Source organism: Crocodylus siamensis, chromosome 2, assembly GCF_052110815.1.
Source record: "Crocodylus siamensis isolate JL-2025a chromosome 2, ASM5211081v1, whole genome shotgun sequence".
Taxonomy (NCBI): Eukaryota; Metazoa; Chordata; order Crocodylia; family Crocodylidae; genus Crocodylus; species Crocodylus siamensis.
Genome location: NC_143396.1, coordinates 233,867,979 through 233,995,041, shown reverse-complemented (window position 1 = coordinate 233,995,041; position 127,063 = coordinate 233,867,979). Strand labels below are relative to the sequence as shown.

General features: G+C 45.9%; 1 protein-coding gene across 1 annotated transcript; it reads right to left on the bottom strand.

Annotated features, from left to right (window-relative positions):
• Positions 1-10,603: 10,603 nt before the first annotated feature.
• CCDC9B (coiled-coil domain containing 9B) lies at positions 10,604-105,165 on the bottom strand. Its single transcript, XM_090034970.1, has 14 exons — positions 105,058-105,165; positions 88,825-88,938; positions 86,836-86,940; positions 85,863-85,925; positions 85,296-85,460; positions 69,856-70,008; positions 45,163-45,237; positions 41,105-41,289; positions 39,425-39,486; positions 38,873-38,926; positions 37,212-37,317; positions 23,023-23,080; positions 21,902-22,702; positions 10,604-12,447 (listed from the first exon to the last, which is right to left on the bottom strand). The coding sequence occupies exons 1-13, from the start codon at positions 105,076-105,078 to the stop codon at positions 21,923-21,925; spliced, it is 1,941 nt and encodes a 646-aa protein (XP_089891096.1). The 5' UTR covers positions 105,079-105,165; the 3' UTR covers positions 10,604-12,447; positions 21,902-21,922.
• Positions 105,166-127,063: the final 21,898 nt, after the last annotated feature.

Sequence of the window (127,063 nt, the reverse complement as noted above, 5' to 3'; positions counted from 1 at the left end):
CTTCCTATATGTGGTGTTAAGAGAACTGAGCTGCTACCATAACATAGCATTCCTGACTTGTGAATGGGCACCCAAACTGCTAATGAACTATCTAGTTATGTGTGTAGTTGGGCTGACAAGAGGCCTTGGTAAGCAACTGTCACGCAGCACCAAAAGAAGCTAGGTTTGTGAGGTATGGCTTCTGCTGCTACTGACATTAACCCCGCCATTGCAAGTGTTTTCATGGTACCAACCGTAACATGAAAAGAAGTTCTGTTATTTCAAGGATTACCCCAGGCATTTATGCCCCATTTTCCTTATTATCATTTTCACTACAAAACAAATCTTTGTGGGATTGAACATAATGGCGATGGTCTGAAATACTGTGTGCAAACTTTATCTGGGATTTGTCTACGGTAATATAAGGGGGAAAAGTACTCATTCTTTGGTGCCAGTAGAATCTAGGTTGTTCCTTGGATTTGGCACTAAAAACAGACCAGTCAAAAAAAGATTGCTAGTAGGGAACTGGTATTTAATTAAAACTAAACAAACCCTACATGGAAATCTGCTGAGACCAGAACTTCTTAATTGTGTCTGGCTGCTGTTCATAATTGGCCTGTGTGCGAAGGAAGGGGGTTATTAGGTGTTTCAAATACAAGTTCATGTTATCTTGCAAATGTATTTATTTTGTTTTAAAAATTGCTTTCTGAAGATTAATAGAGCAGGTAGAAGGGTAAATGAATTGAATTAAATGAGTGATACAGCCTCTTTCCAACCTGTTGTTTTACTGTAGAGAAACGCTGGATATGCACCTTGGCTGAAGTCATCTGACCCTAGCACTCTTTCCTGCCTAGGCAGGGGGTCGGACTCGACCTGATGAGGTCCCTTCCAACCTTAGCATCCGTGAATCATGGTGCTGACAAGTTAAAGCATTGTACCTGTTCAGTGGTATTACATGGAAGTTACTACCTAATAGGGCAATGGTAGTTTGACATCTTAAAACGGCAATGACTGCAAGAAGTTGACCCATTCATGACTATCCCCTTCTGAAATACCAAAATAGCTGAATTGCTAGTGTCACAAAACATGAAACCATCTTTCAGCATCCTTTTTCATGCGCTATTGCTCTATGTTTCTAAGGACGAGTTTGTGTTCCAGCAATCTCTCCTGTTTGCTGAGGGAGTAAAGTTGAGGTAAAGCAGACATTCATTTCTGAAGCTGTAATAAATGATTATTGAAGTATCCCATTAAGTTTACTACTATTATACTAAATGTACAAGAAAAAGCTGCTTTTAAAGCTACAGAGGATTTCCAGGATATTTGCCATGATCGCCTGGACAGTGTTAGTAGCTTTAAATAGCTTTGTTTGTCTCACTAAAAGAGGCTTTTAGCCCTTAGAACAATTTCTGAACTGGGTATCAGACGTCTTGCTCCTGCCTGAAGAAATCAGATAATACCCAGGATGCAATAGGTTTCTCCTTTGGGATGCTGCAGCCAGGCAGAAATGAGCATGTTCATGAGACTGTTGTACTTACTGCTTTAGATGTCTGAGGGTTTAAGACATAAGGTACTTAAGACTTGAGTAAACTTTAAAAACACTTAAAAAAACAGCAATGACTGTTCTTGTTTTTGATATGCAAGTTAACATCCTTTTTCCAGAACTTTATGATTTTCAAAAGAAATGGACTGCCTGCACAAAATGTAGCAGCTGGATTGATAATATAATGGGCCATGAATCTCTATTTACAACTCTTGTCTTTGGGCTGAACTGAGCCATCTGTATCTAGAGCATGCATTTAAATTCTTTAACCACATAGCTTGCATTTTTCTACTCAGGTTGTCAGATTGATTTAAATCCATTCTACCTTGCTAACCAAGAATCTGTGTTGTGCTGAGCCTGGCCCAGCATTCATTTCCATCTTCCCTTTCACAGGTGCTCCGGTGTTGTCATCTAGCCTGCAGGGTTCCTCATGAGTCCAAAAATTTGGTGGTAGGAGTGTGGTGGTACTACGATGGCATTGGTCCTGTTTTTAAACCTTTTGTCCCCTGTCTGTTTCTAAATGAGGAATGGACTGCAAAAAGCCCTGTTTTTCAGTTTATTGGTGGAAATACATATCAGTCATTTGTCCTCATGATTCTATTGGTTGTGCCTAGAGGTAGGGTGGTAAACATCCATTCCAAGGGAGGGAGTTGGCCTTTGTGGTAGCCCCACCCCTTGCTGCTGATTGGCGAAGGGGCCTAGTGGCCCCACCACTTGCTGCTGATTTGGCTGGGGAGGTGGTGACCCCACCTCTCATGACTGATGGCCAAGGGGGTTTGTCCCTCTCCAAGGGGATGTCTTGTATTCTGGGGATGTGCCACCTTTAGGTGGCACTGATCCCCTGCTGCCAAATTTCTAGACTTGTAGGTAGCCCTATGGGCCAGGTAGCATGGCTGTGTGGTGGACTGGGTGTGTTGGATTGGGCATGCAGGGCAGTGCAAGGCTTGATCCCAGTATGCAGATGGGATAGAGGTGGTGCAGTGTCCCAGGGCAGACTGCAGTGTGCTGGGGCTTATGCTGGGCCCTGGGGCCCAATCCTGGCACACAGGGTTAGGACCAGGCAGAGGTGGTGTGGGGCCCCAGGGCCTGATCCTGTCATGGGGTCTGATCTGGATATGTGGGACTAGGCAGAGGCATTATGGGGCCTGATCCTGCCCATGGAACAACCTGTTGCCACTTATCTTGCCTGCAGGTCTAAAAGATTGAGCAACACTGCTTTCAAGTTTAACCAATGTTCCTGTATTTAATTTGCATCTGAAACTTGTCAGGAGCATTTCAATGCATGGAAATGTGAGTGAACGGGAGTGATCTATTGGCACTGCCTGAACTGGATTTTGAAGAACAAATAGGATAGGTGACATGTTAAAGTATTTGGAGATTTAATTTAGTAATCTAAGGTGGCTTTGCTAATAAGACTCTTTCCAAAGAATTTTTATCCTTGTAGTGTTCTTTGATACTATTATTGGCTATAAGAACGTAAATGTGAACTCCCACTGGATCCTGTTTTAATTTTATTATTCAAACACAACTATTTGAATTACTTGCTGTTTGGTTACTTACTGATGGCACTCTAGGACTAATCCAGTATGGAAATGTATATTTTTCCTTCACCTGTATTAAAATTTGAACTTTGTTCTTTTCAAAAGAGCTTTAATTGTTGATATGAAACAATTCAGATAATTTAGATACATGTTTATAAATGGAATAAATGTGACAAAGATTTGAAGGAGAATAAATATCAAGTACTTTTTCATTAGTCTTCCTGGCCATAACAACCTTCCTCAGAGACAATGTCAAATTTGGCTTCTAAAAGAGATGGGTTTTGTGGAATAGATCATTCTGGTTTCTCACATGAGAATTTTAAGCAGATCAATTGTTTCTACTGGCCACAGTGTTCTCTTACAGGGAAATAAATAATGCTGCTCAAGGGCAGGTCCTGGCAACCTATGGCCTGCAGGCCCTATCCAGCTTGCAAAGAGACTGCATTCAGCCCATGGAGTTAGGGTGAGAGCAGAATGCAACAGCAGGACAATTTGGCAGTGAAGGAATCCCCAGCATAGGGTGGCATGGATTGGCACATGGTGACGCCTGGGTTGAATGAACAGCAGCCAGGTTGCAAGCAGCAGCTGGGGCAAATCAGCAGCAGCATGTCATAGATCCAGCTCTGTTAATTTGTCCCACTGCTACTCAAAGGTTCCTACCCCTGGTTCAGAAAAGTCTATTAATATAAGGGTTGTGGCAAACATTACTTTTATGGAACAACTAACATGTAAATCATGCTACAAATATTAAGATGCCACACATTCAGTCAGTTTATAGTATTGTAAAGTGGCAAACCAGACTCAAAAAGGTTCCACATATAATGTAGAAAGTTCTTGTGATTGGTTTGTATGTTGCATATATCCCAGAACTCGACCATCTGCCTGCCCCATCCTGAACATCCACTGTGTTTTGGGATGGGGCTTGGTACAGCCCCAGGGCCTGGGACATGGCCCCTCACCCTGATCCCTGGGATTGGGAAGGGTACAGCCCTAGAACTCCCCTATCCCCAGCAGCATATATGCTCTGTCCTGGAGCACTCATGCCTGAAGCTGGGGGTGGGGGAGCTTTCCTAAGAACAGTCTAGCTCCATCTTCTTTGGAACCGCCCTTCAGGTAGTTGAAGGCTGCTATTAAGTTCCTTCTCAGTGGGTGCATCTACATGTCCATTAATGTGCAATAATTATGGTGCATTAAGTTTAGTACCTGTTAATACCTTGTACCCCCACCTGTAATAACAGGTACTAAACTTAATGTGCCGTAATCACCGCTACTGCACATTAGCACCAACACACTCTTTTTTGTGAGGTTAATGCACAGTAGATCAATTCCACTGCATATCAGCGCATTAGCAATGGTTTTTGCCTGCTTTGTAATGTGCAGTAGAATTAGTCTACTGTGCATTTAGCATCGAGTAGATGCGCCCAGTGTTCTCTTCTCCAGACTAAATAAGCCCAGTTTCCTCAGCCTCTCCTCATAAGTCATGTGCCCTGGCCCTCTCAACATTTTTGTTGGCCTCTGCTGGACTGTCTCCAATTTGTCCACGTCCTTTCTGAAGTGGGGGGGGCTCAAAAATGGACACAGTACTCTAGATGTGGCTTTACCAGTGCTGAATAGGGGGAAATAATCACTTCCCTCAATCTGCTGGCAATGCTTCCACTGATGCAGTCCAGTATGCCATTAGCCTTCACTACAAGGGCACATTGTTGGCTCATATTCAGCTTACTGTCCAGTGTAACCCCTAAGTCCTTTTCTGCAGGGTTGCTGCTTAGCCAGTTGATCCCCAGCCTATACGGTGCATGGGATTGTTCTGTCCTAAGTGCAGGACTTTGCACTTCTCTTTATTGAACCTCATGAGATTGTTTTTGGTCCAATCCTCCTAGTTGTCAAGGTCTCTCTGAATCCTAACCCTACCGTCCGGCACATCTACTACTCCTCCCAGCTTGGTATCATCTGCAAACTTGCTGAGGGAATACTCTATCCCACTTCCAGATCACTGATGACGATATTGAACAAAACAGGCCCAAAACCAAAAAAAATTGTGTCAGCACAGGCCAGAGCTTCCAGAATTGGCTAGTAATCTGGGGTAAGGAAATCTGTATGCATCTTCTCAGAGGTTTTTTGTTTTTTTTTCACTTTATTTGGATTTTTGAAGGAATGCACCTCTGAAAAAGAGTTGCAAGGTGCAGAAGTGGGTACACAGAACCAATGATCACTTCTGAAAGATTAGAGGAGACTGAATTGATCTTAGTTAGCCAAATTTGGAACTGATCTGAAAGGGTTTGTATGTTAGCTGTTGGCAACTTATGATCTGGTCATCACTATCCAGGTAAAAGGGGAAGTATCCAGGAACTATGACCTAACTCAACACTAGTACTTCAGTAAGGCCATAGGGACAAAAGAGTGTATCAAAACGCTTGTGTAAGTAGGCATCCTGACTTGTCCTGAGATTGCATAAATCCAACATCCTACTTAGAGCAGTGATTATCAGCCAGGGTACCTTGAGTTCCTTTCAGGGGAACTGCAAGGTGCTGCACAGTTGGATGTGCAAACATGATTTAAAATATAAACCCAGAGATTTCAAATGCCATAATCCATAGCATTTAAAATATTTTGACCTGTTGTGGTCTTCCTACATTCTTTTCAAAAGAAGAATTGCTCTATTTTTCTGCAGTCAAAAAATGAGTGAAAACTAAGGTGGCATTTTCTGAGGGGTGCCTCAACCCTAAAAAACTTAAGAACCACCAAGTTAGAGGGTTCCTCCACATAACACCTTTCAAAGACCTAAGGCTAGGTATAGACAGTCAAAAAGCCCAACGCTGAATCAGTTCAGGCTTTGCAGGTTAATCTAAACTGCACAGATTAAATTGAAACAGAAGTGAACAGATCTTTACCTTTGATTCAGGAAATGCAGCCAAATGTCTGCAGTGGCTCAGACCAGAAGCCCGGTGTGGGGGAGGGTTCAGTGTTATAGAGCATGGCTTTCTGGCTGTGTGTTCACTTCTTCTTCCTGCTGCCCCCAAGGTCTCTAGGATTTGCAGTCCAAAACTACAGCAGCAAGACTCTGCAGGGCTGCTCATCACGTCCTCTTTCTGCTTCCTGATGCCTCTGGGAGTTGTAGCCCACTGTTACAGCCAGCAGTAAATTTGAGCAGGGGAAGGGGTGTTTAACCCCTCTCCTTGGCTCCAGACCCCAGCTGGGGTTTGCCTGGGGGTGGCAGTTCCCTGTAGACTGGGCTGCATCCCTAGCCAGGCTTGTCCCTCCCACCCCCTTTGTCAGCCAGCCCTTACTGCTCCAGGTAGGGAACAGAGGGGTGGGGCCAGCCCTGCTCTCTAGAGCAGGCAGACAGCACAGCCCAGTTCAGCACAGCCCAGGGATGCAAAGCATGCTGGGATGCAGGGGGACTGTGCTTTAACTTGAACTAGAAAGGGGTCTGGGGCAGAAGTTCCATAAACCAATTTGACCCAAATCAGTTAAGTCTGATGTTACATTCAACCAGGTTTATCTTAAACCAGTTTCAGCCATTTTGAAACTGGTTTATACGCACTGAGCTTCTATTCTGTTACAGGTTTAAACCAGCTTCTGATCACTTAAACCAATTTATGTGTAACTTCTGTCCCTAGCCCATGAGCCTGACAGGGTAACCTCATGCTATGACACCTGCAAAACGGTTGTAGCATTCCATTTTGATGTTAATGGGCATACAGGCACTGCAGGATATGTAGTATCTGAATTGTTTCACCCACCACTATTATGCTGTCGCTTGGCAACATTTTGAACAAGATGCCAATGCTATGCTATACCCAATGCTTGTTTTGTGGCTATAATTGACGTTGCATTGCTCTCCCCATAACTAAATGTATTATCGTTAATCGTTGTATAATGTAACTTTAAATACAAAAAATGTTTCTCCTCAAGGCATATTTTAGCTTCAGGCATGGAAGCCAATTGCAGCCAATTTGTCCATAGAAAAATTGGTGTGGAAAAATCAGTGAATGTTTCTGTTAGTTTGAAATACTTTCCACTCTTTAATATTCCATATTTGCACAGGATTTTACTTGTTCTAGCTAATCCATGCTGCATCCACCTGATATAGGTATTAACCTCATTACACATGGAGAAGGAGAACCTGAAGTTCTGTCTGGAATTTTCACATTCTCCTATTGAACTAACTGACCTGGAAGGAATTCGAACTACTCTAATAGAGCTAGGAGGAATTTGGTGTTTTTCTACTTGGGCTGAGGCCTCACCATTGCTAGGTTAATTTGCCCTAAGGATTTGTTCATGGAGACAAGACTTCAGTTCATCACAGCCTGTGGCCATGTCTAGATGAGATTTTTACTGCACAGTAGCCTAATTTACTGTGTAGTAAAGTGTCACTGTCTACACGTGCAGGCACTTACTGTGCAGTAAATTAATCTACTGAGCAGTAAATTTACTGTGCATCAAAGCCAAATAACATTTGTTTCATGTGTAGACATACCCTGTGACAACCATTTCAGTACAAACTTTTGACTGCAGTGGTCCTTGTTGAGGCTGGCAATAAATCTTGCAAATGTTGAAGAGTATATCCAGTAAGAGTCTGTTCTCTTGCTAGAAAGACTGTGCTTCATCTGAAAGAGTCCCTACTGCTTTCCTTATAACAGGAAGCACGAAAGAACAATCTGAAAGAATCGCTGAACTGCTGCCAGCTGGTATTATGAGAGGAAATGCAATTACCCCTGTAAGCAGATGACTGACAGACTGACTGCACACCACAGGCTTCTCTTATATTTGTGTTACTGTCATCATAGACAAAATTGAGTGGGTTTTTGTCATATCTAGGGAAGAGATCCAGCCTTGGTTTAATAAGTGGGCATTAGACTGTACTTATTGCAAACTTCCTGTTGGGTTGACTAGCCAAATCACAGCTTGAAGGAGTTTTGACACTTCTATATTTCCTATGTATGAGTAGCATTTAAAGTTTTCTTTTAAGGACAAAGATTTGAACAGAGAAAAAGTACAAGATAACAGGAAGAACGTATGGATGCCAGTTTTTTAAGTGATTGCTTGTGAGGCTGACAAGCCTGCTGTGGGTTGCTGTTAACCTTTCTACTGGAAGCAGTGTTGGTTGATGTGTGATAGCTCATAGTCTGCCTAGATTGCAGAAAAGGCCACAGATTATTGGACAGACACATGGATACCACGATAAGATGTTAAATTCCTGCTCAGAAGTGCTGCTGTTCTAGTGAAAGAAGCTAGAGGTTACCAATCCCTTGCAGAACTTCTTTATCACTGCCCATGACACAGAAATATTACTGAATTGGAACTTCTAGTGTTTCCTTATTAAAACTTTTATTTAACAAGAGTAATCCCCAAGCTTCAATTTTTCCCACCCTCTCTCTCTTTTCCTCTTGCAAGCCCCCGTAAGGAAGAAATAAATATTAATCGTGATTCTCCTCATAACTGCAACAGAGTGCCTACCAAAGCCAACTTTGCACATGGAGTGAACAGCCAGTTCTTAATTAAGGAAATTTAACATAGGTAGCTGACACCATATGTACAGAGCTTTCCATGAAATCTCCCTCCTTATTATGCACCACTTATTACATGGCACATTACTTGGGCTTATGGGAGAAATAGAAAGAGGAAGAGAAATTAAACAGAACCTTTCCCCCCTAAAAATGAGAGCTCACCAAAATGTGCTCAGGGTATTAAATAGAACTGAATAATCTTTATCTATAGAACTGGCATCAAGGGGCAGTGGGAATGCAAGCTTCTGCATGCTAACCCTGCTGTGTGCCTTGATGCTTGTTGGGCTAAGACAGTGGTTCTCAACATTTTTGGACTTGGGGTACCCCTTATGCAACTTGAGACTATTCTCCATAACTTTTGTGAATTAACTGGCACCCAATTTCAAAAACTAATTCATATATTACAGTGCTTGCCTCCTTGCAGAGTGACTGGACAGTGGGAGTGGGGGATCATCCAGGCAGGGACAAGCCTGAGCCTGTGCTTATTTGCTTTGCTTACAGGTGCTTAATCACTTCTGGTCAGATGAGTGGCATGGAGCCAGTCAGTGGGGTGGGTCATGCCCTGCAGTAGCCCCCCATGCCAGGGTCAAACTTCAGTGCTCCATTCCACCCTTGAGCACCGGATCAGGCCTGAGGGCCCCACACTGCTGCCACCAACCCCATGTACTAAGATAGAGATCCCATACTACACCTGCATGCTGGATTGGGACATGGGGTCCCAGACCACCTCCCCCTGGCCCTGCACACTGAGATCAGGCCCTGCACCACCCTGTGCATCTGATCCACTGTGCCCGATTCAGCATGCAAGGTTATGGAGGGTCTGCAGAATAGGACTTGGGGGTTAGAGTGAACAATAAGCTGGGTATAAGTCATTAGTATGCCTTTGTTGCCAAGAGGGCTAACAGCACACTGGGCTGCATTAGTAGGAGTGTTGCCAGCAGATCAAGGGAAGTAATTATGACCCTCCATTCTGCACTGGTGAGGCCACATCTGGAGTACTGTGTCCAATTTTGGGCCCCCCACTACAGAAAGAATGTGGACAAATTTGAGAGAGGCCAGTGGAGGGCAACAAAAATGTTGAGGGGGCTGGGGGACATGACTTCTGAGGAGAGGCTGAGGGCACTGGTCTTATTTAGTCTGGAGAAGAGAAGAGTAAGGGGGGATTTGATAGCTGCCTTTACCTGAAGGAAGGGTTCCAAAGAGGGTGGCGTGAGACTGTTCTTAGTGGTGACAGATGACAGAACAAGGAGCAACAGTCTCAAGTTGCAGCCAGGGAAGTTTAGGTTGGATATCAGGAAAAACCTTTCTGTCTAGGAGAGTGGCGAAGCACTGGAATGGGTTACCTAGCGCAGTGGCAGAATCTCCATCCTTGGAGGTTTTTAAGGTCCAGCTTGACGAAGCCCTGCCTGGGATGATCTAGTTGGGATGGTCCTGCATTGTGCAGAGGGTTGGACTAGAGACCTCCTGAGGTGCCTTCCATCCCTAATTTTCTATGATTCTATGGTGTCTGGCCTTTGGGGCTCCCCACAGTTCTGACCATTTGGCAACAAGGACCTGGTGCCACTGCTCCCCTGCCACCAATTTTTTTTTACTTGTGAGGAGCCCTGCACTGCCAGGGGCTGGATTTGGCCTGTGGGCTGGGGGTTGAACACTCTTGTCTTAGCTTATCCGCTTATCTCCTCAAACTTTGCATCACCCTTCAAAAGATCTCAAGACACGTCAGGCTGTGGCACCCTGATTGAGACTCACTGGGCTAAGGGACTCTCTTAGATATGGACCCTCTTGGAGTTGAACTGAAACGACCAAATCCTTCTTACATAAGCTACCAAAATATAAGGTTATGAGTGGCAATTAATTTAGAATTGCCATTTGGTTAAAGGTGAGGTCAATATGGGGGAGAAAGGGTTTGTAGACAATTACACACAAAGGATTTGTAAACAATGACTGAGTCCAGCCCAGGATGTCACATGGAAATTTAGCCTTTAATAAGATAAAATTTTCTGGAATTGAAGCCATTTTACAATCTGGTTTGTATCTGTCTTTTTTTCCCCCCTGTGGAGAATAATCCCACTTTGACCTTGAGGGTTGAAAATGATTTCTCATAAAGCATAAGGGTATCAGTATGTCTCTTGCTAATAGCTTTGGACTGTGCCAATAATCTGTCATCAATTTAGCAGATAGAATAAATTCCCCAGTCATTTCCCTATAAGTTGAAGTCACATGGATGCTTTAGATTTGAATTATTGGGAAAACCACAAAACATCTCTATGCAAGTATTAGTTTATTAAAACACTACATATTATTTCAATTCACTCATGCCAATCTTTTCAGAAAAACAATTTGGCTAACTATTCTTCTTCTTATGAAACAAATGAAATCTGCAGTCACACATACACACGCACACACACACATTCACATCTCCTTTCACGGGAGAGTATGAAATTGTTTCAAGTCTTGGGACAGGGTTTGCCAATAAGGACAATACACCTGCTCTATCAGTCGTGAGCTTGAAAGTATGTAATGTTAATCTTCTGAGCCCTCATTCCACCTTTTCTTTAATTGGTCTTCAGTTGGTATAAATCAGCACAGCTGAGTTAAAATTAATGAAGCTATAATTTAATCTGATTTACACCTTTAGAGGATCAGCCAGCTCTTTGATATGAAAGGTGTCTTTTCCTAAGGCCAAGACGTAAGACTTCCATGTGGCAGATTCAAGGGGACTTGCTACCTACTTACACAAGCGCAAAGCTATGGAAAGCATGAGTAGGAAGCCTAGACCTTCATGTCTAACCAACAAAAGCCTTTTGTTGGGGTGGGTAGACAGGAGGTCTGCTATGTTTGTATGGCCCTCTTCTTCCCCTGCCTGGTGCACACAACTATCAGTGTATGCTCACTTCACCCAGAACCTGTCTATCTCTTGTGATGTTTAAATAACAGTCTTGGTACTTTATCAGAATACCTTCTGTATGCCATAAGCATATCCACAGGATCCAGCAGCTTATTCAGAAAAAGCCCCGTCTCTACAAACAAGCTGTTTTAGTCCCTGCCATTTGTGTGGCTAAGTTCAAAAGGAGAACATGGTCACCTCCCTAATGACAGAAGGCATGAACGAGGTTCTGAACTTCTCAAAAATATTCAGTAACCACAGTGTAACTCGGTCATGCTCTACCTCCTCAATGCCATGTTGGCTGCAAGACTACAGGATATTCCTGACGCCTCTTCAACCACTTAGGAGGCTCCATTGCAAACCTCTCTCCTAACACTAACTTTCCAACTTCCTACAAAGCTACATTATAATCCTTCTCCCCATAAGTGTCCTCTACCCCCTGTAGTATCCTTCTTTCAGAAAAAAGTTTTCCTCTCCCTTTAACTAAAAGAGAAGCACTTCCTATAAACCCTTTAATATACCTGCCATCCATTTCTTGGAGGGCATGGTGTCCTATCATCCTCTGAGGAGGAGGAGAGTGAGTGGTTGGAAAAACTGAAATCTATATCTCAATTTTATACAGAATTAGAATTAGTTATTAGATAGAATAAAGTGCATACAGTATATAGTTCATGGCTTGCCACACACCCACAATGTAAGAAAAATCAACATGAAATAAAAGTGACAGTGTTTCCTCTTCTCTCTCATGTGGTGCCTTTCTCTGTCCCTTGGCATAAAGACAGGTACTATGGGAAGAGGCAAAAACTGTGAGCAGTTAGTCTCAGGGAGGTGAATGGTTGCTGAACAGTAAGCCCTAGTCGGTGGTAAATGGTGATATTGGACGCAGAAGGGTGAAGGACTGGTGCTGAAAGTTGATTTCATACAAGTTCAAAGAGTGAGAAGTTTGTGTTCCTCCTTCTTCCTCATCAACCATCTTTTTAGTACTTTGTCCTAGAAAAACAAAACAAAACCACAAGCAAAATTATCAGCATATAAGGAACTGCTGAGCAGTAAATTAAAGTGTCTGCTGAGTTCTAATTTGACCTTCCTGCACAGCTAGGGCTGTTCACAAGATTCCAGCATAACATAATCCCCAAAGCTTGACTTCCAAGTGTAATAGGAGCAGCAGACAGGGGCTCAAATACCACAGGGAGATGCACACTGTAAATATCTGGATAAAACACAGATACCAACCCCTCCTTTGTCCAAGATAAGAATGTTTTTGTCTTGAGCACTAAGAGTCAATGCCTTTGTATGGATTTGTACACCAGTTAGTGCAGTGGGGACTCAATCCTGATTACAGCCTCTATTTAATAAACATTAAACAATAACAGATTGATCCCTAAGGGTCTGGTGGTAAAGGAATAAGTGCCTATAAAGGTTGAACAAAGACAGCCACAGCCAGCGCACTGAGCCCACTGTCCTGTATTACCTTCCAAACCTAGATACATTGATTTTAACAAGGAAAGACTTTTTTGCCCTTTTCCTTTGCTGGCTGATCTGATGCCAGTCAAAGTTGCTGAATTAGCACTTTCTGGTGTTTAAATCCATGAATCTGTATTTTGCTGACACAGATTTTAACACCCAAGGTGCACAAGAAGGAGGGAGGTTATAAGGGTTATAAAACAATACAGGAATGAAATACCATGAAAGAAAGAGAAGAATAGTAATCATAGGACAAAAAGGAAGAGCTATAAGAAGCACTGAAAAACAGTTTTGGATATTTGATAAAGTTTTACAATTCAGTGATTAGGAATATGCCATTTGATACCGAGGTAAACCATTATAAAATCCATGACATACATATCAAATATGCATTTTTAAAAGATCTTTGACACACTTGTTATAGTTCTCACTTGTGCATTCAATGAATGGGCTGGATGTCTCCTTCTTGCAGTGAGGATGTAACTTCTTATCATTCCTAGCAGGGGGCAAATGAGTTCCAGAAACCCAACCAAAAAAATTGTTCTGCTGCTGAACAGTTCAGTTAATGGATCCTGAGAAACATGATAAGACAAAACCCTGAAGTGATGTTTGCAGAGTGCAAATTAGACATTTTTTATGCAGAGATTTCCTCACTTAGCTTCTCTCAGACAAACCTCTACCTCTCCACCAAAAGGAAGTACATATAGTTTGATGTCCTAAAAACTATACAACACAGGTTGCAGACCTTCCAAGAATTAATTGTTAATCAAACTACAGCTTATTCACTCAAGTTAAAAATCATCAGCAATGAGAAATTACTACGTGCCAAAAAATGGTGAGGGAAGTAGGTTTTCGAAACTACCTAAATTTAGGAGGACAAGCCCCACAGACTTTCACTGGAATTTGTGCTCCCAAATTTCTTAGATGCTTTCTAGAATCCCCCCTTTAAAGGTGGCCATCCACCTCTGCATTCAGTTGATGCACAACCTAATTCTGCTTGGGCGCGCCTATATGAGATGCCTTAATGCGCAGTGAACTGTTCACAAAGAAATATTCGCCTTTGCTACTGCGCATTAGCACAGCTATTGTGCCTTTATCTAGTATGTACCTCATATTAGAGATACTAAACTTAATGCAGTTTCATAGCTTCATAGTTGTTAGGGGCTGAAAGGTCCAGGTCATCAGGTCCAGCCCCCCTGCACTTAGGCAGGAAAGACTGCTGGGATCAGATGACCCCAGCAAGGCGGGCATTAAGACGCTTTTTGAAGGCAGCAAAGGCGCATTAATGAACGTGTAGATGTGCCCCTTGGGTACTAAATCCACCTACTCCACAGCACAGAACACTTATTTTAGAGATTTGCCATGCACTATGCTATGTTGCATTATAATGAAAGTGAATTCATCATCATTATCATTAGCCTATTCAAGAGCAATGCTACCAGGAAGAAGCCAGTCCATAAACATTTGGACCTGAAGTGAGCAGGGAACAGCCTCAGAATGGGAGTCTTGAAGGTGGGGAGACAGCAAGGGTTAAGGCCCAAGGGAGGGGTACAATTGTCACTAATGAAGCCAGTTACATTTGCCCTCAACCTTTCTATCCTAAGCCTTCAAGACTTAATGGCAGGGGGTCTCTTTTAGTTCCCCATAGGGCTAAAGAATTGAAGCCGTTCCCTGCCACAGCTCTCTATGAATTTATTGAGAAGTGTCAGTTTCTGTATGCAGTGTTTGATGCTGCAACCTTTAGCACTGGTTTGCATCAGAACACTGACCTCCCATGTCATTTTAAATCCTGCAGTGTGCAGGGCTTTAGCTGCACAACTCTTTTTTATGTCAGTAAGAGCAGTGAGGTCAGATACTACTTTGGCTACTTTGGAAAGTCACCCTAGCTGCATTTGTTTCTAAGAAGTTGAGGTTAATTTTCTCAAGAGAATTAAATGAAAAGCTTTTTTTTCTTCTTCTTTTTGTTGTCATTTATTTCTCAAGGACATTGTTGAAAGTTCTCCAGGGGATTCTAGGCCTGCACTTTGGATAAATATTTACTGCTTATTGTTTGAAGCAGGGGATGAAAGCACCATCAAGCCCTCTGCACAGCCTCACCAGCTGGGCCTGGTGTATGGCTTGGGGGTGAAGGGAAGTTTTTGTACCCTATGGGACACCTAAACAAACCAAACAGCCACCTAACAATGGTATTTGTGAAATCCACATCACTTGCTCTGTGGCAGAGGGCCATGGCCACTGGAGCTGGGGTTCTGTGGAAATGGATAGATGCTATAAAAATTTGAATTCGGGTGTTACAGCTGGTTCAGCCTTACAGTAATCTCACAAAGGGCAGGTGAAGGGATGGGTGGAAGTCCCACCCAGTGGTACTGCACTGCTATTGTCTACAGGGGGGTGGATGGAAAGGAGCATCCATTCAGTTGCATAGACCTCTTCAGAAAAAACAAACCAATCATTTACTCTTCAGGGAATCCTCCTCGTCGCTCTAGAGCTCATGAGATCTCTTCCTGCTATGCATTCTTCCTGTGACAGCCACAGTCGTATTCAGTGGGCCATATGTTGTTCTACTCCAGAGGCATCAAAATATGGCCCATGGGCTGGATTCAGGCTGTGAGGCCATTCAATTCAGCCCATGGGGTCCCTAGAAATTTAGAAAATTTATATTTATCTATCCTTGCTTCCTGTCAAAAATGACAGGAGCCAGGGGTAGTAGGACCCAGGGGAAGCCCCAGCAGGCTCCTGCAACAGCAGGGCCCACCCCATTTCACCCCAGCTGGAAGCCCCAGTAGGGGCTTCTGGCCTGGGACCATGTGGCTGCACTGGCACCAAAAACTCAGGTAAAGGGGGAGGGAAGGGCAAGGCAGGACCCTGAGCAGCTACGGAGATGCTGCTGAGCGCAGGCCCCTCCCCCACCCTGTGGCTGGCGCTCCCCGCTGCAGCCACTTGCAGCCCATGTAGGGCTGTCCTGAGCAGGCACAGGCAGCTCCACATGGGCTGTGAGCAGCTGCAGCAAGGATCACTAGCCACAGGGCAGGGGAGGGGCTGCTTTTCCCTGCGCTCACCACCAGCTTGTAACCCACCCCCACTGACAGCCTGGGCCCCACGCCGGCTCTGGGCTCACCCATCAGGGCTGTGCTGTGGCAGCAGCAGTTGCTCGGCACAGAGGAAAGTGGCCCCCCCCACTTGCCATGCCAAACAGTGTTTGCTGCTGCTGCCTGCACTCACCACCAGATCCTTTCCTGCCAGCAAGCAGGGGGTTGGGGTTGCATGTTGCCCCCCACCTGTACTGCAGGGTTGGGGGGCATTGGGAATGAGTGGGTGCAAGAGTCAGTGGGAGCATGTGGCCTGCATTGGTGTCCCAGGGCCAGTGCTGGTGGGGCCCAGAGCGGGGCAGCAGGAGTACAGGGTCTCAGCCAGCAGGGGCTCTATGGAGCCGGGCCAGCTCTCCCGTCTCGCTGCTGGAGCATCCCAGCCCGGCTCCACAGACCCCTGTCAGCCTGCGCCCCGCTGTGGGCCCCACTGGTGCTGGCCCTGGGACATTGGTCCCAAGACGGTGACCAGGGGGTGGGGCACCTGTCAAGGCGTGGGGCTACCCATGCAGCCCTCAGCAGCTTCCCAAAACTGGGTAAGCGGCCCTCCACCCAAAATAATTGCCTGCCCCTGTTCTATTCAGAGCCAGCTCAGGCTATTCCTTTATCAGCTAAAAAGATGACAGGATTAGATCTCTACAGAAATGGGATTTTCCATTTCACAGGAAATTTCACAGTTTCGAAGTCATTCTGTTCCAAAATGAAAAAAAAAATAATCAAAACATTTCCTGTGAAACAAAATTCCAAAATACAAATATCAACTTTTGGCTCACAGAAAAATTTTGATAACATCATAATGTTGTTTTAATAAAGTCATAACATTCTGTTCTAATTTTGACTTTTTAAAGTTTCATATGTATAACATCTGAAATAAAAAGTCATTTCAAAACTGAAAATCAAAATGCTCTGTTCTTAAATGGAATGTTTTAACCATACACAATGCTCCAGTCTGCTTCCCCCACTTAATACAGACGTTTGTCAAAATTGACATATATCCATTATTTTTTTACTTTCAACAGATAAGTATATCCTAACTAAAATATTCCATGGTAAACTTACTGATCCCCTTTAGACGGAGCTGTGCCCATTTCAGGCAGGATTGCCAAACATACTGTCTCTGCAATGACCCTGCTCAAAGGAGTGAGAGACTAGGACCAAAAAAGGAATCAAAGTTTCCTATGTAGTAGTTGAGATAATTTTCATTAGTCAATGGTCCTATGCCCCTCTGGAATATAACTCCTCAATGCTGATCAGACCCACTATTGGATTTAACTGATTACTTTCCATTTCAGTACTGTACTCTTCTCCCCAGTAGTCCAGGATTCCCCTATTCATAATTTTTGTACCTTGTTTATTGTACCATTGCACTAAAGCACCTACAGTTTTCAAAGTGTTTTTTATGACAGTGCATTCCTTTTCCTGTGCTTCCTTTTGCTTCAGATCCAATCCTTCTCAACAGCATTCAAACCCTTGTATGACACTTGGTGTATTGTCAAATCAACCTTTTGATTAAACTCTCAATTGCAAATCCTGGCAATGAACACTAATACAGAACATGGTAAAATCTTCCTGCTGGGACATGTGGGGCTTCATTGAAACACTACCATTCAATGTCCTTCCAAGAAGCAAGTCCCTTGTATAACTGAAACCCCCATAGTCCATCACATGAATAAAGTCCTTTCTGTAAAAGAATACTCACTCCATTGCTGTTGATGCATCATAGGGTGAACTCCCCCCCCCCCCCCCCCGCCTCTTCTGTAAAGTGATAAATCTCATAATTATATTGGCCTGATGTTGGATCAATCAGATTATGCATTGACGTCAAACTGTTAAAAACTACTCACAAGACACAAGCCTGCAGCCCTTTGAATGGATTATGGCCAATTCACTCAGAGCTGACTACTATTTCTTGAGAAATTTCTCTTCAAATAGTAAGAGGAAGCAAACTGGCAAGGTAATTTTGGCATCAGGACACTAACCCTTTAATTTTGCAAAGTAATAAACAATGGCATATACCACTCTATTTGATGCAGGGGCTTACAGAATGATCATTCTTTTGGCTTTCTCTAACCCTGGATCCTGCAGACACCCATATTTGGCAGGTACTGTTGGTTCTTTTAGTATGCAGTGAAAAAACCAAAGACATTTCACACCCAGCTATTTCCATTACTGGGTTGGGAGTTCTCTCCCCCAACGGCATTATAAAATCATATCACAGATTTGGAAGGAACCCTAATAATTTTAGATCAACCCCTCCTGCAGAGATGCAGAATTTGCTGTTCTTGAACTATCCCAGCCTGTCAGTCTCTTAAAAACACTTAAAGAAGAATATTTTCCAGATTCACTAGGAAGCTAGTCCCATTGTTCTTCCATTCTTCTAGTTAGGAGATTTTTCCAGAGATATAAACTAAATCTGTTTTGCTGCAATTTCAGCTCACTGTCTCATGTCCTGCTCTCTGTGACAAGAGAGAACAATTTTTCTCCATCTTCCTTACGGCAGCCTTTCAAATAATTAAGAACTGCTAACATGGCTCCCTTATCTCCTTTCCTTGAGACTAAACACACCAAATTCCTTCAGCATTTCCCCCTGCAGCTTGCATGTCAATCTCTTTTATCATCTTCATCACTTGCTTCTGGATTTCCTCTAGATCTTCTGTATATCCTTCTTAAAACATCATGCCCCAAAATGAATAGTGCTCCAGCAGAGGCCTAAGCAATAGGCCTGTGTGAGTAGGCAGCTATTCGATTTGGCTTCGGATCTGGCCATTTTAGATGGCCAGGGATCCAATCCAGAGCTCCAGACCAGGTTCCTGCTTCAATCCAACCGAAGTGGCTCCAAAACTTCGAAGCTGCCTTGGAAATCTGGCCATAGGGTATAACAGATAATCAATTAAATATCGATCACTTTGTTGTTCTGTGTCTGATTTGGATGAAACATGCAGAGATGGTAGCCTCTGCTAAGAGCATAAAGCCTGCCAACTTTCAAAAAAATCAGTGCAGGGGTTTGGGGGGAACTGTACCCCAAATTCTTGAAAGCAAAACTCATGTCACGTGTATGTATTACACCACAGTGGGGTGGTAGCCCCTGGTGAGGCCACAAAGCCTGCCAAGTTTCAAGAAGATCAGTGCAGGGGTTTGGGGGGAACTGCACCTCAAGCTGCTGACAGGCAAAACTCGTGACACAGATAACCCTGTGTGTGTTAAGACACAGCAGGGTGAAAGCTGCAGGGATGGTAATCCCTGCTGAGGCTACGAAGCCTGCCAGCTGTTGAGGAGATAGATGCAGGGGGGTTCTGGGTTCTGAAGACCTGCACCTCTGGTTGCTGACAGGCAAAACTCATGACATGGGTGCTTGTGCAACTTACTGTCTCTGTCTTGGGGCAGTTGATTGTCTGTATTGATTCTTTCCTCTCCTTAGTCTGTGGTTTTGTAGGTGTGAACTGTTGCTAATTAACTGGTTACATTAGCTAGCAACTGTGTATTGAGCTGGTCCCTGAGTGAATCTTGACTGATTGGTAACGGGTAACACAGTAGCTTAGCAGCCAGGCCTGCAGTTGTCACACCCCCCCCCCCCCCCCCCCCGCAACAAAGACAGACACAGTTGCACAAGCACCCATGTCATGAGTTTTGCCTGACAGCAGCCAGAGGTGCAGGGCCCCAGAATCCCCCTGCACCAATCTCCTCGACAGCTGGCAGGCTTCATGGCAGCAGCAGGGGCTAGCAGGCCTGCAGCTTTCACCCTGCTGCACCTTAATACACACAGTGTCACCAATGTCACAAGTGTTGCTTGTCTGCAGCTTGAGGTGCAGTTTTCCCCAAACCCTTGCACTTACCTCCTTGAAACTTGGCAGGCTTTGTGGCCTCAGCAGGGGCCACCACCCCTGCAGTTTTCAGCCCACTGTGCCTTAAAACATGAGTTAATGTACAACCCCGCATCTTTACCTCTGCTCTTCTGAACACTGCACAAATACACTGCTTAGACACATACCTGCACTTGGTCTTTCAGTTCTACAGTCAAACATTCAATCCACTCTACAGAAACAGCACAGATAAATTGTACAGCTTCTTTACCTGTATGCAAATGGCATGATCTAACACTGTATTTTCACTTATCAGTAAACTCACAAACCACACTTGTTTCTCTGCTTATCTGTATGACCTTGTGGTAAAAGGCAGTGAGATATCTAAGCACAGATTGATAATTACTGCTTAAAATGTTGTGTTAAAGAGTTAATGCATGTTTAAATTATTAGGTTAAATTGGGTTCAAAATGGCCATCCAATTTAAACTTAGCTCATCCTAGTGCCAACCTTACACTTACAGACCCAGTTTCAGTGGCTGGCAATCAGTCTAAACCTGTAACGGTACAGAAGTTCCATGCACACAAACCAGTCTAAAAACCACAGAACCTGGTTTAAGATAAACCTCAATCTATGCAGTATCAGACTCATTTGATTCAGGTTAAACAGGTGCATGGAACTTCTGTTCACTTCCCCTGTGCAACTCCAGGACAGGAAAACCCAGATGCTGGCCTTAGCCCTGGAGCTGCTCTTTTCACATGCTCCGTACTGGTCTATTTTTGCACCCATGACCCCCTGGGCACCCGACCAGCCAGTGCTTTCAATCCCCATCCCACAAGTTGCTCTGGGTGCAGCCACTTTTATCAGGGTTTGCTGCTGCCAGAGCCAAGAAAGTAAGTTCCGGTGCAGGGAGGAGCAGGAGGGATGGAGGTGTAGGTTTGCTGGGGGGACCCCCCATCCACGCAAGTCATGCCTGCCCCCCCGCAACCTACAGGTCACACCTGCCTCCCATTCCCTCATTCCCTGGGGGATCCCTGATCCTCTCCAGCCTGCTGGAGCCCCAATCCCTCCCTCCCCTGCTAGTCCCCTCATCCTTACTTACTGCCATAAGGCAGCCATTTTGAATCAATTTAAGCTCCCCTAATGCCCCCAATTGTCTGTACTTAGCTCTACAGGACAAATAAAAAACCTACTAACACTTTATTGATTTCTCAGTTAGAGTTTTTTTGATTCTATAAAAAAATATGCAATGTCCAACTCACATATTAGCCAATTGCTTCAAGTGAAATGAACAGTCCTCAGTGGAGGCGCCCACGGATAGGGGAAAACTGCATGCTGAGACACTTCAATAATTCATTAAACAAACTGACTGGCCTAATTTAAGCAGTTATGTAAGGCCATGTCCTTGTCTCACTGATATCAAAGTTACAGTGGTAGTGATGGCAAGCCAGGATGGGAAGCAAAGACACAGAAATCTGACACCCGATATCTCTCTTTTGCATATTCAAGCCTATTATTCCAATTGTCCCATTAATGGGATTTATACATTTTGTTCAATGACAAGTTATGTTTCTATACATGTCATCTGACTCTAGTTAGCAGAGGAAGTGACTTTAACAGGTCCCAGATTTGTATCATAACCACATGCCTTCTTCATGATTCTCTGGCCTGATGTCCAGATTGTTGCTCTCATGAGGGATGTATAATACAAATAAAGGTATTTTTTAAATGGAGCCAATAGGAAACTAATTATTTTAGCTATGTTCACTACAGAGTCAAAAGCAAGTGACCATTTTCAAAGTCTGAGCCCCTGAATTGGTGAGTGCTACATGTCACCAATAAGAAAAACTTCTTTAGTTTCTGGTTTATCCATTCATTCCAGAGGACAGGAAACCGCTGAGCAGACTTAGATTTTCACAGTCAATTTATGTAATCTGGAACCCTGGAGGAACTTGGGCATGAGCACTTTTAATAAATAATTACCCTGCTGACCCCAAAAATTGAGTTGTGGACCTATGCCATGATGGTATTCAATTAAGCAGATGTGGGATCACTAAAATATCTTGGAAAGTAGATTAGGGGCTGTGCACTCACCTTCAATCTCATGCATTCTTTTTAATTCTCAGTTTCTCTGTTGTTCTTATAATTGCACTTCTCCGGCTGGTCGCCTTTTCTGCTCTGTATTTTTGCTCCATTCTGTTCAGATACACCAGTTTTGTCTGAGGCCTCTTTTTTTGGGGAGACAGACTCTCCTTTAAGTTCAGCACATGCAGCAGCCTCACCTCCTTTCTTCGTGATTTTTTGTCCTTCATTGCGAGTGTTTTGAGTCATCTCCTCCATTCTTCTTCTCAACAACAGTCCTTTATCCCCATTGCATCTGCCACCTGCTGCCTCTTTGGGCTTCCCGCTGAAGCATTCTGTGGAGTTCTTGATCAATTCTTTCTCTGACGGTACTTTTTTTTCCATGCTGTCTCCCTGGGGTGATGACATGTTCTCCTTACTGCTATGCCCAACAGCTTGCCCAGTGCTTGTAGTACTGCTTTCTGAAGTACTGCTGCTTGTGCACTTGTTTTGCTGAGAGGTGTCAGTGGTGTTTGGCTTCTTAACATTATCTTCTACAATTCCTTGCTTGCTTAGCTTGGACTCTGGCTTAGAGTCACCCATGCCAGACACAGACACCTCCCCTTCTAGACACATGGCTGCTTTCTGTTTCTCCCTCTGATTGTCCTGTGCAGACAAAATCTTCTCACATTTCTGGCCCTGTGATGAAAAGACACCATGATCTTGGGAGCTTGATGGCTGCCCATCCTCTTCTGGATCTGCTGGGCAATTGAGTTCCATCTCCTCCTCACCAGCTGGAACTTCACATTTCAGGTTTTCAGTGCTTGTGAGGCCCTGGAATGAGAAATGTGAACAGCCCACTGAGTTTGGTTTTTAAAAATAACAATATAGTACTTACCTTGTAAAGATTCCCAAAGGCTTCCTTAGGCTGATCTTAATTTTCAAGTATTATTATTGAAAATAGTACCTTAACTTTCAGAAGGGAAATGGAAACACAGAGAAGTTAAAGGACTTCCCTAGTTTAAAAAAGTGGGTCAGTGACTGAGGCAGATGAACATTCCAGCTCCCTTGTCTTGAGACTCCAGCCTACCTGAACCAGCATGTATGTAGTCAGGCTTGCCTGCACGAGTCAAACAGATGTTCTGTAAACCCACCTGGCTATCAGGGTCATCCTTTTGAAATGGCATGTCCTCACCTTCCTTTGCATCCCATCTGTGAAAATAAAACACAGAACTTGGGCTGTCAGCTCTTCAGATGACAAAGCAACCCTCTCTGCCCAAGTCACAGACAGGAACCCCTACAGATCTTGTCAGTGCCATCCGTTTAATGTCAGAATGGGTAACTACTGTGTGATACAAAACACTGCAAAACACTCTTGACTGGGGCATGAGAGGTAAAGACTGGAGACTGAAGTGACCCAGCTTTCCAGGACAGCAAGACAGAGCAACTGCAAAGGCTGCTTACACATTTAGTAGATTCATTTACTAAATGGAACGCCACAGCACACGTCCATAACGTTCTTCCTTCTCAATGTCTGTTCTACAGCAGTAGTTCTCACCTGGTCCATGGATGCTCACATAGTAGATGTAGGACAAGTGGATGGCTGGGTTGACCAAGTCCCTGCCCCCAAATATTCTTATGCTGATAGGCAGTATTTTGGTGAGAAGTTGTAATGATCTGTGCATGATATTCGCCGACAGTAGTTGCTTTTGTATAGTACAGTGGCCAGGCTAATGATATTGACTGAGAGGTGCAGCATTGGTCAAGATGACTGCACCGCACTGCCTAGCACCAATATAGGCAGTGCTTTGCAGAGTTGCCTAAGCCAACTTTATATGGGCTGATGTCTAAATCATTGAACCAAACTGTTGAACCTCCTGAACCAAAAGCAGGAGAGCTCTATTCTGGCTCTATCATTTCTAGTTCCAAAAGTCACCTGCTGGCACCTCCCATAGTGGCGTAAGGCCATTTTCCTCAGCACACCACCACCAGCCCGGGCTCTAAGGCACTGCTGCCAGCCATGGAGCCCAGGCTGCTCCCAGCAGGCAGCTGGGAGGCTGCAAGCCCTGCTGCAAGCAGACTGGACTCCCTGGCCCAGCTGCAACTAGGAGGCTGCAAACAGCTGCTCCAGGCTCTGGCATGTCGGCACTCCGGCACCTTTCAAGGTAGACATTGTGGGTTTTTTGGCACTCCGGCCAAAAAACATTGCCTAGCCCTGTTCTATAGGGATCAAAGTCACCTCTCCCAATTCAGTCCATGATAGTTCTAGAATATCTCTGGGGCGTTAAAATATTTATAATTGATAGAACAGGCTCAGGAGAAAAGTAATTCACAAAACAACTTGCTTTCAAGGAAATGGTAGAGGTGGGCCTAGATTAATTACTTGGTGCTCCCTGATTCTGATATTTCCTGCTCCCACACAGAGCATGTGATGCATGAACAGTCAGCTTCTCAACCACACTGCTCCCATACTGAGGAGTTGTTTTTGGCATGAGAAGGGGGACATTCCACTCCTTCCTTCACAGAGGCCTCCTACACTTTGTACAGATGCTATCTCACCCTGCCCCAACACTTCTTACTGTACTGGTGTTGGGATGTAGATCTAAGGTAGGTCCCAGGACATATTACACTGATTAGAGAGCATGGTTTGCCTGCCACAGTATTCCTACCTACTACCCAGCCAGTCCCACCTACTTGATAAATCTCAAGGTACTTTCCTAGTCCTCTTAAGAAGCACTGCACAATCCTGGTACAACCCAGTCTCTGATGGAAATAAAGTCTCCATACATGAAACATGAAGAAAACAGGACTTAGATTGGGACTCTAACTCCATCTCATTCAAATGCCCACCTACCCACACCCATCCACATATGCACGCACACACACATACATTATGTAATTCAATCTCTGTCTCAACCAAACTGTTTCATCCCCTTCAAAAGGAAAGTACAACTCAACATGTAGCATGGATGCAGATTGGCTTTAGTACAAACTCCTGCACAAACACGTCTTGATAAAGTAATGCTGAATGGTGAGACTTCAAAAAAAATCATGTCCTCTGCAATCACTGACTCTTGTATCAACTTATCTTCTAAATGTGTTCAGGTACACCTGATTTATTCCACCTTTTGCTTGTATATTGATGGCACCTTTAAAGCACTTACCTTGACAGGAGAAGCTGTTCTGAAGCCACTAAATCTTACTGAGCATATCTACACATGTCCCCAACTGTGCAGTTACTTTAGTACTTTAGTCATTTAGTACTTTCACAAGTACTAAATGATTGCACAGTAATGACTGTTACTGCTCAGTCCCAGAGGCACACAGGCTGTTTCTGACCCTACTGTGCAGTAGGAACAAGCTACTACAGCACAGTAGCGTTGGCATCATGGTTCATGGCCGCCAATGCTATGTCACTGTACCTCGTCACTATGGTGAAGTGGTGTCTCATGCAGACACACCCCCAAGTCGGTTATTAAAATTCTAATCTAAAGAACCTATAAAATCCAATTCCCAGTACAGATTTTGTCACTAGGCTATTAATACATCCCAGTTGCTTATTCGGATGTCTGTCATAATCTGGACTTTGCTTTACTAACACTGATAAGGCCCAAGTGTACCAGAACTCTGCCTGCAACTCCGTATATGGAGGAAAAGGTGAAGAGCCCAATTACTCAGGGATAACAGTGACTTACACAATATGCTGATGAATACAGGACATTTCCTAGTCTCCACAGCTGAAAAATAGATAACAAATACTGCAGAATGAAGTGTCGCTCTGCATTTATAAAGCAAAGTATCCCAGAACCACAGGGACAGGCCTGTGAAATGTTCTAGAGGCTGTGATCATTAGGGGGTGGCAAGAGAGGGGGCACCCTGCAAGGAGAGGGAGAATGGAGATCCCTGGTTGAGGGAGCTAGCTGTGACTGAGGGGAGGTTGACCTTGGGAGATATTTTGCAGGAATCTTTATGATGTCTAGCTGGTAGTCTGGACATAGGGCCAGTTTTGTTTTATCATAATCTGTTGTCAAAGCATTTGATCACCTTTCCTTTTTTATACTATTTGTTCTTCCTTGTAATAAACCTTTTTGTTTTTCTGTTACTTTAGTGAAATGCCTGTGATAAATTGTGATTTCTGGGCAAATTAATAACCTGTGCATACCCATTCAGCAGACGGGGGACTAATACGCTTACACAAGCCTAGGGTATATCTTTCAGAGTACCCCAACACCTTGGAGCAGCGTGCTCAAACTTTTTGCCCCATGGGCCAGATAGGCAGTGCCAAGTAGGCACAATTCTGCATGTGGGGCTAGCATGGGGGGCTCCATGTGAGGGGTGTGCAGCCCAATCCTGATCTAGACATGGCGAGTTGGGTGGGTTGGGTGGAACAGCCCTGATTTAGACATGCGGGGGAGGGGGGTGGCTGGGGTAGAGTGGCCCCAATCCGAATGCATGGTCCACAGGACAGAGGTTGAGCACCCCTGCCCTAGGGTTTTGTCACACAAGGGCATGCCCCACTACTTAGTCATCTTGAGCTATACAAGATGATGTGCTGGAGCATATGTCAGAGGCAATATATAGAACCTTGTTTGATTAGGGATTCATTAGAGGCACTATCAGGCCTTGTTCACCTCGATTTTTCTGAAGTTTTCTGATAGACAGCAATACTGCTTGGCAGTTATAGAGCCTTGGTTCTGGATAACTGTAGACATGTGGTGATTATCCCAGGAAACACTTGCCTATTTATTTTCAAATTTCAGTAGGAAAACAGGCCCTTGCCCATTGAGCTAAGTGAGAAGGAAAATGCATGTCGGCCTGAATTCTTCTTCAGTACAACTCTGAAGTTCAGTGCACCACTTAGCAGCTTGTTCTCTCTTTGATAAATTTAAGCCAGAATATGCAACCCAAAAATATATTTTGGGTGCAGGCCTACAGGTATAGTGTGCCATGTAACCCACTGCAATTTCTGTGTGAATAAAGTATGCTTAGGGGCTCCAGCGTGCAGTTATACAAAATCCACTCTGCACCAGTTTGTCAGCCTGACGGGACCTTAAAGTGGGAGCTAATTATATTTATACCCATTTAAAGACTCCTGTACAGTGCTAGAGCAGTGTACAGTAGCCTTAATGCAAAAAGATTCAGGGCCACACCTAACATGTTACTTAAATTTCCCTTTTAGGGTGATAAAAACAGTAAAAAAAGTGACAAAGAAAATGTGTAACTGCTATGTGACATTGCTGGATGGAAGAATTCATTAACTGTGCTTCTCTCATGTACTAGGTTCCATTCAGCCGATATGATGACCACTTGTCACAAAATTAGTAGAATATTCCTAATGTGGGAGCAGAACTGCTGCTTGGCAGCTATGGAGTCAGAGTCCCCCTGTGGACGTCGCTGACACTAAATGTCACAGTACACTGAGGGCAATGTGGCAAATGCACTTTTAAGCACTGAGTTAGTATTTAAATTGTCTTGAATCAAACCCTAATGGGATTAATTGGGAAACCAAGATGCATTTGATTTTAATTACAGAGATACACCCATCCTTTAAACACTTCACTGTAAATTAGAACCATACAGTACTTGGAGCACAGCTCAAGGACTTCAAAGTCTGAGGTGCACTATGCCTGGTTCTGCCACTCATGTACTATGAAGCCTCACATAAATCAGTTTTGGCAGTCAAAATATAGAATCCAAAGGTGGATTTTCAGATATGCTGAAGACCCTCAGCACCTTGGACAGTCAGGCTTCAGGTGTCCAAAAATAGCCAACAAAAACTAGAAGTTGCTTCTTTTTTTTTTCTTTTTGGAAATCTGGTTGTTAATGTCACTGCCTCTGTTTCCACATCTATAAAACAGGGCTGACGCATCTTCTGACTCAGTTGTATCTCTTCTTAGGGTTTATTTATGCAGATTGATGCTATTTGTATAGCGTTTTAAATATTCAGAGTTACGTCAAGTTTTTCATATTGTTAGTTGTATTTCTTAAGTAGTCTCCGGTACCTTATAGAATAAGTTAATTACAAGACCTCATTCTACTGCTCCTGGCACTCAGGCAACCCTACTGGTTTCTCTGGAGATGCCTGCACTTAACTGAGGGTAGATCATGACCCAGACACACAGTGGCAAATTATGATAACAACAGCAAAACATTAAATGGAGATGTATAGCAGAGGGTAAAACTGCATTTTAACTGGATTTTGAAATCAGATGAACAGGTACAAGCACAGTTGGCTGTCACCAGAGCAGAAACAACACAGAGGAGAAGTCTTTTGCACCAAGAGACTGGTTGGAAACCAGAGAACAGGCCACTACTGGATCAATAGAGAGCCTGAGGACAGGGAAGGGGACACTGTAATTAAACAAGGTCAGTGGAGGGGGAAAACAGACACAGTAGTTCTGAATTGATCCTGAAATGAATGCAAAGCCAGTGCAATTATGTGAGGCCAGTGAGGGGGATGTGGTTACATTTCAACAGGTCAGTGTGTTGTGCCCACATCTTCTGTAATACTCCCAGTCCTGCAGATGAAAAGAAGGAAATTTGTGTCAATTCCACGTGCTCCCCCTAGCTTTTCCATATATTATCTCCAAATTAACCATATTTCCCCTTCCAAGCAGCTGGTGAATGAGGCGAGGGGTCCAAATTCCCTGGAGTAACTAGATGAGCATGAAAAAAAATCAGCTGCATTGGAGTGGTAAAGATGAGAAAAAGGAAAAAAATGATAAAGTGACACATTTAAGAGGACAATGTCACATAGGATCTCAGTGTCTCATACGGACCTGAAGAACAGCTTGGTGTAACCATGGCAGCCACAGATGCTTTTATTCTCTCTAAAACATGCTAGAATGCCATAACCCCCTGCACCTGAGTCAGAAAAATGCACTGAACAATACACACCTTCTAAAACTGCTGCAGGAGAAGGAACAAGCTGTTAGAGGCTAAGATGGGCCAAACAACATCTCTGAAGCATAGGCTTTAAACATAACCCTTTTCAAAGGCTTCTAAAAGCACTGCTGAATAAACTAGTTGGCTGGCTCCTGAGGCAGAAACACCCCCCAAAAGAAAGGGGGAGTGTTCAAGGAACGATGAAAGTCTTACAGGGAATACTGTCACCACAAAAAAGATTTTTTTGCTTTAAAACCTTTCCAAAAAATCCCCTAGTTTTGGCTCTGCCACTATTTGAGCAGAGGCCAAGAAAACAGGCAGGCTGATTCAAGCCTAACATAAGGAATGACAAGCTGTGCTTTCCAGTGCTCAGAAGAATCTGGCTGCAGAAAAAGCAAAGCCCAGCAGTGCTAAGGCATTACATACCAACCAGCCAGCGTTTGGCGTGACACAAAACAGCAGTGCCTTAAGATCAAAGCATCAGCAGCTGATTTTTAAAAAAGGATATTCAGGTATACATCACAGCAGATGTCCAGGTCATAAAGTCTGTTTGGCCCCTGATAAATCCCATATTTGTGGATCTCCAGTAGAGTAAATACAACATTATAGTTAGGTATAGGGCCAATCCCCATGTGCAGGGGCGTGTGGTTTGTGGTGCCACAAACTACTTTGTGGCGCCACAAACAGCGTGTGGGGAATGTGAAAATGTGCGCTGCACTGCAAATTTGCAGCATGGTGGCAAAATATGCTACCAGAAAATCCTAGTAGGAAAAAAATATACTCCTGGGAAAAAAGTGGTGCAGACCACATGTCAATAGCATACACCACAACAAATGGAGGGCTAGCACCCAGAGCAACACTCTGGCTGCCAGCCAGGCCCTGTGATGCCAGATCTGCACCCCTGCTGCACCAGAACACCAGGTAATACTGCTGAGACCTTCACAGGTGCCGGCCCCAAGCCCCCTTACCTCTACCTGGGACAATTTGCTGTGCACTGAAGCACACGTGCAGGGGCGTGCGATGGGGCACAAAGTAGCAGCACAAATTTGTGCCACTGCTGTTTGTGCCTCTACAAGCACACACTCCTGCATGTGGGGACCCACCCTATGTTGCTAAGAGTGGTATTGTCAAAAATCACGTTCCCAAAACATACAGCACGCTCTTGGCAACAATGAACAGGTTTCCTTTAGAGAAGTGGTTCTCAAGCTTATTACTCAAGGCACCCCTTTTTAGACTCCAGGAATTCCTCAGAAAATATCAGCTCTGAACATTCACACTCATTTTTTTTCTTTGATTGTGGAAACACAATAAAGTAATTCTTCTATTGCAAAGAACTCAAAGGACCCCAATAGATCAGAATGCTTTTGACACCATGGATTCCTCTCTGGGCCTATCTTGTGAATCACGTAGGTGTTTGCACACCTGACAGTGCTAATATTGTGCAGTACAGCACACGGCCCTTAAAAGGATCTCAAGGCACTCAGTATACCTTGCCACCTGGTTGAGAATCACAGCTTTAGAGAAACAGAAAAGGCAAAAAAGCAACTAGAGCTTGAGGAGATTCCAAGGCTTGCTTTTGGTGAGGAGCCTCAACAAAGAGAAGTTAAACATCTCAGTCTCATCTGACCAGCTTCAGGCTTATGTGCACCAGAATGAGATATCAGAGATGAGGCCCTGACATGAGAAGCACTGCTATTGTGCTGAGCTCCACCAGCATGACAGATAGCTGAAGCAGTCCTGTTTAAGGCAGCGGTGATAGTGTAGCATGGGAAGAAGTTGCTTTGGAATGAAAAGGTCCAGGACCTCCTTAAGGCTTTTTTTTTAATACTAACTACCACCTTGAATTTCAAGCTTCAGGCATCTTAAACCAATTTCCAAGTATTAGTAATGAGGAGGAGACTGAACATGTGGGGCAAATTAACTCACAGTTACCCTCTGTAGAGCAATTAGACATCTGGGTCTGGCCACTGCCAGAGAAAACACTGGACTAAATGGCCCTTTAGTGCCATTCCTGTTTGCCAGCCATTCAGCACAGAGCGTGGAGCACAGTGTAACATACTGTCGTCACACTGCCCTGCCTAAAAAGGGAAACAAATAAACTCTTTCTGTTCATTCCAATAAGCAGCTCAAGAATTGTGACTGATTTTTAGCTTATGCCATGTTAATGATAATTGCGCCTGAAGCCAACAATACAGAGCCTAATTTATACATATCCATAGACCGGGAATACATCAGCACCAACCAGGATAAGACTTTATTAAAGATTAAACATAGGGAAGAGATAAGTCTTATAATGCTATTAGGTTTTTCTAATATCATCATTCCTTCTCATCTGGCTCTTCATACCTGATTGACCGGGAGCAGGGACTGAGCACACAAGGGTTTTGGAGCAGAATCAGAGCAGCTGGCTCATGGCACATAGTGCACTTGCTGACAGCTTTACTTCGTAGATCCCTTCCTTTTGATTACATCTGACTCTCCCAGAATGACCTGGAGAAATGTCCTTTCTCCATAAGGGAAAAGAAATGTATTACTAAAGATGTGAAAATCAAGGTTTGACCAAAATAAACCACCCTTCCTGACATCTGAGTTTCTTTGTTAAGCTATTCTGTCCCTTGGAGCAGAAACACTGCAGCCCCCAGTCACAAAACAGTATTTTATTCAAGTGGAATTAGTTTTTCCAGATGCAGAATGCACCTGCAGCTGAGCTTTCCCAGCCAACCATTCAGATCAAAGTAGTTGTCAGAGGTCTTTTATACAACTCCTCAAGGAAGGTATCCCAAGACAAGGTATTTCTGAAGCAAGGACCCAACTCAGTCCTTTCTCCGCACCTTTCAGCAGGCACTGTTCTAGAGAACAGGATGGGAGTCCTAGGTGAAGGAGGACTCGCAACTACTGCTTGGGTTGGCAAGAACTGCTTGGGTTGGGTTGAGTTGAGCTGAACACCCTGATCTTCCTCTCTTCCAAAACAACCTAAAAAGTCCAGTCATGAAAACTAGCAGGCCCAGCTGAGAAGGAGGCTGAAAGGAAGAAAATGATCTTTGTAATGGTTCAACTCCTGTTTCCAGGGTAGCACAGACATGGAAAACACAATGTGTTTGTTCCATTCAAGTTTCCTACGGTAACTGCCCTTGGGGGATTTATGTGCATCTACCTCAGTAAGACACAGTCTGTTCTTGGAACAACAAGTTGTCCAGAAATCTCTCCAGAGGGGGGATCACAAGTATGTTATTTTATAGGAACAAATCATAGTACATTATAAAGTGAGTCTTGGAAACTGAATTCTTCTGTTTGGCTTAGAGCTCTGAGCAGTGCTTAACTGCTCAAGTGCTGGTGGCAGCAGAGAGGGCAATACTGGAGGTGGTAGCTTTTCCTCTACGTCAGAGCTAAACCAACACCAGTATAATGTCAGGAGTCACTAGGTGCCTCTACATGTTCATAATAATATGATGAAATAAACTCTGGCACTTATTGCTCCAGAATTTATTGATCCTGGGTGCCTGGGACTGCAGCACAGTGAGTTGGGTCAGAGCAGCCCTGGCTTGCAGGGCACCTGAGACATCAGTCTGCCAGCCTGGGGCTGCTCCAAGAAGCTCAGAGTGCTGCAGAGGCGCTGGTTGAAGCATGAGGGTGCTCCAGTGTGGGGCTAGCCGACAGCCCCACACTGCATGTATAGACACAGAAATGTTTACTGCAGAGCTAAATAGTCTACTCCACAGTAAATGTCTTGTGTAGATGTGCCCACTGTGTTGTAACCATCTTTCAGATGTGATGGTAATCTTTCAGATGAGATGTGAGGGCCAGACTACTTGTGGTGGTTTAAAGGCATGAAACTTCTTGCATATCTATAGCTGTGCAAAGCTTCGGTAGCCAATTCAATTTGGAGGAGATTTGGCTCGATTCAGTGGCTGAATCTCCAAATCCAACTCAAATCAGGAGACCCAGTAAAAGCTCCTAATCAAATTGGAAACCTCTGAATTGATTTGGAGAGATTTGGAGGCGATTTGGAGATTTGGCCATAGACTAAACAGGCAGCAGTCCTCAAGGATGCTGGACACAGCTGCCTCCAGCTGGTAAGTCTGCTGTGGTGGTCGAAGTGGGGAGGGAAGGGGCATGGGGGTGGGCAGATCAACATCCCTACAGTGAGGGAGGGATTAGGGCTGGGGCAGGGACAAGCTGCCCTGCCAGGGTGGGGGGGCACAGGACTCAGGGAAGGGGGCTCCCACCACTGCACGCTCCTGCACGCCGCCAGTCTGGGATGGCATGGGAACCGGTGTGTGCCCCTAGACCTGCGTGGGGTGGCCTGGGCTGGGCCGTGCTCCGTGGGGCAGGTGGAGCCAGGGCTGCATTCCAGGTAGCTAGCTTGATGAACTGTAGTATTAGATAAAAGACAATTGCTCTAACACCCCTGCCCCGGCTGGGTAACCGGCAGCAGGGCATAGACCCTGCTCCCAGTGCTGCTGCGCCTGTATCCCGTGCCCACCCCACTCAGCTGGACAAGCGGTGGGAGGGCAGAGCCCCTGCTCCCAGTGCCTTCCACCAGCCATCCAGAGCACAGCCTGGCCCAGCCCACCCCGCCTGGGTTTGGGGGCACACGCCTGCTCCCATGCCCTCCCGGGCTGGCAGTGTACAGTGGCGGGAGCTGGAGGCAGCTGTGTCCAGCCTCCTTGAGGACTGCTGCCTGTTAAGTCTATGGTTGAATCTCTGGGTCCGAGTCAAATGGGGACAGTGATTTGAATCACTGAATTAAATCAGTCCCTCCAAATTGGTCCAATCCGAATTGAATACTTGCCATATTGCACAGGCCTAATAATCTCCCTCCTGACACCAGGTCTTCCTGACAAAATAATCCCTCCCCGTTCCACCACCACAGGCACATCAGCATCCAGCAGCTAGGTAGAGTAGGTAGCCTGGAGCAGGCCTGTGTGCCTGTCCCCGAGACATGCTCAGGCCCTCTGTCTTGGGAGAGCTTGAGAGCAGTGCTGGGAATGTGTGGCACATTCATCTCCACTTCAAGCCACACAGGGCTGTACCTGAGCCATCTGCTCTGAGTAACTGTAGTGTCTGATGAGCCTAAAGCTGAGAGCAAGTGGGCAGGACTTATTTTGTTGGTGCTGAATCTGGGGTCAGGAGAAATGATGTATAACTGTGGCCTGAGTTTCCACTGAGTTAGAGGTATTAGGGATGTCCCTGCCAAATGAGTACTTACCTTTTACCTTCCTAAAGTTCTCCCAGCACTCTTAGATGGATAGAGTTTTCTTCCTCACTTATTGTTCAACAATTTTACGTATTTTACTTCAGAGATGGTAATATTTAATTGGTTAGAGAAATAATCCCTGGCAGATAGCCTTTAATCGATGTCTTAAGTCACAAATTTCAGATCTGAAACCATGTTTACTCAAGTGTGGGGTTGTTCAGATCTGGGAACTCAGACTGATTTTGTGGTAGATGGAGCATTCAGAAGTGTGTGTGTGTTGGGGGGGGCTGTAGCTATTATATCTTTCAAGATGTAAAACATGCTCTGTGACAGCATCTTTTCTCTTGGAAAGAGCTGCTATTGGGAATGAATGTAGCTTATACAAAATACTGGGCTGTTTATATTATTCTTAACCAATTCAAGTGACTGCAATTTCATTAAGAGGTGTGACTAGCTGATTGGATTTGATAAGACATAACAGGACCTTTCTTTATGCTATAAATACATTCCAGCACAAACTACAAGATAAAGTCACTCAAGTGCATTTCCTCACAACACAAATAGCAACAAGCAAGGAAAAACTGCATTAAAACAGCAGCCACACTTGACACAATGTTGGTGCACTAGCTCTATCACTACTGTGATATGCTAAGACACTGCATGCTAGGACCTTAACTCACTGAACTTCAGTTCAACAATGCTATCACCCTCAGTGAACATATCAAAAAACAAAAAGCAAGCATCATGGTACCACCTCAGCTTCAGCCCAGTAACTTATTTTATAACGTATTAGAAATATGCATAAGAAACTTGTCTTTTTATGCATCTGTTTAACTATGTAGTTATTGCAGAATTGACTTGATTATATTAAGAATATAATACAGAGTCACATTTTATGTTTTTGGTAAATTAAGAGGCTTGAGGTATATAATGAACTTCAAGTTCTTTTGGTGTCTGGCATATGCCGTGGGTTAAGTTTTAAGATTAGAATTGTTATTAAGCCAGTAGGTAATGTAACACTGGAAAGCTGTAATGCGTCTTGAAGTCTTCTAATTTTGGAAGCTACGCAAAATCATTCAAGTATAAAACGCAAATGTCTGTATTCTCTTTTCCTATACTCCAGCATGATCAGGGTTTCCGGGATGATTAGCAGAATCTGTCTGTACAGTTTATGAATTCTGGCTGTTGTTATAAAAATGTCACTTCAGCATGCATGCACAGCACATTCCAGCACCATGTAGAGATACCAGTACTAGCACTGAACAAGCCAGCTTGACCATGTAGCATGGTGCTCTATGTGGTTTATCTAGCCCCACACTGGGCACACCTACACGTGCAATTAATGCAGCTGAATAAACTCCAGTGTAGTTTGTGACAGAGTTTATTGCTTTCAGGCACTGTGTTTGCATGTGTGTCCAGGACTGCATCATGTTGAGCTAGGGCAGAGCAGCCCTGGCTAGCAAGGAGTCTTAGGCGTCAGCCTGCCAGCCCAGGGCTGCTCTGACCCAGCTCAACGTGCTGTGGAGGGGTTGGCTGGTGCATGAAGGTAGCCGGCAGGCAGCCCCCACACTGAAGCACCCTTGTGTCCCAGCCAGCCCCATCAGCATCTATACATGCACCGTGGTGGTGCAAACTCCACCATAGGATAGTACTTGTGTCAAGCAGTACTATCCTACGATGGAGTTAATTAGTTTACTCCATCCTAATAGCGCCACCCATGTAGATGGTGACATTTTACTGCAGAGCTAATTAGTCGGCTCTAAAGTAAATGTCTCATGTAGACGTACCTTGGTTGTCTATACAAGGCACTACATCATACCAGGTTAACATATCCTGTGAGAACTGCTGGCTTGATAACAGACTCGGTCTCTCCATATTCACCCTGTTCACATCCCAGCAAAACCAAGGACAAGGGTGAGTATAGAACTCAGAATCTAAAATCACCTTGAGGCAACTGGCTCATCTCAGTTGGAGAAAGGTAATTCTTCCTCCTGTCCTAGGAAGAAGGGCAAGGAAGTGAATGGAAACTACCAGCAACAAGACAAAGGGACAGAGGTGACAATGGATAGTTAAAAGATCTGAAAAGGAAAGACTCAGAGAGGTGCAGAGGGATTTTCTGGCTGGAGGCACTGCAGTTGAGCATGCTTTTAAAGCAGAGGAGGACCTGGGTTTAGTTACAGGAAGAAATAAATTGTCAAAGAACACTAATCCTGAGCTGCATGTCTACCTTACTAAATGTAAACAGATACCCCTGGGCTTCCAAGAACTGGTGAGGTAGAAGGAAGGCTTGTGTTAAGGGAGTTTATTGTTTTTCTGGAGCTCTATTGACTCTTGCACTTTGTCTTTTAGTAGAATGATCATCAGAGACTCACAGAGCTGGTAGAGACCTCAAGGTTCTTGTCATCCAAACCCATGTACAAATGTTAGATATGCTATATCCAACCAGAGGCAGATCCAGAGGTTGAAGCAGTACCTGAAAACCTCCAGTGAAGGTGATTTTCCATGATATGATCAAAACCATTGTGCAAAGCTTTTCTGTATTTGTGTTTGCTTACGGCAGTCAGGTGCCTCCTAAACAGTTAGAGTGTGAACCAGAAGGCTGACGTCACTGGTGTGATTCTGAGAAGTGCATGTTTAAGCACTGGTGGGAGTCTAAGGAGCTGGAAATGGAGTCTTGGGATATATCTTGGATTATGAGTTCCAGCTCTCAGAAGGGTGTGCTGGACAGGAGACCCTAGAGTAAGATCACAAGTCACAAGATTGAGCCTATGTGCTTCAAGATGTATCTGTTATTAAAGGCTGCTAAGTCTTTAGGATTTAGGGCTAGGGTCTCTGTAAAGTATCAGTCACTCTACTTGTCAGCTACGCTAGAAACAATCTCAGCAAAGCCAGACAGCAGTCTGGGACATGCTCAGCCAGATCTGGTTTGGGAGTGTACAGATGTCTCCCAGTTTGGCAGGATCTCCATGATTCCCAGGTCTAATACATTGGTTATTTGTGCCCCACCTTACACCTATGAGTGAAGATTCTGCAGCTAGTTCAGCAGGCGATATTACTGAGGTGTCAGGAGATCTGTTCCCTGACTAGATGCCCTGCTGAGCACTGTCATAGACAATGAAGATACAGTTAGATCGGTGAAGCACTCCCCAGGGACAGTACCAGCTCTGTTTTCAAAATGGAGCAAGCAATGAAATATCTGGCTTGACTTTCAGCGATGCACCTGACATGGCTTTCACAGCAATCTGTTTATGCTCCTCCTACCTTCTAGCTCTGCCGGTCAGTCTATCCTTTCCTTTGGCTCTACTGCTCACAACTGACACTCCTCTGGAAACAGGTTCAATTATGTTTGTACTGTGTTGTCCTCCACCTGAAAAACAGGATGCACAAGGAGCTAGGTGGCAGTATATCCAGCTGTGGATCTGCTCTGTAAACTGGTTCTGTCGTTGCCCTCTCCTCCTACAGCCATGGAATCTGGCATTGTGATAAGAGATAGAAGAAAGCCAGCAGCATTCTACTTGGCAGCTTTCTTCTCTCTCCTCAGGTGTACAGGGGACAAACATATAAAAGCCAAAGCCCGTGGTGTTTAGGATTATTTTGCACCGATCATTTCTCCTATGCTGTTCTCAGATCCAGAATGCAGCTTTACTATCTTTTTGGCTAGGGACACGCATTCAAGAAGCCTGAACCTGAATTGATTCCACCTTTTGAGCTTAGTCTAACCTGCCTAGGGCTAAACCCATTTTATAATACAACAGGTATCCCAGAAATGCAGGCACATGCCTGCAGTGGCTCAGGCTAGAAGCTGGGGGGCGCTAAAGCAGTCCTCCATTCCTTCCACAGCATGGACCTGAGTGGGGTATGGCCAGGCTCTGGCAGGATGCTGTGATTAGCCCAGCAGGGAATTGATAACAGTGTTTATCACCCAATTAAGAAAACAACAGGGGGACATTACCAGCTACTTGATTCTGCCTGTTGATTCACTGGCACTGAGGTAGCCAGCTTGCAGTCTGCTAGCTAAAACACAGACACATCCTCAGCAAGGCAGAGGGGAAGGGGGAATTCCTGCTCAGCAGGGTGGGGAGGGGAGAAGCAGCCCCTCTGGAGCTGCAGCCAGAGCAGAGGGGAGGATCCAGCCCTGTTGCAGAGCAGAGAGCCCTACTCAGCCCAGGGAGCATGCCAGGATGCCGGGGGTGTCTGGTTTACCTTAAACCAGCAAGGGGTCTGGGACAAACATTGCATAAACTGGTTTGAACCAAATCAGTTAAGTCTGATACTACATTCAAACAGTTTCATCTCAGACTGCTTTCAGCCATTTTCAAACTGGTTTATGTGCACCAAACATCTATTCTGTTGCAGGTTTAAAACAGTTTCTGATCACTTAAACCAGTTTATGTGTAATGTCTGTCCCTAGCCTTTCTTCCCACCACCTCTCAACCCTAACATATTCCCTGACTGGTACTCCTGATCGACCCTCTCTAGCTGTTACCCTTAGGCAATGAGTAGGGGGGGCACATGCTCCCCCTCCCCCCCAGAGACTGGCTACTGCCAAAGCTGTCACTGGCTTCTGCAGATGGTTGCTGGTTGTACCTGCTCCCCACTTGCTGCCAATGTGGCTGCCAATGTCTTCAGGCAGTCCTCGCTCACTGCTTGCCACTGCTGACACCGACGCTGGCGTCTGTGGGCTGTCCCTGCTCACTGCCGTAGTGCCTGGGCAAATGTAACTTAACATTTAACATGTAACAACCCTTAATTTGATACCAAAAACTGGTAGGTTTGTGCTGTAACTGTAAATCTAACCTATTCTTGAAGAGGACAGTACTCTAGGCACTAGCACAGATCTCCAGCTTTGATCAAGATGTCTTAGACCCCTGACAGCAGTTTGTCTAATGAGAGTAAATGAGTCGTTCAGGGGTTCTGCTCACCTCTCCCATCAGAAGGAAAGGACTGATGTTGGAATTTCTTAGAGTTTCTTCCCCCTGAAAGGACAAAGCATGCATGAAAGGCAGTGGGTAGTAGGGTTATACAACGAGAGCACAACAGAGATCATGGATTTCATGTGATTTGTCCTAGCAAAAAAGCCTCACTCCATCAATGCACTCCTGTAAATGGGAACCGGGGTAGATTTATCCTAATAAGGAAGCTACCATATGCCACGAAAACAAGTTAATAAGCAGTACAAGACCTCTGGAAGTCAAACAGGTCTTAGTCATCATACAGAGACAAGACACTGAATCAGAGCTATTGTTCCTCCCACTCCATACTGAGGAACAGAGAGCACTACCACTCGTGCACAGTTCAGATCCAGTGAACCCTTTGCAGAGTGTCAAGATCCACACCATGCATTCAAAGCCACTTCTGCACAGTTCCAAAGGAAAGCAAACTCTACAAGGAGCCTCACAGCTGACACAAACCAGTGATCCACATGAGCAGGTTTAATTAGTGTAAAAACAGAGCCCAGTATCTCCTTTTCTGACCTTTTTTATTGCTATGATTATCCAAGATTGGGTCCCCATCCTTAGCAAAGCTGTCTTCAAACCTGCAAGTAAAAAAGAGGATAGCATCAGATAGAAAAAACACTCCCTGGAGTAAGCAAAGCCTATGCTTAAGTCTTCAGCCAGGTATCCTTACGTACATACTCTTCCATGATTCATAACCAAATAGGTCACTAAGACTGTAATCATGTGACAAAATATCCCCCACAATAAGATATATATTGAGATCCTAGAGCAGAAAGGAGACCTCCAAACCATTTTAGGATTAAGATGCAACAAAAATGCTAAATGTGTCTTCAATTGAATCTCGGTACCTCAATAATTTTGATAGAATGGTAGCTACTGGTAGCTACTCAGGGACTAGGGGAATCCCAAGGAAATGAAAGTATGGGCAAAGTGCATGGGAAATGGTCAAAGAAATATGATTAATTCATTTATCACTATGGTTGTAAAATTTATCATATGGCTTTCTTCAGCATGAATAGGAACAGGTGTTCAATGTAGCAGACAGAGAAAGAACTTGTTAAAACTTCTCTGTTAGCCCTTTTAGCCAAAATCTTTCTCTCAGTGCAAAAAATATCAGCCCAGAAACATTCAACTTTCTACCTGCTAATAATAACCAGCTGCTACTTTTTTCACTTTAATAACACATCATTTGAAGATCTCAGAGTACTTCACAAATATTAATAAATTAAACTGCACCAAACTCCTGTGAGTAAGGATTGTTATTTCTCTTTTAAGGACAGGGAAACTGAGATAAATTGTCAGCAATAATTTTTAGTGGTGCTCTGAAATTTCCCTTGAAGTCAATGCATCTCTAAAAATCAGTTTCTAAGTGATGGTCCCTGATCAGATAGGAACTGCTTGGTAAAGCCAGATCACTCAGATATCAATCATATCTCTTAACCAAAAGACCATCTTACATATCTGTCCTATATAAAGCCCTTTTGGAAAACAAGTGTGTGAAATGAGTCTTCATGAGCAAGATCCTCAGCCTAGAACATGTAATGGCCCACTCTTACAAATGCTTCACTCATCTGCACGTAATACAACTTATTCAAAAGCCCCCCGCCCAGTGCATTTTAGGTTGGCAAGTGCTGATGACAAGACAAAAGTATAAATCAAGAAGGGATGTACCTCATATCTCTGCAAGATACACAACAAGTGTTCTCCAACAGTTCCGTACACTGTTTTAGTGACCTGTCTGATCCCAGCACTGACTGTGCATACTGGAATGCCAAATGGGGCTCACTTTACAAGACAGGGACAATGTAGTAGGGTTAGCTTTTTTCCAGAAATGAAAAGGAGGTAAGGGATTGGAGAGAAACATTTGAAATATCAAAATAGATTTGCCACACTGTCCCTTTCAGAACAGCTTCAGCCCTTTCCTACCCAGTCCATGGATGTGACATTGAAAAGTCAAGTGGGATTAATGGGAAGTCATCCTCTCTTTAGTGACAGAGAGAGTGGGCTACAAGATACCTCCCTGTACTGCTCTCTGGCCCCCTGTAGAATCCATAGAGATCAACCTCAAGGTTTTGATATGCCACTTCTTGCCAGGTCACAGTGCCCCATCAGGACATAAGTCCCACTGCCAGAACCTGGCATTGTCCATATATGGCCTGTAGCATGTAAAGGACCACAGGGATTTGGAAGACCTACATGTGCTCTGACTTTTCTACATCCCACGCCCGTCGCCATTCACCCTTTGCATTCTTGTGGCGTGCTAGTCGTTCCAGGTCAATCTGATCCCGCTCTTTCTTCCACCGTACATATTCTGAGCGCTCCCGTCTAGTCATGGTGAAACCCACATCCCCTGGATTCTTCTGCAAAGACTTCCCTCCTTCCTAGTAGGAGCAAATGAGCAGTTCATTAAGACAGTACCACCTTCCAGGAACACTCTAATAAGTGAAGTATTAAGTACATATTAAGTGGAAATAATATCTGTAATGAAATGGGTCTTCCACTATAAAGTGATAAGCACCCGAGTGGGGCTCCATAGATAATAGTAAATGCACTTCATCCAGAATCCTCCACACTTATAGGAACAAAGGTTCATATAATTTCTATGAGTTAACACAGAGAAACCAAGGCACAGAGAGGTGGGGAAAAGTCACAGAGCAAGCCTGTAGCCAATCTAAGAGTAGCAACCAGTCCTCCTGACTTCCAGTTCAGAGTCCTCTTCACTAGAGCACGCAGGAAAATCTTGTCATAAGTCATACTAACTTATTTCTAAAAGGCAGCTGCCACAAAACTGCAACCCTAAGAACACTAAAAATCCTCACATTTGCCACCCTGGATACACCTCTATTGCACTGGTGAGAGGTATTTCCATAACTTTGCCCCCACTACCTGCCACAGTAAACCAGCTCCTTTGGTTCCTGGGTAGCTTTGGGGATGATCTACCCTGTATGATAAAAGCAAAATTGCTGTTTGAACCAGGTTGCAGTTGCTCTTAAGCATGGCTTTTCAATTGAGCTGCTAGGTGCCTGATTTGTAAACATTTAAAAAAACATGTTACTGATGTTACTGTGACTCTGTGCACCAGTGGACAACGTTACCTGTTTCCCATGCTCTATGTATCCAATTTGTGCATTCAGTCACAGTAATTGCAGGTATAAAGTAGGCAGTGGTCATTTACACATTGCCTCCCTGCATCTACCTTCTTAAATGTTACTATTTTTCTTGGAAAATGCACTTAGCCAAAGCCTATCCAATGCTGCCTATTGTAGACAGCCAGTTTCAGGAGTGCATGTGACAGAGGCCTTCAGTGCTTTTTTACTGTAGACAGTCATTTCTGTGTTACCAGATCCCTACATGAGCTACCAAAGGACCAAGGAGTAAAAGCCCCATAATAGCCTTGAACTCTTTGCTAGTGATAATCCTTTCCCCCAACCCTTTCACCCTCCAACATGGGTGAGTAGGAAGCAATCATTTTGCAGCCAACCTCTAGCTCAGTGTGCTATATAATAAGCATAAAATACACAAATCAGAAACATATCCTCTGAGCGAGGGGCTGTTCACTTCCATTGCTTGAGTCCTCTTGAGTTATTGCTCTGTCTCATGATGTAGCAGCTGGGTGCCGTTGTTATTCAAGACTTTCGAATCTGAACAAAAAGCCAGTTCAGAACAAAGTCAACAGTGCTGGAGGAGGATGGATGTAATACAATGACAGTTTAATGGACCCCACTGGAGGTGGGAGCCTACTGGCCAAGGCCTGTTATCAAGTAGAGTTGTATAATAAATAGTTTAGCACAGAACAAGTCCTGGGATGTTAATTATTGACGGATAAATCACTACTCCACATTTCTTTGCTTCAAAGCCAGCCACCTCCACCCTTTCCCCCCAAACAGGAATTAATCTCCTTGGCGTTTCATTGAAGATCAAAATAGACTGGAGGAAAATGAGTGACTGAAAAGCCTGTTTCCAAGGAGACCCATCTGTGTAGGTTGGGAGAGGTGGAGGGAGCAATTGCTTTTTAGTTCTTTAGCAAAGGGAGTCCAGGGACCTGAAAAACCTGTCAGTGCGGGGGAGGGTAAGAAAGAGGCCTGTACCTCAGTTCGTAAGCACAGGAAAACTAAGTCATGGTGTCACAAAGCCTGCTATTCCAAGAAGAGCAAAGGTGGGTTTAAACCCTCCCTGCAACTTCCAGGTCCTCCTCTCGCTGTCCCACATGCATCACAAGGGATGAGACAAGCTTTGCGAACAAGTTAAGCCCTTGGGAAAGCACGACAGGGTGTAACAGTGGCAGCATGATCTGTACTATATACAGACAGACCCTTTGCAAGCTCACCCATCAGCTACAGTGCTGCAAAAGCACCACAAATCCAACTAGTGACACCAACACCGCTCGAGAGGATACTGACTGTCCTCCCATGTGAGAACTGAGTGGAGACTGCAATGCATTTGTGACAAGCACAGAGGAAGATCAGGCACGATCTAAAGAAGTAACTTCCACTGAACACCTAACACAAGAGTTGACCCCAGGTGTCTACAGGTGAGAGGCCAGGATGTTGGTCCTTTGTGCCCAGGCCCCTGTCATAGCTGCTAGGCAACCAAGCCAGTCAGGATGACGGCAGCCTTGAAGCCATCCGATAGCGTGCACCTTGCTGAATGACTGTGCTGTTTGTCAGGTAAATAAAGATATAAATCTGCTGCCTACCAATTGCAGGCTAAAGGACTTGTTTACCAAGGAGCTGGGGCTCAGCTCAGCTTGGGTACAGCTGTGTTTCCTGGACCACAAGGGAGACCAGCCAGGCAGTCCCGTGCTGCTTTGCTGAATGCAGCTGAATGTAATGCTCAGAAGCTCATCTGTGTTCTCCTAATGAATGGTACTAGGGCATGGGCTTTTCAATTTATGCTCCATTAATTAAGAGTACCTGCCAGCTCAGGGGAGCCAGTGTTTCCTCCCAGGGCTTGTATTAAACAGTCAGCAGGAAGCCAGGAACTTTAATTTACTGCAGCCCTCCCCATCTCCTACTCTGGCTAACACTATGGACTGTGGCTAATGCAGCTGGAATCTTTCAACCCATAAACAAATTATAGCAAAAGGGAAAATAGCCAATGCAAAGGCAATCACTGTGGCTGGGCAAAATTCCTGGCAGTACCTCTGGTGTGTTAAAAGATCTGGGCTTAGACAGCAACCTCCCTGCTTTTAATTCCCTAGCTCTAGAAAAACATGACATTCAGGTATAGGCCAGCTGTTCTGACAGCACCCTCTGCTGGCTCCTCTGCTCAATATCACTTGAAATGGAATTCCAGAAGGAGGGCCAGATTTCCATTTCTGCCACTTAGAGATAGGGTGCGTGCCTGCAAATGTCCTCCTAAAGACAAGAAGAGTTGAAGGGCAGAGAATCAACAGTACCACCAAATAAAATGGTGTCTAAAGGACTTTGCAATCCACCAGAAGGACAATTAAAAAGTGCCTGTTTATTTCCAGGTATGGTTTGCTCTAGAGAAATCTGAGTTCATGAAGCTGAAGTCAAACTGGTGCAAGTGTAGTCTGAGGGATCACTAAGAACAAGGAACCCTGCATCCACAGTTCTTTATAGAAATCCAGTGCACAGCAGTCTCTACTACCACTGCCATCTCAGGGCCACTTCCTTTAGGATCTATTGATCAAGCTAGGCATTTATACATTGCTCATCATCATCAAACATCTGGGCGCAGCAGAAGGAAGGGGAGACAGAAAGTTCCTTGGGCAACACTTCTTAGTAAGCCAATAATTATTCCACCAACACTAATTCATCCCATGTAGTTTATAAAACATATCCATTCTTTTCTAATTTGCATTTTCTTTACAACCATGCTATTTAGAACCAGATGGGACAGAGCACTGGATAATACAACCTAAGGTACAGTGCCACATTGGGAGGGGAATAGATGACATGATTCAGTAAGACTTTTACATCTCTGAGCTCTATAGTTTTATTGACAAACTTGTCCTTTTCTTTACTGGAATAAGTTTGTTCCACAGTTCGGGATAGCTGATGGATGAGACAGTCAGGGAATGGACTTCACAAATGCAACAGGCACAAGGGTCACTGCAGAAATAAGACAGGCACTACTAGCACCACTCTGAGAGCTGACTCCTAGAGGTGCTGAGTGCCTAAAACTCTGATTACAGCAGTTTTGGCTATTCAGTCCCTCTGATAATCAGGCCCTGAAGGAGGACACAACCCTACCCTTATCTGCATCACAGGATGTGGGGCCCCTCTCACCTTTCTGCTGTGCTCATTCTCAGGGCATCTGTCTGTCTCTGATCTCCTCCTTTCCACTGGTCTCTTTTCATCCACCTGAAGGAAAAAATAAAGCCATGCATTCCCAACTGAGCAGGGACTCCACCATGAAGAATCAGTCCCAGGCTGCCTTGGCAGTTCAAAATCAGAAGGGATTGCCCAAGAGGCACAAAAGATAAAGAGAAGAGAAAACCTGGCTACTGGGGCACTGAGTCAAACTGGTAGGGAAAAGGAGGTGGGAAAGCAGAGAGACACCAGGACACAATGAGGAAAGCAGCCAAAGGAACAAATCCCTCCCCCTCACCATGTCAAGGGGTGAACTCCTGTGTAGAGAAAGCTTAGGCATCAAGATGCTGTGTAAAACACCACTGTAACTGAGTCAAGGAACCAGGTGCACCTTTGGCAGTTGCAGACTACTATAATTAAAAGGACACAATGAGATCCCGTCCATGTCATTTAACTGTGTTGTGAACAAATCCCCAGAACTTGCTATAGTGCCCGTAGAGTCATAGACAAGGAGGCCTGGAAGAAACCTCTGGAGGTCACCACTAGTCCAACCCTTGCTCAAATCAGGATTATCCCTGTCTAAACTATCCCAGCCACGTGTTTGTCTAACCCGTTCTTAAAACTGCACAAACAACCCTTTCATACAAGTATAAAGCACAGTGCCCAAAACATCAAGAACACTCTAAGTTGCTGCAGGTAAAGTAGGAGTCAAAGGCACTGTCAATGTCCTGCCATCCATGTTGCCATCCATGCCGTCATCACCAGATTCAGCATGCCAGGCAATTTCATTTGGCTTATGGGCACCCACCAATTAACTGTACACCATCCAGCCCACATGCCTCCCTCACACCCTCCTGTGCGGGAGGGCTCTTGTCAGCCAGCATGCACTACTTCTGAGCAGGGCCACAGCTTCCACTGCTGCAGCCACCTGGGGACCTGCTTGGCTTCCCCAGCCTCCAATGACTCCTCTTCATGTCTCTCCTGCAGCGCTCACTCTGGGCAGCAGGTAGGGAAGCTGCAGCTGGGTGGAAGTGCGGAGTGTGGGGCTGGCAGGAGCATGGAGCTGGCAGGAGCCTGGGGCCCGTGCCCCATGGGGTGGTAGGAGTGCAGAGGTCAGGTGGGCAGGGTGTGGGTGGAGTTAGTGGGGTGTGAGGGAGGGTGGAAGGTTTGGGGATCCCCCCACATGCCCCTCGCATGGCACATAGCCACCCACTACCAGCGGATCCCCACTCCCTGCTTCCTGGGAGAGTCCCATGATCTGCACATGACGGCAGGAAGTAAGGAACCAACCAGCTCCATCGTGTAGGGCTTCCCCCCAGTGACACATGAGTCCCTGGAGCTGCACATGAGCCCCACATGATAAAGGAAGGCTGGCCTGGCTCCACTCCTTGCTGTTATGTGCAATTCCCACAACTGGCTGGCCACATGTGACCCAGCTGCACCTGTGTGGGCCATGAACCCCTCAAGGGCCCACCACCTGCTGCTGCTGCTGGCGTTAGGGCCTATGCACCCTGGGGATGGTATATCGGCAGGGGGGGTCCCCACACCCCTTACCTTCCCTCATTCCCCACAAACCCCACACACTCCATAACCCTCCCACATATACACACCACCAACATACCCCACACTCCCCACACACAGCCACACCCCATCACCAACCCCCCACCATACACACACAATCATCCCCCCCAGGCACATGCTACACACTCCCACACACACTCCTCCTACAAAATATACAAGAGTAAAACTATTTTTGAGATATTATGCAATCACCTCTATATACACTATGCAAACACACATAAATCAGGACAAAAATATTTTTTTAAATAAAATTAAAATATGTTATAGTAGACGTTTAACTTTTGGTATATGATTTGGATTTGTTCTAGTTCCAAGATGGCAACCCCACCCCCAAAAAGCAGTACGTCCAGGGGCAAAGGGAGGAACTTCTGGTGGCAAAAGTTAGAGGTTAGGGGCAGGACTTCTGGTTCCAAGACGGTGGCCAGGGGCCAGGGCACATGTCAAGGGGTGGGCTACAATGGTAGCCCTTAACAACTCACCAAAACTCATTAAGTCGCCCTCGGGCCAAAATAATTGCTCACCCCTGGCCTATACAGTCTGCCTGTGAGATCAGTAATCATTATTACGTCTGTTTTATTGAAACTGAGAGATGGAGGCTTGGAGCAGTTAAGTGACTTGCTCTGAGGTACCCAGGAAGTTTGTAGCAGAGCTGGGACTAGAAATTATGTTTCCAGGCTTCTGAGGACGCTGTTTCCATTCAACATGACACTTGGCTTCTGTGATTCCTTCTCACCCACATTCCATTCTCTTTGAATAGAGATTTTCATTTTTCAGACCTGGCCCGGTTCCATTCTGAAGCCCCACTGTTGTTTTCTTCTAGAAATCTCCTTCCCTGTCCATTACACTTTTCCAGACTTGAGTACTTAGTGTTTTCTTTCTGACTAGGAAGGCAGAAACCTATCTTAGTTCACAGCATGCTACAATGTCACTGGGTATGTCTACACATGCAATCAATGTGCCTGAATTTTCCGTGCAGAAAATTCAGATGCATTAGAATAGGCATCTATGCACCTGCACCCACGTACAGAGCAAGCTGAGCCCAACAGGAGCAGCCTAGTTTAGGGCTGTTCCTGCTGTGCTCTACCCCTCTGCAGCAGCCAGGGGGAGCTCCAGGGTCCCCTGGGTGCCAGCCCTGGGCTGGCAGGAGACACTGGAGTCAGGCCCCAAGCTCTAGGGGGTGGGAGGGAGCTGTCCCAGTTCTAGGGGCAGCTCCCTCCCAGCTGCACAGAGATCAAAACTAACCGTGATCTCTGCATGGCTGGGAGGGAGCTGGCCCCAGAGACAGGACAGCTTCCCCTGTCCCCTAGATCTCAGAGCCAATCCTGATCTCCATGCACCTAGAAGTGACCTGCCCCTGGAGCCAAGACAACTCCCCCTACCCACCAAGGCTCAAGGCTTAGCTAGATCCCCTGGTGATTATGTTGTGGCCACCTGCTGCCTAGGCTGACCAGTAGCAACTTGCAGTTTGCTTCAGGCTATCATCTACACATGCGCTTTGATGCATTAGTTTGAAGCACTATGTTCTAGTACCTGTATCTATGAGTACTTGCAAATGGTGCTTTAAATTAATCTGCTGTGCAGTAATTCCTGCACACATGTAGATGATGATGCTTTACCGCACATTAGATTAGTTTAATGCACGGTAAAGCATCTCATGTTGACATGCCCACTTGTGACAACAGCTTGCAAAAGACACTTGTGAAGTACAAGCTTCTTCCCATTATGCCTTAGCATCAGCACTGTGGTGGAACTGCTTTCCGGGACCCGGTTCAGGGACATTCATAGTCTGGGAACATCATGAGACAAGCATAAGCCTGACATCATTTAGAGTATGCTTTTGGTGGGGAGAGAGGAGGGCAATCTGTATGTCATATTAGGTCACTCTCCTGAATCTTGTCTATGTTGAGGTTTTCTGAAAGGCTCCTAACTGCCACAATGAATATGAGATTTGCCTCTGCTCAGATGAGTGGAAGATGACATGATAGGAAAAATGTCAGTATCCTGGCTTTACCAGTGGTGCCATGATTAATAACACCTGAGCAAGACTTTCAGAAACACACCAGGGTAGGGTGCCTCCTGTCATCATACAGAGTGGAAGAGATGCCATGATGGAAGATATGATTTAGCCAAGGGTTTGGCAACCTTTTCTAACAGCAGGCCAGAGTTTGCAACCCAGCCACTGCTGAAGGCTGCTGATCACCTGCTGCTACTCCAGTCATCCCAGCTCTGTGGGAAAGACTGCTCTTTTGTAGCCACCCCTAAAACATATGCCACCAAAAAGCATGGTGAGCAATGATCTGCAGTGGCTAATTCAGCAGCAAGGGTAAGCAGTGCAGGGACCAAAGAGCATCCCTCTGCATAGAGCAGGATTGTCTGGAATGGCAACAGATGTTTGTCTGGTAAAAAATGAGAAAGATCTGACAGCTAGGAAGCATGTGAAACAAATGAGACCATTGCAGGTTGGATCCAACCACTTTGCAGGCCTGATGTGGCCCATGGGCCATAGGTTGCCAACCCCTGGTTTTGCCAACACGAGTTACTGGGCTCAATACAGGGGGAAATAAAGGAAATGCCAGGACTTTGAAATATGCAGGAGATCAGGCTAGAGATGATCTTATAGTCTCTTCTGTCTTTAAATGATCTGAAATTAAGAAGCCCTGTGCATTTGAGGTCGCAGTGACCTAACCCCATGGCAGCAGCAGGAGTATACAGCTCTCACCTTCCAAAGCAGCAGGGATTGGAAAAACTAGCTACCTTCTTGCTTAAACTTCTTTCAATGCTGCTGCCAAACCAAACACAAAAGGAGGGCAAGGAGGAGACTTTGCTTGTCAGAAGCTCTTCTCCTCCCTGCCCTGGTCCACCTCAAAACCTAATATTATCACTAGAATGTTTGGGAGAGGCCTAAAGCTTGTCTACACAGGGGACTCATTCCAGGATTAGGTGGGGTTTAAAGCACAAGAGCTATTTCAATATGAGAGTGGTCATAGGGGCAGTTATACTTCCTTGGGTAGATGAGACCTGAGCCCCTCTGGCTAAAGAAGCGAAGGTTTCTCCATCTGTTTCTCTCCTTTATTATGGCACCCCTGCTTCCTCACTAGGAGTTGCCTGGTGGAAGATGTGCCTCTATCTCCTGTTCTGCATCCCTTAACTCAGCCATATCAAACTCATCCTGGGCTCCAGGTCAGATTTGGACTACAGGAGCTATATACAGGCAACACAGAACTAGGGGCATGCATCAGTGCAGAACTCTGGCTGGGCAGAGTTCACATTTGTGGTTGTGCAGAGCCACATTTGGGCAGCAGCACAGAGCTGGAGCCAGGGACATGCAGCAGCATGGACGTGGACATGACCATGTATGGCAGCCCCCCAGCTTTGTACAGCTGCCTGAATGCGGCTCTGTGCAGCCACATACCCATGGCTCTGTGCAATTGTCCAGCCAGAACTCTGCGCCACCTCACAAATGTAGTTCCAGGCACTTACATGCCCCTGGCTCCATGTTGTTGCCCACCATCTAGGGCCAGATTAACACATAGGCAAACAAGGCACATGCTTAGGGTCCTGAGCTGCAGCAGGGGCCATCCTTCCTTCTGCAGCAGCAGTGCAAATGGCCCTGTCCACTTCCCTTCCCCTCCCCTCTGCTGGCCTTGCTGCCACTGTGGCTACTTCCTAGCAGTGACTCTGAGCTCCGTTCCCCATGGGAGGCAGCGCTGGGGTGGAAACAGAGTTCTCAACTGGCCCAGGGCCCACAAGTTTGTTTGCCTGGGGCCCACCAAAGGGTTAACCTGGCCCTACCAGCAGCATGAAGCTCTGGCTGGTCTGCAGAATCAGCAGCATAGAGCCAAGGGTGTGCACTTCCAGTAGCCCAGCTGATGACCAGTAGGTCAGATGCAACAGTTCCTTGGGCTTGATCTGGCCTGCAGGCCTATGTTTGACACCCTGCCTTAACTAATGAAATTCCTGCTCACTATGAATAACTGTATATACGCAGCCCTGTACAACTGCCTCATTCTCATCATCCACTGCTGCATGAAGAACAAGACAGAAAGAAACAGCCAGTAGCTGAGTGACTGACTTTCACTAGATCTTCTGCTGAAGGCACTGAAGCACACCCTCTGGCCTGATGACGGAGGCTTCAGAGCAGCGCTCTGCTCTAAGTCCTGTCCATGGGGGCTGCTGCACCAGAACATTAGCAGTGTCCACTGCCTACTGGTTGATGCAGCATCACATGATTTCCCAGCATGTTTGCTGCCAAATGAGACTGCATTTATCACTTCTACCTTCCCCAGTTTTGTAACCATACATGGCAGTGTTGGAGCTGACTGCACAAACTATGCAGGGATCCAGCCATTTGTTATTTGTTAGGAAGAAGACCAGCAGCCCCATCAAACTTTTTAGAGACAAAATCACAACCAGAGGGGTTTGCAGACTTGCATTCAGTCCTCCCACTGTCTGAGCATTACTGGAAGGTTCTGTGTGGGTCTGAGTTCACCAGCTTTCCTGTGCTTTGCACAGTGGAGCAGAACAAAAATACAAAGAGTAAATTCACAGTCCGAACTGCTCAGTCAGCCATTCACAAAAATGATAATGAGATGAAGTCAGGCCCAGACTGGAAATAGGGATCTTATTCTGGCTCCTTGCTTCAGGCCATGTTTAGACAAACATCAAATCTCTGACAGGATGACTAGAGGATTATTGAAACAAAATGAAGAAAACATTAAGTCTGTTTCCAAGGTTACTTACACTGTTGTAAATTAGACACCCCCCTCAACTAAGATCTCTCTTTTTTTATAGTACCCAGAGCCTCTTCACTGAAATCACCCCAGAGTACAATCAGTGAAAGAGGGACCAAAAAGTTTCAAAATAGCACAATGGCTAGGGAGAGACATTCAAAAAGTCCAAGTCTGAATTGATTCAATGTTTGCCAGGTTAGTCTAACCTGCAGAGATCGAACTGATTTGCAAGTGGATAGATATTTACATTTGATTCAAGAAATGTAGGTACATGCTTGCAGTGACTCAGGCTAGAAGCTGGGTGGTGCTAGAGTGAACCCTCCCTTCCCTTCCACACTTCTGAGTTGAGGGGCAGGGTGCAGCCAGGCCTATGATGAGGGAGAGGTTTAAACCCCCACCCTGGCATGCACAGTCCCCAGCTGGGGTGTGCCTGAAGCGGGAAGGGGAGCAGCCATTTTCCAGCTTACTGTTCAAGGGGCGGAGAGTGTTTCCAGACCCTGGCCCCCAGCTATCACTCTGAGGCAAAGGAGGGGTGTGGGGAGGGTGGACTGCTTGTGTGGAGTGAATGCATCTGTTGATGATACTGAGCTTTTCAATCTTCCTCTCCTGCTTCTTTATACTGTCTGCAGCAAACTAATGGCACTCACAGGTCCCATGCATTGCAAACCAAGTCATTTCTCACACCTCTCGCTGTCCCCTCTTGAACACTGACAGATTGCAGCTTTTGAAGCAAGCAAGCAAGCCAGCAAGGAGCTTATCAGAACACAAAGCCTTTCAGCCTATCAAGAAAACAAAGCCTCTCTCATTTGTTCAAGCTCTTCTTAAACAGTTTTTTCCAAGGCATTTGTAAGGAAGAACGGAGGGACATTACTAGCTGACCTGCTGATTTGTTCTGTCTGCCTTTGTTCCAGTGAAATCAGGAGCACACACAGAGACATCTCTCAGCATTAGGTAACATGGGGGTAGTATGGCCACATGCCACCTGGGGTCCGTGCCATGCGAGAGGGGAGATCCTTGTTTGAGCAGTGAGTAAGGAGAGGATGGGGTGGGGAGAAGCCAGGCAGATGCTGCTGTGCCTGCAGTCTCCACCTCCTTCTCAGACAGCCTGAGCTCCAGATAGGGAGGAAGGGGCAGGGCCAGCCCTGCTCTCTGGAGCAGCCAGCCCAGCCTACCATGGGCTGAAAAGTATTCTGGGATGCTGGGAGACCCTGATTTACTTTAAACCAGGAAGGGGTCTGAGACAGAAGTTCCAAAACCAATTTGACCCAAATCAGTTAAGTCTGATATTACATCAACCAGGTTTATCTTAAACCATTTTTGGCCATTTTGAAACTGGCTTATGTGCACTGAATTTAGTTTAGATTGAGGGGCTTGTCTGCCTTCTTTCTTGTCTTTTTAACCTTAAGTTTGGTCTGAAATTCCAAGAAATGGTGATCCAAGGCTGGCAATAGAGGAATGCTGAGCTTTGCCCTTCTTTTGTTAGAATAAAAACTGGTCACCACATGGGCAAATGTGTTTTTGCAGTCTGAACTCCAGGAGAGTGTCCTCCTGTGAACAACTGGTCTTCAGGTGCAGGAGTCTGATCATTTGATGAGGTTCAGCTGACAAAGTGGCCTGGAGGTCCTACAGGGGAGGGTCTGTCATTGGCCACTCAGCACATGGTGGAAGGAAACTGGCTGACAGGTTGAATGAGAGACTCCATGCTCTACAGGAGAAACTGCAAGTAGGAGAAAATCCTAGAGACCTTAGCAAACTCTGAGCCAGTCCAAAAGCTGCTCAAGAATGGTGAGGAAACTGAAGCAGGGAAATGCTTGTTTATTATTTTACCTGTATCTGCTTATTTCTTGTCCTAGCTAATGTGAAGAGTGGTTGTTTTTTGGAAATCTGAAAAGGTTTTGCTTGCAGATGACCTGCAAACCCAGTGTCCATAGTACTGGAATTCTTGGAAAGGATGTGAAATTTGTAAGGTTAGCAGTGTTCCCATAGGCCTTGTACAGTTGGACTGCAAAGCCCCATTTCCCTGAAAGGATAACACAGAGAGAGAGAGAGAGAGAGAGAGGGAGAGAGAGAGAGAGAGAGAGAGTTTGTTCCTAGGAAGTATGCTGGACAGACCAATGAAGGGGAAGAAGGGAGTGCTTCAGCTAACTTGATCCAAGGAAAGCTTAAAACCAGGTGGATCCAGTGTGGTGAGACTCAGCAGCCTGGTGGGTGTCCAGCAGGAAAAGTTTACCGGTGCTGTGACACCATCAGTCTGGCATTCACTACTAATTGCTTTGGTTCATACGCACATCAGGAATTTCAGTTCTCTGTTCTTTTATTTCTTCCACAAATTCAGGCTGCCCTATTGCAGCCTGTAAAATACTTTCTATTTTTGCTGACCACAGGGCCTCACAGACAGAAGAAATAAATGAAAAGTCTGGTTTTCATTTTATCAACTGAAAGAGATTTTAACAACAAAAATCTAGATGCAGTTAAGAAAAATTTGTCAGCTTCGTGTCAAGAATAGATCTTCAGACTAGCTCAGCAATGCCCTAGAGATGCTATTTAGGGCTGTGTGAAGCTTTGGGTGCTGATTTGATTTGGAGGAGATTCGGCCTGATTCAGCGGCTGAATCTCTGAATCCGAATCGAATCAGCTGACCAATAAAAAGGCCTGAATTGATTCAAAGCTCTCCAAATTGATTTGGAAAAGATTTGAAGAGCTTTGGAGATTCAGGCAGTCCCACTTGCTGCCACAGGGAGCTGGACCCAGACTCTGTGCTGGTAAGTAAGGGGTGGGGGAGGGGGCCTAGAGAAGGGGGCAAGGTCCCATCTCCTGCCTGCTCCCCCAGCCCTCCCAAGTGCCCCACAACCCCCGCCCACTGTCCCAACCCGCCCCCCCCATGGCTGCCCCACCTGCCCTAAGCTCCCAGCTCTTTAAAAAAAAAAAAGCCCCCACTCACTAGCTGCTGCAGCAGCCTCAGCATTTTTGGGGGGCTCATGACAGAGCCCCCCACACAGTGTGGGGAAGTGGGAATCACCCCCCCACACACACACACCTGGCAGGACCTGGTGAGTTCAGGGCTTCTTTTTTTTTTTTAAAGAGCTGGGACACTGGGGCCAGGCAGGGCAGCTGGGGGGTGGGGGAAAGGGCTGCAGGATGAGGCCTGTCCAATTTGGAGATTTAGCCAATTCAGCAGTGGCTAAATCTCTGAGTCAGATTCGACCTAATTGATTTAGGACAGTATTTCGAATCACCAAATCGAATCACTGTTTCCTAAATCAGCAGAATCTGAATCTAAAGCGAATACTAGCTGCTTCACACAGGCCTACAATTTAGGATATCTTGATCAATGCTGAATGAGGGATGGCAAATGATTGTTGTTGTTTTTTTAAGGGACTAGACTAGAATAGAAGGATAAAACAGTGCTTGCATACCCTGAACACTGATGTCGGGGGGAAAAACCTAAGGCAGGTAGGTAAAGCTAACATATTTAACGATTTCTTTGCCTCTGTCTTCCTAAGTAGGGACCAGTTCAGCCACCTCCCTGCTGGGCCCCCCTCGGGCCCCGGGAGAGACACGCCTGGGCCAGGGGTTAGTGAGGAGTTAGTTAGGGTACTTCTGGAGAGGCTGGACGTGTTCAAGTCCGCTGGTCCGGATGATCTTCACCCTAGGGTTCTACAGGAACTGGCCGAGGTCATTGCGGGACCCCTGGTGTGGCTCTATGAGCACTCGTGGTGCTCTGGTGAGGTGCGGGAGGACTGGAAGAGGGCCAATGTAGTCCCTATCTTCAAAAAGGGAAAAAAAGAGGACCCGGGAAATTACAGGCCAGTTAGTCTTACCTCAATCCCGGGTAAGCTCTTTGAAAAAATTATCCTGGCACACATCCAGGAGGGCCTTGCGGGGGAATGCATGCTCAGGGGCAACCAACATGGGTTCATCAGTGGCAGGTCTTGTCAGACCAACCTGGTGGCCTTTTACGATCAGGTCACCAAATCATTAGACGCAGGGGTTGCTGTGGATGTAGTCTTTCTGGACTTCCAGAAGGCTTTCGACACTGTCTCTCACCCTGTCCTCATCAAAAAGCTGGGAGACTGTGGTGTCGATGCCCACACGGTCAAATGGGTCGCCAACTGGTTGGAGGGCCGCACCCAGAGGGTGGTAGTGGATGGGTTCTTCTCGACCTGGAAGGACGTGGGCAGCGGGGTTCCGCAGGGCTCGGTCCTCGGGCCCGCACTGTTCAACATCTTCATCAGTGACTTGGATGAGGGGGTAGAAAGCACCCTGTTCAAGTTTGCTGATGACACTAAGATGTGGGGGGATGTGGGTGCACTAGAAGGGTGCAATAGGCTACAAGCTGACCTTGACAGGTTGCAACGGTGGGCGGATGAGAATAGGATGGGGTTTAACACTGATAAGTGCAAGGTGTTGCACATGGGGAGGAAGAACCGGCACCACACTTACAGGTTGGGGAACTCCCCTCTTGCCAGCACGGAGACGGAAAAGGATCTTGGAGTCGTCATTGACTCCACGATGAACATGGGCCGGCAGTGTGGGGAGGCAGTCAAGAAGGCCAACCGTACCCTGTCATGCATCCACAGATGCATCTCGAGCAGGTCCAGGGAGGTGATCCTCCCCATCTATGCGGCACTGGTCAGGCCGCAGCTGGAGTACTGCGTCCAGTTCTGGGCGCCACACTTCAAGAGGGACGTAGACGATATGGAAAGAGTCCAGAGGAGGGCCACTCGTATGATCAGGGGTCAGCAGGGCAAGCCTTATGAGGAGAGGCTACGGGACCTGAACCTGTTTAGCCTCCACAAGAGAAGGTTAAGGGGGGACCTTGTGGCCTGCTACAAACTGGTCAGGGGGGATCAGCAGGTATTGGGGGAGTCCCTGTTCCCCCGTGCGCTGCCAGGAGTGACCAGGAATAACGGTCACAAGCTGGCGGAGGGTAGGTTTAGATTAGATATTAGGAGGCGCTACTTCACAGTCAGGGCGGCTAGGGCCTGGAACCGGCTTCCAGGGGAAGTGGTGCAGGCTCCTAGCCTAGGGATTTTTAAAAGGAAGTTAGATGAGCACCTTGCCGGGGTCATCTGACCCCGGTGCTCTTTCCTGCCAAGGCAGGGGGTCGGACTAGATGATCTTCCTAGGTCCCTTCCGACTCTAGCTACTATGAAACTATGAAACTATGTTTAAATTGGTTTATTCTGTGATTTAGACAAATTAGTTTTTTTAAAGCATAGTTTAAAATTACCATCAGTCACCCTTAATCATCAACCACCCTTACTGAGAACCAGCTAGAAGTAGTGCAAAAGTTCAGCTACCTAGGTTCTACAATGACCACCAGCCTCACACTGGATGTAGAACTCAATGTTCACATTGGAAAGGTTGCCACCACCTTCAGCAGACTAATTAAGAGAGCATGGGACAACTCAAAACTTATCATCAAGACCAAAATGCTAGTGTACAAAACTTGCATCCTCAGCACTTTCATGAGTGGTGGGGAAACATGGACTGCTTATAGACATCAAGAGAAAATGTTAACCAGCTTCTGCTTGCACTGTTTATGCCACAGACTCAATATCAAATGGCAAGATAAAGTTACCAATGCATAGGTTCTTCAAAGGTCAAATTTACCAAGTGTGACAACCCTACTCAGACAGAGATGACTGCATTGGCTAGGCTGGGGTGGACAAAATACGGCCCGCGGGCTGGATCCGGCCCATGAGGCCATTCTATCCAGCCTGCGGGGCCCCTAAAAAAATGTAGATAATTAATATTTCTCTGCCCTTGGCTCCTGTCAAAAGTGCAGGAACCAAGGGCAGCAGGACCCAGGGGAAGCCCGGCAGCCTCCAACAACAGTGGGCCCGCCGGCCCCCCCCCCCAGCTGGGGTTTCTGGGCGGGGAGCACCGTGGCTGCCCCAGCATGGGAAGCTTAGATAAGTGGGGGTGGAGGACCCTGGGCAGGGAAGGAGCACGAGGTGGGGGAAACAGACCCTCCCCACCCCACGCCCAGTGCCCCATGCTGCAGCTGCTTGCAGCTCATGTGGGGCTGCCTGTGCCTGCTCCGGACAGCCACATGTGGGCTGCGAGTGCCTGCAGCATGGGGCCCCTTTCCCCCCGCGCTCAGCTTTTCCCCAGGCTCCTTTCCTGCATGGAGAAAAGCGGCTCCTCACCCACCCCATGGCCAGCGCTCCCTGCTGCAGGTGCTCATGGGGCTGTCCAGAGCAGGCACAGGCAGCCCCAGGCTGGCTGCGACTGGCTGCAGTGCGGGGCACCGGGCATGGTGCAGGCGAGGGGCTGCTTGCTCCGCTGCTTTCCTCACCCCTTGCACTCAGCACCACCAGGTTGGCAGTGGGGCGGGTTACAAGCTGGTGCTGAGCACAGGGAAAAGTGGCCCCTTTCCCACCCCATGGCCAGCATACCTCACAGCAGCCACCTGCAGCCCGCATGAGGCTGCCTGTGCTTGCTCTAGACAGCCCCGCGCATGCTGCAAGCTCCAGGCCAGCTCCACCCCCCTCTCTGCTGGTGCAACCCAACCCGGCTCCACAGACCCCTGCCAGCCTGCGCCCCTCTCTGGGCCCCACGGTGCTGGCCCTGAGACATTGGTCCCAAGACATTGGGACAATGGTCTCAAGATGGTGACCAGGGGGCATGGCACATGTCAAGGGGCGGGGTACCTGTCAAGGGGCAGGGCTCGACAGCCTGCCAAAACTGGGTAAGCAGCCCTCTGCCCAAAATAATTGCCCGCTCCTGGGCTAGGCCATCTGAACAGATTGGATGATGGCGGTATATTCAATAACATGCTATACAAGGAAATATGAGAAGGAACAAGAACAGGATGCCCCAAAATTCATTATAATGACACATGCAAGTGAGATACGAAGGCATCTGGAATTGATCCTGGTCCATGGGAAACCTTAGCAAGTGATCAGAACAAGTGGCAAAATCATTTCCACCCGGGCATTAAAATCCATGACAGGAATGGTCTCCAACAGCTTGAAGGAAAAGAGTCTATAAGAAGCAAGCAGCTCCCAAACCACCCAACTACGACACATACATTTGCAACCACTGCCACAGATCATGCCAATCTCAGATTGGACTATTCAGTCACATGAGGCACTGCAAACCATCTATGTCATAGGCTGCAATATCCACCATCTCTCACAGACAAAAGGATGCCAATAATAAGGTTGAAATAAGTAGGTAAGTTTTCTTAAACTCTTCAGGGCTAGATTTCCTGACTTTTGTTAAATGTGTTGGCCCTTTGAAGTAAATGGGAGTATTTGCAGAGGCAGATACTATTTCATGCAAGTATAAAAGTGGTAGAATTTGCCCCCATTATGTAGCACTTTAAAAACAAGAGTTTGGAGCTAGATTTTCAAGGGCTTAATACCCATATGGGGCCAGACTGTCAAAACAGCTCAGAATTTGGGATATTTTTTCCCCCCAGATTTCTTTCAAACCAGGCTTGTCACTGTGTTGCCTCAGTGGGCAATAACCTCTGCTGCAGATCTCCCCCTCTCTCTGTCTTCTGGCCAGATATTTTCTAGAATGTTTCCTTCCACTGTAGTTAAGGGATGATACACATTACTGGGTTGATGAGAGTAGTTTTCGAGTCTCCTGATTAGAAATGTATTCATTTGTGATATATCATCTCTGGAAGCATTGTTAATAAAACAGCAATTTAAAATGCCTGGAAGCTGTATCAGCTGTCCATTTGAAGGATGATTTGTAACTCACTAATTAACAGTTGTGCTCCAGTGGTGCTGGAGTGCCAGCTCACAACTGTAATACGCTAATGTATAATGTGATGCTCCTAAAGTGCAGCCAGAACATGGAGGGACTTCTTAGGAAAACGGACAGCAGCCAGGAGAAATTTTTGAGAAGACAGAGAGCAAGAGGAGGGGAGGACACGGACCCCCTTTTTGTTGCTACAAAAGTTGAGGAAATTGATATTACTAGTTTTTGTGGGAGCAGAAGCCTTGCATGATTTCAGTTCAAGCCACAAAGGGGTAGAAAGGGTGAAGCAGAGGTAGAGTCTTAAAAGCTTCTAGAGGACAAAGTCTTCTGGAAGTCCCAGTCTCCTGCTGCCAGGATAACAATAATTATGGGCCTGACCATGCCCTTTACTGGAAATACATGTGTAAGGGCCAGTGAGGCCCATCTCACTGGATATTGTTGGATGTGCAGGGATATTTGTATGAAGCCCCTATATTTCTGTACTGGCTGAGCATCCTGTATAATAGCTCCCAAGTGCCATAGCCAGGGATGAAGAAGTTTTCTTCAGGAACACAAGAGCAATCTCTAGTCTCCTATGCTGTTTCTGCTGGATGCGGGAACAGGAAAGTAATGTCAGATCCTCCCCAGCCACTTCAGATATCTTTACCATCTGTGTATGCTTAGGCCCACAAAGAGGTGCAGTTTCCTTTCTGAGAGCTCTGAGAGAATGGTTGACTTCCACAGTGACAACAGGTAGCATCTTCTACATGGGAAACAAAGAGTTTCGCATGGAGAGTCACCTTCTAAAAAGTGTGATCTGGTTTCTAATAATTTTCCAAGCAGTGTCATAGTGAGCCATAGCCATGGTTAATCCAACTAACCCACCACTACAAATCTTGCATTTCAGTCCCAGATCAGGATACTGAAAAGACTTGAGAGCCATCTACACCTCCAGACCCCAGCTGTCTGCCTTCTCACAATTCACTCATGCAGTTCTCTGACCAGTTGATACAGGGCCACCTGATGCATCACCTGTAAGATAAGAGCAATTTAGTGACTGCTTGGCCTTTAGCAGATTCACCTGTTCCCAGGTGATCTGTGATACAATTTGTATAAAGATTGATCTGCCAGTGATGATTAAATGCACACGGAATCCAACAGAAAAGCTGCTGTTTGGGATACCAAGATGGGGTGGGAGTGAAAGGACTATGAATGATTGTCTTTTCTAAGTTTATGCAATCAGTTCTGAGTTGAAAAACGGGAGTATTTAGCTGTGTACCTGTTATACATTTGATTTTTGTATGCTGCAGTTTTAAATCACTAAACTCTGCAGAGCCAAGCAGACATTTGGAGGCAGGGTTGCTGCAGCCTGTTACAGGCACGTATGCACAATGCTGCTTTTGTGTTTTCCTGTTTTGTTTTGTTTTGTTTTTTGCTTTTGTTGTTTTAAAACACAAATCCAGGTCTAACTGAAAGGACCTGTCTGGTCCTTGTTTCTGGGAAAACACAGGAGAGAGAGAACATTTTCAAGCATGTTGTGAGCTGAATATACTTGGGCTTGATGAGAAAAAAGACAAGATAGGTTCTATAACTGGTTGGTTTCCAGAACTTTGCGCAGTACAGGGAAGTGTCATTTAGATAGATATAAATTCACTTCTCAAATAGATCATACAACACTGGCCTGGAGATCTGAAAGCAACTTTCCCACAACAGCTGAACAGAACAAAGGGAACACACATTTGGATATCTTAAAATGGGGTATTTTAAGCCATTTTCAGGGCATCTTATTCTATTGGACCTCAAAAAAAGAAGGTGAATCCCCCTGTATACACTGCAGGGGTCTATAGAGGGGTAAGCATGGGTATTAAAGAACAAACAAGGGACTAATGAGATATATAAGCATGCAATGGAGAAGGTGATTAAAGAGGTGGCCTGAGAAAGACTGAATAATGAGAGAGGAGAATCTGCATAGGCAGGGGATGGAGGAATGCGGGGGTCGTTAGCCCTGACAGAGTCATTCCCAGTCCAGATGAAGTGGGTAATAGCTGGCAGTCACTACTATCTGTGAACTGAATGTGTGTGTTTGCTCAGTGCCTAGCAAATAGATGACCATTTCATTGGAAAACAACCATTGCAATAAATGCCAGCAGTCTTAGGAAAGAATCAAAGATGGAATGGAAGGGGAACTGAGTTGCCCTCCTGCCCCAGGGAGTCCATCCAGGTCAAGGTAGAGCTGCCTCACTGGTAGGGAGAATCCAGTGAAGAGTGTTGCTGCCCAGAATGGAGTCTGAATGAGCTGGAAATCAAAGGGGAGAGCCAGCTTAGCTGCCTTCACTACTGACTGTTGGTATGTAGGAGAAGAGATAGGAACCTCTCACATGGATTAGAGCCAGCAGCAGGTAGGGATGTACTAGCCAACCCTAGAAGATGCCAGCAACATAGAAAGAGCCAGTGAAGCAGAAGAGAAGGGAACCTAGGACAGGGATTTTCTAAAGGGTGTGCAAGGGAGCAGGGACCACTTGACAAGGCTGCATAGTCTAGAGAGGCGGAAGGAACCAGGGCTGAGGTGGTAGGGGTGGAGACAGAGGAAGAACAAACTGCAGGAAAGCACATGCAAGAAAGGAGTGGGAGTGAAGAGAGCAGACAGGAGGGAGTGGTGGCAAGTATAATGCTTTTTCAAAAAAGCACAACACATGTACTGAATAAAGACAGTTGAAAGACCTCATTGTGCTAGTGGTGTTTATCCCCATACAACCCCCCTAGCAAATGGGACTCTTAATGGGGAAATTAGAAGGGTGATAGGTGCATGTAACTGCCAGACAGAAGTGGATAGAACCCAGGGACAGAAGTGCTGCCCAAAATGTGGCTACAAATACACATGCTCTGACTACAGACCTGCTGAGGCTAGCAGGAGCTGGGCTGGGCCTTACATGGAAATGGTTCCTTCTGTCTGTACCTCCCCCTGGCCTTGGCCATCTCCTCCTTTTAGTGCAAACAATCCTGCCTTGTATAAGGAGTACAGAAAGTTGGAAACTATATTACACTCCATTGAAAACAAAGATGCTTTACAGCAAAGTGCACTGTTCAAATCCCTTTAACACTCCCTGTGTCTCTTTCAAGCTGTGAGGCGGAGCAGCTTCCCAGCTGGAAGACAAATGGCTCAGTGTGATGAAAACACAAAGCAAGGACTGCCAGCAAGAGCCAAGCGACTTTGCCAGCCATGCTTACCAACTCTCCTAGCATGTTTTACAGTCTCCATGTCATTGTCTCTTTGTGTTTCCTGCTGGCCCAGAGCTGTGCCGGGAAAGAAGAAACAGGTCTGCCGTCTTGGTTTGTAAAAGCCTCCTGTGCACTGGCTCATGTCATGCAGCCTAGAGAGGCAACCTTTCTTCCCTCAGGCTCTGTATTGAGAAGGGGGCAGAGTGCAAGAGCTGCTGCTGAATCTGTGTCCCCTGAATAAGAAGCATGAATTGCTCTGTGCTTGAGTTATCACCCCCTTGGATCAGAGGAACAGAATGACAGCCCTCTCAAGTGGAGGTCAGCACATACAGCTACTTTTAATCGTCACTGGAGAATACAAATAATGCACCAGCCCCTTCCAGCACAGAGCCAGCCCTCCTAGAAAACTGCACTGTCAGCTTCTCATCAGGCTGAGCCATGTATTAAAGGAAGGAGGCAGTATTTTCTAGTGGCTAGAAACCAGGATTGCCAATCAGGATCCTCTGCTGTATGAAGTGGTTATAGGGTCCAGTATCACCACACTATGTGAATACTTATCACAGTCTTTAACATATTCACCATTACAACCCCCCTTACAGGCTACTGTCTCCATCTGACGGATGGAACTGGGACGTGGACTCAAACATGCCCAAGGCCACACCAGAAGTCTGTGAAAGAGTAGGGAACTAAGCCTGGGTCTCCTGAGGCCCAGATTAGCATCCAAACACCTGACTATGCCATTAGCTTCCTCTATGCCTTTGAGAAAACTACTTAATTGCTCTGTGCCTCAGATTCTCTAGCAGTCAAAAGGCATATTAGTACTGGAACACGCCATATAGCACCCTTAAATCTTTGGACTGAAAAATATTAATGATTTATTACTAAGAAAATCTGAACCAAGTCACAGCTGGTGCTTTCTGTAGTATACTGCTTTCCAGTGGCTTTCAGGAGGGAGACTGATTTCTGAGACAGCCTAAATCAGGTATTTCTCTCGCACTCTTTCTTAAGTCCTAAGAGCAGTAGTAAATGGAAGCAGTTACTTAAATGCTTCCTCTTAAACCTACATAGAAACTAGATAAAGTGACAGGGTAGCCAGACAAAGCCATTTCAAACAATCTTTCTGGATATAACAAATACAAGGGAGGATGGTCAAAGACGGTGACTGTTTTAGGCAGAGGCATAACAGAGCTGGGTGCCTGGGGCAACTGCAATACATGGGGGCAGCAGTGGCTGCCAGCTGTCACTGTGCTATCAATGCAATTGTGTGGCTGTGGCACCAATGGTTTATTGCCATCCCCCTCCCCAGCCAAGCTGGCACCCAGGGTGGCTGCTTCAGTTGTCCCACCCTACCTACTTACTCATTTTAAGTCCTGTGCATAGGACTGGAGTAGCCACATGCTCAGTGTCTTGAGAATATGCCTCTGACTGGAGTTGGTGAGGTCCCTTGAACACGATACACTCAAACACTCTTGTACCTGAGTCCTGTAAGTCCTTGGCTGTAGTCCTGTAGTATGAATTTTTGCTTTATTTATTATGTTTAAACGATAATAGTATTGAATTGATAAGCCGCTATGATTGTATTAGTTTTATTTCTCTTCGTCTCTTAGGAACAATTTTATGAACAACTTAAATTCCATTTTTTTGCTTGTTCCCTTCTTGACATAAGTAGACGAATTTTGTATGCCCTGTGTACATGAGTGTATGTGTAAGAGGGTGAATGGTGAAAGAATGTTAACAATTTGCATGAAAACAGAAGAAGATTTAATTGATTGTGTGAGCAACAAGGTGCCAATATATGAGTTACCAGACAGTAAACTAATTAATAGATGGCTGAAGAACTTATCTGTAATCAGGTGCAAAGAAGATAGTAAGAAGAAAGAATTTTACATATTGCATATCCTGCCATTTCAACTACACAATGCTTCAAGACGGAGATAACCAATGTCACTGGAATGACTTCAGCGGAGATGACCAACTTTACTGGAATGACCTCAAGTTGAGATAACCAAAAGAAACAACCTCTAATTAAAAACTGAAGCATGGAAAACCCCCAATGCTGAACAAAGACTTGAAGTTCCTATAAAAATGATATGCAGACAAGCCAAGATGGGGAATCCACTCTTTGCAACCTCCTGGAGCACAGGTGCCTGTATACCCCTGCTCATATTCTGGACTGGCCATCCAGTGCTAACTTCTGGTGGTAACTATAACATCTTACTGGAGTAGTTTGTCTGTATGCTTACGTATGTCTGTTTGTATGACTGGTGTGTCCAAGTTTATGTATCTGTTTCATGTAATCAAAAAACATGGCATTTTGCCTTATCCCGCTTTTTAAGGTCTCACTCTTAATTTGAGCTATTGGCAATTTTAAGTAACAGTCCTATGAGCCACTGGAATCCTAGAACTGGCATAGTGTGCAGGCAGGCATAGACATCTCCTTCTAGGAAATAACTGCAGTTCCTAACCCCAGCAAGAATTGAGTTCAACAGGATGCCCATACCTGTTAGCATAGAGTAGAACTAGTCAGTTCCTATGCATGCAGCCTTGAGTGGGCTTTAGTTATTGCTTAAAAGAAGGACCAGTATCATCTCGCCTCCATCTGTTGCAGCCACCTGTTGTTTCTTACCCTATAGACAGATTCCAAGTTTTCCAGGGCAAACACCATTTCTTGACTATAGGGGTGTTCAATGTCTGGCAAAAAGGGACTTCAGCTATGAGGTGCTACTGCCACATCTCCAAAATAATACTAAACATAGGAGAAATGGCACCTGAACAATGCAGCATTGTAACTTTGAGTAGATGAGTCAATCTCATGAGACCAATTGGAACTTGGAATGCGTGCATCTTATTGATAACTACTGGAAATTGGAGTTTCAAAGTCAGTTTTATAATTTTTTACATTAGGGATGTTTTAATGATCAATTGAGCATTGATGAATCTACAGAAGTGCTTTAAACACAATCCTGACAACTAAAATGTGTGCGAGGTTTGGGAGTGTAATGTCCAATGTCTTCTGTTGGGACCTTCATTTTTCTCTGTTCTAGGGGACCTCGTCAAATTGAACAAACAGGGAGATGCTTTGCTGACAATGTCCTATATGCTGGCTGGGATGTTCCTTACAATGCCCACAAATGTGTGGCTACTTCCAGGTAACAGGAAGGACACCTGTCTTAGGAAGTAACAGAGTTGTATGCTTCCTGTCAAGGAAGGAGAGCTAGACTGTATGCATCAGCAGCAGAAGGCAAGATCCATCAGCAGTGGGGCTTGAACTTTTAACTGAATTCATGCTTATGTCATTAGTCCAGAGACTCTGCCCACCAGTTAGGAGAACCTGTGGGCATCTTTAATTCTCCATTTTTATTCACTTTCAGACCCTTAAAGACTGCCGAGGGATTTACTCCTCTCCTTGAAAAACTAGATGCAATCATAGATTTCATAGACATTAGGGCTGGAAGGGACCTCGGAAGATCATCGAGTCCAGGTCCCCGCCCAAAGGGCAGGAAGTCAGCTGGGGTCATAGGAGCCCAGCAAGATAAGCATCCAACTTGGTCTTGAAGATGTTCAATGTAGGTGCTTGAACCACCTCTGATGGCAGGCTGTTCCAGACCTTGGGGGCTCGGATAGTAAAGAAATTCTTCCTCATGTCCAGCCTGAAACGGTCTCGCAGTAGTTTATGACCGTTCAGCTTCGTCATCCCTTGGGGCGCTCTGGTGAACAAACATTCCCCCAGATCCTGGTGGTCACCCCTGATAAACTTATAGGTGGCCATCAGATCACCCCTGAGCCTACGCTTTTCCAGGCTGAAGAGCCCCATGGCTCTCAGCCTGTCCTCGTAAGGTCTGCTTTCCTGACCTCTGATCATGCGCGTGGCTCTCCTCTGGACTCTCTCAAGCTTCTCCACATCCTTTTTGAATTGTGGAGCCCAAAACTGGACGCAGTACTCCAGCTGCAGCCTCACCAAGGCCAAGTACAGGGGGAGAAGGACATCCTGGGATTTGCTTGAGAAGCATCTATGGATGCAAGCCAGCATTTTGGTTGCTTTACTAGCTGCAGCATCGCATTGCAGGCTCATGTTCATCTTGTGGTCAATGATGGCCCCCAAGTCTCTTTCTTCCGTAGTGCTAGCCAGCGTAGCACTGCTGAGCCTGTAAGGATGCTGTAGGTTTTTCCTCCCAAGGTGGAGAACCTTGCATTTTTCGGTGTTAAACATCATCAGGTTCTCGTCCGCCCATTTGCTGAGCCTGTCCAGGGTAGCCTGGATCACCCGCCTGTCTTCTGGTGTGGATGCCTTGCCCCAAAGTTTGGTGTCATCGGCGAACTTGGCCAATCTGCTCCTGACTCCAATGTCCACATCATTAATGAAGATGTTGAACAATATGGGTCCAAGGACAGAGCCCTGGGGGACCCCACTGGTCACAGGACACCATGATGAGTGACTCAATTACTACCCTCTGGGTCCAACCACGGAGCCAGTTTCCCAGCCAGAGGATCATGGTGGACCCAAGGCCACAACTGGCCACTTTTGCCAAGAGGTGATCATGGGATACCAGATCGAAGGCTTTTTTGAAGTCAAGATATATGACATCAATATCTTCTCCCTTGTCCAGGTGATAGATCACCTGGTCATAGAAGGAAATGAGATTGGTCAAGCAAGACCTACCCGCAACAAACCCGCACTGGCTATCCCTTAGGATGTTGGTGTCGGCCAGTCCATTAAGGATGGACTGACTCTCTGATAAACTTTTCTAAGATCTTCCCCGGGATAGGAGTCAAGGTGTTGGCCCTATAGTTAGCTGGATCCACTTTCCTCCCTTTCTTGAAGATAGGCACCACGTTGGCCTTCTTCCAGTCTTCGGGCACTACACCAGAGCGTCAGGAGTTCTCAAAGATCCATGCCAAAGGCTGGGCTATGATGCTCGCCAGCTCCTTGAGTAACCTGGGTTGTAGATTGTCAGGGCCGGCTGACTTGAAGGTATCCAGTCTCTCAAGGTGCTCCTTCATGAGATCACCATTAATGGAGGGCAGGGGGTCTCCCTCACCCAGACCTCCCTGTCCCATAGCAGGCATGGGCGTCCCATGGGACTGATGAAAGACTGACGCAAAGTACCCATTTAATAGGTTGGATTTTTCCTGGGTGTCAGTTGTCCCAACTGGTTCAGCAGGGGTCCAATGTTGCCCTTGCTTTTCCTCCAGCTTCCCACATATCTGAAAATCATTTGACTTTTATATTGAACTCTGGCTTGGTTTTCTCTGCACCCATCCTATGCATTTGACAGTTTTTCTGCTGCACAGCAAAACTGTGAATGCCAGCAAATGACTCTGCAGAATTCTTCTCAGGATAAGTGCTGCCACCCACTCCATCATGTCCTCTCTGCCAGATGGGCAACCTTCCCACACCCACACTCCTACTACAATGCAGGAATACTTGTTCTCTGGTCATTCCCCACTCAGGTGACTTGCTCCTATTTAAAACTCCAGGATATAAAATGAACATCGGTTTCTGAACTTGTTTGCAGAGAGGCATTCTTGAGTACATTAAAATCCAGTCAAGTCTTATCAGTTAGAGTTGGTTCACTGTGGTCATTTACAAACAATAAATAGGCTTTGTGACAGAGAAATGTTGGCTTATCTTTCTAATACCCAGGTAAGTGAATCCACTGGAAACATGATGCTTTAAAGTGTTATCTGAAATGATGCTAAGGAAAGAGGAGACCTAAGCATTCTCATTCTGTTGACTCTCCCTGAAAACTAAGCAGCAGCAAGAGCCTATGTTTTGAAAAGGGGAATCTGGTAGGCATGTTCTCTTTCTAAAAAGCCACATGCATGAAAAAGTTCCACACCGATTTGCTAAATATTCTCTGTTTAACCATAACTAGTGTGAAGGGCAGTTTGCTGATATGGGAGAGGGCACTGAGTGTGGAGGAGGCATGTCATTATGAACTTCACTCACTTGTCTCAGCATTAAGGTGCTTGTTATGGGATATGGCTGAGATTCACTTCATGCAGAAATGGTGGGAAGAAAGAGGCGGCTTTACCAACCCATGACATAAGTTAGAGCAGCCTCAGTGCTGCCCTAATACAACCTCAAGGGGTATCTGAGCAGCCAAAAATAGCCACAACACAGTGGTGCTCAGGCCACACTCCCTCTCCCTCAAAACTTACCCTAACACTTGCCAGCATCAATAAAGTAGGTTTGGATTAGACCTCAGGAAAAACATACTTAATGCTAGAACGATAAGGTGGTACAACAGACTACCCAGGGGAATAATGGGGTTTCCTCCATGGGAGATTTTTTGAGAGGAGGTTGAATAAGCGTTGGCTGGGGATGATTTAAGAGTAGCAGGGGTATCATGCAGGGGTTTGACCAGATAATGTTTGAGGTCCCTTATGAGTCTATGATTCTGGGAGAAAAAGGATTGGGTGTTGCAGAATCATTATGCCAGTTCAAGCTACCATGAAGGCCTCCTGTGACAGTCTGTATTCAATGGTAGCTTGATATACAGGTGTATATGATTTTTATGACACTCAAAGTGGGTAAAGAAACCACAGGGAAACAGATAATGTGGACCTGTATCTTTATTTAAAACTCCAGTGATCAGAAGAAAAAAACGGAAGAAAAATGCATACAGTAAGCAGCAGGCTTTGGCTGTAGCCTGACTGAGGGTAATTGAATTAGTTCCTTTTGGATCTACTTGTTTTCTTTGTTCATATTTACATTTTCTATCTTTTAATCTTTATTCTGAATGGTGCATGTTGGTTGCACACAGTTTTGCTGCTCTATGGATCTCTTGTATGAAAAATGCATCTTTTGTGCTGGAGAGAGGAGTGGGGGGAAAGAATCTGCAATAAAATATTTAGACTGTGTTTTCAGGGCCTATAAGGTTAAATAAAAATATCCAGTAACCTCAGCTGGTTTTAGTAGGACTGGGCAATATCTACTTCCGTTTTTAAGTTAACTCCCTGTTAAGCTAGGACAGGGCTCTTTGACCACAAGCTACTGTGTGTCTCTAAGTAGAGACATTGGCTTTAGGTGCCAATGACTCCTGCAGCTATGGAAATCTTTTGCATTATTTTCTCCATAAACTGAAAGCAAGTTTATGGTGATGCCAGCATCACCTCATTGACCCCAAAGAAATCTCACAGCATGATGCTTGGGGGGGCAAGTTTAAGAACATGCTGAGGCCAAAGAAGAAAGAGTCTGGAAGTAACTAGAGCCATGATCACAAAGGTAGGAAGTAGGTCAGCACCAAAGACTTTCTCGTTCTGAGTCGTAAAAGCCAGGTGACTTTGGCACAGAAAAAAGCCCACAGTGCTAAGAAACTCTACCTTCGACTGAACTGCTGCCAAAAGGCAGTTACTGATATTTTGCCTCCCAACACCCCCAGTAGTGAGGGTGGAGACCCAGTCCTTATAACACGGGCTCTTGGACAGCACTCACTTTTTCCTTGTTATCCATGGTGATGGCGATCTGCATCCGCCTCCCTCTCCGGAAAGCCACCAAGTGGTCCACTTCTTCTTCACTCAGGTCTGGGACCCTTCCTGGACTCAAGAGGCAATCTGAGCTCCGTTTCTCGCTGACAATCCGCTTCGCCTAGAAATAAGAAAGCAAAACCAGTATACACTCAGGGAGACTAGAATTAATCCCTACATGAAACTCTCCTCATGATAGCAGCTGCAACAGGGTAGAGGTGAATTGAGGGACTGGCTTAGTAGGGATCCGGGATCCCTTCCGTTCAGTGTCCTGGTTTGAAAGCTGCCATGTTGGATACTTCAAAGGAAAGCATAACATTCACCAAAATATACCTACTAAATACAAGGAGAAAAAATTCTTCTTGTTTTCAGTTAATTCAACGTCTGGGTAATGACTTAGCCTTTTATCCTATAGTTGAGTTCTCACCTCCTCCTCTTTGCCCCTTACTATGCTATTTTTCCAAAAATCCAGTGGTTAAATTGGAGAAAAAGCAGGAATACCCCATAAGGTCCCATTCACAAAAAATTATTCCACTTAAAAACATGGTCTGACACTTGATACTCTATGACCTTCTCACATGATTGTCCATTGCCTTTCCAGAGAGATTCAGTCAGCAGTGATATACTTGGCAATTCTGACATTTAAACTCTTGTCATGAATCAGGGGCAGCTCACACCATTTAGTCATTACTTCCAGCTGTCTGCTCAATCAGGCACACATCACTGTGTCAGCTCATGTCTGATTCCCAATTTGTTATCTTCACAGCTGCTGGCAGAGCCCCTCAGCAGGGAGTTCAACAAGAGGAATATATATTTTTATACAAACATATTTTCTTTTACACATTTAAAATATATCACCTCCCAGTTTTGTTGTGTGCCATTTTGTTCTTGTCTTGCAGAAGAGGGTAGCAGGTCATCTTTACACAGATGATTATGTCATGCTATATACGGATCACTCCATTGTATCACTCCTTAGTCTCTCCTTTGCAAATGAGGATGACATTTTTAAAAGTGCCTAAGTTATTTAAGTTACTACATAATGCAACTTAGGTGCCAAAGTCATTTAGGTGCTTTTGAACATTTTATTCCTGGTCTTTTTATTTTATTTTCATGAGTGCCTCTTTAGCCTGCTAATGCTGTGCAAACCTCAGCTGTTTTACTTTACAAGGGACAATGCACTTTCTTTATTTTCCATCTGTTGTTTTAATGCACCCCTAAGTTTTGGTTTTGCACAAACTCAAAATCTCAAAACAAGAGTTAGCCTGAATCAGGGAGTAACTACAAATTTGTCCATAAAAACAGAGCTGGACCCATGTTTGTTCAATACGTTTGCCAACCTCAGCATTCCTTTCATTGAGTTACCATGATATCCAGCATGTTTCACTGTAGTCTTACCTACATTAGGTTATACCAGGTCCAGTTCTTAGCCACAGATAGAGCCATGGTATAGGGCAGCCAGGTGCCACAACCAGGCTTATGGGCCGCCAGAGGCAGCAGACCTGGGGGCAATATTGCAGCGGCTGCACACTGTGAGGGACATATACCCAGGGGCCACAGGCCACGATGGCTGCACACTGACCCCTCCTCCCACTTCATGTGCAGCATGGGCCACCTAGCTTCCCTTCTCTCCCAGCTGCATACACCACCTGCCTGAAGTGCAGAGAGCCTGTTTCCCTTCTTTGCTGTGCATGCAGTTCAGGTGCTCAAGCCCCCCTTGGCCTCTGGTACAGGAGCAACTGAGAGAGGAGGAAGGAGAAGTGGCATCTTGGCAGGAGCCCGTGGTCTGCATACTCTCTTTAAGGGGACATATGCAGCCCATGAGTCACCAGTTGGACAGCCCTGGCATAAACAAGGCTTATGCAATGAAACTAATTTTTATCAGCATTTCAATGAAACTTTTTAGCAATACATGGTAAAAGACTAGAAGGTAGCAGAGACTTTTAGACACTAGCAGCATGTTAATTTCTTGACCATACTGGTTTCAAATCTGCATAACACCACTGGCTCTGCAAGAATTACTCTTGATTTACACTAGCATAAGTAAAAAGAGACTCTCTCACAGCTTGAGCCTCTGTTAACAGTGATGGGAATTTTTGTGAAATTCCCTAGTGTATGCACAGCTCTAGCTTTAGGTTTTTGTTGTAACCTCTAATCATTTTCATTGCCCTTCTTGGGAACTTTGCTATTTTTGCTGTGTTCTGTTTAAACTGAGATAATTGTGACCAAATGTTGTATTTGAAGCAAGGATCTGACATCAATCATTTTAATAGTTTCCACTGTTCTCTGTCCCTATGTCAATACAGCCTAATAGTTTGCCTCCTGCTGTGACCTGAGTGGATGCCTTCACTGGGCATGTCAAGTGATGTCACCCCAGTGATGTCAAGCTCCTTTTCCTGAGATGTTAAAATTAAACGGGAAACCAACATGACATTCAGAAGAATGAGAGGTCAGTCAAAAGAATCGGAGATCCACCGGTATCAGTTAGCTTGAGCCCAAAGGACATGTGCTGTAGAAGTCCCCATCCTCATAAACTATTTTAAAGCAAGCCATTTTAAATGCATTAGTAAATCCTTATGGAAGGTGTGATAATCTGGCAGAGCCCCTCAGAAAGGTTCTTCTTTTGTTTACTACAGGTGGACCTGACCCAAAAAGGTCAGGCCTGATCCAAACTTCTCCAGAATCCCAGGGCCTAACCCAAGGTTTGCATTCCACCCATTACAAAGTGCTACATATTTATGTTTGCCCAATGTTACACTCCAGTTGTTGGCCCAGAGAAGATAAGAGAATTTAGTATAACCTGAAGACATTCTCCTCTAGCTGAATTGCTAAAGGACTAGGTTTTTGGAGCAGGAGGAAGAGAGATCTACAAGTCTCAGCTCCATGCGAGATTTCTTTAGTAATTTTGCTCGTAGTCTTCCGTGGTTTTGAGCATCTCTACAATACATTTGCAGGCCACAACCTAAATATCAAACTCCAATGCGCCACACAATTCCTGCCTGAATAATCATTATGTACACCCGTGTCTTACCTGCCTCTCCGGCAGCGGGAAGGGGAGGGCAAGATGCCAGAGGGTGGAGCAGTCCCTGGGCTGCAGTGGTGGGATGGAGTTGGTGCTTCCCTCCATGGCAGCGGTGGCCCCCTACCCCAGGTGGCACCCGCCTACAGGCATCTGGCTCGGGCAGTCCCAGGGGCACCACAGCTGTGGAGGGAAGGACCAGGTCCCCACACAGCTCATGCAGACAGGCAGACTCTGGGGGGTCCGTGGGATCAGGCTCACCACGTTTTTTTTTTTCAGTGGAGCCTGCCTTCCCACCTTGCTGCCAGGTTGCCTGCACAGGCTGTCTGCACAGTCCCTGAGCCACACAGAGCCCAGTGCTTCACTTTGCAGCTGTAAAACATCAAACAAACTCCTCAGAGGTGTTTTAGTTTGCTGCACCCCAAAATCATTTAAGGCGGATTATGCCACCAAATGTGCTACAACGGCTGGAATTAATGTGCAATACAGCACGGACACGTGCAAACACCAACACCATTAAAGCAGTGCAAAAGCATTTAACCTGCTTTAAAGTGTTGTGCACACATACCCCTTGCTTCGTCTACACACGCCCACAAGTACTATCCTGCTGTGGTGGTATTTAGTGTGCTGCAACACATGTGTAGACACTGACCCAACAGGCTGGGGCACAAGGTGTTTCAGTGCAGGGGCTGCTAGCCCCCACACTGAAGCACCCTGGTGCCTTAACAAGCCCTTACACAGCACACTGAGCAGGTCAGAGCAGCCTGGGCTGGCAGACTGACCCCCAGGTCCCCCACCCATCCAGGCTACTCCAATCCAGCTCAGCATGCTGCAGTCCCAGGTGCATGTGTAAACATGGCAACTGTGAGCAATACATTTCAGTGCAAACTGTGCTGGAGTTTACTAAATCATATAATTAATTGTATGTGTAGATGTACTCAGTGATACTTACAAAAGAGTGCTCATCCTTGAAGCATATGTACAGTATTTATAGGTCTGGTTCACCCATATTATAAAACCACTGAGATCAAAAGAGTCATGCCAGCCAGCAATAAATATGGCTCATGTGCATCAGAATAATGCCATGCTTTCACCTTTCTGTCACCCATCACAACCACCCCTGTTCTAAAACTATTCTTCATTAATGTTTCTTTGTTGGGTTTCCAGCAGCTTTCCTGCCCAGAGCAATTTATCAGAGCCTCCTTCCTGTATCCCACATCACACTCCTCCTGAGGGGGTTCCATGCTTCTATTAAAGAACTCTGCATCCTCAGCACTATATCACTTGTATAACCTGTCTAAAGGAAATGGAAAAGGACAGTCTGCTCCCACTTTCAAAGAAGAGCTGCTGGGAACTACAGCAGTGATGACTCCTTTTTCTAAAAGGATCCCTTTGTCCTCTAAAACCAGATTCTGTCAGATTATAATCTATCCTGAAAAGAGTTGGCAGCCCTTGAGACTCATTGAAGTCAACAGACTTCTGCACACTTTGCAAGATGGGGCTAGGAAAGAGCTAGCTGCAGTTGGGTATCCTAATGCTATTTCAAGGATAACTCAGCATTGTAAATATATTCTGACGCAGCTTTTCTAAGCATTTGATATTTCTTGATCCTGGTGCCATTTCAGTGTTACAGCCAAGCACATCACTATTCTTACAAGTATCGTTATTTCAACAAAGTATCTTTGCTGTAGTGTTGATGAATATAGTCCATAGTATATATATGGAAGTGCATTTTGCCACTCTGAGCCCCAAGGAACACTTCTAGTATATAAGCTGTGCTGAAGATGTTAACAATTAGCTGGAGAACTGCAGTCTTCTGTGTTCTGTAAAGCCCTGATGTGAACTTCTTGGCCTTACAAATTTCACTGAAGATCTTTATTTATTTATTTTTTGGTAAAGAGCCAGTTTAGGGGAGAAAAAATGCCTCCAATACGTCAATAAGTAACCCCCCCCCAAAAAAAAAACAACCCCAAAAAACAATAAGGTTTTTTGAATGTCTTTGAATCTTTGAATGTCACAGAGTTCCAATAGTGAACTACTAATCTACAGCCTATACATACATCGATGAAGAAAATCTATTTTATATCAGTAGTTGCTACTTGGTGCCATTCAAAAGTGAGCAAGGTGATGGTGGGTCTTAGTTTTAGATATTACCTCTGTCACCATCACATGAAGCACTCAGCAGATTGGTGAAACACCGAACAATTATGAAGAATGAAGTAACCCCTCCATACTAGAGGCACTCCTTACAAAATAAGGATAATATGCCTTGTAAGAAACTGAGTAAGAATGCAAATGTTACTGGTGGGTTACAGTGGATCTGCTTCTGCTGAAGCAGTATGGTCAGTTCAGCAATATAACTTTTTAGAGTGTCAATTACCAGCTGCATACAAGGGGGAATTCTCACTAAAACAGAAAAGGTCCAGATTTTCATCTGATTTCAGATAAATCAGAGATTTGGGGAAAACTAAAGCAGACTCATTACAACCAATAGAGTTAGGAAGGTCAGAATCAGTAGTGATAAGAGGCTTGGGCTGTAGAGCTATGCAAATCTGTTGTCTGCTGAAAGCCAGTGTAACCAGAAAACCAGAAAGAGAACCAATATTTAAATAAAGGCAGCAGGTTAAAGGGTAGTGGTTCATGAGATTTTTAGCAGGTACAGCACGAATAGGCAATTTATCACTAAAACTAAATGCGCTTTAAAAAGAGTGTGGAGCACAAGGCAGGCAATTAACCAGAGCAGAGATTATCGGAGGAAGAGGTAGGGTGAGGGATGCTTTGCTTAAGGATGATACAGGAAACAAAGCTATTTGGTAGGACTGTCAGGGAGTGAAAACAATAACAATGCAAGATTCCAGAAAATTGACCAGAGTTTCTGGAAATGTTCTGTCCTATCATCCTTCTTGGATACTTTCATCCTTCTTGGCAAACTAGTTTGCATCATCTTCATTCTAGCCACTTGATTTAACGTAAATGAGTTTTTGTTTACTACTTTTGCTGGCATAGCAGGCATTTAAAACTCTCACACATTAAAGCAGCCCGAGAGAATTCTCCCGGATTTGTTCTCCTGGTCGAACAAAATAAAACACAAAACAAAACATTTTTGTAAATATCTAGTTGGTCTAACAACCTGCATCTCCGAAACATGAAAGATATTGAATTTAGCTGTTTTTTAAATGAAAACTTCATAATTTTACAAGACGGAAGCAAATTTACCACCTTGGAACCTGAAAGCCGACACCCTGGCTCCTGCCTATTGTTCCAGCTAAATCTGCATGTTCACAGAGCTCAAAGCTGCCCCAATACAAGACAAATTCCTTGCCCAGGAGAACAGTCCATCACCCCACTCCTGTGAAATGTGAACTATAATAACCAGAAGGAAATATAATTAAATGTCCTGCATGACACCAGACAGCACTGAGGTAAACAGACTGTTCCAACTTTTATCTGAGCCTAATTTGTACCAAATTAACTATTCCAACTAGGAGATCTTACAATACTTTCGGCTCTCCTGTGAAATATGAATTTTCATTTCCACCTAAGAGAAATGTTACAATCTTTCCATTCTCCTGTGCCTGAGGAAGGGTGAGTGTGCCTGAAAGCTTGCAAATAAAGAATTTTTTTGAAAATATCTAGTTGGTCTAACAAAAGGTATCATCTCTGTCATGAGTTCTGATTCCTTTCTTCTGGTAGAGAAACTTACCAGGGGCTGCATGGAAAGACTTAAAATGCTGAGGTCCTGAAGAATAGAGAACTTGCAATGCTGATACTGTGCAGCTGGGATAGGTGGAGAGGGGAGTGGTTGTGCATGCTCTGCAAGCTCCCTTAGTCTGCCTGGCAAGAGGTTGGCAGCACTGCACAGAACAGCCCTGATTGGCTGACCCAGATTACCCATGGTCACTCCGTGTTTTCCTGCAGCACAACATGGGGATTGTGAAGGGGGCAAGTTCTGCTCCCTGTTAGAGCAGCAGAGTTGAGTGAGTGTCACACTCTCTCTCACAGGGGGAAGGATTGCTGGAGGACTGTGTTCTCTTCTGAGAGAAGCCAGCCATAGCATGTATGGATATTTGTTGTCCCAGAAGAAACTGTCCTAGGAGCGATTTAAGTCTGGCTGTTCCTAAGTTATTTTTCTCTTGGAGCAGTCATTTTTACTGTGGGAGAAAAAAGTTTGAACATCTGTACTCCAGTGGTTTCTCCTAGGACAGCAGACCTCTTCCAGGAGAAACTGAATGTCTATACGAGGCCTCTGTTATTTCACTCCTCTCTTGTTCTCTCATAATGAAAGCCTAGAGTCAACCCTACATCTGCAATAAGAGTGCTTTGTGGGAAGTACTGTATTTATGTCACTCAGCTTCTGGCTGAAAAATGCACCCAGGATGGAACATACGCTCTGGCATGATGTGCACCTTCTTGCCTTTCCCGACTTAAATACAACAACACTCTTGCAGAAATGCAGGGTACTCTGCGGGTCTCTACAGAATGGGGAGAGGCAGCTGGAGACTGCTTAAGTCCAGCTGCTGGGAGTCTGGCCAGGCTCAGTCACCAGTTTTGGCAGTGCATTCACTAATTCATAAATGCCAGTGATACAGGACTTGAGCCAAAGCCTATTGATTTCAATGAATGCTTAGTCAGGTTTGTCCTAATGTTGTGCTTGCAATGAAACCCCCCCACTAAATATGCAAGTGGGTATCAGGACAATACCCAATTGGCACTAACAGCTTTTTCCATGTCAGTGACCCCAAATGTGCAAAGCCTTCCATGGGCAGAACTGCCATGTCCTTCTGTGGAAGTAACATGCATGGAAAGTTTGCAAGATGTGACCCTTAATCTCATTCTAGAAAAACCTTCACATCTAAGTGATTGTCAGACTCAGTAGAAAGTCTTTTCAAAGCCATATGAAGCTCCAGCTGCAGTAAGGAATGAATTATAAAAGCCAGTTATGCCTCTACAGAGTTCTTCCGCTGACCTTAAATTCCCTTTTCCATCTTCTCAATGATACTGATTTGAAATTGGTATAATATGATTAGAGGTTCTGATGTTAACTGTTGGGATGCATTTGGAGATTGTTATAATTGCCTTGTTTATATTGATTAACTGCTCTATTATAACATGATGTACATGCTATATTGTAACCGGTGTATTTTAACTTCACAAAAATTGTAGTGTTAAAAAATGCCACTGTAAGGGAAAGTTTCACAATGGAGCAAGTTTGGGGAGGAAAACAAAGCTGAATATTTGTTTGTTTTATGTTATTTTCTTGTCAGTTTTCCCTTGTGCTGGCTATCTTAAGAATTATTTTGGTTTCGATGAAAATGCTCTTCTTCACAACCTGGCCATCTGATCCTAATATTGGCCACAGAAAGAAAGCCACAACTGAGTCAAATCAAATAAAGTGATTTAACTAAATTACTGTGGTTTATTTCTCAGAGCTTCAATCACATCACAAGTGGGGCTGTTCACTGCAGTTTTGATTACCAGAAAGCAAAGCTGAATTTCCAACTAGCCACTTCTCATACATCCAGAGCAGCAGTGACACATTCAGTTCCAGCAAATCAGTGCTTTTTAACCTTTTCGGACTCAAGGCACCCCTCAGGAAAAGCCAGCTCTTAGTTTTCACTCCTTTTTTTTACTACAGAAAAATGACAGAGCAGTTTTTCTGCTGCAAAGAAGTCAGAAAGACTACAACTATGGATTTCTATTTGAAATCTCCAAGTTTATCTTGTGAATCATGTTTGCAAACCTAACAGTGCTAACATTGTGTGTCACCCTTGAAAGAATCTCAAGGGACCCCAGGGTGCCATGGCACTGTGGTTGAGAATCACTGCAGTAGTTAAACTCAACATTAACAAATGCAGTGCATCTCAAGAGTCTTGAAGAGGGGTGCTCAACCTTTTGGCCCAGTGGGCCAAATTGGCAGCATCTGGTTTGTCTCTGTGATGGATCCAGCTGCTATATTTGATCCGGTGCCTGGGTGGGCCAGGTTGGGCCCAACGCAGCCCCACAGCGAAAATGAGGCTGACCTGGCCCTGCAGAGACAGATGTGGCCAACCTTGCAGAGAGGGAAGTGGGGTGGCCTGACCTTGTAGGGGACATGGCCCAGCCCCAACCCAGCCCCATGAGGGGAAGGGAGCATGGCCTCCTCCTGCAGAGGAAGGGGGCATGGCCAGGCCCAGCTCTAACCAGATGCATGGGACTTGGGAATTTGACAGGAGGTAAGGAGGATGTACTAATAGCCACTGCTCCCCCATCACCACATTTCGTGATCCATGAGCAGGCCTGTGGGCTGGAGGTTGAGTACCTCTGGTCTAGATAATGACTAAACCACTCTCTATCTCTTTCACATACAAACATGCATGGATATGCATAAATACATATATAATTATTTCCCTTTTAAAAACGAAAGTTGATGTAACCTAAAGGAGGATTATGAATTAATGGAACTGAAATACATAAATCAATAAACTAATTTTCCTCTACCAGCAGTCTGAATTAATGGTCTGTTTCCCACTACCATGTAGGAGACATCGAGGCCAAAGTGTAAAATGATGATGTGATTTAGTAGCTAGTGCACTGCACTAATGTCATTCAAAACAGTGGTGACACATAGGGCATTGCAACCCCCTGAGAGCACTGGTGCGCCCTCTGACAGGCAGCGCTCCCTGCTTAGGTGATGGGCAGGGGAGGCAGGCACAAGCACCAGTGACCCCCTGCGAGCACTGGCCAGGGAGTGAGGGTACCAGGTGAAGTGCCACTGGCACTTCTGGGACTACTGCTCATGCTTCCCGGTCAGCGTGACTGGCCGCAGGGGGACCCTCCCCTCCGGTCGCTGAATGGCTGCTGGGGGGGACTCAGGTGACACTAGCCACCCACGATACAAAAGAACTAGATCCTAATCTAGGCCTTGGATTTGATGTTGTAGATCATGCAATGAGCTTTAGGGGATGCAGTGGATTTGGGATAGATATATACACATACCATCATTACTACAACACTACTCATTATGAATAGTTTATAAGCACAGGCTTACTCCTACTATCCTGACTGAATGGCGATCAGAAATACAATCTTCACTGGAATATCTTAACATCTAAAGCTTCCTAGATATGAAAATGCAGTTCTATAAGAATTTAATTAAGCTTATTATACAGTCTTTCCCAACAGGGGTTTAGTTCTGCTCCCACTGAAGTCAATAGCAAAACTCCCTAGCTTCAATGAAAATAGGATCTGAATACATTAGACCCCTGGGCACCAGAGCACTGAGGTCTGTATCCTGATAGTACTAATTCCTATTTTTTATCAAGCCCCTCTTGGCAAATAACCCTTGACATAATCAAAGATGCAGATTGCATCTGTCCACAAAGAATTCACAAATGTTATAATTAATGCCCTGACCTGACAGAAAAATTAAAATGTAAATTAAGATGTAAATTTGTCATGATTTCTGCCTTTTCTACCAGTCTTTGATAAAGCTGGAAGATATATTTTTCAGAGTCAGTGGCCACATCTACATGACTCACTGACTGCACAGTAGCTCGTAACTACTGCGCCGTAGCATCACATGACATGAAGCATGCACAGTTGGTGCACAGTTGGTGTCACCAGGAAACTGTTTGGGGATGCTACTGCATAGTCACACTGGTATTTCATATCCCTGCCTCTGAGTCAGCCAGTTCTTTATATGGCTCTTCAGTCCAACTGGAAGCCACCAGGATGTCCCCAGCTTCATCTTTTCTGACCGTTTTATTCTTTGCGTAGTAGCAAGGTTTCAGCTAGGTGAAATGTCTGTTTATATCAACTTACTGCTGTGATGTTGGCTAGTGACATGTACAAGTAGATGAACAGAAGTCTCCATTATCTTACAGTTATCTGCTATACTTGTTGGTGAGGAGACCATTCCCCTATAAAGACTCTGGGTGGGTACAGAAGTGCTCTGTGCGGGTTTTACAGCACCGTAATTTACACCACTTTTTATACCACTATAAAGTTACAGCACTTTTAAACCTGACAGAAGTACAGTGTTTTGTGGTGGGGGCCTCTAAGCCTCTGTGTACTTTCCAAGCTAGGAGGCGGGGGGCACTCTGCAGCCTCCTGGGACTTCTCTGTTGGTCAGAAGTTTGACCAGTGTATAGAAGTTATTTAAGTGCTGTAGTTTGTTAAAGTGCTATAAAGTACACAACATCAAGTTTAATACCTAATTTAACAAGGGTTAATTTAAAGTGCTGTACCCACTTTTAAAGTGCTTGTAGAGCCATAAAATTCTGTTAAGTCACAGCAATAAAACACTTTAAATGGTGAAAAAAGCAACTTTTGTACACACCTTCTAGTTCTGCTTATCCTAGTACCTTTAACACTGTGTCCCTAGATCCAAACCACTTTGCTTGCATTCCTTATGCCCACACAAGTAGGCTTTGCATCTTGGCCCCAGTTAAGGCTGCAATTTTTTGACTGCGGTGTGCTGATATGTCTGCTGGTATGTAGAACATTCACAAGTTCCTAATTAAAGGATTTTGCTCTTCTGTTCAGGGTCATACAAACAGACAAACTTGGAATTTTTCTCTCAGGAAGAAATGTTTCCCTCAAGTTAGATTGGAAAGGACTGTGTTTGTGTTTTGCTTTCCTCTGCACCTCAGAGCATGCTACTCTTCTGCAGAGTATATGTTCTTCCTTGTGTGATCAAATATTAACCAACTACTTCCCTGTTGTTGCAGTGGCAGGACATTAGTAGTACCTTCATCTCCCCTGCTTTTTTACCTGTGAAATGTTATAGGTGTTCTGCCTTGTATTTCTTGTGTGAGAGTTTGAAATGGCAGCTTTTGGGAATCTGTGAGTAAATCATAGGCGACTGGTAAGGGGTACATGGGGGTGCAAGTGCCCCCATTGACAGCTGGCACTGATACTTTCAGTAGGGCTGGTGCCCCCCCAACAGGGCTGCCACCATCGACAGCTTCTGGAGGTGCCCCCCCAGATTCAGGAGGCACCAGTCATTCATGGGGTAAATGATGATCTGCATATGCAGGGGACAGGACTCAACGGCTCAGGTAGCCTTCCAATCCAATGCGCCTATGTTTGTGAATAAATCCCAGCTCAACCTCAATTCCAACAACACAGTAGTAGTGCCAAAATGAGAAGGAAGCTGTGGAAAATTGTGACTAGTTCGGCAGCAACTGGAAACACAGAACGAGTATTAAGTGCAGGATCAAGTCACAAGAAATGATGAGCTGGAAGGGTTCAGTTCTTTTGAAAGCATAAATATAATCAATAATTAGTAAATGCAGGAAGTCATTCTGTAGAAAACAGGTGAAAGATATATGTGACTTAAATCAAACATAAATTGTTTTTCTCTCTTCAAAATGTCCTTTAGGGTTAGTAAAAAGTGTTGAAGTGACAGTCCCCACTGCAGAAAGGGCCACAGGTTTGCAAATTTCTAGTATGCCATAAGCAGGATTTGGAATGAAATGACCCACCCCCCTTACAATTGACTGCACATGTTTAGCCTTCATATTTAGGCAAAAGGTGAAGATTATTTGCAAAGGTGAAATTAGCTCCAGTAGAGAGGACAGTGGTTAGTGACAGCCATTGACAAGTAAAACTGCCAACAGTTTTTGTTAAGGTTTGAACATATCACTGGAGGGTACAACAGGTAAATGTTATAAATAGTAGGCCTGTGCAAAGTGGCCTTCAGATTCAGATTTGGCCAATTTGGAGGACAGTGATTTGATTTGGAGATTTGAATCACTGTCCGATTCGATTTGGCTGAATCAGATTGGAAAGATTCTGTGCCACTTTGGAGATTCGGCCATAGATTAAACAGGCAGAGCCTGTTGGGGTTGGGGAAGTGGGGAGGGAAGAGGTGGGAGATGGAGGAATTGGAGATAGGCTGGGACTGGGACAAACTGCTCAGCCGGAGCAGGGGGGACACGTTACTCGGGGAGGGAGGCGGTGGGGGGTGTGGGATACGGATATGGCAGCGCTTGGAGCAGGGGCTCTGCCCTGCTGCCACTTGCCCAGTTTGGGGGCGGGGGGCAGGATGCGGGTGCAGCTCGCTCCAGGTGGAAGGGGGCAAACACCAGCATGGCATAGCTCCTGCTCCTAGCGCTGCCACGCCCGCACCCCCCACACCAGGCGGCAAGTGGTGGCAGTGCAGAGTTCCCGCTTGTAGTGCTGATGCAGGTGCAGCAGTGCTTGGAATGGGGGCTCTGCCCTGCTGCCGCTGGTCCAGACGGTGCAGTTCGCGGTGCAGCTCGCTTTGGGCGGAAGGGGGCAAGCGGCAGCAGGGCAGAGCCCCAGCTCCCAGCATTGCCGCACCCACATCAGCATTGGGAGCAGGGGCTCTGCCCTGCTGCCGCTTGCCAGACAGCGCAGGGGTTGCAGGATACAGGTGCGGCAGTGCTGGGAGCAGGGGTTATGCTCTGCTGCTGTTTGCCCCCTTCCATCTGGAGCAAGCCGTGCCCGCATCCTGCCTCGCTGCCCCCATCCTAGCTGGCAAGTGGTGGCAGGGCAGAGTCCCCACTCCGAATCCTGCCATGCCCACATCTGCCGTCCACCTCCACAAGTCATGTGCCCCCCTGCCCTGGCTGGGCAGCTTGCCCCAGCCCTAGCCCTATTCCCCGCCCCCCACACCGCTTCTCAACAGACTTACCTGCTGGAGGCAGCTGTGTCATCTGCCTGTATAGTCTATGGCCAAATCGCTGAATCTTTTCCAAATCTTTTTCCAAATTGATTCGGGTGCTTCAAATCAATTTGGAGCTTTTAATTGGTCTCCTGATTAGATTCGGTCACCAAATCAAGCTGAATCTCCTCCAAATTGAATCGGCTACTGAAGCTTCACTCAGCCGTAATAAATAGGGTATATTCATACATATAAATAATAAGTTTTACACAGAGAGCCACTAAATGCACCTGTTTCTGGTTTTTGCTACACTGGGCTGGATTTTAACTATAACGCTGTAAATTCTAGATCTAGCTTCAAAGCTTTCATAAAATGGACTCCAGACTCACATATGGAGTTTTAGTTCAGGCCCTTTTCCAGTTCAAACTGGCGCTGATGAAGCCTAAGTCTGTTTGATACATTTTAAAAGTCATCCTCTGTGAAGCACCAGCTTCAGTTTCAAGTTACTGCAGGTAACATCTTTTCAAGCTCTCTTAGCTGTAATGGACTAATAATGATGGTTTCTTATCAGTAAGAAAGCAAGCTGTGAGTGTAAGATGGCGGAAGTAATTCCCAGTATTACTGGGCTTGGAAATGGGATATCTTTAGCAAAAAGAATCCAGGCTACCAATCACAGGAGTGTATTTAATAAAAGGAGTCTTTTTATATTAATCCTGAACTTGATTGTTATGCCAAGGAAGTAACTGCAGGAAGACAATGAACAGAGCCTCAGTTGGAGAAAGAAAACTAACCAATGTGCTAACCTTGGTGGCATATAACAGGGAACTGCAATCTCTTAACAGCAATCAGAAGGGGAGGAGGACTTTTTTAGCCCACAGGGGCCAACAGCTACAACACCCACCCCAATAAGAAAACAGACCCAGAGGCTGGGGCCTGCTAAGGACCCTGTGAAGGTGCCAGATAGGAACAGCATAAGCTCATTAGGTCAAGTAGAGGCAGCTGAGCTAAGCTGCAGCAGCCAGGGGCAGGCTGATTATGAAACAGAGAATAAACCCATGCATGAGGCTGGTAAGCCAGCTGACAGGAAGGGGAGGAGCTCTGGAGCACATAAAACAAGGGCTGGGAGCTAGCAGTATAGTCTGACCCTGCAGGCAGCAGGGAATGGGTCTCCTGCAGGAGAGGGCTTCAGGAGACAGGTTGGCTAATGCCTTAGCTGTCACCTAGGGCTGTAAGGAAAAAACCAAGGGGAGCTCAGGTGACTTTTTTGGAAAGCAGTTGCTTGTGTTTATGTTTTCATAATGCTAACTACCAAAGGACTGGATGATGGCTGTAGGGGAAGGGGAGGCCATGGGCAGGGGCCTGAGAGGCATTTTTCACCATTCAGGCTGAGACCCAGGAAGCTTTTAGGTAGTAGATATGGCCTGAAGGGTCTCAGCCAGATAAAAAGGCCTGAAACCAGGCAAGTGGCTGTGTGGCCTGAGGGCCCAGGGTTGATTTTGACTTAAAGGTCTGTGACAAAGGGACCACTGAGAGTCATCTGCAAGGCATAGGCATAACTATGGGGATGGCTGGAGGTTACAAACCTAGCCCCTAAGGCAACTAAGGTCCTCTTCAAGGGGGAGTACATCCATGGGGTGACACACATTTACCAGCAAGCTGAGAGTTGTGGCAGATGAGATCGCAGGTGGAGGAGGTCAGGGAACATGGACACGGGGGTACTAGACTCTGGGGAGGGTGAATACCTGAGCCTGTTACATGGCACATCATCATTTACAAGACTCACCTTAGCTTTGTTATCCATAGTAACAGCCAATTGCATCCTCTTCCCCATCCTGAATGTGAACATATGATCTGCTTCCTCCTCTTCATCATCTTCCTCACTGCCAATTCCAAACTCTGGGCTTGCTGGGAAGCTGCTTCCCCATTTCTCACTCACCACCCTTTTCTCCTGAAAAATAAACCCATCTAGTTAGCAAAGAAGTGTTTCTAGTTTGATTTGGGGGGAGGGGGGTTCCATTTTACAAACAACCATAGGGAGCTAGCAAGTACAGAAATGTCAGGATTTGCTTCGAAGGACGGTTTTGGCTCATGTTACAGTACTATGCCTTCTTCCACAGAATGAAACAACAGGCACATTGTCTGGTGAGCAGTGAAACCCACAAATCTAAGTAGGTCTGGAAAATCCATTGCACTTACAAATCTGACATTTCTGACTCAAATGTCAAAGGCCTAGAAAACAAATAATACTATAGGTATTTTTAAAATTCTAAAGGTTAGATTGTGCAGCCCTAGGTTATGGTGGTCATTGCCTGCTGAAATCAATGTGACTATCACACAAATAAGTGCTCACCATCAAAAGGGCTGGGCAATCTAGTCCATAGTGTTCAGTCTGGTTAATAGCATCTTTCAGGTCCTGTAAGAGAGAGAAATGTGTGCAACAGTGCACATCTGCAGTCAAGCAAGGGCTAGTGTGCTGCTGAAAAGAAGGCAATGCATTCTACAAATGGGCCTAATAAAGTAATTGTGTGAAAAATCCAACATCAGAGAAGAGGAACAATGGTACAGTTTGGACTACTTACTCCATTAGCTTTGCTGGCATTGCATTCACTTTGACACAGGACTTCATGCAGAGTTTACAGCAGGACTGACCTTGTGATCTCTGGGCCCTAAGCTGCTGCCAGGGGTGGATCAGACCATGAATTGCCTCCCCTCTGATTCTGCTGCTGGTGAATGGGAGGGGTGTGTCTGTTGATGATTTGTTTAATCCCCTCTATAAAGAAAAACTAGGTCAGCCCCTGAGTTGCAGAATTTGCAGAGAACCCCCAAAGGCCATTTGCTTTGTTTGTTCTAAGGCTAAACCCTGTTTAAAGGAAGGGGAAGGAAGGCCCTGTTTTGAATCTGGCTTTTGTTTCCTAAGCATGTTTTGCAGTTAAATTTCTCTCTTAATGTGCCTATAGAGCTTCTAATTCACACCTATCCTTGCTCTTTTTTTGCCGCTAAGTTGCACCTTTGTCTGGGAGCTCATACATGGCAGGGTGTCCAGGGGAAACTCTTTTCACATCCACCTACCTATATTGGTGCACATACCAGCATGCCTCCTGTGTATGCCTGGGAACTTATTTTGTATGGTCAGGCTTATGTAGGCCTGTGCTTGAATCTATTTAGGACTTCTAAGTCCTCTGGGAGTGGCTAGGGTCTGAAGCTCTGTATTGTGGTTGTCCTGTTACACATGCTATCTACTCCAGAACTGGCATCTCAAGGTTAGTTAGGACTTGATCCTTTCAGAAGGCATAAACTTATACCCAATGGGAGGCAGAGCTTACATTGTGAGTCTTGGTGATGGTTATAGTAAGGCCATCCTGCTTGGTCCTCCTGGAGGTGACAGCCATTCCTTCTTGCTCTGCTCGCTTTCGGTCCTCTTCTATTTCCTAAAACAGGCAAGCCCATACCCCATGTCAGCAAACTCTTAGAGGCCTATGGTAAATGACACCTTTTCACACACACAGCGCAGGACCATCAGCTCTTTTCATACATATATGGTTGGGGGTGGGGATGTTGACCATAATAAACCAGGACACCACAGGCTAAGTGGTTTCCCTGCTTCCAGAACCTCATGTTCTTAGAGACATGGTTCATATTCATATTACATAGGCCCACCTCAGCATTAAGGAAGGAAGTAAGAGGGGGAGAGAAAGAACACTGACGTCAATGTGTGTCTTTTGTCAATGTGCCCTCAGCACAGGGTCTTCTCCAAGGAAGCTGTAAAAGCGCATTGGTCCTTGGTGCATATGTACCTCCAAGTACCTGTTGTTGGCCCCAGTACTTTGAAGTACACATGACAAGGAGCCTGCTTTTCAGGAAAGAGTAGCAGAGAAGCGAGCTCCTGGGAGAGGGTTTGCCACATGGAGCACAGGATAGCTTGTTTAGGTTTCTTCAGTTGCCATGTAGAGAGGAGAATGGATTAGAGACCTCAGATGGGTCCAGGCTTCAGAGAATCCTCAACCAGGGAATGCAAGTATGTGAACCAAACAGAGGGCTGATGGACAATGGACCCTGGAACCTGGGCTCTGAGACCTGGCTGTGAGGGAGGACTGCAGATGGAAAGTCAATGCAGGCATTTTGGAGGGGTATGTTTGTTCCACAGAAGCATAGCACATGCCTTGGTCTGCAGCATTCAGATGTGGATCCAAATGACACCCTCCCCAAAGTGTGGAATTTTGGATTTGGTTTCAGGTTCAAATTCCTTATTGGTATATTTGGTCCTTGGCTGCTGACCTCCTCTTGTGCTGGGAAATGACCTTCAGAGTAGGCTCCTGAACATACCTTCACCTTTAGACTTTTTCAGCACATGCACATTTTAGGTTTGACTGAAAGTCCTCCCTCCTAATTCATATGAACAGGGCAGAATTAACTAATATGGTGCTGAAGCCTAGCTCTATGATTTAGCCTGACATGGGTTTAAACTTCTTTCCTTTTCTGGCACCTCTGCCTAATACATCAGTGCTCTGTGTAAATAATTGGATTGTCTTACGTATAAGAAAGGACACAAGAAAGCAGCAAAATATGAAGTTATCCTCCCTCCTGGCTATTCTAGCAACAATGAAAAAATCAGGAACCCCCAGTGAGGAACCACTGGAAAATATACTGGGGCAGTTCAAAAGAGATTGGGCACTCCTAAAGATTAAGAACAAAAAGACAGAACCCAAGAGATAGGAGCCATAGAGGAATGGGAAGCCATAGGAAAGCCCCTGAATTGGAAAAGTGAGGAGCACATGTTATATAAAAATGGGTGGTTGTGGGGGAGAACTAAAAATGTGTGAGGGTGATGCTGACTGAGAAGGAAGAAAATGTTTTAAAAATTGCATGAGGAGGTACATCTCTGTGCAACTGAAAACTACAGACAGCAGAGAATATGCGAGGCCTGCAAGAGGACAGCCTGGTAATGAAGATATATTACCTTCTTGCTATAAATTGGCATAGCACCTCTGCTGTCAGCACAGATAGGGTATTCACACTAGCTGAGACTGATCCAAAGCCCTCACCCACATTTCTGAATCTTTCTTTTGTAAACCCATGGGAACTCATTCTGAAACTGAACTTTATGTACAAATCCCCCCGATATCACTTGCAGTTCAACAGATAAAACCCAAAGGCAGAATTTTATCCAACTTTTCTGCATAAAGACACTGATCTAACTTGGTTCCACATCACACTGGTGGAATAACAGGATGCAGAAACATTAGTAGTCATAAACTGTTAGTAGAAAAGGCTCCAGAAAGGAACTGAAGAAGATAGAATTGGGGCAGACTTACCTGGTATCTTCGTATAAGAGCTTCATTCTTTTTCCGTAAAGCCAGGATTTTCTTATCCAATTCAACATCCTTCTGCCTTTTTTTTCTCAGCACTACATCATCCACAGCAGCATCCTAAAAAGGCAAAAACAAGAGGTTTTCTCACTAATAATTCACAGCCAATAACATACAAACCTTCCCACTCTAGTTCTATGTGCCAGAGTAGGGACCAAACTTGGGAGAAAAAAGGCACGGTGCTTTCCCAAGTTCTATCTCTTTTAAACCCCCTATGCAAGATTCTGCTCCCGGGAGACTGACTTGTTTAAAACAGAATTGTCCTTCTTTTGTATATGCTTGGATCAGCAATGACGTCTGTAAACTGCCATCATTAGGCTTCAGTGTTGAGTCAGCTCAATGGGGTAGTACACACCTCCCTAAATGATCATTCAAGTACTCAGAGGCACATTCCATGGCCTTAGTTATTTACACATGATTCCCATTTTACTCAATACCTAACCACAGAGGTTAAAGATTTAAAATATTTAAATTCTGGTATACAAGATAGCAGCCTCGAGAAATAAAGGCAGACTCAGGTACTCAAATGTGACCTGGATGAGTATACAACAGTACAACATACTGGCATAAAGGCTATACATTTTTTAGCCGTTGCTGTTTTTTATGCTTGACTGAAGCAGCAAAGTAAAATTGCTGGGTGTTATCTACATCTGCACTTCATGTGCAGCAGCATTAAAAATGGAACCACCTGAAGGGATAAGAAGGGCTGCCCTGCAGAGGGACAGCGCAAAGAGACAAAGTTTGTCCCAGTAGGGAGACCGTCTGTCCTGAGGGTGAGTGAAGCTGCTTTGGAGGTAGCCCTCTTGGAAGTGGGAGGAGTGATCTAACCCCAGCTGGGCTTGAATGAGAGATGTTAGCAAAAGCCGAGGAAGAGTCCCGTGTGATGGCCAGAACCAAAGAAATTAATAAGCAATAAATATGTGCTTCTTGGAGGCATTTGGAACTTTTGTCTAATATGAAGCTTGTATTTTTGTAACCTGCAAATGTAACTTGTAACTGTTTGTGGAACTGACTAGGCCTCAGAGACAAAGCTCTAGCTGTGAAATTAGCTGACCTAATAGTTCTTTCTCGCTCAGAATTTAGCCTTGATGATGATAAAACCTGGATTCAACTGCCCAACTTATCCAGTACATTTCAAGAAAGGACATCTCAAAAAAAGCATAGTCAGAGAGTTTTGAAGAGGCTGGATTTAGGCAGGGTAATGTTAATTTTAAACCTGAAGATATTGTGTTGCAATTTGCTTATTGGATAAACCCAAGCTTGGGCAGTAACTTCTTATAATCATTTCTAACACCTTTTAACCCCATAGGATAACAGCTATAAAGCAATATTATGAATGGCTATATAATTAAAAAAGTAGCAAAATTAGGATATAAAAGAACACACTCGTCATAGTAACCTTTGGGAAGGACGGAACAGAAGGGTCATTGCTGTCCCATACCCCACGGATCTCTCTTACTCCCTGTGAGAGTGAGGACCAAATCCTGACTGAGGGGCTTCCAGCGGTATCCTTTGGGTAGCCCAGTTCAGAGACATCTGACTTCACTGATTCAACTTGATGTGCATCTTCTAACCAAGGGACTATCGATAAGTTACTAACCAAGTGGGAACTCTTGGATAATTTCTTTATCTGTTTTATTATCACTGTCAATTTTAATCTGTATTGTTATGTTGTCTGCTTATTAGCTTAACCTTTTTATTAACTATTATATATGCAAACTATATCTTTTGTTGTCATAAGTAAAATTCATTCCTTTTTGTAAGTAAAACTTGTAATTTCTTTCCTTTCCAACATCACCTTCTCAATCCCAAACCAAAAAGCCCAGTGGCTAATAAAGTTGCAGTGCTCAGTCAGTCTGCAACTAAATTGATATACTCACAGTGCCCAGCTGGCCTGTGACAGTCCTGGCCTGGGGTTGGCTGGGAGGCTTGGTTAAAAGAGGGGAGCAGTTTTCCACAGGGGGAGAACAAAGGAGAGAGAGGGGGTGAGAGGCAAGCTGGAGACCAGGGAAAAGGTTGCCCCACGGCTGTCCCTCCAAAAGCCCCTGGCAGAGCCCTGCAGAAGTAGCAGCAGAGGCTGCAGGGGTGTCTGTTCTCCATCCCTCCCTCCCTGCCCCCCCTCTGCCAGGCGGGCACAGGAAGGGAGTTGCCTATGAGGAGACTCTGAGCCTGGGAAGACCCTCCTCCTGCAAGCCCTGTGTGGCTGGGTGAACACAGCAGGGGAGGGGACGCAGGGCCAGGGAAGAGGCTGAACATTGCCCTGGTTTTTCCCCTGAGAGTGAGAAGGCTCTCAGGAGGGGCAGGCTCTACTCCAGCAACCAGAAACCCCTGGCCAGGCAGGACCCTGCTTATGCCCCCAGTCCTGCTGCCCTGTGCCCCTCACCCAAAGCCCCTGCCCCTAAGCCCAGGCTTCTGGCTGCAGCTGGGAGGCTCCAAACAGCTGTGCCGGGCTCCAGGCTCTGGCATCAGCTCCCTGTTGGCACATGCACCTGTGCCTCAGAGCGGGTGGTGGGAGGGGCCTGAGGCAGTGTAGCCCTGGCCTCTCCCCGGCTCCCGGCACGGAGGTGACGGCAGGCTCCCAGAGCCCCGTGCAGATGTTTGCAGGCAGCCCGGGCTCTGGGCAGCAACAGCAAGAAACAGGCAGGCTGCAAACGGCTGCACCAGGCTCCACAGCTCCGGCATCAGTTCTGTGCTGGTGGCAACTGCATGCACACCTTGGAGTGGACAGCAGGGCAGTGCAGCCCACCCTGAGGTGCCTCTGCAGTCGCTGCCAGCATGGAGCCCGGCCCATTGCAAGCCCTGCTGTGAGCAGCCCAGGCTTCCTTGCTGGCAGCAACTATCCAGAGCCGGGGCTAGCTGCGGTGTGCCGAGCAAAATGGCCTCGCGTGCCATGCTCGGCACACGTGCCAGGGGTTGCCGACCCCTGCTCTACTACATTGGTTATATGTTACCTTGTAAATAATTAAACCCTGTGAATAGTTTTATAATGGTCAGCAAAGTTGGTTGATTGTAAGGGGGGGCTCTCTGCTTGGGGACCTGGCAGCAGCTACCCAGGTAGCTGGGCAGGGCCACTGGCCATCAGGTACCCCAGGGTCCCACTATTTAGGGGAGGGTGCTGGTAGTGTTGTGCCCAGGGTTATACATGCAACATGATAAACTTCGGTGCAATTTGAGCCACAGAAAATTGCTCCTGAGCACAACATTTACATGTGCACCCAGAACTGCAGCACTTTGAGCCAGGGTGAAGCAGTCCTGGGCTGGCAGAGGGCCATGCCTGAGCTTCAGGAAATGGTGGTGTTGGGCAACAGAGGGGCTGGCTGGGGCACAAGGGTGCATGAACGCTGCATGCCTCCGGAGGCTGGGGGGACATGGCAAGCTCCCTCAGGTGGTGGCAGTGCTGTTGGCGGCAAGAGCATGGTGGCGGAGGACTGCAAGGGTATACAGTGTGGAGGTAGGGAGCCCCTGCAATGTAGCACCCTCATGCTCCAGCCAGCCCTTTTCACTGTCTACATGTGTGTTTCAGTGGAGTAAATTACTCTGCCATAGGAAAGTACTGCTCCTGACTGTCAGGGACAGTACTATCCTATGGCACAGTTAATCAATTTACTGTGCCCTAATACCAGCACACGTGTAGACTGTGATAGTTTCATAGTTTCATAGTAGATAGGGTCAGGAGGGACCTGATCAGATCATCTAGCCTGACCCCCTGCCACAGGCAGGAATGAATGCTGGGTTCACAAGACCCCAGACAGGTGATCATCTAACCTCTTTTTGAATTTGCCCAAGGTAGCGGTGAGTACCACTTCCTGGGAAGTTGGTTCCAGATTCTGGCCACCCTAACTGTAAAATATTGCCTTCTGATCTGTAACCTAAACCGATTCTCCATCAGCTTATTACCATTCTTCCTTGCATTGCATCAGGTGGTGCTGGGGAGAAAAGGGCTCTTCCTATTTGCTGATGATCTCCCCTGATGAGTTTGTAGGCAGCCACCAGGTCCCCCCTCAGCCTCCTCTTGCTGAGGCTGAACAGGTTCAGGTCCCTCAGTCTCTCCTGATAGGGCCTGTCCTGCAGCCCTCTCACCAAGTGGGTGGCCCTCCTCTGAACTCTCTCCAGGCTGGCCACATCCTTTTTAAAGTGCGGCACCCAGTACTGGACACAGTACTCCAATTGTGGCCTGACCAATGTCACATAGAGGGGGAGTATCACCTCTCTGGACTGGCTTGAGATGCACCTTTGGATGCACGACATGCTTTATTGTAGAGCTAATTAGTCAACTCCACAGTCAAGTGCACATGTAGGTGCACCCATTAAGATCTCTGAAGTGCCATGTGTTTCTTTTTATAAGGCAATTCTATATTGCTTATCACTTTAGTATCCTAGTGCTGCAGAACTCTTGTCAGCCAGTGTCCTTACCCGCTATGCTCACTCACAGAATGAAGCAAGATGGACAGGGGTGGTGAGGAGAGGGAAGCGAATGCTAGGATTGTTGCCATGGCACAAACCATGTTTGTGGGCACTACCAGTTTGAACATTCAGTGCTGCCACATTGCTTCCCACTATAACCCAGAGCACCAATTGGCTTTTAAAGCACTAGGCTGTACACCTGGTGATCATATGCAGCAGATCTGCCTTATCATAGATGTTATCTGCATTCAGTTATTACACATGACGCTAATAACCTACAGCAGGACTGTCCAACTTCTGAGTGGCTGCGGCTACACATTGCACAGGTTTCCAGACCTCCTGAGCCTTATGGGCTACCCCATGCCACCCCCAGTGGCAGGGACAGGAGCAGGGGCAGGAGGAGGGAATGGGAGCCCAGCTTCCTGCTGTAGCAGCAGCAGCACCAGAAATGGTGGGAGTGGCACTTAAGCAAGAGTTTGTGGGGGAGAGCAAAAGTTTTAGGGGAGTTAGTGGAACTATCACCAGTCTCACACTAATCAGGTGTTAACCCAGAGGCTGCTTAGTATGGCTGATTTTGTACAACATCAGGGACAGGCTGCAATTAGATCTGGACAGGTTAGGGGTGGGCAGATGAGAACAGGGGAGGAAGAACCAGCAGCATGCCTGCAGGCTGGGGAACTCCCTTCTCGTCAGTGCAGAGACAGAAAAGGATCTTGGAGTCACTATTGATTCCAAGATGAATATGGGCCGGCAGTGTAGGGACACAGTCAGGAAGGCCAACCGCACCTTGTCATGAATCCACAGATGCATCTCGAGCAGGTCCAAGGAGGTGATCCTCCCCCTCTATGTGGCACTGGTCAGGCCACAGCTGGAGTACTGCGTCCAGTTCTGGGCGCTGCACTTCAAGAGGGATGTGGACAGCATGGAGAGGGTCCAGAGGAGGGCCACACACATGATCAGGGGACAGCAAGGTAGGCCCTATGAGGGGAGGCTATGGGACCTGAACCTGTTCAGCCTTCACAAGAGAAAGCTAAGAGGGGATCTGGTGGCCATCTATAAACTGGTCAAGGGAGACCAGCAGGCAATGGGAGAGTCCCTGTTCCCCCAAGCACTACCCGGAGTAACAAGGAATAACATCCATAAGTTGATAGAGGCTAGATATCAGGAGGCACTACTTCACAGTCAGGGCAGCTAGGATCTGGAACCAACTTCCAAGGGAAGTGGTGCTCGCTCCTACCCTGGGGGTCTTCAAAAGGAAGCTAGACAATCACCTTGCCAGGGTCATTTGACCAGCATCCTTTCCTGCCAATGGCAGGGAGTCTCTGCTCAGGTCCCTTCCAACCCTACCAACTATGAAACTATGAAACTGAGGCACAGCATTGACAAACACTCACTGCTCCTGCCCAGAACTAATAGAGGTTTCATGCATGTCTTAAAATATTTGTTTAAGGAATAAACTACTCTGTGGTCAGCACCTCTCTCATCTCTCCCCATGTTACACAGAGAAGTCAAGGGAACAATAAATCTCTGTCTGGTTGGTTATCCCAGCATACAAGTTTTATATTTTAGCCTTTCATACTCATTATCCCTTGTTTAATGGGCCATACAGAATGACAGCAGTCATTATTGGGCCTGAGCAGCACTTCCTGTTTTGACACCACAGCATGTTGTGTTTGTTCACAACTGCAGGTATGATGGCCTCTGGAATCCCACTTGTTTGGATCACTGCTGCAAATACTTTCTAAGTCACTTTTATGCCTGTAAGGGGACTCTGTAAAAACTCAAAACATGTGGATCATCAGCAGAGAAAATAAATTGAGGGAGAGGATATTGACCTGTTGGTTTGCTTTGTATCTACAAGAATATACCAGTACTAGTGATCCTATAAATAGTCCATGCCTTGGGTTGGAAATAACTTGGCTTCTTGGAGACTAAGAATCAAATCCCAGCTGGATAGAATCAGCCCTTCATTCTTTAGAGCTAAGTAAATTGACTTCTTTCTGCTCTACTATGCAAAAGTCTTTCAAAAGAGACATTCAGCCAGGAGGCACTGACAGGCACATGGCAGCTTTGGCAGAGATTAGGAATTACACCACTGTCCTTGGCAAAAATTGTACTCTTGTCTCACTCAACTCTACTCTGCAATACCAAATGTTCAAGAAGGGTGGTTGCTTCTCAAGGGAGCGATCCTCAATGCACAAGCTAATTCTATTCCCTCTCGGAGGAAAGGCAGCAAGAGGGCACAGCTGCTCCCCTGGCTCTCCAGGGACCTAGCAGACCTCCTGAGGCTAAAAAGAAAGGCCTACAAAGGATGGAGGATGGGATTCACCTCCAAGGAGGATTATTCTGCACTGGTCTGGTCCTGCAGGGTGCAAACCAGGAAAGCCAAGGCTACAACTGAACTCCAACTAGTTTTGAGCATCAAGGACAATAAAAAGTCCTTTTTAAGATATGTGGGGAGCTGGAGGAAAAGTAAGGGCAACACTGGACCCCTGCTGAACCAGATGGGGCAATTGACAACTGACGCCCAGGAAAAAGCCAACCTATTAAATGGGTACTTTGCATTGGTCTTTCATCAGTCCCATGGGACACCCATGCCTGCTACAGGACAGGGAGGTCTGGGTGAGGGAGATCCCCTGCCCTCCATTAATGCTGACCCGCATGAAGGAACACCTTGAGAGGCTGCATACCTTCAAGTCAGCCGGCCCTGACAATCTACATCCCAGGGTACTCAAGGAGCTGGCAAGTATCATAGTCCAGCCCCTGGCACGGATCTTTGAAAACTCCTGGCTCTCCTTACAGGCTCGGCAGTGCTACACTGGCTAGCACTACGGAAGAAAGAGACTTGGGGGTCATCATTGACCACAAGATGAACATGCGCCTGCAATGCGATGCTGTGGCTAGTAAAGCAACCAAAGTGCTGGCTTGCATCCATAGATGCTTCTCAGGCAAATCCCAGGATGTCCTTCTCCCCCTGTACTCGGCCTTGGCGAGGCCGCAGCTGGAGTACTGCATCCAGTTTTAAGCTCCACAATTCAAAAAGGATGTGGAGAAGCTTGAGAGAGTCCAGACAAGAGCCATGCACATGATCAGATGTCAGAAAAGCAGACCTTACGATGACAGGCTGAGATCCATGGGGCTCTTTAGCTTGGAAAAGCGTAGGCTCAGGGGTGATCTGATGGCCACCTATAAGTTTATCGGGGGTGACCACCAGGATCTGGGGGAACATCTGTTCACCAGAGCGCCCCAAGGGATGACGAAGTCAAACGGTCATAAACTACTACAAGACTGTTTCAGGCTGGACATAAGGAAGAATTTCTTTACTGTCCGAGCCCCCAAGGTCTGGAACAGCCTGCCATCGGAGGTGGTTCAAGCACCTACACTGAACACCTTCAAGAGCAAATTGGATGCTTATTTTGCTGGGATCCTATGACCCCAGCTGACTTCCTGCCCTTTGGGCGGGGGGCTGCACTCGATGATCTTCCGAGGTCCCTTCCATAATGTCTATGAAATGCACCTGATGGTGCCTCCTAGATTTGAGCATAAGAACAGCGAAGTGCTGCAGGTGCTGGGTCTTGCAGTCATCCACAGGAGCAATATTCTGTCTTGATGAATTCTCTATGAGACTTCATGGTCTGGAAGAATGTGCCCAATGAGAGTACACATCACTGGCAGTGGAAATAGGATCTGCTGGAACCAGTTACAAAGTAGGACATAACTAAATGGCTCTGTGAGCCAAAGAGATCAGAATCCTAGCCACATGAGGAAAGGATGAAGTAACTACTTGGGTTTAATTGAGATAAAAGGGAAGTAACAGGCAACAGGATAGCAATCTCTAATAATAATAGGCTTAGTTTGTCTGTCTAGAGCACTTTGATTGGTTGCCTCAGCAGCCAATCAATTCTTACTGAACAACCAATCAGAGTGCTCTGAACAGACAGAATAAATATGTTGTTATTATTAGAGCCCTGAGAAAATTGGGATTTTGCAAGCTACACAGAAACCACAAAATTCTCCCCACACCGTGATTTTTAAGGGTCACAAGCATAAGTGGTGGAAGGCCAGGGCTAATAGGGTTTAGACCACTCAAACACAAGGCAGCACAGAGGGCCGCAGGGCAGCCTGGGTGGGGGCTCCGGGATGCTACAGCAGGCATGCACAGACATGTGGAGTCTGCAGATAGCTGGGATGGGGCAGAAGCAGGGGGAGCACTTGGCTCTGCATGCTGCTGCCATTGCACTCCTGCAGCAGCAGCGTACAGAGCCCAATGCATAGCAGGCAGCCCGCCTCTGCTCCTTGCACAAATCCAAGGGGCACATATACCCCCATCCTTTTCTGAGGTGCATGCAGTGGCAGGAGCACCGCCCCCCACCCGCACCCCTGGACAAACTGCCCGGGCTCCGAGTGTCCCATCACCTGCCCCAAGGCCCCACTCACCCCAGCCCCTGCCCCACTCCCTCCTTCACTGTGGTGGCCTTGATCTGCCTCCCCACCACACCCCTTCCCCTTCCCCAACTTACCTGCTGTGGAGGGCAGTGCTCCGTGCGTTATCTGGCTGCAGTCCTAGCTGCCTACAGGCTCTGTGTCTGTCTGTGCACACCCCTTTCCCCCCCACTGCAGCCACCTGGAGCCCATGCCTGGGCTGCCCTGTGACCCCCTGCACGCCTGGGCTTCTACCACCACCCTGTGCACCGTCCCCACTGCCTTCTCCAAATAGGGCCCTTGTACAGGTACGGAATATCACTGTAATTTGTTACATAGTAAACTAAAATACATGGGATGTGTTTTAGTCTGCAACATAGAAAAGTCATTTAATTTGAAATATGCCACCAAACGTGTACACTGTTACACAATTTAATTGTTAAAAAGGGCAATTAAATCACTAAAAGAAGGAATTTCATCACATGTACAAGGGCCCTCTTATTCTATGACTATAAACAAGTCACAAGGTCAGACTTTTGACAAAATATATATTTTTATTCCTAAGCCTGTGTTTACACATGGACAGCTTTATGTAGCCTTTTCAAGGGTGAGAAGTTTTGATTCTGTTAAAGTATTCAGCCAAAGGATAACTAAAAGTCCTGTATTTAAATAACTACTTTTGCAATAAAAATTTAATTGCAAATATTCTGTGGGTTTCAGCTAATTTTCATGTATTTGAAAACTGCCATACAGGGGACAAAATATGGTTCTCACTCAGCATGAAGTGCAGTATGAGGCACTGGATTTAAAGTACAATACAAAAGATTTAGATCAAATCTCAGGGGAAGCTTTATCAGAAATTATAACAGTAGGACAATGGAACAAAGGAAGTTGTGGAATCTCCTTCACTGTAGATTTACAGGAATAGGCTGACCAGGTATCTGTCTGGGATTGTTTACAGTGAACCCTGCATCTGTGGAGGGTAGTGGACTAGATGATCCCTGAGGTCCTTTCCAATCCTGTGATTCTCTAACTACTGAAAAATTAAGGGGAAGGAATTGCAAAGTTCTTAGGCACAAATAAGACAAAGCAAGTAGGATGCCAAGTTTGTAACATGCACTTGCTTCATCTTTCCAAGTTTTTGTCCATTACTAGGAAGGCAAGCAATGTAACTTGAAGAATTAGGAAAGCTGAAATCTTCCTGCTCTCTTGCTTCTGTGGCCAGGGTATCAAGAATTATAGAATTCTTAATGTTTTTGTAATAAATTGTGTTAATATAACTTGCTAATAGCACAAAATATTCTTGTAAAACACCAACCAATGTACAGTTAAAACCCAGGCTCAAGATTTCCTGAAATCATTCTCATCATGTCCATCTACCAGAATGTTAGAAATGGAATATTGTTAGAAATGGAGTATTGTTAGAAATGCACAGCTTGCATCTTGCACCTGATAAGAAAGAAACACTGCCAAGGACTTTTTTTCCTTGCCCAGCCTTGCCACAGCTTTTCTTATACTAAATCGCAGACTCTCCCCCAGCTTCTCCCTAGCCTTTCTCATACAGATTACAGAAGCTGGAATTCAACTGACTGTGTCCTTGAAAGTGGGGGGTTTGAACTCTTGGTGACCTATAGTAGTCTCTGAGCATGCTTAATTAGCTGATGCATATTTACCTCTCTGCCCTGCATACTTAAGTAGTTAATTATACTATACATGCAATGTATGTAGTGATGTAACCACATGTATGCTTGTATGAAACGGAAGTGAGCTGTAAGAGTTCCTGTTTCTGCACACGTGCCCAGGAGGCACACGTGCAAAATTCCTTGGTGGGTTCAGAGTAATCTGAGTTTTTGACTCTGCTCTGACCCTATTTGCAAATACACCTTTTGTGCCATCTAATGAGTGTGTGTCTGTGATTTTGGTGGCCTCCAGAGAAACGAACCGCTTTAAGCATCAAGAAAATCAGCACTTTGTTTTCTTATGTGCTGGTAAATCTGTCTTTTAACTGAGGGCAGGTTATCCCTTTGTCTATGTGTATGATGCAAAACGCTTGAGTTCTGCATCCACTTCACACCCACTGTCAGGTCTACCTGAGTCCCATACATTAGGAGTTTGGCAGTACAGCTTTTGGTCCCTGCCACTTTAAGGATTTGAGTAGGCAGCAGAGCAGCCCACAGGTGACAGCAGAGCCAATCAGGTGGTCACATGACAACCAGGAGGCCCGGACTGGAGGAAGGCATGGCTGCCAGAGTTTAAAACCAGGCCCAGGGGGCAGGGTCAGTAGTTACAACTGGAGATCTGAAGGTGAACATCACTTGGCTGGAGTACTACTGCTCCCAGAACACCTGGAGGTCAAGGGTAGGAACTATGGGAATGGAGGTGGTTCCTGGTCCTGGGCCATGACCTGAAACTACACCCTGCTGGGGTTGGATGGTGTGGTGGAACAGTCCCCAGGAAATGCCACACCTCTGCCTCCCCAGTTAAAGGTGAGGATGAGGCACCAGAAAACCTCAGCCCCCATGATCTGGTGGGTTACCCCAGAGAGGGGACAGGTTTGTGGTCCAGGCATGTCATCAGACCCCTGAGGTCCAAGGGACATAAGGCCCAGAAGTTCCAGTAAGGGGGTAGAGTAGTGGTCCCAGTGAGGAAGCAAAGTATTGGCCAGGGCTGGAGTCAGCCCAGAGTGTGGGGCAATAGACCTGGTGCCCTGTCATAGAGTAGGGTCTGAATTCGGTAGATTGAAGTTCTGCAAGGGGTCAGGACCATGAGTGCTAGAGATGAAGCCTGAAGGACTGTATGGAGTAGAGCCAAGGGAGTCTGAAAGGCCATACAGAGGAAGGCAGTGTGACTGAGGCCTGATGAGGGGTAGTGTGACTGAGGTCCAACAATAGAGCTACATTCACTCTGCCCCACTTGGAGTAGTATGAAAAAGGCCCAGCATAGGGGCAGAGTTTGGCTCTGGAAGGACTATATAAGAGTCAACTGATGATGCAAGGCATGGGACATGGTGTAGGGGCAGTACAGAGCCATGTATTGTGCCTCTGGCATCAGGGCATTAAATGGGCAGCCTTCCACCTGGGAACAACTTTTTTTTTAGTTACAACAAAAGTGTGGCAAATTGGAGTTAGGCAGGCGGATTGCCCTAGACCGGTAGGCAGGCCAATGATTGGACTGGCTTCGAGATGGCCCCCTCTCACAAGGACACTAAAGCCTGATTTATGATTAAAAAAAAAATTGACACTAAGCTTTCTCTTTAAAAAACATGAACATCTCAAACTGATTGCATCTCAGTTGTGTGTTGTCCTCTCTCTACTTGACGTTCTTGTTATCTAGGTCTCTTTTCCCTGGGACCATTTTTCCCTTTAAATCTCTCCTTAACTAGTTTTTTCTTCTCCCCTTTTTCTCCCCTCTCCCATCCCACTCTTACCTCCATGCAGCTCTCTCCCCTTACAACTTCCAAGTCAGACATCCTCTTTTCTCTGGTTCCTCTCTTCCACTTGGTCCAAACCCTTTCTGTTCTCCATGTTCTGCCTTCCAGACTCTATTCCCTTCCCTGGCCCATAACTTGCCCTCTTTCCCAAAGCTTCTTTTCTCTCCTCACCACTGTTCTGCATGGGAATGCTACATCTCTTGCCTGCTCTCTTTATTTATTTTAAAAGGAGAACTTGGGAACAAAAATTCATAAGGTGACTGGGCACTAAAGACCAAAGTCTAAACACTGATAGCAGCTTTATGGCACATTTATATTTTACCCAACTTCTGAATTCTTTCTAAGCAGGAAAGGTCAAAATGACCCTCCTTTCTTTTGAAAGGCCTCAATCTCCCAGTTACCAACTTCTTTTCTTCTTCAAATTGTGGCATCAGGGCATTAAATGGGCAGCTACCTCTGAGAATTTCTCTTGCCCCTTCCCCTGTGCTGTGTATCAATGTGCTATGCCTACCATCAGAGACCTGACAAAAAATGTGTTGCATTTGAAAGCTTTTCTAACTTTTATCCCAACTACATAGCTGGTCTAGTAAAGGATCTCACCATAATAAATGTTTGCCTCTGCATAATTTCTGGACCATCACAGCTACAGCATCACTTTTACACTACTTTATTTCTCTCTCATCCTCCTCCAGTTCCATCTGTCTATTTCCTACTGCCTTTTTATCTATTTTTCCTAGGCCCAGCAGCCTCCCCCAGATATTGTCTACCTCAATTTCCCTCCCAAATGCATTCTGTGGTCCCTTTGAGCTTCTGATCAGTACAGTGCTGCTGACCATAAGGGTATGAACAGACATTTGGGGAGGTTAGAGAGAGGTTAGATTGAGTTAAAAATTGCCACCTAATCTAAGGTAAGTTGGGATGAGAGGGGGGTTAGTGGAGCAGGGACTGGGGGGAAGCTGGGTCTTCAGGGGGCTTGGAGGGATTGGGGCACAGCAAGGGGTTGGTGGGGTCCAGGAGGGTTTGGAAGGATTAGTGGGGCTAGCAGGTTCTGTGGGGAGGTATGGGGGGGGGGTTCTCTCCCCTTCCCCCCACCCCCAACCAGGAGCTATTTTTAGCCCCCGAGCTCCCTCCACCCCCAGATGAAAAACACCCTTCCCAGCAAACCCATGCCCCCAGTCCCACTCACCCCTTCTCTTACCCTGACTTCAATCAGCTCCTGGTACCAGTGAATAACAGTAAAACTGGCACCGGGAGTGGCTTGTAGGATGGGGCATTTGGCAGACTGGGTGGCGGGGAGAGGAGCTGCTCATCTGGGAGAGGGGCAAAGGGCTAAAAATAGCCCTGTGCTGGGGGTGGGGGGGAGGGAAGGGGAGCTGTAGGAAAAGCACAGCACAGCAGCTGGGCGTTCCCAGCCCTGGAGATGTGCTGGGATCTGTTCAGTAGCTCAGTTAGATGGATCTCACCTGATCTGATTTAAGTTAGACTACCTCAGTGGTACACTTAACTTAGATCAGGTTGGCCATTTTTAGACCAATCTAAACTTCTTGAGCAGTTTGTACTTAGATCCCTAGTTAGGTCAATCTAAGTGTAAGGTCTTCATCTGGATGAACTAAGATTGGGTGTCCATTTTTAATACAAACTAATTTCCCCCTAATCTCCCCAAACATCTGTACCTAGCTTAACTGTTCACAACATTCATAAAAAACCATGGGATTTCTTTTAAAAATAATAACGCTGGGCTTCCTGGTTGTAGTACCCAAATGTTCCTTAGACATTTAATCTACTGAGCTAATTACATGTAGGCCCTGCTCTCCTGCAATAGGCTTCATGTAAACAGATCACTAACCCCATGTGGAGCTAAACTGAAATGAATCAGTTTTTTGTAGGCACAGAGATACGCTTGTACAAAGCTCATAGGAGGATCAGGTCCAAGGAATACGAAATGTAACTATCAAGGATCAGGTGTGAATTGGGATATTGTCAATAAACCAATAAGGAAAAAGGTGGCTAAACTGGTTTGCTAAAAGGTGCCTCATGTTGTAGTTAAAGATAGTTTTATTTGTGTAGTGACTGAACATGAATGCCATAGGTACCAGAGTGATTATATATAAGTGGCACTGTAACAGGACTTCATAAGGCCTATAGTTTGCACACATACCAGTAAATTCTGGCTCAAGTTTGCTTTGAAAACATTTAAGCCGGCCTTGCATAATTCTCCTATTGGAGAGTTTTTTACTGTTTTGATTTTTTTATGTGAATGAAATATTCTTTTTCACTATCATCAATCATCTTTGCAAATGACAGGTGACTAGATGGTATAACTGGGTGTGTATATTTTCATGACAATTATGCAAGACTGGTTTAAGTTGAATTCCACATCTATTTGAAAAGAATCTATTCTGAGAGTGCTGAATTGACAAGCTGAGTGTTGTGGGTGTTGCCTTTTTCAGGATGGGATCAGATTATTATGTGCCCTGAAACACACACCTTTTAATTTTCAAATTAATTTGAATGGAGAATGGCAGATCCACATTCCAGAAACTCATTAGAAATGTGTGTGTGTATATACACATACAGATCTGTAAATGGGAAATATGTAAAAGTCTTGCTGTTCCCAATTATGCATTTGAAAGTGTTTAACCTGGTTTAAAATGAGTCTAGCAATGGGAGTCTCACTACTTCCCTAGGGGTTATTCTACACTCCAGTAGAGGCAATTGTCAGAAAAGTTTTGCCATTATTCAGCCTTTTTATTTTCACAATCAATTCCATTGACAGAAGCAAATGAAATCGATTCCCTCTGCACTTAAATAAACACAACGACAAAACAAAAACAACACAAGTGCAGAAATGCAGAGCAGCATTTAAAACCCTGACAGTAATTCTCTAGGGATCATTGAATGATTATACATTCAAGCATAGTCAGCGCTTTCATAATAGCTGCTGTTCTGATCTAGCCGATAACAAGCCTTATGTTCCCATTCCTGGGTTTCTAGAAGGAATGCTTATTACCTTGCCACTTGGGTACCCTGCCATCCTGACACACTTCACCTTCTCCTGAATAAAGCTCTTCCGGGGAACCAAGACACCCGTATGTCAGAGTGACTGGAGCAGAGAGTTATAAATGGATTTGGCAGAAAAAACGTGCAGTGGTTGTGAATCAGAAAGCTCAGCCTGATGCCTTGGAGACACATAGGCAGGGCAATGCAAGAGAGAGACTGGCTCTGTTAAAGATAAAATTTAACAAAAGAAGAAAAGGAAAGCAAAAGGCAACATGCTTCATCTAAATGGTCGCATCTCATTCTGTTCCTTCTCCCCGCAATTTTTAATGCACATACACACAACCCCATCAGAAAGTCCATCAGTCCCTGGGATGAGTTCTTTTCTCAGAAAACATCATTCTGTGTACAGCACTTCCATGCATATTCCCCAAATCAGCTCTTTCTGTAGTGAGGAACCTCAGAGGGGAGCAAGGTGACAGAGAAGGTAAGGGGAAGAAAAAGGAGAGAGGGGCAGAGCCCTAAATTAACACTTCTCTATATAAACCAATGCATCAGCTCTCTAAGACATATTCTCAGCCTCTGACCTAACAGCTGCAGCTGAAAGCCTCTAATTCCTAATAACAGGATGGGTAGTTTAGTATTCCCTGACATTACATTTATATGGCCCACCCCCACCCTTCTGGATCAGCACACTGTCCAGAGCCAGACACTGCAAACTACCCCATAACTGGCATATGAAATCCACCCCCCCACCCTCCCACACATCTCAAATCATTTTCCATATGCATCTGCCGGCAGCAAATAAACCCCCAAAACAACCACAAAAACAACAAAAAGCGGGAGAGTGCAAGTCACTTCTTGGCTTGTAAATAGAGAAATGAATCCCCCACTCCCCTCTCAGTAACAACAAAGGCGGCACTCACAGATCGGTGCATTTTGGACATCAGCGCTGAAGCCTGGTGGATTCCAAAGCAGAGCTAAAAGAAGAGAGCCATCAGACGGCCTTTCTCAGCACTGGTTGCACAGCATACAAGATCATGTTTTGATTACAAAAGCCTCGTCTGGGCTCCCAGCCAAGAGCACTGGCTGCCTAATATACCAAGCACAGACAGGGTATTTGAGTGAGTGCCTGTGTCCTCTCGACTCTTACTCTCTTTTTAAACAAAACACTCCCCCCCCCGACTTCCTTTAACTTCCCGATGCTATAACCCCATATAGGAACACGTAAACCTTGGTGGACAATAAAAATGGATTCAGAGACACCCTGATTTCACTACATAGTTATTTATGGGGACATGTTATTTGTTCTGCAGTACTGTTTAAATGGCTGGCAGGTATTCATGAAAGTAGCCTTGGGTCTGTAATGCTTCATAATTCTAGCATGAACAATCCTTCATCCTAAAATATGTACTGGGCATGTCCTATTTTGTATTTGCTTCTTAGTATTCATTCCTCTTTATTTTCCTGCTTAAAATGCTTGTTTCATCCAATCAGGGAGCGGAAACAATACCTTACAGCATACATGACAAAGCATACACCACAAATATTGGAAAGCCCACTGTGGGAGTAAATTTTTTTTGAGTAACACAGGCTGAACACTGTCCATCCAAATGACTCCACAAATCATCACAAATGATAAACACATTTGCTAAAACTGGGATTGGTTCGGAAAGGACTGGTTGTAAAAGGATTTTCATGCCGCAAAAACGCCTGCACTTGCCAGTGATAATATTGGTACTGAATAAGCTGACCAACTCTAAGAACAAGTCAGAAGACAGAAGAAATTGGGGTTGGGGCATGGAGAAATGTTTCCTGCTCACATTTTCCCCTGAATGAATAGCTGTTTTAGCCTCTTGAAGTGAGAGTCAGGGAGAAAAGGTCAGAGGTACTGTGATAATGATGGAAAATTCTTGCCACTTCCCAACTCACATATTGGCAAAAGCAGGTAGATGACTACTGAGCCTTTGTTCTCTGAGGCAACCATTCTGTGCATCCGAGTGTATTAGAGAGGCCCTCATGCTGGTATCTGGGATACTTCCCATCCCCACCCTACCCCTTCCCTGCTGGCCTGCACTGAAAATATTATTTCAACCTCATGTCCCTGAGCATTTTCTCTGTCCTCCCTGGGCACCAGCAGCTGTTCTCTCTCTGAATGATCTTGACCTGGCTTGAATCCTTAAGACCCACCAGAGAAGGAAGGACTATTTTGATTTGTTTTGGTTTTATTTTTGTTTTATTAGTCAAGCACTATTTTGAATCAGGCCTCTAGCCTGTGCATATTCATAACTTGCAAATCAGAGCTAAGGCTAGAGTAGAGCAGAAAGAATGGTTTAGTAACAGGGCTTTGAGGAAAACACCCATCTGACTGATTATGGGAATCATCTCCAATCCACCGGAAAGACAATGGTGCCTGTAAATTCAGGCCTCCAGAAACAGGGGGGAAATGGAGGGATCTGCTAAGGTTGCAAAAGATGCTGTTGAGATAAAGGAAGTAGAAAGCTGTATGTTTACTGTAGCCCAAGTGCCCTCTGGCTGAGGCGATTGAGGGAGGTGTGCAGCTCTGTAGGGCCTTTTCCCTTCCCTGATCAGCTAAAGCTGCAAAGGGCAGTGCTGTTCTTTAGGGTCCAGGTGGCAATTTGAGATTGGCTGCTGATTGATGGGAAGGGATATCCTTTGAGAACCATGATAGGGGCAAGAGGGGCTGGCAAGAACTGTGGGACTCCCAGCAGTGACACAGGCAGTGACAAAGACAGCCGAAACCTGCTGTGTATACGGCAGTGAGTATATGAAAGGGTTGTGAACACAGGTGGCAGAAGGGGGGCGCTAATGGGGCTTAACGCGGGGTAGCAATGGAGTCGCAAGGATGGGGAGGGAGTGGGAGTGGGGCTTGGCAGGTGCTACACAGCCAGTGCAGCGTGGGGCGTGGGATGGAGCAATGAGCAACTTGTCTGGGCAGGGGAGGGGGCATGGCTCCTCCTGTTACACACACCCCAGGAGGGCATGTAGGGAAGGCAGGCTGCTGCTGCAGGCTGGGGCCAGGGTGGTACCAGGCTCTTCCCAGCGGGTGGGAGGCGACTGGACCAGGCTGCACTCAGGGTGGGCAACAGTGGCTCTGGGAGGAGGGCTATGGGGGGAGGCTTCAGCCACCCCTAAATTTGCCGTAAACCCACCCTCCCAGCATCGCCACCACCCACCCCAAGCACAGCACAGCCCAACACTGAGACGAACCCACCACAGACTTGGCCCCAGCCCACAATGGCAGCCCGCCTCTTCCCATGCAGGTCCAGGGGCACATGCCCCCCATGCCCTCCCGGACTGCACACAGCAGCAGGAACTGTGACCCCCTCCCTGCAGCGGGCAGCTGTAGACAAGCTGCTTGTTGCTCTATTCTGCACCCCATTTGGGGGGGCTGAACACACATGCATGCATGCATGCACTCAACCCCCCCCAGATAATATTTTCTCCCTCCACCTATGGTTGTGAACAAACCTTAAAAATGGATCAACAAACTTTAAAAATGGATTCTTTGAAGGAGAAAAATGTGGGAAACCATGGCTTTTCCCTTGCAGGCTAGCAGAGTTCCAGCCTGCAAGGGGCTGCTTGGAACTCCCCCATGTCCCACATTCTGCTCCCCCACACACACACATCCACCCCCAACCCCACACACTGGGGGACGGTGGGCAGAAGTCAGGAGTGACGGGCATTGGGTCGGGACTGGCCATGTTTACAAATGGGTCCTGGTACAAAAAAGGTTGAGAACCACTGTGTTAGATCCTGGAGAAGTAGGCCACCAATGGGGAAGCCCCCTTGCTTGCTACACCCCTACATTTTTTTATTTTAGAACAAGACAGAACAAGCTGGTTTGGGGCCTGTCTGTGCTGTTGGGATTCTCAACTGAGTTCTGAATACATAGATGTCAGTGAAGGGGGTTGGATATGGTGAACTGCTACTGGGGAACCGGGACGGCGGGGACTTTGCCTCGCTGTGGAGCCGAGCCCGCAACGCCACGCGCCGCCTCGGGAACCGCATCGGCTGCGCCTGGAGCTGGACCGAGGAGGGTCGGGAGCTGGGAGTCTGCCTGCGCCCAGCCCCGCACGCCGACCGCATCACCGTCACGCCCCGCATGAGGACCTTCCTGGAGAGGTTCCTGAAGGACGCCGTCCGCAACAAGTACGCCGGCGACCTGAGGGCCAAACCCGACCAGGGCAAGGTCTTCGACGCCACCTCGAAGTGGGACGCTAGCAACCACTTCATGCCCAGCGGGAGCTTCACGCGCTTTGCGGACTGGCGCTTCCTCCACCGCGCCCGCCTCAACTGCCTGCCTCTGAACGGGGCCGTGCGCTTCGGCCACCGGGACAAGAGGTGCCGACGGTGCGGCTACGCACTGGAGACCCTCCCCCACGTGCTGTGCAGCTGCAGGCCGCACGCCAGAGCCTGGCAGCTGCGCCACAACGCTGTCCAGGACCGCCTGGTGCGAGCCATCCCGGCCGGGACGGGGGAGATCTCCGTGAACCGCACCGTCCCGGGCTGCGAGAGCCAGCTGCGCCCCGACATCGTCGTCACGGACCACGAGGCCAAGAAGATCGTGATGGTGGACGTCACCATCCCCTTCGAGAACCGGCGCCAAGCCTTCACCGAGGCCCGGGCTCGCAAGCGGGAGAAGTACGCCCCGCTGGCCGCCACCCTGAGGAGCCGCGGCTACGACGTGGACGCGCTCATCGTGGGGACGCTCGGAGCCTGGGACCCCAACAACGAGAGCGTCCTCCGCGCCTGCCGCGTTTCCCGCCGCTACGCCAAGCTGATGCGCTGCCTCATGGTGTCCGACACCATCCGCTGGTCCCGCGACATCTACGTGGAGCACATCACGGGCCACCGCCAGTTCATCGACCCCTCCAGACCAGCCGCCGCCGGACCGGACCCGGAGGACGCCGCCGCCTGAACCGCCCCCCCACCGCCTCGCTTCGCGTCGAGAGGACTTCGCCGCCACGGACGACCCCGCCCCACCCGAAGAGGACCCCCGCGATCGGACTTTATGGACTGAGACACTCACTCCGAGCCACTTCCTTCAACATCGCGGACCACTGTAACGGGTATGTGTGTATCTATCTTCTTTCCCTCTCAGCGTCGCGATCCCCCCCTCCCCCCTCCCCCCTCCACCCCCCCCACCCCCAGGCTTAGTTGGCTAACATTGTATGATATGTAACCTAGTTGCGTTCCACTCCTCTCCCCCACCCTGGATTGTTAGTCCCTCGCTCGGGCGCTTTGTATTTCCATCTCAACATTGTCATCTTATTCCTGGATTCCCCAACCAAAATAACTAAAAGGTTCTCCTCCTGAAATTGCCAGGATACCAGCTGAGAGCTTGCCCTGATTAGATAAGAGTGTTGCTTCACTGTTGAAATCAGTATTCATTTGTATATTAAATGTTGCCTCTCTATGGGCAGTTGGTGTTTTGCTAGCAACAGGGTGTGTTGTCACAGGTCCCAGCATTTGGGAACCATCCTAACAACCCCTGGATATCCGCCCTAGCTTACTTGGCAGAGGAGAGAGAGAAAAATGAAAGATGTTTTGTACTCTTCTACCACCAAAAGAACTGCTTTTTCTTATCCCAAAAACAGCTGGTAATCTGTATCCAGGAGGAGGACCTCTAGTTCACTGAAGGCTGAAATGGAGCTATCTCCAAGGTGATCCATGGCAGCGAATTAACAGTGAATAGCAATTCTACCTAGCAGTGTATGACAGTAAATGAACATTATGATAATGGGAAATAGTAATAGTGTTTTAAGAAGACAGAATGTAATTACTTATGTTGGACTTTGGCCAAGATACCTGAGTTAACATGTCTGTTTTCATAAAAAGTGCTAAGAGATTTCTAGTGCACATGGGGTATAGACAGAAGTTCAGCTCCCCGCTGTAACTGAGAATGCTTTGCAGGAATTGTTCTGAGCTCAAGTGTTCCCTGGGACCAAACAGAAGTTCACTGTTGGTTGCAGGGAGAAAGAGAAACTAGCTGCTGGCTGCAGCCAGTTTCCCTTAGCAATGGACCCTCCTCCCTGCCAGCCCCAGCTGTTTTCAGAAAGGGAGGGAGAAAGGAAAGCAGAGGGAGCTTATTCTAGGGCAGGGGCAGGAAAAATGCGGCCCACAGGCTGGATCCATTCTATCTGGCTCACGGGGCCCCTAAAAATTTAGAAAATATTTATCTGCTCCTAGCTGCTTGTCAAAGACGGTAGGAGCCAGGGGCAGTAGGACCCAGGGGGAGCCATCAGCAGGACACAACAGCCCAGCCTTGCCCCACCCTGACCATTTCCCTACCTTCCTGCCCCTGCACTGTTCCAGCACCACCTGGCTCCTGGCTGCATTACCAGACTGTGGGAGCACAGGGCCCGCACTGGTACCCGGGGTGTGTGTCTGTGTGTATAGGGAGGGACTCCGTATATGTGTATGTGTATGTGTGTGTGTGTGTGTGTGTGTGTGTTCTTCAGGTGAGTCCTGCATGCACACCCCACCGTACACATGCACCCACACCCCACCTTACACTGCCATATACGCAGACCCCCACATACTCCAGCCACCTTTCCCCCACACACATCCCCCCTACACTCCACATATCCACACACATCCACATACTCCCTCACCCCACACCCACACCTATTCCCCCCACAGACGCATCTACAGCATCCCCCACAGACGCATCTACAGCATCCCCCACATCCCCACACACCCACAGCCCTCTACAAACCTATACCCCACTCACAATATACAAGAGTAAGACTTCATTTTAAGCTATTATATACAATCACCTCTATGCACACTACACAGACACATGCAAACAGAGACAAAAATATATTTTGAAATCAAATTAATGAATATTTTAGATGTTCTATTTAGAATATAATTTGGTATTTTTCTGGTTACAGGATGGCAGAACCCCTTGCTGAAAGGAATACTGCTGGTGGCAAGTGAAGGGACTTCTGGTGGCAAAGGTCAGAGGTTAGGGGGTGGGACTTCCAGTTACAAGATGGCAACCAGGGGGCAGGGCACCTGTCAAGGGTTGGGGCTACCCATGCGGCCCTCAACAGCTTGCCAAAACTCAGTAAGCGGCCCTCCGCCCATAACAATCGCCCACCTCTGTTCTAGGGGGTCTCCAGCCAACCCTGGAGGGGAGGATAGGTAAATTGGAGCCCCCCCCCCCACCTGGGGGAGGAACTTCAATGCACGCACCCCACCCTTCAGCGGGGCTGAGGAAACCATCAACCAAACTTTCTCCACTCCCTTTCCCCCCTCAAATTCTGAAAACAGCTCAAGGCTAGGAGGCAGTGCAGGCAAGTTACAGGAGACCTTCTGTTTTGAAACGTCTTCATCTGAATCGTCATACAAGGAAGGTTCAGATTTTTGACTGATCAGTCATTTTTAAGTAGTCTGCAGCCATGCAGTTGTGTTTGGTCACAGCTATAGACTGCTTTCTGTGGCCAGACCAGACAAAAATTGTTACCTTTGTCTCCGCCCCTAGATGATCAGTATTTCAAGCTGATGTTTTGGTCCAATTCTGGGTTCTTTATGGTGGCTCATGTGTTGTAAACTGGCTTAACTAATCCCTGAGGGGTACCCCAGCATAGGCACAATAGAAGGCTGGGGTAAGTGGCTGCAGGCCAGACACACAGCCCTCGTGTACAGTTATGCTGGGGGAGTGACTAGGTGTGTGGAAGGGAATAATTGGCTATGTGGACAGGTATTGAAGAGGAGCCAGTGGAGCCATGCTGACTCACAGGTTGTGCCAGCCTTCAGAGCAGCCCCGAATTCTACAATCACCAAAGAAACATACTTCCCAGTTTGGCCTTCTCCCAGGATGTGCCTTCTGTGCTGCACCTCCAGAGGTGCACAGCACACAATCTGGTCCCTCATCCCTTAGTCTGTGCTTTCAGTATCTGAATCCCCTTGCAGTACCTTGCTGGGATACCCGATCACATTCTAACGGATTCCACCTGCTGAGTCACCAGCTCTGCTTCTTGCAGCAGCTGTTTCTCCTGGAGGCCTCAGCTGCTAGCTGGCTGTGATATAGACAAGTGTAGAGGGGAGAGCTGACTGGAAAAGCCTAGGACTGCATTAAGTAGGGAAGGAGTTTAGGCACTTCCATACTGTGCCTGCTATTGCTAAATAGCAGATCTGTCTAACAGTGACTTATACTAGTTTCTGTTTGCTAGCTGCTATCCATTTTGACTGAAAGATCAATGGGCTTCAATGGATGCATACAAGTGTCTCCTCACAACATCTTCTGCAAAGAATGACTGAAGGAGCCTGACTCTTATCCTGAAATGCAACCAAATAACCCTTTCTGTATCACACAGATAAAAGCATTGTTACTTTTCCATTATCAACTTGAGTTAATGTGGCCTTTGCTGGATTAACCTTTTTTTGTTCCATTGTATGAAGCTCCTTAAAACCCCTCATTCTGACATCTCCTCCTACCCTGCCCACACTTCACCGGTCTTACAGCATGCCTTGTTTCCACTTTTTATGCAACCATTGTTTAGTCAACAGACAGTACTAGGTAACAAGCAACTCACACTCATTCTAAATTGATTCATTCCATGGGCAGATCTAGGATTTTGAAAAGTGGGGTGTAGACAGTGTGGTACATCATCACATGTAACACAACACATTTTTCTCCAGTTAAAGAGAAACTAGAAGTTATTAATGTGCTGGGAAGGAGAAGGGTGGCCTAGTATTACGTTATTAAGTTCAAGATCAAAGTAAAAATATATATAACTCTTGGAATGTGCACTGATTTGTTAGATTATATGCAAAGCTTAAAAAATCACAACAAACTAGGCAAAAAATAGTCAAAATAGCCAAAAGATAGTGTGTCATCAGTTCTGTAGTTATTATAGCTAAATGTTTACCACTTATTCAGATTCACAAAACAAAATCTAGACTTTTTCAGCATCTTGACACTGTCTCCAAATAGTTCACTGTCAGTCATTTCTAAACCTGAACTAATATTACTACACCCGAGTCTTTAGCTAGAGCTAAAAACAGTCTGCAGGGCAGTGAGTCCACCCCTTGGAACAAATCATAGAATCATAGAATCATAGAAGTAGGGTTGGAAGGGACCTTGTAGATCTTCAAGTCCGACCCCCCTGCCTGGGCAGGAGAAAAACTGGACTCATTTGAGTCCAGCCAGGTAGTCATCAAGCCTCTTCTTAAAGATCCCCAGGGTAGGAGCCAGCACCACTTCCCTAGGAAGTAGGTTCCAACTCCTAGCCACCCTAACTGTGAAGTAGTTCTTGCGGATGTCTGATCTAAATCTACTCTCTAATAACTTGTGTCCATTGTTCCTTGTCATGTCAGGAGGCGCTAGGGGAAACAGCGTCTCCCCTAAACCCTTCTGGTCCCCCCTAGTGAGTTTATAGACAGTCACCAGGTCCCCCCTCAGCCTTCTCTTGTGAAGGCTGAACAGGTTTAGGTCCCGCGGTCTTTCAATGTAGGGTCTGCCCTGTTGTCCCGGGATCATGCGGGTGGCCCTCCTCTGGACCCTTTCAATGTTGTCCACATTCCTCCTGAAATGGGGCACACAGAACTGGACACAGTACTCCAGCTGTGGCCTGACCAGTGTCACATAGAGGGGGAGGATCACCGCCCAGGCTCTACTTGAGATGCACCTGTGGATACATGACAAGGTGCGGTTAGCCCTGCCAACTGTGACCTCGCATTGTCGGCCCACGTTCATCTTGGAGTCAATAATGACTCCAAGATCCCTTTCTGCCTCTGTGCTCTCAAGAAGGGAGTTTCCCATTCTATAAGAGTGCTGCTGGTTTCTACTGCCTAAGTGCAGCACCCTGCACTTGCCAGTATTGAAATGCATCTTGTTTATGTCAGCCCACTCCTGTAACCTATCCAGGTCTTGTTGCAGTCTTTCCCTCCCTACTAGCATGCTCACCTCACCCCAAATTTTGGTATCATCAGCGAATTTAAACAGGTTGCATTTCACCCCATCATCCAAATCGCTGATGAAGAAATCAAACAGCACAGGCCCCAGGACCGAGCCCTGGCGGACTCCACTGCCCACTTCCCCCCAGGTCGAATATGACCCGTCTACCACCACCCTCTGAGTACGACCCTTGAGCCAATCTGCAATCCATCTGACTGTGTAGGCATCAATGCCACATAGATTTTTAATGAGGATGGAATTGGACTGCGGGACCAAACAAATGGGATTGGATACAGCAAGACCATAGAAAAACACAAGGGGGCATCAATGGGCCTTTGTACATGCACAAAATTGGCCTTTAAAGCAGCTTAAATGCCTTTTTACACCACTTTAATGGTGCTGCTGTTTACACTGTCGACAGCATATTGCGCATTAAATGACTTTGGGACACAGCAAAATAAAACATGTCCAAGGTGTTTTAGTTGGCTACCTTAGTAACTGTGAAAGGAAGCACTGGGCCCTGTGCATCTCAGGGGCTATGCAGGCAGGCTGTACTGAAGCAAAAAAAAGAGCAGTAAGCCTGATTTTTTTTTTCCCTTCCCAGAGCCTGCCTGCCTGCCTGAGCTGCATAGGGGCCTGGTGCTTCCCTCCGTGGCTGCAGTGCCCCTGGAACTGCCTGGGCCAGATGCTTGTGGACAGGTGCTGCCTGGGGGGCAGAAAGAAGCATGCCCCCCACCCCGCAGCTCAGGGACCACTTGGCCTGCCAGCAGCTCGCCTGTCATCCCACCTCATTCCCCATTACCAGAAAGGCAGGTAAGGATCTGGCTCAACCCCTGTGTACACACCACAGGGGATTACTTTGGTTTAACTTGATGTGAGGTTTTTAAAAACCCACAGCTTCAATTTAGGGAGAATTAAACCAAAGTGAACCCCATGATGTGTACAAGCAGCCAACAGGTCCTGATAGTGGTTGGTTATGATACATGTTCATCCATAGATGGTTTCCCTCTTCTTTCCCTCTTCTTAATAATTAACGCAGTAGTTGCTTAGGTTCCATTACCTATCAAAATCCTCACAATTTTACATCAGATTTACTAGGCGTCCAGGGGCTTCTCCAAGTCATACTTTACCGTTCTGCTATTCTAGATGGACACCCTCATGGAGAGATTCAGCCCAACTATTATAATTGACTTGATCTAGGTTTGAAAGAGGGATCAAATGGTGACAAACTCTGTACCTTGTTTCCAGTCCCCCCAGCCATCCAGCTCCCAAAGCAGGCTCAGTTAAAGACCTAATAAACGTCGCAATTTCTCTTCCTCTTTGGAATTCCATGATGCCACAGCAAATAGATGAGGTTGGATTCTGATCTCAGTTATGCTAGTGTAAATCTAGAATGAAAAAACTTTATTAACTTCGGTGTCACTTCAGTTAACTTGTATCCATTCACTTGCATTCAAATATCTCACAACAGGCTGGTTGAAGTGAGGAAGCTAGTCTAGAAAACAGGCACAGAGAGAGTGTTCCAAGCACAGGGACCATCCTAGAAAAGTCAAGGAGATAGATGCATGTGAAAAAGAGATGCAAGGGTGGCAATTAGTGTTTAAGGGCCAACTTGAGCTCTAATTAATCCTTGGGCTTGGAGGGTAAGCAGATGCACTGCTCCAGTGGCGATGCATAGGGGGTGCACATACACCCCCTGAGAGTGCTGGTGCACCCCCTGACTGTCCACGCTCCCTACTTAGGCAATAGGCAGGCTGCAAGCACTGGCCGGGGTGTGGGAATGCCGGACGTAGACCATGGCCGCTTCCGGGAGTGCCATGGTTGCTTCTGGGAGCAGTGTGGCTGCTCACTGGACAGTAAATTTTGCCATGGGGGGATTCCCTCCCCCCATTTGGCAGGATTGGCTGGTTGCTGATTGGTTGCTGGGGGGGCATGTGCCCCCCTGACTAAGGTGGCACCAGTTGCCCATGCACTGCTTAGAATGCTGCAAAAATTTGCTGTGCTATGCCCAGCTGACCCCACACTGTTCTCAAACAGCAGAGATCTCTCAAAAATGCAGATTACCTGCAAGCCAGGAGAGCTTGCTGGTACTCTGATTGAACTCATGATTCAAGAGGCTTTTGTAGTTAACCTGCCCTTATCTTTGGTGGTAACACCCTTTCTTGTCTTTCCCCAGTTATAATTTGGGTTTACTGAACCTACAATTCCCCTTCCACACTGCCCATTGCAGTTGCACTGATGGGAGAGGAGTTAGGGTACTTATTCTTAAGTGAGAGACATTAAATTCTGATTCTCTAAATAGCAAGTGGTGCTATAAAACTGCCTGCAAATAGTCCTGACATCCCCCTCAACTCATGATCCCAATCCTGCAAATTATAAGGCACTCTCTCTCGAGTGCTCCAGTGTGAGTGCTTCAGTCTTTCTAGCTGTAGAAAGAAAATCTTTCCTTGAATTCCCCATGTGCTCAGGGAGGAGTATGAATGTTGTGTCATTATAAAGGATGAGGTAACCAACCATTCCATAGTTCACCTGGCCAACTCTGTTCACCAGGAACTACAAAGGAAGAAGTAGGGCCACATCCCTTTCTCTGCTCCAACTGATTTATAGCCAGACTACTGAATGGGAACACCTGTGTTAGAGCCAGGGCTAGTGTGGGCAGTGGGCTTACATAAATGAGGGACTCTACCACCCTTGCATATCTTTATGTCTGAATTCTGAGATTAAGAAAAAGGTGCTTCAGAAAATAGGAAAAGATTTGGTATTGTAGTAGCAGAAAGTCATTAGAGCCTGGACACACTGAGACTGAGCGATAGATTTTTATGTTGGGGATCGAAACAAAGGAATTCAATTTGAGTTGAAACAAGATGGAAATTGGGGTAGGGAGCAGACAAAACAAAGCAAAAACCCTAGAAAGCTTCATTTTGGGTTGACACAAAACTTTTTCTTTGTTTTATTTCATTTTAGGCTATTTAGGCTAGTTTTTTCTTTCCTTTTTTAAATCTTTTGTTTAATAACAGTTGGCTATGAAATGAAAAATGCTGTTTTGGAATTAAGTTGGAATGTTTCTTTCTGAAAATGTTGAAATGAAATATTTCAGTATTTCCAAAGTCAAAAGGTTTTGTTTGTTTGTTTTTTAAAGTCAACCTGAAACAATACATCAGTCTCTTTGCCAAGCTCCATACTGGATTGGTTTACACGAAGTATAGACAATAAATCATTCAAGGAGAAAACAGTGCTGTATACGCTCTGTTGTAAAACTTAACTATGACACTGCTGCACTTGAGCACAGATGAAAATTCAGTTATGTATCCTCTTGAGGCATACTGTAAAATAACTCATCACTGATGATATCCAATCCAATGTCAGTTCATAGATGAAGAACCTGGAACACCCAGATAAAAATGGAGTTTGATCAGAGTTTAAAGTGGATTGCATGACATGGGTACCTATAATAATAGGGGACGAAATGTAATGATTTTCATCCCTTCTATTCCTGTGCCGGATGCTGGCACAAGGTCAACCCAATCCTGATCATAATAGGCAGGCTGCTGGTACACAGACAGGCATTAACCTAGTGTGAATGGATCTGGAACCCAACTGAATTGTGCCATAGCAGAAGAGTTGACAGTGGATTTGAATAGAAGCCACAGTTAACTTCAGTGCATTGCAATCTGAAAACTGTAACTGAATGCTACCCCTAAAATAAGGGCATTTTGAGAGAGAAATAGCTCTGCTACATGTATGAAATTTTTATGACAAACTGCAGTACCCAGATATTTGAGCCTACAGACTTCACTTCATAAATCTACTGGATACAAGAAATCATGGACTAAATATAGACATTGGATTTATGGCACATTGTAACCTGCCTGCCTGCCATCTGGTAACCCCAGATAACCTCTCTACATTTTACCAGCTACATTCAGTCACCAGGCCAACATTTCCCCCACTTCTCCCCACCCCTACCTGTCTGGCAGCTGTTGTCTCCCATCCCCTCTGATCTCCATTGCCACTCATGTGCATTTTCACAGAGCTGCATTTTGCATATTGGCATCTATTCCATCCAGGAGAGCACAAAAACACCAGCAGACTCTCCCTATGCCTGAAGAAGGGTGTTTGTGCCTGAAAGTTTGCAAAGAACTATTTTTCCAACTATTTAGTTCAGGGGTGGGCAAAATACAGCCCACGGGCTGGATTTGGCCTGCGAGGCCATTCTATTCAGCCTGAGGGGCCCCTAAACAATTTAGAAAATTAATATTTATTCTCCTTGCTTCCTGTCAAAAATGACAGGAGACAGGGGCAGTAGGACCTAGGGGAAGTCCCAGCAGGCTCCTGCAACAGCAGGGCCTGCCCAGCCCCACCTCTGCAGCTGGAAGCCCCAGCAGGGGCTTCTGGCCTGGGACCATGTGGCTGCACCAGCCCAGAAACTCAGGTAAGGGGCGGGGGATAAGGGCAAGGGAGGACCCTGGGCAGCGAAGGAACTGGTGTTGAGTGTGAGGAAAAGCAGCCCCTACCCCCCCGTGGCCAGTACTCCCTGCTGCAGCCGCTCGCAGCCCACGTAGGGCTGTCCTGAGCAGGCACAGGCAGCCCCACATGGGCTGCAAGCAGCTGCAGCAAGAAGCACCAGCCACAGGGCGGGGGAGGGGCCGCTTTTCCCTGCGCTCAGCACCAGCTCTTTCCCTGCCAACAAGCAGGGGCTTCCCCCCACCTGTACTGCATGCTGCCCCCCACCTGTACCGCAGAGTTGCAGGGGCCCTGAGAATGAGTGGATGCAAAAGTCAGTGGGAGCATGGGGCCTGCACTGGTGTCCCGGGGCCAGTGCCAGTGGGGCCCAGAGCGGGGCAGCAGGAGTACAGTGTCCCGGCTGGCAGGGGCTGTATGGAGCCGGGCCAGCTCCCCACTCTCACTGCTGGTGCCTCCCAGCCCGGCTTCACAGACCCCTGCCAGCCTGCACCCCTGTGTGGGCCCCACCAGTGCTGGCCCTGGGACATTGGTCCCAAGATGGTGACCAGGGCGTGGGGCACCTGTCAAGGGGTGGGGCTACCCATGTGGCCGTCAGCAGCTTGCCAAAACTGGGTAAGTGGCCCTCTGCCCAAAATAATTGCCTGCCCCTGATTTAGTTGGTCTAATAAGGTTATTTGGGTAAATGTGGTATCTTTTGTCTGCCTGATACCCAGGTACAAATTCTGCTGGCAACACTTGTCTGGATGTGTGGTTACAGAACTTATGACTGGGGAAAAGTATAGACTTGTCTCTAAAGAGTTTTAGATGATACAGTGATAAAGATACCAGCACCCGATCTGTACTAAAATTTCCATTGGTGAAATATAAAGTACCATTGGTGAAATATGAACTGTATCTGACATTTTTTTTCTAGTGCAGATCATTGTGATTAAGACTTCTAAGTAATTCACCAGTAATGTTGTATAAAAACCACCAGAGGGAGATACAAGAGTAGGAAATATTTGTTTTAGTTATTTTCTCTGGTTTAGGTACAGTGGAATCCTTTGAGTGCTATAAAACTGGCTACACTTGAATATATTTGTGTGCTGAAGGAGAAGGCTTTTAAAGTGTGTGTTCTAGATTAGACTTTAACAAAAAGGAAAGGTCCAAAGAGAGATGCTATCGGTCACAGCCATTCTTGAGGTCCAGTTTAGCTTTGGAGATAGCCTCTTGAAAAGTCTTTTGTGTCTACCCACCTGAGAAGTGGAAAGCAAAGGAGCAGAAGAGGGCTTTATGTTCCTTCAATCAAGGAAGAAACATATGGTTTACATATGTGTGATCTTCTCATAACAGGACATCAACACAGTAGTTACATTATGAGGCAGCAGTTGGTTTTAATTTTGTGATGGGACATAAAAAATGGATTGAAAGATAATACCACATTCAATGTTAAAGTTGGAGCAGTTTTGCTACATTTAGCAACATTTTACGTATATCATTCTTTCTTGTCCACAGGTAACAATTTGAAATTACCAGCTGTTGCCCTTTAGAAATGTTGTCCTTTTAAAAAAGCTCCAAATATACATGTCTATATCCTAATTTTTGTTTGCTTAGTAGTGACAGAGAAAGGGTGTTATCAGCAGGCAGTGGTATTGGACAACCGATATAACTGCTGTAACTAGCATTGTTTGTTACCTTGTAAACAGCCTCAACCAAGGTCAGTGACTGAATGTGCCCTCTCTCCTCTAGACATGAGACCTCCAGATCTGGACTGAAGTTGCTCGCACTAGATTGTTTTAGCAGAAACAGCTGTGCTGAGATATTTTAAGCACCCATGGTTGTCCATCCACCCTGGCCATCCTGAAGTGCTTTAAAAAATGGTATGTTTCCTGACAGCCACTGTCCTGAACTATTTCCAGAGGGTACTTGTTCTGTCCTAAACTGTTTGCGGAGGGTATGTGTTCTAGGGTTTAAAGACATGAAGAAACAGTGGATTCTAGGAGATTTTTAAAGGCCACCAGTCTTCCCATATGTAAAGAATAGGAGGACTAATTGAATCGTTTCTGCCAAACTGTCTCTATGCTGACTTTTGTTTTGTTTTGTTTTTAATAATTCAGGCTGAATATTTTTCAAGCTATTTAGCTTACAAAAAACACACATTCAGTGGGAAGCCTCCTTGTAAACTAATTGGAGCACTCTGCACAAGCGCACAGCAGATTAGACAGGCATGTTCTAAGCACAGTCAATTTCTCCTCTCTAGGTAAGTCATTAATGCACCATTTGAGGGCTGCTCCTGTCCTAACTGCATCTCTTCAGCATGATCTCTGCCTCCACCTGATAAAGGAAGTGCTTGTCAGGCAATCTTTTACAAAATATTTTTGTTGGAAAATTCTAAGCCAGTGAAATTTTTCAAGGGAAAATGAATTTCAAAGGGGTTCAACTGAGGTATTTTTCAAAATGAAAAGTTCTGTATTTTTTCAGTTCAAAAACAACTTTTTGGTTCAAAAAGCAAGTTAACTTATAGTAGCATATGTAAAAAATAAAGTTAAAATGAAATATTAATGTATAGGGAATTGTCAAAATGAAACATTTTGATTGACTCCAATTGCTTTCAGAGATTTGGTCTGGGAATTCTTTCAGATTTGTCAATGAAAGTATGAAAAGTCAAATCAGACATGATCCAGGGAAGTGGAATAATTTGGTCCAAGGGGGCTACCATAAAAGAGGTCATTCCACTGCTCAGTAAGGGTGAGGAGGATGAAGAGGGCATTGAGAATGCTAAGGAGTAGGAAGGGGTGATAGAATTAGACAGCCAATGGTACCCAAACTCCATCCAATCAGAAACAAGATGATAGCCAATAATTTGGCAGGTGATCTGAGTGAGTAACTAGTAATAGGTAAGGTAGATTTTAAGGATCCTGGGGATGGGGTGAAATTTATAGATGCTGAGACTCATACATCAGTCAAAGCTGTCACATCAGAAAATTATATAACCACATCCAGTCAGATCAGAACCAGTAGAAAATGGGTGATAGAGGTAAAAAGTAGTCTTCCCTTGCAAAAGCCTTACTATTTCCTTGGATTTTCTTGTATGCTTTGGTTGCAACTTCTTTCTCAAATGGTTGCTGAAGGCTGTTGCTATATCAAGACATTGGTAATGCCAGAGACAAGATGTCATTTTGAATTTTGTTTCCTCCTAGCCTGTGGGAGATGGGGCAAGAGGCTCTGAATTTATGGAAATGAGCAATCAGAGCAGACTCAAGTAAGTCAGGCCCAGGAACAGGCGCTAGGAGCATTGACTAAAAGGTATGTGCAGTTTCCTTTTGTGGTACATAGATTTCATAGCATTTACAGTTAACTGTTTGGTTCAGATCCTGCACTTGTTACAGTGTGAACGAGCTGATATTGGACAGGGAAAGAGATTCATTTTGCAAGACCCAATACAAACATTGTGTAATCCTTTGTAGAGGAATTATTCTAACTCTTGTAGCTGAAGTTAGCACACTTCTGGTCAAGTTGTGAGGCTCTCTTCTGAAGTTCACATTTCTGCTTAATTCTGCATTGTCACTGTTAAGTCTTTCTAAACAACATGAGGGCAAAGGTGGCTACACATGGCATGGAAGTGGATGCTAGAAGACTGGGTTATGTGAAGGGGCATCCTTGACCATTTGGTTTCTTATAATTTTGCCATATTGTAGTATACCTGCTCACTTCCAAGGGGCTGTCCCCATTCCATGTCACAGACAAAACCTTGCTATATGTGGCTTGCCCCCTGGACCCATACACCATTTATTAATGCAAGATATTACTGGCAAATGATGTTCCCTGACACATTTCTTTACATGTTTATTGTTTGGGGATGAAAATATGATGCCTGGGACTCACCCATCTGGTATACTTCCTTTTCAGTAGCATTTTTTCTCCTGCCAGCTAGCCAGTTTAGGCATAACAGGAGGGCCATGATGTTTTATTTGGATGCTTCCAAACAGTACTGGCATTGCCACTGTCCCATCTGTCTCCTGGCTCTGGAGTTTTTGTTGTTGCCCATATGTCAGGGTAAAGTATTTACCTGGCTTGTGCTGGGGCCCAGATCAGTGCAGAAACTGTAGCAGTTAGTAATAACAGCTGAAAGTAGCTGTTACCTACTTCTTCTGCAGCTTTTTTCAAATCCTAGTGACTGAGCATACGGTTGGACGTGGCATGCCCTGGCAGTGTGAGTGTGTGGAGTAGGAATTGTGTGTGCTTTGCAACTTCTCCCAAGTTACAGCATCCTAAATTGAATGTTCCAACACGCTCCATTTTGAAAACTCCTGTTGGCCAAGCCAGGTACAAAACACAGGAAACTTTCAGAAGAGACCTGCCAAGAACCAGGGCATGGTGGTGACGGCTAGTCAGAATGTGGTTTCCCACAAATGCCCTTTAGATGCACTAGGGAGGTCAACTTGCCTTGCTCAGGCTGAGCTCAATTCTGCAACCTGTGCAGAGCAGCACTGGCTTTAGCAGGACTGCTCATGTGAGTAATTTGTGTCAACATATCTTAGTAGGATTGGGATTATGTATTGCACAGGGCATAGTCAGCACATAACACACGAATACCATACTTTCTGGCATATATCAAACCCTTGAAGGTAATACACCCCCTGTTTTGAAAAGGCGACATAAAGAGAAGAGATCTTACCTTGAGTAACTGAGTAGGAGAAGCTAGGGAGCTAAAGCCTGTTGCTAGCACTGCACATGGAATGAGGCCTGCAGAGCTCTGGGCCTGATCCAGCCAGGTGTAAGGTTGTGTGCTGGGCCTAGATCTAGTGCAGCCGGGGAGAGTGTTAGTTAATACTGGCAAGTTTCTGGACCCGTGTGGATCCGTATATCCTCGCATATAATGCACACCCCAGTTTCCATCAGCTGGCTTTTGAGGGGGGCAGGGAAGGTGTCTGCTGTACACAAGAAAATATAATATGTCATTTGTAATAGTGATTAATATTGCATTTCTAAAGTGACCTCTAATCCTGGGGCAGGCACAGGCTGCTCCACTTGTTGAGTTCCAGCATTAGCCTCTGACACAGTCCTTTACAGTAAGTAATGTAGCACTTAACCTGCTCCAAGTAAGCCTCACGTGGCCATACCTTTCCAGCCTCATGATTGGAATGATTACTTGGCAAATCTTCATTTACCTTGCATCCTGTTCACACATTCCTAAGAAACATGTTAACAGATGGTATGTTTTTTCCCAGAGGGCTGGCAGTTGCCTATTAAAATGTTACATGGTTATGACAAGTGAGAGATTTGGTTTCAGTTTCCTGGCCAAAATCTGCCTTGTATTGTGTGTGAAACATGAACCAAGGGAGCAGGTGTGGAGGGCCAAGGAGCTAATTTGTAAATATTCCAGACCTTGTGGTTACAATAGTTGGGAGTATTTGGGTGCCCATGCCCATAGGTAAGATGAATACCCCTTGGTTTATCACCACTATTTAAATTCATGCATTTGTTCCTAGCCTTTTGGAATATAAATAAGGTCTTAAGACAGGTGCAGTTAATTATAGGTAATATTTCCCCTCACCTTGTCTTCTACCCAAGCCCTGATCAGGCTGAAATCATACCCCAGATATCAGTAGGGAGTATGCTTTTACCAGACAGTGAAGAACAAAGAGAACTAGAGGTTCTGTCAGAGGTGGGCAAAATAGCCCAGCTTGCCAAGGGATTTTATCAGGCTGGCAGAGGGCCAGGCAGGGTGTGCTCGGCCAGGTGGATGGGATGGGGCTGCGGGAGGATGGGGCACTTTTCTGTTCTTATTCAGAATGTGGGGTTTCTTCCAACCTCTTCTGTAACTCAGAGTCCTTCTTCTGGGCCACCCAGCCTGGCTTACTCCTGGAGCTATGCCTCTTGCAGCTCCTGTGGTCAGACTTCCCCCCCATCTTGGGCCTGATGCTTTGAAATCCCTTCTTGGGTCACCTGACTCCACCCCACTTCTGCCTGTCAGTTGCTGCTTGCACCTGGGATGGGTGACCACTTTCTTTTGGAGTTCCCTGGCTACATTAGCTTGTGCCAGGGGTTTGGGAGGGCCAGTTATTCCTGGGATCCCTCTCACCTTTCGTAATAGAGTAGAGGTCAAATTACAGTATCCCAAAACAAGATCAGAAGAGAATGGAGTGGAGGGAAGAGGTCCCCTGCAAAATGACAGAGAGGAGAGGGGGAAAAAATAGATGTAAATGCTGGGGATGATAGAGGCAAACAGCTCGTTTGGTTCTGTGACCAAGGTCTGTGGTAGTATTTGTGTGTCTCCTGATGTCCTCTGCTACAAAAGCCTTTTGAACATATCATCTCTTGACTGTATCTGCCTCTGATGTGGACTGGACAGGTGTTCAGTCAGTGATAGCAGCCCTTCTTACTCTGGGACAAATCACTTTTGTGACATCTCCCAGCAATGGGATCTCTCCTGATGTGTAGAATGCCTGGAACAAAAAAAAGTTGACAATGGGACATTTTCTTAAGTGCAGAAGTACCTTTCTCTCGCCATCCAAACCTTTAGTAGTTTGTCAGTGTATTACAGGTTTTTATATGCACCCACTGTTTTGTATGCTGCATGGTACTTTTTAGTGCTCGCAATGTTTTTCACCGGCGTGTTAACTGTTGTTTGTTAGAAATATCTTAGCTGACACAGTTTTGTGTCTTGAACAAGTCATGACAATGCCTACTCCAGAGCACTCATCGTTAAATAATTCATAATGCCTCCTTCCCCTGCATTAATTCATTTTTCAGTTCATGACAACTCCCACCTTCAGTGTGTTTCTGTATATATTATAAAAATATAATATATACCCTAATATAATATACATCCTAATAAATCCTAATATATGCTTGATATTAGCATTCCAACATAAAGTATGCAATCTTAAATATGCAACCCCACTTGCATACTTAAGCAGCAAGATAAATGCTTTGTGTTGTTGCCCATAGGTGTTAATAGAAATTATATTTAATCATTACTTAATCCTGATCAAAGCCTTATAAAAACATATGCATGGTTCACAAGTAGCCCTCTAATCTCAGAGCAGGAGCACAGTGCATCCTTGCCTCTGCTGCCCTGAGTATCTGGAGCATTTTAAGCAGACCTCCCCTCTAGCTGTTCAAAACATTCAGTAGGTCTCTTCACCCTATCCATCAGCCTCTCTCCTGTGCTGTCACAAAGCTAAGACAAAATACAGCAGCTCTTATAACAGGTCGATATTGACCTTCTGCTTCCAGCCCTGACTTTTGCTTCTGCTATCTAACTGGCACACTCCACTCTCATTCTGCCACTATTCAGGGTGCAGTCAAACAGGTCCTTTTTCCCATCTTGTTCAGTAAAAGTCTTCACAAGTCAGGGAAGCAGAGAGTAAGCAGCAAGCTGGGTCTCCCAGCTTGACTGAATGAATGTTAGTGCTATCGGTATCTGTAGATACCACAAAAACAAAGTTTTTTTTCATTGTAGAAAAAAATCTTTGAGTTGCCAGGATCTTTGGAATCATAGACCTTTCCAGAGCATGCTGCTTTAATACTGTGTACCTTCTATGGTGACCAACCAAGATATGTGGCAGCGTGAAAAAAAATAGAAATTGAAAACTCAGGTCTGGTGAGGAGGTCAAAGAATAAGCTTATGGGTCTAATCAATGGGCCCTGTACAACTCAGGGATGGCAGTTGTGCAATTCTGTTCATAACCTTCTGTGTACTGTTCTATCTTAGGACCTAGGGGGGCAACACCTTCTTCATAGCAGTATATACCTCCATTACAAGAGCTCTTGGGAGTGGCTAGGGGGTGAGTTTTCAGACAATAATTGCCACATCTTTTTCTTCATGGAGAAGCACCCTTGTATAGCTGTTCCACCATGAAAACTCTTGGTCAAGTTTCACAGATTTTTAGGAAAGGGTTTTTTGTTACCCAGAAAGTCTGCCACCGCTGCCAGTCACTTCAAGTATGACACATGCTTTTCCCACCAGTCATTGTTGATTGCCTGAGACTATGAAATAACATTCAGTGCGAAGCTCCTCCAGGAACCTATGTAGAAGATATCTCTGCTCTGTTTTAGCCACCTCCTTGTTAAGAGGTGCCAAGGGTACCTATAGAGGTACTCCAACATGTTTTAATTAGAATGCATTGGCATAGACTCAATTAACCGAGTCTGCTCTGTGTTCTAATTAGAATGCTCCAACATAGCCCCATTGTCACCTGTATTAAGCCCCCCTGCATTTCAAAACAGCTGCAAAGGTGCTCTAACTAAACCTTGTCAAATGAGCTTCAGTTAAAGCACCCCTGCAGCCATTTTGAAATGTGGAAGGCTTAATACATGTTACGGTGACCCATTTTATGATTTTAATTAGAGTGGCTTTCCGGGAACCACCCCCCACCACCTCCAAACATGTGTGTATGCAGCCTTGACAGCAGTATAGACAATTCTTAAATCATTGCACAAATCTAGATATGCAAGCAGTGACCTGTTTGCATTCATTGCCAAGAGGATCACAGTGCTTACCAGTGTTCCCTCCATATTGCCTGATAGCACTTTGGCACTGACTGGCTCAT

Coding starts and splice junctions, on each gene's coding strand:
- CCDC9B (XM_090034970.1), bottom strand. CDS start 105,078: ATGTCCAAAATGCACCGATCT. Junction 39,487..41,104: donor GTAGAAAAGTCAGAGCACAT/GTAGGTCTTCCA, acceptor TTTTACTTGCAG/GTTTGAAGACAGCTTTGCTA. Junction 23,081..37,211: donor CTGACCGGCAGAGCTAGAAG/GTAGGAGGAGCA, acceptor TTATTTTCACAG/ATGGGATGCAAAGGAAGGTG.